General features: G+C 56.5%; 2 protein-coding genes across 2 annotated transcripts; one reads left to right on the top strand and one right to left on the bottom strand.

Moving 5' to 3' along the window:
* Positions 1 to 17,401: 17,401 nt before the first annotated feature.
* Positions 17,402 to 53,770, top strand: MUC5B (mucin 5B, oligomeric mucus/gel-forming). Its single transcript, XM_070564656.1, has 52 exons — positions 17,402 to 17,568; positions 20,029 to 20,100; positions 20,860 to 20,910; positions 21,266 to 21,527; positions 21,641 to 21,755; positions 21,901 to 21,991; positions 22,239 to 22,345; positions 23,415 to 23,616; positions 24,130 to 24,255; positions 24,383 to 24,500; positions 24,600 to 24,738; positions 25,138 to 25,251; positions 25,471 to 25,540; positions 26,006 to 26,143; positions 26,556 to 26,720; positions 27,087 to 27,181; positions 27,381 to 27,507; positions 27,773 to 28,028; positions 28,428 to 28,483; positions 28,621 to 28,721; positions 28,877 to 29,028; positions 29,525 to 29,663; positions 29,740 to 29,853; positions 30,857 to 31,036; positions 31,506 to 31,745; positions 32,710 to 32,866; positions 33,185 to 33,313; positions 33,463 to 33,607; positions 33,802 to 33,845; positions 33,929 to 34,126; positions 34,377 to 37,667; positions 39,354 to 39,363; positions 40,167 to 40,275; positions 40,344 to 46,014; positions 46,468 to 46,643; positions 46,941 to 47,112; positions 47,522 to 47,778; positions 48,134 to 48,320; positions 48,505 to 48,721; positions 48,824 to 49,002; positions 49,073 to 49,142; positions 49,393 to 49,493; positions 49,791 to 49,822; positions 50,115 to 50,295; positions 50,696 to 50,800; positions 50,895 to 50,932; positions 51,460 to 51,576; positions 51,973 to 52,059; positions 52,167 to 52,289; positions 52,473 to 52,515; positions 52,632 to 52,740; positions 53,010 to 53,770. Exons 1-52 carry the CDS (start codon positions 17,484 to 17,486, stop codon positions 53,212 to 53,214), a joined length of 15,468 nt encoding a protein of 5,155 aa, XP_070420757.1. The 5' UTR covers positions 17,402 to 17,483; the 3' UTR covers positions 53,215 to 53,770.
* A 12,063-nt stretch (positions 53,771 to 65,833) lies between these two features.
* TOLLIP (toll interacting protein) lies at positions 65,834 to 98,769 on the bottom strand. Its single transcript, XM_070565920.1, has 6 exons — positions 97,861 to 98,769; positions 84,521 to 84,670; positions 78,864 to 79,046; positions 77,602 to 77,754; positions 76,556 to 76,646; positions 65,834 to 68,519 (listed from the first exon to the last, which is right to left on the bottom strand). Exons 1-6 carry the CDS (start codon positions 97,891 to 97,893, stop codon positions 68,305 to 68,307), a joined length of 825 nt encoding a protein of 274 aa, XP_070422021.1. The 5' UTR covers positions 97,894 to 98,769; the 3' UTR covers positions 65,834 to 68,304.
* Between the last annotated feature and the right edge of the window lie 13,183 nt (positions 98,770 to 111,952).

The raw sequence follows: 111,952 nt of genomic DNA on the forward strand, positions 1-111,952 counted from the left end.
GGACATCTGTGGATGGACACTGGGCAGGGGGTGGATGCCCAAGCAGGTGTCCTCTGTGACAGCAAGGTAGGATGGGCTCACTGTCCTCCTGCCTGTACCACAAAGGGAAATGAGGCCCGGGGCGGGTGGCGTGCTGGAGATCAGTGGCAAGGACACAGGAAGCTGGCCTCATGTCCCCAACTCTGAGTGGGCAATCTGCTCTGCCCCAGCTCCTGGAATTAGATGCCCCCCTGCTTCCACCTCAAGCTGTCTCAGTCACAATAACCATGTCTGGGCTGGGGTGGGGCCGGCGGCAGCAACCTTCCAGCTCCGGGATGTGGCCGCCACAAGGTGGCAGCATACAGGCACCTGCGCCACCGGCTCAGGCCCGGGTTCTGGGTCCCGGATCTGGGCTTACGTACTCAGTGGCTGGGCCATCCCTCGAGGCCAGCCCTGCCCCTTGGCACAGTGGGGCTGAGGCCCAGGAAGGGGAAGGGGCTGCCTGGGGTCTCAGGACCCCGAGGCCCCTGGGCGAGGGTGAGGACAGCCCTTTACAGTATACATGGCACACCCACCTGGACGGTGTTGCCCCCTCCACCCTGTCCACCCCATCCTGCCATCCAGGCCTGAGCACAGAGTGCCCGGGTGCCCTGGTCCAGTCGCCCACCCGCCGCCTGACCTGGCCATTTGCTCTGGCCGTGTGGGCAGTGGAGCCGACCCTCCCTGTGAGCGACCAGGGACAGGCTGAAGGGCTCTTGCAGCCCTGAGCCTCTGACCCCTCAGGGCCAGGCCAGCCCCTTGGGCCCAGGAGACGGTCCGAGAGTGAGGTGGACAAACGTAGCTACAGGTCACTTGCCAGTGCCCCCACAGGACGCCCTCCACGGAAGCAGGAAGTTCTGGGTCCTCGAGCTCCAGGAGCCGCTGCTCCAGTGACCGGCTGACCCCACAGCCGTGGGCCGCACCCTAATTAATGCCACTACCCCCCTGAGCGGATTGGATGTCTGGCCAGCCGCCTCTTCCTCTCTGGGTGGGATGGACCTGCGGTGACTAATCCCTCACCCCCCGGGGAGCACCCAGCCAGGACCGAAGCTGGGCAGCAGGAAGTAACTGGAGAGTTACTCCCACCCCCTCCCCCGCCACCGCAGCCCCTGGCCCAGTTACGCAAGCTATTGTGTCCAGAAAGAGCTACAGAGCTGGGCACGTCTCACTAAGGCCACCATGGGGCTCTGCCCAAGGGTGCGGCTCTTCCCAGCTTCGGCCTTGGCATGCTACCCCTCTCGGACACTGGGAGGAGGTGGGGGACATCTTGTCGCTGCCAGGGTGGGGACATTTGGCTGGAAGAGGCCCCAGAGGGCCAAGGCTGGACTGGACAGCTCGCAACCCCACCTCCCGCTGCCCCCTTGGGAGGGCATCCCTTCGGGGGGCGGATGAGATGCTCATGGTTCTGAGTCCCCCAGTCTGAGGGGCAAGGGTGCCCCACCCTCTGGCTTTGGGGACCCAGGTTGGAGGCCAGCTTCTGCCCAGATAAAGGGATGCTGGGCGCTCCCAGAGATGAGGACGCAGTGGACAGGGGCACAGGATGTTGGGAAGCCTGTGACCGTGGCAGGCAGGTTAGGCAGCAGCCACCTCCTGACCTCTGCCCCCAGCATGCCCACCTCACACCAGGGTCCCAGCAGCCAGCCCAGTCCTGGCACACCTAGGGCACAGCTCTGACCTCTTCAGCTGTGGACCTGGGCCCTGGGCAGCGGGCTGACTCTCAGAGAGACCAGGGGTCTCAGGCACCTGCCTGGCCCCGGGGCAGAGCAATGGGCACAGTGGTGTCAGGGGCAGCCAGCTAAATCCTGGGAGCAGAGACCCGAGGAGGATGATTTGGGGACGAGGTGAGGACTTCTTGGCTTGGGGCATGGGTAGGAGGGCAGGTGGGAGGTGCTGGCCACTCACCCTGCATGCAGCTGGACACCTGACACATAGCACCTGCCCTTGGGGTACACCCGGTGGCCAGGTTGCCCTTCCAGATGGGCAAGACAGTGAGGGACACTGTGCTGGCAGCAAGCCAGTCCCTGTGTGAGACTGGGCACATCTCAGCCCAATGACACACCTTGTGTGCAAGAAACTGCAGAAGAAGCCACTGCCCGAGAAGCCACCGGAACCAGCGACAGTTCAGCCTGGTGGCCAGACCCTAGGGCCGCCTAGAAGTCAGTGCCGTTTCTCCACAGCCTCTGATGCTGCAGAAATGTAATTGAACCGCCTGAGCTCTCCAGCGGTGTCAGAGTTCCCCAGACAGGATGCGAACACAGCAGGGCAGGCGCCCCACACAGCCGGGTCCCCAAGAGTCACCAGTAACTCAATGCGCTCCCGGACGGCACGGTGGTGCAGCACGGGCATGATCTTCAGAGGAAGCTGGCAAACTCATTGTAGATTCTGCACGGATGTCAAAGATCCTCAAATATCCGGGTTAACTGTGACAGAGAAGAGCAAAGAGGGTGCTGCCCGCTAGCCAGGGCTTCCCGACAACCGAGGACGGAGCCGGGGGCCCTGGAGTTGTGTAGCATGCCAGCTCCGGGGACCAAAGGAGCCACTGCTCCGAGGGAGAGCCCTGCTCACTGGGCAGCCTCTGGCTCCCGCACCCCAGCTCGCAGTCCCTGGGGTGCAGGGTGCTGGGGTCACAGCGAGAGCCAGGCAAGGGCGAGCAGGGGTGGACAGATCACGCAGTAGACCACATGCTAGCACCACGGGAGTAAAGCAGAAAAGGAGAACCGGAGAAGCTGGGGTAGAAGTCTGGATTCCACGGACGGAGCCCGCGCACACCTGGGGTGGGAGGTCAGGGTCAACGAGGACGCAGCCTTAGCTCTGAGGGGGGCCTGGGGTCAAGACAGATGTGGTTGAGCTCTACTTTGTCCTTAAGATGCCACCTCCACTGCTGGGTGAGGACAAAGGAGCAGCAGACTGGCTAGGGGCTGGGCTGAGGGGTGAGAGTGAGGAGGGGTCAGAGGTAGAGGTGACAGGGTGTGGGGTGCAGGCAGAATGGACAGGCAGCTCCCAGGGCTTTGACCCCATGTAGGGGAGGAAGGGGCTGCCTTCCCTGAGATGGGGTGGCTGGGGGAGGGACTCAGAGGAAGGTGGGAGCTCCACGGGTTACACTGCGTTTGACCTCTGGACGCCCCAGTGGAAGTGTCTGGTGGGCGGCTGGACGTGTGGGTCAGACACCAGGGCAGGAAGCAGGCCTTGCTGGGCTGTAAAGATGGAGGATGTTGGAGACACAGGGAGTTTACAGCTCTTCAACCGGGGGCTCATCAGGGGAATGAGCGCAGGTGGAAAAGAGAGGGTGGGGAGATGGCAGGAGAGAAGACAGGAGAGGGGAGGAGAGTCCAGTGGTCAGCGTAGGAGCTGCAGTCTGGAGGCAGAGCCGGCAGGAGAGGAGGGTGGTGGGTGCAGTAGCCAGAGGGCAGGTGGGCCTCCTCCTGCTCTGGACTCCAGATGACTCAGGACCTGGGAGGTGAGGACACGAAGCCACGGGGAAGACCGGGGAGGCCGTTTCTGCGACCTGGAAGTGGGGAGCGATCCCTTCAATGAGATTTAAAATACGTGCTGTGCGCAACAACCGCGGGCTTCAGCGACACAGACTACGGATTTGTGGTCACGGTCCCCGTGCACAGGGTGACCCAGAGAGGAGAGGCCAGGAGAAGGCGTCTCTGGGGACGCTCTCTGCAATGGTGGCTTTCTCAAGGCTCAAAAGGTCAGCCTGGAGACTCACAGCCAGGTTTCCACTTCTCTACAGACAGAATAAGAATAAAACATCAGTGTCTGCATTGTAAAGCCTGTGCGTCCTGGGTCCCGGGAAAAACGTATTTATGACTGAAGTTCCACAGAGTATGGACAGCATGACCTGGAAGACACACAGAGCTGCAAACCAAAACTGACCCAAGACACAGACAGGGGTGCCATGAGGCACATTTCTGATGCAGGAGCCCAGGGAGGGGGACTCACCAGACTGTGAGAAACTCTGTGTGGCTGGGGACCAGCCCCTGGGGCTCAGGACACCAGCCTTGCCCAACACCCACCCCTGGGGGCCTCAGGGCCAGCAGGGGACTGCCTGGGTGGGGCTGGCAGGAAGGGTTCAGGGAGGGTCCCTGGAACAGGTCAGAGCTGACACAGCCAGACGCCAACCTCCCCCACCTCCAAGGCAAACAGCCCCAGCGGCCCCCAAGGGGCTCAAGGAGCTCGGCATCTCAGGCAGAGAGCCAGTGGCCAAGCCCACTCCCCAGTCAACAGGCCCTGAGGGGACCACCTGCGACCATACCAAGCTCTAGGACCCCCATCCTTCCGTGAACAGTACAGTCCCCCACTCCCATGCAATGAAGGAGCAGGTGGGGCAGGTCCTCAGGGCCCCCAGCCTGTCACCGAGTCCAGCCCACCTTCAGGGATCCCGTCTGAACAGGGGACCCAGCCCATTTGCAGGCCATGACGGGTCAGAAATCCCCAGGGCACAGGCAGCCCCTCATCCCTCCCCACCCCCTCCTGCCCTCTGCAGCCCTGGTTGTACCGCAGCTGAGCACGGTGCCACCAGGCGAGAGCCTTGCATCCACTAGACTCAGTCCCTCAGGCCCCAAGTTGAGCCCACGGGAGGAGGGACTTCCTGCCCTGTCTCCAGACCCGGCCCCTTCCTGCACCCCCAGCCCTTGGCCCCCAGCCCCAGGAGGGCAGCGCCTGGTCTCAGCAGGAAGCCAAGGCCGGGGTCTCCATCTCTGGGATGGGGTTTGTATTTCCCGCTGGCCCCACCTTGGACAAATTTCCTCATCTTGCTGTCCTCAGCTGTCCTCTGCTGTCCTCAGCTTCCTGTCCTCAGCTGGTGGTTCCGAGCTCCCACAGGTCCACTAAAGGACGGTTCAGTGTTTTGTGGAAACCAAAAATCCACGTCCAGCCGAGAGCAGATCTGGCAGTGCCCCCTGCGGGCGGTCGGGGAAGAAGACCCAGCGCAGTGAGGTGGGACCACCAGCCCCTGAGCGCACAGGTGGCAGGACGTGCCCTGGACCCAGAGATGAGCCACTCTCCTGGCACCTGGACCCCCACAGCGGGCCGTGAGGCCACCTGCAGCTCCCAGGGGGGCCAAACAGTGGTCCCTGGTGGTCCTTGCCTGTGACTCTGGGCGTTGGGGAAACCGAGTCTCTCCAGCGATGGCTGGGCCACGTTTGCAAACTATTCCTGGAAAGACAAGGGCAGTGGCTCACTTGTTTGCACCTAGTGTGCACATCACTTACCCCGGTCCCAGGCCTGATGTGCAGACGTGGACCTGGGGGTGGGGATCTCAGAGCCCTGGGAATGAGTCAGGGGCTGCTCAACGCAACAGAAGCCCCTCCCTCCTCCAGAGACTCGGCCAACCTCCCCTGGGCAGAGGGCCTGGCTCTGATCCCCACCACCACCACTGACACACACACACGCACATCTGGCTCTCTGCACAGGCCCCTCAGAGCCTTTCCCCACCACCCAGACCCTGCCGTGTGCCGCCCCCTCCTGCGAGCCAGGTTATAGTTCAGAGTTCAAGTTCACCAACTGTTGACCTCGGGCCACTGTAACCCCGGGCTACGGTTTCATGGCCCAGGTAGTGGAGTGTAAGCTTGTGTCCCCACCGGTTCGTTCACCACACACCCACTTACTGAGCATCAGCCACACCCGAGACGTGGGGGTGCAGCAGGGCCCGACAGAACACAAACAAGAAGGCAACCAGATGTGAGGGAACCCCAAAAACACAACAGAGTAAGGTCAGGGGCTGCCAGAGGTCACGCCTGGGCCCAGGTCCCCCATGGGGGATAGCCTGTGGTGGGGTGGCAGTACCCTTCCGCTCAGCCTCCCCCCACCCCGGGGCCTGAACCAGGACAAGGGTGGCATGGCCCAGGACGGTGGTGTGTCCCCTGGCCTCCCTCTCCCGGTCACTGGTCACCACTGGTCCCTGGGCCCCAAGGCTGGTGGGGTGGGCTGGAGGCGGAGGGTGCAGTACTGGACACTTCTCTCCTCACTGGCCCCTCTGCCAACCCTGTGGGTGCTGAGTCAACACCGGGGTTCCTGGAGGGAAGGGAGGGCCTGTTTGCCCGCTGACAGTTAGTAATCTCTGCCGGTGACCAGGACATCACTACCCCCCTCTGTTTGTTCTCCCTCATGCCGTCTTAATCCTGAGCAAACGTGGGCCTGGGGCCTGCCTCTGACTTTTTCCTCTGTCCACACCTGCCCTGCTCACACTGGGGCCACGCTAGGCCATGCCTGACCCTGCCGCCCATGGGGGGACCCCCTGGGAACCCCAAACCTTGGCCCTGTATGGGGGTGCTGCTTCTGCAGGAGACTCACCAGAGTTGGGAGGGAGGAGGAGGAGGATGGAGAGGGGAGGGGCCCCGCTTGCACCTGCCTTAGGACCTGCCATGTCATGGAGCCCCTGGGTCTCTCGCACATCTGCTACCACTCAGGCTGGCCCTGCCCAGAGGACAGAGCCGCTGTCCCTCCCCCATTCCCCCTACCCTCTCTCTTTCCCCTCTGTCCTCCCTCACTACTCACTGCCGTGTCCACATCCACGTCCAGCTGGGGCTCCTGCAGCAGGCCCTCACTGGCCTCCCTCTGGTCCATTCTCCAATCACAGGCAGCATGGAGCTTTCAGAGGACTTTTAATCTTGATGCGAGTTCAAGTTCATGGATAAGTTAGAAATAGTGAAAGAGCCCATCTGCCTGTCACGCGGACTCGGGAGCATCTGCATTTTGCTCCATTTGCTTTGCTCTTTGCTCTCACACGTGTGTGTACATCGCCCCTGCCTTCTCTCTTAGCTACGCAATTTTTCTGAATGACTTGGGTTTAAGAAGCACGACTCTTCACCCCTAAATAGTGGGCGTGTGTCTCCTAGAAACAGGGCAGGGTTCACACTCAGCTGAGTTAAGAGTGATGCAACATCACCCTCTAAACCACAGCCCTCAGCCATCCAAACCCCTCGGCTGTTCTGATCGTGTCCATCACAGCTGCTCATTTTCCCGGCCCAGGCCTTGATCCAGGACCACATGTCACAGGAGCGCTGTCTCTTTAGTTTCTTTTAATCTGGAATCTGTCTTCAGCCTTTCTCTGCATTTCTTGACTGTGACCTTTATGAGGGGTGCAGCCTAGTTATGGTGCACAGCACCTCCAAGCCTGGGTCCATCTGCAGTTCCTCATGCTCAGGTCGGAGTATGCACTTTAGGATGAACAACACAGAGTGAAGCTGTGTCCTTCTCGGTGCATCATATCTGGAGGCACATGATGTGAATCGGACCCATCACTGGGATGGCCACCTCTATCACTTGGCTCAGGTGTGTCTGCCAGGTTTCTCCACTGGAAAGTAACCATTTCCCCCTTGGAAGTAATAAGGGTCTTGTGGGAGGTGTTTGGGGACTGTGTGAGTGTCTCACTCTTCCTCAGCCTGTCACCAGCAGTGTCAGCATCTGGCAACACTTTTCTAATCATTTCCACTCTTCTTAGTTGGCATTCTGCTGTAAGAAGAGCTTCCTCTTCTCTTTCATTTATTTATTTTTTACTTATTCATTTACATCAGTATAGTCTATGAACTTTTGTTTTCAGAATGAATCTTTTAAAAAATAAAATCAACCAGGAAAATGGTGGACTGGGAAGCTCTGAGTTCTCATTCCCCACAGAAACATTGAGAAAACAAGAGAAACAGAACCAACATGGTCAGAGCTCTAGAAGACAGCCAAAGGTTTACAGCAACCAAGCTAACGTCCCATCAAGAAAAAGTCATCTTCAAAATGGTGGGAAAGTTTTGCAGTAATTTTATCACCGTTGCACCACCCCCAGTGCGGTGGCAGTTGGGTCTTGAATTGTCAGCCCAGTTCCTATCCCCTGCTCAAAAAAAAAACAAAAAAAAAAAACGACCACCTCAGAAGGAGCAGAGAATATTGTATTTTTCAAATTGTTGTGTGCATCTGTTCTAACCTGTCTTGGGAATATCTGAAGCACTGATGCAAGGTACTCATCTCTGTTTTGCTTAACTTGGAGCTCAGGTGGTGAAAGCAGCAGGCATTCCTCATAAATGCTGCTAGGTGACTACAGACCCACAGACTCCTGGGGCAAGAGACTACAGGTGGAGACACACCACAGTCTGTCTAAGGCCTGGAGAAGTTGAAGTAGGACTCTGGGAAATTAGGACTTTCAAAAGCAGCCATGTATATGCGGAATTTAGAAAGCTACACTCATGCCCAGGCAAAATTTCAGCCTGGGCTGATCCCAAGGCTCAAAGAAAGTCTACCTAAGTGTTAAAGAACAGCCTCAGCACAGAGCCAGGATGTAAAGACTGGGAAAGCTCCTGATATTCAGGGAAACTCTGCCCAAACATTAGCTGAACGCAAGCCAAAGGAACAGAGAATTCAGTGATCACAGAAGACAGGGAATAATCTGTAAAAATTGTTTGGCAAAGTCTCAGAATGAAAGAACCACTACAGCCTTCAACAACAGAAAGAAATAAAGAGATAAAGAGAGAAAGAAAGAAAGAAAGAAAGAAAGAAAGAAGGAAGCAAGGAAGGAAGGAAAGAAGAAAGGAAGGAAGGAAGGAAGAAAAGAAGGAAGGAAGGAAGAAAGGAAGGAAGAAAGAAAGACAGAAAGCAAGAAAGCAAGGAAGGAGGAAGGAACAAAGGAAGGAACAAAGGAAGGAAGGAAGGAAGAAAGGAAGGAAGGAAGAAAGAAAGGAAGGAAGGAAGGAAGGAAGGAAGGAAGAAAAAGAAAGACAGACAGCAAGCAAGCAAGCAAACAAGGAAGGAAGGAAGAAAGGCAGGCAGGAAGGAAGGAAGGAAGAAAGAAAGAAAGGAAGGAAGGAAGGAGGAAGGAAGAAAGGCAGGCAGGCAGGAAGGAAGGAAGGAAGGAAGAAAGGAAGAAAGGAAGGAAGGAAAGAAGGAAGAAAAAGGAAGGAAGGAAGGAAGGAAGGAAGGAAGGAAGAAAGAAAGAAACAAACAAACAAACAAACAAACAAACAAACAAAGAAAAAGAAAGAAAGGAAGGAAGGAAGGAAGGTAGGAAGGAAGGAAGGAAAAGAACCTCAAACACTGGAGAAGAGGAGAATCTGATTTCCAGGGCTACCACATTACAATAGTAAAATCCCCAATTTCCAGCAAAAAATTACAAGACTTACAAGAAAACACGGCCCATTGAAAAGAACAACATAAATTGACAGAAATCATACCTGAGGAGGTCCAGATATCAAGCTAACTAAACAAAGACCTTAAAACAACTGTCTTAAGTATGCTCAAAGAGCTAAAGCAAAAACATGGACAAAGAACCAAAGGAAATCAGGAAAGTGATGCATGCACAAAATGAGGATTTTAATAAAGAGATGGAAATTATTTTTAAAAAACAGAAATTCTGGAGCAGAAAAGTATAATAATTGAAATGAAAAATTCACCAGAGGGGTTCAACAGCATATTTGACCAAGCAGAAGAAAGATCCAGTGAACTTGAAGACAGGACCATTGAAATGATCAAGTTTTAGGAGCACTAAAAAAAAATAATGAAGAAAAGTGAATAGAGCCTAAGGGACTTGTGGGACACCATCAACCAGGCAAACATATGCATGATGAGAGTCCCAGGAGAGAAGAGAAAGGGGCAGAAATGTTATTTGAAGAAATAGTGGTTGAAAATTTCCAAGAAGCTCAACAAATTCCAAGTAGGATAAACTCAAAGATATTGACTCTGATATACATTGTAATCACACTGTTGAAAGACAAAGACAAAGAATCTTGAAAGCACCAAGAGAGAATCGACTCATCACATGCAAGCCATCGTTAACAAGATCATAGCTGATTTATCATCAGAGATCTTGGAAGACAGAAAGCCAGTGGGTGATATATTTGAAGTGCTGAAAGAAAAAAAAGTCAACCAAGAATTCTATATCTGTCAAAACTGTCCCTCAAAAATGGAGAAATTAAGACATTTCCAGATAAACAAAAGCTGAGGGAGTTTGTTACCACTAGACCTGCTCTACAACAAATGCTAAAAGAAGTCCTTCAGGCAGAAATGAAAGAACACAAGACAGTAAATCAAAGCTGTATGAAGAAATAAAGATCTCCTGTAAACCTAATACATGGGCAAATATAAAAGCCAGTATTATTGTAATTTTTGGTTGTAACTCCACTTTTTATTTTCTACAGGATTTAAAAGAAAAATGCATAAAATAACCACATTCTATGTTACTGGGCACAAAAGGTATAAAGATCTAATATTTATATATGTTATAAATATATAAATACAGAGTAGACTATTTGCTTGCAACTGAAGTTAAGTTGGTATCAATTTAATTAGACTGTTATAACATTAGGGTATTATATGCTATCCCATGGTAAGCACAAAGAAAGTATCTATAGAATATACACAAAAGGAAATGAGAAGGGAATCAAAATTTGTCACTACAAGCAATCGACTAAACACAAAAGAAGGCAGTAATGGGAGAAATGAGGAGCAAAAAATCTAGAAGACACACAGAAAGCAAATAGCAAAATGGCAGAGGTAAGTCCATCCCTGTCAGTAATTACTTTAAATGTAAATGGATTTAAACTCTTCATTCAAAAGACAGAGATGGGCAGAATGGATAAAAAAATCCAACTATATGCTGTCTACAAGAGACTCACTTTAGAACTAAAGACATATATGGGTTGAAAGTGAAAGGCTGGAAAAAGATAGTCCAAGCAAATAGCAACCAAAAGAGAACTAAAGTGGCTACACTAATACCAGACAAAATGGATTTTAGAAGATAGGATATTATTTATTGATTATTAAAGAAGGATATTATTTATTGATAAAAGAGTCAATTCAACAAGAAAATATAGCAATTGTAAACATATATGCACCAAACAACATAGCCCAAAATATGTAAAGCAAACGTTGACAGAATTGAAGAGTGAGAGAGTTCTCCAATAATAGTTGGAGACTTCGATGCCCCACTTTCAATAATGGATAGACCAACCAGTCAGAAGATCAATAAGGAAATCAAAGACTTGAGCAACACTATAAACCAACTAGACCTAACACACAGAGACAGAACCCTCCACATAACAACAGCAGAATGTACATTTTTCTCAAGGGCAGATGGAATAGTCTCCAGGCTATTCTATGCTCCCAAACAAGTTTCATAAATTTTAAAAGGTTAAATTCATACGAAGTGTCTTTTTCAACTGCAAAGGAATGAAGCTTCAAATCAATAATAGAAGGAAAACAATAAAATTCACAAATATGTGGAAATTAAATAACATGCTTTTAAACAACCAATAGGTCAAAGAAAAAATTAAGAAATACTTAGAGATAAATGAAAACACAAACACAAAGTACCAACATTTATGAGATTCAGCAAAGGGAGTGCTAAGAGGAAAATTTATAACTGTAAATACCTACTTTTAAAAAGAAGAAAGATGTCAAGTCACTAACCTAACTATACACTTTAAGGAACTAGAAAAAGAAGAGAAAACTAAACCAAAAGCTAGCAAAAGGAAGGAAATAATAAAGTATAGAGCAGAGATAAATAAAATAGAGAATGAAAAACAATAGAGAAAACCAAGCAAACCAAAAGTTGGTTCTTCCATCTGTGCAAAGATCTGTTACCTTTTTAAATACCTTCTGGAATTTCAGATAGTGCATATCTATGATATGATACTTAAACCTTTAAATGGATTAATTTTAAGTATAATTGACATTCTAACTTTGTATGGGAAGTCAAGTTCATAATAAAGCTGTTACTATAAAAATCAACAAAATTGACAAACATTTAGCTAGAAGAACTAAGAAAAAAAGAGAGAAGACTCAAATTACTAAAACCAGAAATGAAAGGAATATTACTATCGATTTTATAGAAATAAATATGATTATAAGAGAGTACTAAGAGCAATTTTATGCCATCAAATTTGATAACCTACAAGAAATGGACAAATTCCTGCAAATACACAATCGAACAAAACTGACTCAGGAAGAAATAGACAAACTGAATAGACTGATAACTAGTAAGGAGATTGAAACAGTAATCAAAACCCTCTCAACAAAGAAAAGCCCAGGACCAGAGGGCATCACTGGTGAGTTCTACCAAACATTTAAAGAAGAAATAATACCAGTATTTCTCAAACTCTTCCAAAAAACTGTAGAGAAGGGAACACTTACTAACTCATTCCATGAGGCCATCATTACCTGACACCAAAGCCAGACAAAGTCTCTACAAGAAGACTACAGACCAGTATCCATTATGAATATTGATGCAAAAGTCCTCAACAAAATACTAACAAACCAATTCAGAAGCATAGTAAAAGGATCATACACCATGACCGAGTGGGATTTATTCCTGGAATGCAAGGATGGCTCAACATAGAAAAATCAACCACTCACCCCAGGAAGGGAGGAATACCTACATGATCATCTCAGTTGATGCAGAAAAAGAACTTGCCAAAATTCGACACCCTTTTGTGATAAAAAAAAAAACACACTCAACAAACTAGGAGTAGAAGGAAACTATCTCAACCTAATAGAGGCCATATTCGACAAGCCCACAGCTAACATCATACTCACCGGTGGGAGATGAAAGCTTTTCCTCTATGATCGGGAACAAGGCAACGATGCCCTCGTTCACCACTTGTCTTCCACACAGTCCTGGAAGTTCTAGCCAGGGCAGTTAGAAAGGAAAAAGATATAAAAAGCATTCAGATTGGAAAAGAAGGAAAACTGTCCCTGGTCACAGATGACGTGATTGTGTATGTAGAAAACTCTAAAAATTCCACCAAAAAACTGTTTAGGCTTGATATGATCTGAATATGTCCCTCCAAATCCATATGTTAAAACCCTAACCCCCACAGGTGACGGTATTAGGAGGTGGGGCCTTTGGGAGGTGCTTATGTGATGAGAGTGGATCCCTCGAGAATGGGATGAGCCCCTTACAGAAAAGGCTCCTGAGAGATCCCGTGCACCGCCAACTTTGCAGGAAGTCGCAGACTGCAACCCAGACGAGGGTCTTCCCCAGAAGCCCACCTTCGTGCACTGTTGGTGGGAAGGTAAAATGCTGCAGTAATTGTGGGAAATGGTTTGGTGGCTCCTCAAAAAGTTGAACATAGAACTACGATATGATCCAGTCATTCGGCTCCTAGGTATACACCCAAAGGAAGTGAAAGCGGGGACTCAAACAGGTATTTGTCCACCCATGTCCACAGCAGAACTATTCACGACAGCCAGGAGATGAAAACAGCCCAAATGTCTGTCAACGGATGACTGGATAAACAAGTTGTGGTTCATCCACACAATGGAGTGTTATTCAGCCTTGAAAAGGAAGGAAATCCTGACACATGCTACCACATGGATTTTCATGAGGACAGTGCTCAGTGAAAAAGCCACACACAGATGGATAAACACATAAGATCCCATTCATATGAGATCCCTAGAATAGTCCAATTCATAGACGGGAGCTGGGGGAGGGGTGTGGGGAGTTAGGGTTTAATGGGGACAGAGTCTCTGAAATGATAAAAAAAGTCACAGAGATGCATGGTGGCGACGGTTGCACAACACCATGAACGTACTTAATGCCACTTGACGTACACTAAAAAATGATTAAAATGGTAAATTTTATGTTATGTACATTTCACTATTAAAAAAAAAAGTCATCCCCTATGGTTTCTCTGCTTTAAATGCTCCAACACCCCCCATGCCCCCAAATTGAGAGTAAACCCAAGCCCCTCCCCTAATCTCACCTTGTCCCCCCAGCCCCTTCTCCCTGTGCCCCAGTCCCAGTCACATCAGGGACCCTCCAACGGGCCATGTCCATCCCTGCCCCAGGGTCTTTGCACGTGCTGTCCCCTCTCTGATGAAGCTGTTCCCCTAGTTTGCAGAAGGCTGTGGCTGACCCTTCCTTCCTCTCAGCTGTCGCCCCCGCCCCACACAGAGCCATCCTCTCTTTGGCTCCTTCACGGCTCTCGATGCTGCCCCAACTGGTCATGTGCATTGTAAGCTCTGGAGGAGGAGGAACTTTGTCCTCCTTGTCCATGGTGACCCCCACTGCCCAGGGAAGTACTACTCAGGGCTCATCAGAATTTGCTAGAAGGAAGAAAGGAAGGAGGGAAGGAGGATGGAGGGAGAGAAGGAGGGAGGGAGAGGAAACAGGGAAGGCAAGGGACCTGTGTGAAGATGAGGAAAAAGTAGGAGACATTGCAGGGGTCCTCACACGGGGCCAGGCATCCTGGGGGAGGGTTTCCACATTTTTGAACCTGGGAGCAGGGTTGGGGGAATGGGCACCGCCCTCCTCACAGTGGACACAGCTCCGGGGACCGGGTGCCCAAGTGGAGCATGGCCTGCCTGTCCCCCCACAGCTTCGCTCCTCCCCAGAGGGGCTGCCACAGCCACCTCTCTGCACCCCACATGTCCAACATGGGGTGGAGAGCTTGGTCATGTTTGTCAGACAAGCTGGGGGACTGGGGGACCATGATGACCCTATGTGTCCTCCACTTGCTTCTTCTGGACCAGGCTGGTCCCCTGCGTCTCACCGGAAAAGCCCTGAGTGTGTGGGGCAGGAATGAGGCCCAGCCATCTCAAAGCCCAGGACAGAGGGCTTGTCACCCACACGTGGGGCCTGAGTGCTTCCCTGCCTGGACAACCATCCCCACCTGGACCACCCAGGCCTGGGCCTGTCCGGCTCACAGCCCACTTGGCACACCACTGGGCCCCTCAGCTCACAGAGAGTCTGAGCCCCTCGGGACACAGACCTGGACTGCCAGGACCCCCATGGTTTCCCACCTGCCAGGGTGACACAGCCCTCTGGGGAGCAGGAGGCAGCAGGGGTAGAAGGTCCCACCATCCGGCCAGCCCAGGGCCATGCCCTGATCCTCCTGGACCCTCCCTGGTGCCCGAGGTGGAGCGGGGCAAACAGCCAGCGCCCAGTAAACGCCTGGGGTTTGATGCATCCCGGGACCCTCGTCCTCAAATCTCCACTGCTGTGGTGGGAGACAAGGGGCGTGAGCTGAGAAGGGCTCCCTGGTCTTGCTGGATGACCCCCGGCACTCTCCAAGCCTGTGAGTGGTGTCCACCAGGATGAGGTGCTGAGCTGGGGCAGTCGGCTTCTGGGCTCCGTGTAGTCAGGGGTCTCTGTCCACAGGTGGGATCACATCCCACTCTGGGCTTTCAGTGGGCCAGTGCTGTCCCTGTCCCGGCTGCCCTCTGGGCTCCATGGGCTGAATGAGGGACAGGGCGTGTCCCTGCGGGGCAGGCTCCTGGCACCATCCTTGGTGGAGCCCTCCCCGAGCCCCAGGAGGCCGCTGGCCCAGCCCTCCTTCCCGGCAGTGCTTCCCTCGGCTCCCTCATCTGTGAAGAGGTAAACGTGCTGAGCAAACAGGCTGGGCCCAGGCCACATCCGGGATGTCCCAATCGCTGGGACCCTGACGGCCCCACTGCCGTCACTGCCCGAGGATGTGCTCAGGGGAAGGACTCGGGCAGCCTCTGAGCCATGGTGCTGTGGGTTCACGCCTCACTCACTCTGCATTGACTGAGTGCCTGCCGCGTGCAGCTGTGCACAGATGGGCAAAGCCCCTGCACGCAGGGAGTCTCCTTCAAGGTGGGGATGGGGGACAGGGGTGGATGACGCCCTGAAGAGATAATGTACATTTGAGCCCTGAGACCTCAGTGCCCAGGGCTGCTCATGTGTGCAAGGGGTGAGGGCTGCCCCGAATGGGGCTGGCAGGGCCCTCTGAGGGCTTCAGGGTGCTGCCCATGTCTGGCCACCCCAGAGGCCTCAGGTGGGGGATCCAAAGATGCCCCCAATTCCTTCCTCCTGGTGGAGGAGCTGCTGGTCCAGGCAGCGTGCACTCCCCACCCACAGGAGGACGAGGTGCCAAGGCATTCTTGAGCTCCAGCTGTCTGCCCAGCCTGTGCCTGGAGCAATGGCAGGAAGACCAAGAAGGGCAGGGGCTGTCGGGCCCAGGCACAGTCACAGCTCAAGAGCACAGGAGGGCCATTCAGGGGCTCCAGCCCACCCTCCAGGCCCATCCTTCGCGGTCCCCCGGCCCAGCCCCCCTTCAGAGGCCCTCCAGCTGCCCCCTTCTGCACTGCGGATGAGGAGGCTGGATATGAAAGAGAACTTTGGGGACCCCGATGACCCAACCTCAGGAACCTTCAACCTTGGAAATTACAGCGAGGACAGGGGGGAGCTGGCAGGTGGCCTGAGCACCCACCCCTGGGGTCCCGGAAGTGCACAGGGAGTGGTTCCGCCGGCTGAGACCTCCATGTCTCCTGCCCCCAGCCCAGGGTCAAGGTTTGCAGGGCCGCAGACGCAGCAGGAATCTCCATGCCGGGGAACATGCACCAGCACCATGCAGGGCCACCCTGCTCCTAAGACACCAGGATCCAAGATAGAAAGCAGGTCCGGGCCCCTGCGGGTCTCTGGACACATGTGGCCTGTGGGGCCACTGGCCACGCTGAGGGGTGACAGTCAGCAAAATGTGCCAAAGCTTTTAAGACGGGTTTTCCTTTTGCCTCAGAAGTTCTGCATCTACAAATTCATCCTCCGAAAGACAGGCAGAAGGAGTCCCAGGGGCTCCCTGCTGTTTATCCCCCCACTGACCCGGAAACCGCCCGTGCCCACGGGGGGCTGGTTACAGCCATGCGACCCCGCACATCCCCCCGGGCGTCCTGCAGGTTGTTCTCAGTCATGCTCCGGTTTTGAGTAAGGACGCCAGCAACCCAGCGAGTGATGGAGGGAAAAGAAGATAGGCTGACGGCAGCCTCAGGGCCTTGGTTTCCCCTTGAACTTGGTGACAGAGAGCAGCCCAGAGACCTGCAGGGGCACTTCTCTGCACAGCTGGGGTCTCCGGGCACGGAACCTCCTCGCCAGACCCTCATAAGCCCTGTAGACCAGCACCCCGCACTACGCACGGCCATACGGGCCCCTGCTTGCCAGGCCCAGCAATGACCTCGCAGCCTCATGGCCCCCTCCCCACTCCTCGGGACGGGTGCTGAGCACCTCTGGCCAGCTCCCCCAGAGCCACGGTCGGCTCCCCCCTTCGATCCCACCTCTCAGCCTCAATCGGGCTCCCAGGAGGAGCTGGACACAGGGGCCAAGAGTGAGGCGGTTTGCTGACCACCCTCCCTCTTCAGCGAGAGGGCTGCAGCGAGGCATGACCCCAGGTGGTCCGAGGCTGCCCTGCTTTGTAGGGGCTTTGCCATCTAGAATGGGCCGCCAGCATCACCCTCCTGGCTCAGGCAGAAGGGCCTGTACCTCCTCCCTTCTGATTCTCAGAAGCTGCTGGGGGGAAGGGGTCCTGCATCTCTGGGGCCCAGAGCCACAAATCCTTCCTCCTCAGGGCTCTTTCCTGCCATGGCCCCTCCCCGAGAGTAAACACACGTGGCTGGCGCCAGGGAGAGGACAGCGCCCTGCATGGCCCAGGAGCCAGGCACAGGGCCAAGGCTTCCTGCTACTTAAGCCCCAGGGCCCCCAGGGGAGCCAGCACCTCGCCCCACTCCCTCCTCACCTCCCACCCACCATGCCAGCCCCCGGGATGGGTGCCCCCAGAGGGTGCCGGGCGCTGGCGTGGGCCCTGGCGGCCCTGCTCTTGGTGCAGAAGGCAGGTAAGGCCGACTCCGGTTCCATCGTCGAGGTGGGGACGGTCTCTGCAGGCCACACGCCTAGGGGTTTCTCCTGTTGAGAATGGACAGTGTGTCCTGATGGGCCCTGCACACCCCGGGACGCCCGGTGCCGGGGCTCTCAGCCTTTGTTGGAGAAGGCGTGACACCCCTGGGGAAACCACCAAGAGGGACTTGGCCTCGGAGATGGGACGGTGTGGGCGCTGGGTGAGGTGGCCATGAGGTCCCCATATCAGAGGCAGGGACAGCCCCCAGCACGGGTCCCTGCCCAGATGGGGGCTGAGCCTTCTCCATCCTGTCCTCCATGGCCGGCCTGGAGTGACAGGAAAGCCCCCTCGGCGGCTCGGAAATACCTCCTGGAAATAGGGCTGCACGGGGCGAACAGGTGTGCACCCTGCCTGGCAGCAGGGAGCCACATCGAGCCCACCAGTGCTCATCATGCCATGCTTGCAGCCCGGCCTTTCTTGGCAGCCTCCACCTGTCCATCTCGTCTGTCGTCCCTCAGGCCCCGAGGCAGTTAGCATCGCAGGGAAGCGCCAGGAGCCCTAATACTTACTGTCAACATGAAAGATGCGGCCCCAGGGGCTGCCTTGGTGGCATTTGGCAGAGCCGGCCAGGGGACCTGGCCACGAGAGCCTGCCCCGCCCTCCCCTGGCCCACGCTCTGCTCCCGCAAGGCGCCCCCACTGGCGCCTCACCGGGGGTTGGGGGTCTGGGTGGGCAGGCGCCCCAGAGGCTCTCTCCATCTGTGAACAGGAGGCAGTGGAGGGGAGAGATTGTCTCCCAGACCCTCCGCCCAGTCCCCTTGCTTGGGGGGCGAGTGGGCTGGAAGGTGAGGGGGGCTTTCCTACAGCACTTCCCGGGGCGGGGGGGGCACATCGTGGGACGCCACCTGGCGCAGTGACCTCCCCACCTGCTGAGCAGTTTGGAATGCTGGTTTGCCGGTTTGCACAGCCGTGTGCCCGCTCATCCGGGCTCCTCTGGGCACTTCTGGGCCGGGCTGTCCTCAGCTCCATGCATTTGAGCGGTGGGTCTGCCTGTGAGCCCACCTCATCCTGCACTCCCTTCCCTCTTGTTGGGGACAAATCCTTCGGTGAAGGTGCATCTTGTCACAACAAGACATGTGTACCATGGCAGGCGGGTGTCCCCAGGCCCGGAGCCCCGCTCAGGGATGGGTGAGAGTGGGCCCCGAGACGAGGGATTTCATTTCAGGGGAGGTTGTGCACCAGACCACAGTGTGATGACATGGTCAGCGCCGGGCATTTCTCTGGGTGACTGATGGAGACCCAGGTTCACTGGGCCGGTCGCCTGGCCCAAGGAGGGCCCTGTATTGAGTCAATTCTCATGGAAACTGGGCCCGGGATGGAGAGGAGTGGGTGCCGTGCGCCCTGCATCCATGTGAAACCCTCTGGTTTCTTGACGGTGGTGTGGGGCCAGCAGCTGGCAGCGGACAGCCCTGGCCAGGCACAGGCGGGAGGGGTTGCGGGTCCAGGGGCAGGAGTGGTCAGATGGAATGGCCGTGCTTCTGGAAAATGCAGTCAACCGGGGCTGGAGAGGAGAGAGAAATGCCAGGCCAGTCCCTGCGGTTTCCAAGTGTTACGGGTCCCAGCTGGGAAAGTCAAACAGGAAGCAGAGCCTGCCTTGGCGGCTGCAGAGCGGGCCCAGCACCCCTCGTCGAGCGCCAGCCCCACCAGGGACATCGGGACATTGGGGGCCCCATATCCCACTCCCCACAAAGTGTAGGCTTGGGTTGAGCATGGAGACGCCTGGCAGATATGAGGAAGGAATTCCAGGGCGACGTAATGGGGGATGCCCCAGCCCGAACTCAGCAGAGAGGGACCTGGGGGCTCAGTCCTGTCCACCGAGGCAGTGAGAGGTCATGGGAGCTTGGCCACTGGAGGGGAGTGCCTGGCTCGGGCCACGGTCAGGCTGGCGGATAAGGCCCTGCCTGGAGGCGGTGGACACACAGGTGATCTGGGTCGGCTGTCCCAGCACCAGGGCCCCAGGCCTCCCACCTGCCATGATTGATGGTTCTAATGCAGAGCTGGCTCTGGTCTTGGTTTTCTGCTAAGTCACGCCCAGAAGCCTCCCCGGGTGCGTTTGTCCCTCTCCCCAACAAAGCGGGTCTTTGTCCTCCGAGGGACGCATGGGGTGGGGCTGAGCCCTCTCCCTGTGGTGGTCAGGGGCCAACACCTTTTCCTCATTCCACTCTCCTGCCCTGAGCCAACTGCACGACTTCCCCGTCACAGTGCAATGAGGCCCCACCCTGAATTCGTGGATGGGGAGGCTGGTGGTCTGCGCATCAGCGCAAGGCTGCTCAACAGCTGCAGCCCTCTGCCAGAACCTTCCATCCCAGTGGGGGCCTTGCTCTCTATCATGCTGGGCGACGGGAGGCCTGAGCCTTCACGTGTCCACTTCTCACGACTCCTGTCCCCTCTTCCCACAGAGACCCAGGGCGGCGAGGAACTGAGCTGGGCAGGTGCAGAGGCTGCCATGGATGGTCAGAGGGAGGCCTTTGGTACGCGGTCCAGGATCTGGGCGGTGGGGCTTCTGGAGCAAGTGGAAGGGGCCCCAGGCGGGATGTGGGGACAGAGTCCTCTCCAGATCAGCCATGTGTCACACAGACCATCCTGATCCCATCTGCCCAAGGGAAGGCACAGCAGAGGTGGCGGGGGTAGGGGGGCAAAAATACTAAGGTGCAGAGCAGTGAGGCTCACCTGCTCACCCACACTCACACGAGTGCACGCATATGTTCACACTCACATGTGTAGGCACATGTTCATGTTCACATGTATGTGCCCACACACCCACAAAGTGCTCACACACATTCACACACTTGTGTGTGCACTCTCATGCTCACACTCATATGCATGTACACATGCTCTCATATCCACAAATGTGTGTACAGTCACACTCACACACATGGGTACACACATTCACACACATGTGCACACACACATAGTGAACACAGTCACATAAATCTCTCACATTTATTCACACATGTGTGCACATACTCACATTTGCATGCATGTGCACACACGAACATACTCACACTCACACACATGCACACACACACCCTCAGGGCACGGAAAAGCCCAGGGTAGGAGCAGGTCTCCGACAGACAGGGAGCGTCCAGCAGGGGAGAGGCTGTGTCAGGCCCTGGGGTGGGGCTCCCTGCTGCCCCAGGGTGGCCAGTGAGGAGGTGAGGGTCCGAGGAAGGGGTGTCCCCGGCTCTCCCTGCCTGGCTGAGTCCCCTGTGACCTGGCTTTCTCTGCAGCCCAGCAGATGATCTTCATCCCACCCGTCACTGTCTTTCCCACCATGAGCCGTAAGTGGACTCCACCCACTGCCGACGGGGGCAGGGGTGTTTCCCGTGGGGTCACACATCTGGATTAAAGCTGGCACAGTGTGGAGCAGCCAGGCAGCTGGACAACCTTGGGCCCGGGCAGGAGCCTTCCCTGTGGACAGTTCTCCTGCTGGCTGACTCTGGGGTGCTGGGCAGGCTGTCAGGGGTCTCAGAGAGAATCAGAGGAGCTGAGGGGGAGCAAGGCAGGTGTGTCCGATAGAGGATGGGTGAGCTCCCCTTTCCCAAATCGGGTGCCTCGTCCCGAGGAAGGTGGCCCATGGGCAGCTGGACATGGGCGGTGGCATCCAGCAGGGACCCCACAATGCACTTCCCACAGCTGTGAACCCAGCGCACAACGGGCGGGTGTGCAGCACCTGGGGCGACTTCCACTACAAGACCTTCGACGGCTATGTCTTCCGCTTCCCCGGCCTCTGCAACTACGTCTTCTCCGCACACTGCGGGGCGGCCTACGAGGACTTCAACATCCAGCTGCGCCGTGGCCTGGCCGGCTCCAAGCCCACCATCACCCATGTTGTCCTCAAGACCCAGGGGCTGGTCCTGGAGATCTCCAACGGCTCCATCCTCATCAATGGGCAACAGTGAGTCGGGGGCTGGCAGGAGCCAGGACACTAGGGTGGGCACCGGGTTCACAGCCAGCCCTGGACCCCACCCCACACCCCTGCTGTGGGAGGACCAGAACTTTCTGTCCCAGGGAGGAGCTGCCCTACAGCCGTGCTGGCCTCCTGGTGGAGCAGAGCAGCGTCTACGTCAAAGTCAACGTCCGGCTGGTGCTGACCTTCATGTGGAATGGGGAGGACAGTGCCCTGGTGAGGATGCCCCCCAAGCCCCTCCCCACCTGTCTGGGGAGCCCCCGCAGGCAGGCAGGGGGAGAGCCTCGCAGCCCCCGGGGTCAGTGGACACGGGGTCCTGCCAGGCTGGCAGAGGCTGGAGCTGCCCCTCCCCTGTCCCCAGCTGGAGCTGGACCCCAAGTATGCCAACCAGACGTGCGGCCTATGTGGGGACTTCAACGGGCTGCCGGCCATCAATGAGTTCTACGCCCACAGTGAGCGCCGCCCGGGGTCAGGGTGTGGCTGAGGGCTGGACAGTCCCTGGGAGGCTGGGAGGGGCAGAATGGGGGGTGGCTTCTTCCGGGCCCTGGGCAGAGAGCAAGTCAGAGTGGACGCAATGCTCAACCCAGCAATGCCCACAGTTTCAGGGGTCCTGGCATGGGCAGGGGTTCCCCTGGCAGCCACGCCCCGCACTGCCCCCAGAGCCCCTCAGCACCCACACAGAGCGCCTCTTCTCCACAGACACCAGGCTGACCCCTCTACAGTTCGGGAACCTGCAGAAGCTGGACGGGCCCACGGAGCAGTGCCAGGACCCCCTGCCCTCCCCAGCCGACAACTGCACAGACGAGGTGAGCGCCTCTCAGGGATCGAGCTCCCCCTCAGCCCCTCTCCCCCAGGTGTGGGGACAGCAGGGGGGGGACTCACCCTGCTGGGGGCGTGACCTCGGTTGTCCAGGTGAGAGAGGGCCTCCTAGTCCCAGGCGGCAGAGGATCCGGCCTCCACTCTCCAGGCGCTCCCTGTGCCCACCAACCTCCACGTGTGTGCCACTGCCACATGTTCTCAGCATGTGGGCGATGCACTTGTAAGAGCGTGTGTGCCTTGTGCTGCATGTGTGCCCATATGCATGTGCAAATCCATGCCCACACACACAGTCTCGCCAAGAGTGGGCACTCAGGGGGCCCAGGGCAGGAAAGCCCTTCCAATGAGCTGAGAGGACCCCACCTTTGGAAGTGGCCTGGAGGCTCCAGGATCCCCCAAAACCGGCAGAATCCTTGAGCCTGAAATCAGGAGGTGGAGCTGTGGCCCACCCACAGCTGGCCAGGGGGTTGGGAGGGAGGACGTTCACCAACAGCCGGCACTGACCCTGCTGGGGCTGCCTGAGAGTGGACCAGTGCCTCCGCCTCCCCCTGCTCTGAGCTGCCTCCAGGGGCGGAGTCTGTACCTTTCCTGGGTGTTGACACCGTGGGCAGGAGTGTCCTGGAACCCTGGGGTGGGGGGGCACTCCAGGGTCATAGGTCACTGCCCAGAGCCAAGCAGAGTTCTGCACCCAGCATGGCAAGTCCATAGTGGTTGACTGGATGGATGGATGGATGGATGGATGGAGGAGGGAGGGATGGACAGATGGATGGAGGGCTGGCTGGCTGGCTGGCTGGACAGATGGATGGAGGGATAGATGGATGGATGGGTAGATGAACAGATGGAGGAATGGATGGATGGATGGAGGCAGGGAGGGATGAATGGAGAGATGGAGGGATGGACAGATGGATGGGTGAATGGGTAGATGATGGACGGATGGGTGAATGGAAGGAACCTCAAGAGGAAGAAGAGGCTCCTTGGCCGGGGTGAGGGCTGCAGGGCCAGGGTACCTGCAGGATCTCACATGGAGGGCAGAGGGTACTCAGCTTCTGTGCTCCCCAGGAGGGCATCTGCCGCCGCACCCTGCTGGGCCTGGCCTTTGCCCAGTGCCATGGGCTGGTGGACGCCGACGTGTATGTGGCTGCGTGCACCCAGGACCTGTGCCGCTGCCCTACCTGCCCATGTGCCACCTTCGCTGAGTACTCCCGCCAGTGTACCCATGCAGGGGGCCAGCCACAGAACTGGAGGGGCCCTGACCTCTGCCGTGAGTGCCCCCCACCAGGGCGTGGGCCAGGAGCCATACTGGGGGCGAGCCCTGTGCCCCGCACCCATGCTGGGTCCCTGGGGAGGGGGTGAGGGAGGTGACCCTTGGGTCTGGCTGAGGACACAGGGCAGGCAGAGCTACTCAGGGGGCCCCATAGCAAGAGGATGGGCTGGAGAGAAGAGGGCGATATGCAAGGCCTGGGGGTGTCTGGGGGCCCAGAGGGAGGACCCGGCCTGGGCACAGTGAGCTGAGATCACCCCAGACCCCGGGTGGGCATGAGAGGGCCGTCCCAGGAGATACAGGACCGTGTGCTCCCCTCGCCTCCTGCCTCGCCAAGACGGCTGGAGGCCAGGACAAGCAGGGCCCTGGCTCCCAAAACAAGGGGCTCCCTGGGCCCGGCTGTGGAGTTGGGGACCCTTGGTGGCAAACGGGAGATGGAAGCAGAGGTGGTCTGCCCGCCTGCCGGGTGTCTAGGTGGCCTCCTGAGGGCCAAGCTCTGCCTATTCCCTGCAGCCCGGACGTGCCCTCTCAACCTGCAGCACCAGGAGTGCGGCTCACCCTGCACGGACACCTGCTCCAACCCTGACCACTCCCAGCTCTGTGAGGACCACTGCGTCGACGGCTGCTTCTGCCCCCCAGGCAGGTCCTCCGGGCCCATGGGGACTGTCTCCACCCGGGGCCTTTGCCCCTACCCCCATGGCTGCCTCTGGTCACTGTGTTCCCAACACCCGCCCCAGCCTCAGCTGACCAGCTCACACTCCCCCAGGCACGGTGCTGGACGACGTCAGCCACGCGGGCTGCCTGCCCCTGGAGCAGTGCTCCTGCACCCACAGTGGCCGCACCTACGCCCCGGGGGCCTCCTTCACCACAAGCTGCAGCTCCTGGTAGGCCCCTGGCCGGCCCTGCATGGGGTGGGGGTGCGGGGGGTGGGGTCCGCCTCCCCCTCACGGTGCCCCTTCTGCTCATGGTGTTCCCCCCACCAGCACCTGCTCCAGTGGGATGTGGCAGTGCCAGGACCTCCCGTGCCCAGGCACCTGCTCCGTCCAGGGCGGCTCTCACATTTCCACCTACGATGAGAAACTCTACAACGTGCACGGAGACTGCAGCTACATCCTGTCCAAGGTGGGCCCCGCTGGCAGTGGACGGCAGGCCCCGGGAGAGGGCCCTATGATGGCCGCCAGAATGGGTGAAGCCCCTGTGGCCCCCTCCCTTCCTGAGAGGGAACCCCGGGCTCACATTCACGGGGGCTTAGGGGCCCCAGGCCCTAAGGAAGCTGCCTGGAGTTCACCGCAGGTGCCAGAGGCCACCACGAGCCACCGTCTACCTCTACCACACACACACACACACACACACACACACACACACATGCACACACACACACACACATGCACACACACACACACACATGCACACATGCACACACACACACACACACACACACACACCGCACACATGCAGACCCTCTCTGCCGTGTTGGGGGCCAGTTGTCGCCCAACACACTGGTGGGCTTTGCCTCATCAGACATGTGCAGACAGCGGCTTCACCGTGCTGGCCGAGCTGCGGCAATGCGGCCTGACAGACAACGAGAACTGCCTCAAGACGGTGACGCTCAAGATGACCAGTGGTGGGGACACGGTGAGAGGCAGGGATGTGGTGATGGGTGGGGACGACGGGACAGAGATGGGGAGGGTGGGCTCCAGCTCCCTCCATAAACCCCATGGGCCCAGGGACCACCCCCCTCCCAGCCACGCGGAGGCTCAAGGTTCTAGATGGGGTGGCTGCGGTCAGCATTCCCTAGTCCGTGAGCCGGCCACCTCCCCACACACTGACTGTGGCCCCGCCTCCCCTCTCCAGGTCATCCAGATCCAGGCCAATGGCGGGGTGTTCATGAACTCCATCTACACCCAGCTGCCCGTGTCAGCAGGTACACGGCCCCTGGGACACCTGGGCCTGCGCAGCCAGGCGAGTGCCTGCAGAGTGACAGTCCCCTCCCAGAGCCTTCACAGAGCCAGGCTGGGCCCTTGATAGCTCTTTGCGGCCTTGGGCAGTTCCGGAACACCCATGGTTGGTTTCTCATCTGCAAAGTGGGGATGTCAGTGGTCCTACCGAGGCTGCTTCAGGGACCCCATGCTGAACACATGTGGTGGCCAGCCTCCTGGAGACTGTCAGCAGTCACTCAGGACCCACACACACGCGCAAGTTCTTGCCCGGCTCCAGGTCCCCAGGGGGTGACCGAGGTCCACTAGTCACCTATCTCGTCCCAGTCCATCCTGTATGGGCCTATCCCTGCCTGCCGGGCCGTCCTGGGCGCACAGGGGCTCAGACGTCGGTGGTCAGTCTGGCCAGGCCTGGCCTCCATGCAGCCTCTGACCACCCCTCTGCCCTGCAGCCAACATCACCATCTTCAGGCCCTCATCCTTCTTCATCCTGGTGCAGACGGGCCTCGGGCTGCAGCTGCAGGTGCAGCTGGTGCCCCTCATGCAGGTGTACCTCAGGCTGGACCCCTCCTACCGAGGCCAGATGTGCGGTGAGTCTCAGCCGGCGGGGCTTACAGGGCCGGGGGCAGTAGGGTGGAGCCAGATTCCACTCCAGGCTGCGAGCAGGGGGATGGGCACAGTCTGGCAGGAGATGGGGATGGGGGAAGCAGCTGCTCCCAGACACCCCTGCACCAGCCCAGGGCACCCGATATCTGGCCCGTGGCCGGAGGGAGGTGGCCCAGGAGGACACAGAGGGAGCCACGCAGCCCTCACTCAGGTGGGTGTGCCCAGGGGCTGATGCCCACCAGGGCTTATCTGCAGATGGTTCTGGAACCAAAACTCCAGGCTGGGGCTCCTGTCAGTCAGACTTGTAGTGGTGCCTGGGGGAACTGCAGGGTAGAGAGGAGCACGGCCGAGCTGGACAGCCAGCTCACACTCCCAACCTGGGGCCCCGGCCCCCAGGCCTGTGTGGGAACTTCAACCAGAACCAGGCCGACGATTTCCGGATCCTTGGAGGCGTGGTGGAGGGCACGGCCGCCGCCTTCGCCAACACCTGGAAGACCCAGGCCGCCTGCCCCAACGTCAAGAACAGCTTCGAGGACCCCTGCTCCCTCAGCGTGGAGAATGGTACCCCCACCCCTGGGTGCCCTCGGGTTACCCCGGGTCTGAGTCTGGGGGCTCCCAGTCTGAGCAGGGCTCCGAGATGGGTGGGTCTGGGGGGACCCCCATATCCAAGCGTGTATGCAGTGAGGAGGGCCGTGGGTGAGGCCCATCTCCCAGAAGAGCGCCCTCCTGCCCCGTAAGCAGCGCCCACGCAGCACAGTGGGTGAACCTCAAATTCCAATTCAGTTTCCCGGGGCCAAGGGGCCCCCACAGGCCTATGTGTACGGAGCAGAGGCTGTTGAGGGTGGGCAGGTGCAGGGGGAGCGAGGTGTGCCAGCAGCTGCTGAGCTGTGCCAGTGATGGTCAGCCCGCCTGCCTCCCCTCTCCCAGAGAACTTTGCCCAGCACTGGTGCTCGCTGCTGACTGACCCTACTGGTGCCTTCTCGCCTTGCCACTCCATCGTCAACCCTGCTCCCTTCCACTCAGTGAGAGTCGGGTGGGCCGGGTGCTGGAGCCGGGGGGGCTGCCCCTCCAGGGGGACCCACCACCGTCCATCTGTGCTGCGGGCTTTCCTCGGGGGTGGTGCTCTCAGCCCAGGTGGGGGTCCTGGGAAGGATGGATGGGGAGAGACGGGACCCTGGTGGGCTGGGGTCCCTGATGGCCCCCTCATGTCCCCGTCCCCAGAACTGCCTGTTCGACACGTGCAACTGTGAGAAGAGCGAGGCCTGCATGTGTGCAGCTCTGTCCTCCTATGTGTGGGCCTGTGCCGCCAAGGGCGTGCTGCTCCACGGCTGGAGGGACGGCGTCTGCAGTGAGTGCCCCCATGCCGTCCCGGCTCCACCAGGCAGGGGCGAGGGATGCTGGCAACCCCAGTGGGGCAGCAACCCTGACACATTCTCAGGGAGAGCTTGGTGCTTCCTCTTCCGGTCCAGCCAAGAACCTTGTGCTCTTACAATCCCCGGGGTCCAGAGGGGGAAACTGAGCCTTGGGCCGCTTCAAACCCAGCTGGGATGTGGTAAAGCGAGGCCAGACAGGGCCACTCAGCCACTGACCCCAGTGTCGCCCCCTCCTTGCAGCCAAGTATATGAGCAGCTGCCCAAAGTCCCAGAACTACACCTATGTGGTAGACAGCTGCCAGCCCACCTGCCGCAGCCTGAGCCAGGCTGACGTCACTTGCGGCATCGCTTTCGTGCCCGTGGATGGCTGCACCTGCCCCTCAGGCACCTTCCTGGATGACACCAGCACCTGTGTGCCCGCTGAGGCCTGTCCCTGCTACTTCCGTGGCTCCGTGGTGGCTCCAGGAGAGGTCGTGCATGACGACGGTGTGGTGTGGTAAGGGGAGGTGGGGCCAGCCCTTTGCCCTTCTGTAAAGAGGGACTCCATCCCCTGGCCTGGGAGGGTGTCCTGAGGTCCCGGGGCCCACGGAAGGCACAGCGTGTGCATGGCAGGTGGCTTGCACTCTGGGGCCAGCCTGGGGTGCCCCCCGCCGCCTCCCTGGTGGCTCCTTCACCAGCCGAGGCTGCATCCTCGTCCTCGTGTCCAAGCTGCCCTGCCATGCTGGCGTGCTGTACATTTACTCGAGCGCCTCCATGGGATTGGTGGCCTCACCGCAGCAGGCGCCGTCCTCTCCTCAGACGAGTCCTGGGGGCCCAAGCGGGCCGAGAGCTGGGTGGGGTCCGTGGGAAGTGGGCAGTGGGCAGTGACCCAGGCCGGGTCGTCCGTCTCTCGTAGCTCGTGTGTGAGTGGGAAGCTGAGCTGCCTGGGAGCAGAGGAGCAGAGGAGCACAGGTACCGCCCCTCCCACAGAGCTCTGCCTGGGACCCCGGGGCCCCACTCGTGGTGGCGGGGGAAGGGCTTCTGCTGGCCTCAGGGTGGGGGTCCCGGCTGTACCCCCAGGGCCCCTCCCAGGTGCTGTCCCTCTGCAGGGTGCGTGGCCCCCATGCTGTACCTGGACTGCACAAATGCCTCGGCGGGCACGCCGGGGGCCGAGTGCCTCAGGAGCTGCCATGTGCTCGACGTGGACTGCGTGAGTCAGCCGGGGAGGGCACAGCCATGGCGCTGCCCTGAGGGCATACCCTCCCCTAAGCCTGGGCACCCCCAAGTTGGGCAGTGCCCCCTCCCCTCAGTGTCCCTGGGCCCCAGCAGGGGACGAGCTGCTGACCGGTGCCCACCTGCCCACAGTTCAGCACCCACTGCGTGTCCGGCTGCGTCTGCCCCCCGGGACTGGTGTCGGACGGGAGCGGGGGATGCGTGGCCGAGGAGGACTGCCCCTGTCTGCACAACGAGGCCACCTACAAGCCCGGGGAGACCATCAGGGTGGACTGTAACACCTGGTGGGTCGAGGGGCTGCAGAGGGGAGGGCGTGGGCAGAGACCACAGGGACAGCAGGCCTGAGCTGGCCTTGGCCAGGGGGTCCTCTGCAGGGGGCAGGAGAGGAGCAGAGGCCTGGCGCTGCCTCTACCCCTTGGAAAGCCCCAGGTGCTCCCATTTCTCCTCTGGGAGGTACTCCAGGGGCCTGGCCTCCTCTGCCCAGTGGGTGGCGGCGGCCAGTCAAAGCTGCCACCAGGACCACGAGCCCTCCATCCCAGGCACCAAGGGCTGGGGAAGCCTCAAGACAGAAGCATCACGGGCGGGTGGTGGCCCCATGAGCCCATGCTCACTGCTTCACTTGACCCCTCATGAGTGTGGGAGGGGTACTCCCGTATCCCCCTATTATGAGGAGGGGCTGAGTCCCCGTCCATGTCACAGCTGGGACCGGCTTGGCCTCAGGGACCCGGAGTGGGGTGGGCTCCTGCACCATAAGCATCGTGTCCTCCCCTCACCTCGCAGCACATGCCGGAACCGCAGGTGGGAGTGCAGCCACCAGCCCTGCCTGGGCACCTGCGTGGCCTATGGGGACGGCCACTTCATCACCTTCGACGGCGAGCGCTACAGCTTTGAAGGGAGCTGCGAGTACACCCTGGTCCAGGTAGGCGGCCCTCTCTCCCCTCCTGAGGGCCAGGTTTGGCCGGCTGTGACCCACATCTCAACTCTCCCTGTCTCAGGACCACTGTGGGGGCAATGGCACAGCCAACGGGACTTTCCGCATCGTCACCGAGAACGTCCCCTGTGGGACCACAGGCGTCACCTGCTCCAAGACCATCAAGCTCTTCCTGGAGGTGAGGGGCGCCATGGGGAAACTTCTCCCTCTGCAGCCGACCCCATCCCAGGCCGGCCCTCCAGCTGAGTTATATCCTGGGGCCGCCTAACAGCTGGCCACAGCCCAGGGACTTAAAATCAGAGAAATTGATTCTCTCACGGTTCCAAGGCCAGGACTCTGACATCCAGGTGTCTCAGGGCTGCGCTCCCTCACAGGCTCCCGGGGAGGGTCCTTCTGCCTCTCGCAGCTTCTGGGGCTGCAGATGTTCATTCCTGGGCCTGGGGCCACATCCCCCCAATCTTTGCCTCCGTCTTCACACGGGCTTCTCTCCATGTGTCCTTTCTCCTCTTCCATTATGGGGACACCTGTCATTGGATTTAGGCCCACCCTAAATCCAGGATGACCTCATCTTGAGATCCTTCACTTAATTACATCTGTGAAGACCCTTTTTCCAAATAAGGGCACAGGGCCCAGGGGTTAGGAGGTGGACACATCTTTTGAGGGGCCTCTATTCAGCCCACCACACCCGGAGATGCCCACTTCTGGCAGAGGCAGATCAGCGTTCCCAGGGCAGAGAGCAGAGTGGCTGGGTGGGGGGCATTTCCCCTGAAGGGTGGGGAGGAGCAGGAGGAAGGCAGCAGCACTCGGGCAACAGTGGAGGCGAGAATGAGGGGTGGCCTGAGTGGGGGGCGGCACGGGGTGAAGTGCTGGGCAGAGGAGCAGGGCCTTGGTTGGAGCGAGCCCGAGGTGGCTGTATGGGCTCCCATAGCCTCGTCTGTGCCCTCTGCTTCCCTCTGCTCGCCTGTGGCCCCCAAATTTCCATGCAGGCTCCCAACTCCCAGCATATCCTGCCCAGCCTCTCACCTTGCATTCGGGGACTGTGTTAGGAGCCCTGCTCAGCCTTAACACCAGGCCCGTGACTGGGGCCCCTGAGCACTAAGGAGCCCCTACCCCGGGCAACGGGGTGGGCTCTGGCCCCAAAGCTGGCCCCTACCACAGCCACCTCCCCTGTGTCCATGCAGAACTATGAGCTGATCCTCCACGAGGGCACCTACAAGGTGGTGCAAAGGGGGCCAGGCAGAGACCTGCCCTACAGGATCCGGTACATGGGCATCTACCTAACCATCGAGACCCGCAGTGGCATGGTCGTGTCCTGGGACAGGAAGACCAGCGTGTTCATCCGGCTGCGCCAGGATTACAAGGTAAGGGTGGGTGGGCTGTGGGACCCTCTCGGGCCTGGACAGAGCCCCCACTCCTAGACCTGGCCCCACAGGGACTGTCTGGCAGCTGACGGTCTGCTAAGGCTGGGGTGAGGATACACACAATGTCGGGTTCTGCAAAGGGGCATATTGGGTCCCAATCAACCAACAGTTCATCAGAGTCCTGGCTGGAAAGCCCTCTTTGCTCTGTTCTCCCCACTCGGCATACCACACCTGCTGGGCTGAGGTTCTCCCGGGGAGCAGGTGCTCACCCACCTGCTCGCCTGCCCACCTGCCCACTGCAGGACCCTCTGTGTGCCCCATCCTCCTGCAAGTTCACGGGCGCTGCCGGGGGGAACCGGGTGCCCTACAGCTACCCGTCCTGGGCCAGGTTCTGTGCTGCCCCCTCGGGCTGCCCCCTGCAGCTGCAGCCCCCCCATGCCCCGTGCCCCATCTGTCTCTGCATCTGCAGGGGAGGGTCTGTGGGCTGTGTGGGAACTTCGACGACAACGCCATCAATGACTTCACCACGCGGAGCCAGTCCGTGGTGGGCAACGCGCTGGAGTTCGGCAATAGCTGGAAGTTCTCCCCGTCCTGCCCGGATGCCCCAGCCCCCAAGGACCCCTGCACCGCCAACCCGTACCGAAAGTCCTGGGCCCAGAAGCAGTGCAGCATCATCAACAGCGCCACCTTCGCCACCTGCCGTTCTCAGGTGGGCCGAGGGGCGGGGCTCTGAGCTTGGTGGGCAGGGCCTGGGCTGCCTCCTTCCCTCCTGGTGTGAGCTGGGTCTGGCCTGGGCTGGGCCTCTGAGGACAGTGGGTAGTGACCCTGACCATCATCCAAGGCACACCATCTGAACCTCTCACCAGGCAGAAGCCCAGGTCCCTAGTCCGGGCACAGAGCGTCCCCACTGCTTTCCTTGACCGCACTCAGCCTCATCCCCCAGAAACGGGGCTGCGAGCCCCACAGGCCATCAGAGTCACCTCCCCGATCCACTGCCCGCCTCTGACCTGCTGGCCCCCGGCACAGACGGGAACCTTAGCGGGGCCTCCAGCCCAGCCTCACATGCACAGAGGATCCGTGATCAGGCTCAGACACTCTTCCCAAAAGTCCTTCTTGTTATTTTAACAAGGGCTCCAAGGCCCACTCACAAACACGGTCTTGCGATCCAGGACCTGCAGCTAATGCAGGTGCACCTGTGCCAGGCCCCGACCCCCCTCACCCGCAGCCCCTCTGGGTGCCCTGCACAAGGCTCGGAAAGTCCTATGTGGGCCTGACGTGCCATCCCTGCTCAGATGGTGCCGTCCGTGGTGGCAAGTGCGAGGCTTGGGTCGACTCTGGGCTCTGCTGCCCTGGAGGGAGGAGTGTGGTTGGGGGACTGCCCCCCTCCCCAAAGAGATGGGCAGCTCCCATTTGTCAGTACAGGGTCACCACGCAGTCACGGGGGGACTGGTCCACAGTTAAGTGAGATACCCACCAGAGGCAGGGGGAGACGGGCAGGGGTGAGGTCAGAGGACACCAGGGGCAGGAGTGAAGTGTCCAGGTGGGCGGCGGACTCCGGCAGCAGTCACTCATCTCAGATCGCAGGTGTGGGGTTTAAGGCGCAGACGGCTGTCCAGGGGCCCAGGGGCCTGCTGGCCCTCCTGGCTGAACGGCCCCTCGCCCCCTGACCTCAGGTCGACTCCACCAAGTACTACGAGGCCTGCGTGAGCGACGCGTGCGCCTGCAACTCGGGGGGCGACTGCGAGTGCTTCTGCACGGCCGTGGCCGCCTACGCCCAGGCCTGTCGCGACGTGGGCGTGTGCGTGTCCTGGCGGTCCCCGGACGTCTGCCGTGAGTCGGGCTCTGTCCGTGGTGCTGAACGGGGGGGCGCGGGCGGCCGGGAGGCGGAGCCGCACGGGCCCTGGGGCCAGACCGCCCACGTGTGCACGCGCGCGCACTACAGCTGCGCGCGCACGTCCGTGTGCGTAAACGCCAGGCGGACAGGTCGCCCCAAATGGGATGGCTCAGCGAGGGACAGGAGTTCTGAGCGCAGGGCTGAGAAATGAAACCGCACGCGAGGGCCGGCCCCAAACCCCAGGCCCCGCCACGCTGCCCATGCCCGGGGGACGAGGCCCGCAGGCGCCCTTAGCCCCTCTTCTCCGCGCCCAGCCCTCTTCTGCGACTACTACAACCCACACGGGGAGTGCGAGTGGCACTACGAGCCATGCGGGGCGCCCTGCCTGAGGACCTGCAGGAACCCCAGCGGGCACTGCCTGGTGGACCTGCCCGGCCTGGAAGGTGAGGCCAAGCCGTCCCGGGGGAGCCACCCTGTCATCCCAGGACGGTGCTCGGGCGGCGGGGGCGGCGGACGGGGGGGCAGAGACGGGGCGGCCACGCGGGCAGCACGACCGAGAGGGTGAGTCGGCTCCGGCCCGCGCCCGCCCCAGGCTGCTACCCGCGGTGCCCGCCCGGCAGACCCTTCTTCAGTGAGGACGAAATGGAGTGCGTGGCCCAGTGCGGCTGCTATGACGAGGACGGCAACTACCACGAGGTCGGCGCCAGGGTCCCCGCGGCTGAGAACTGCCAGAGCTGGTGAGTTCAGCCGGCTGGGGTAGGGGGCATGGGGGCGGACCCGGGGGATGGGGCAGGGGTAGAGGGTGGGGGGCAGGTCCCGAGGAGAGGGGCGGGCGGGGGCAGAGAGTGGAGGGTGGGTCTGCGGGATCGGGGCTGGGTGGGGACCCTGGCCTGGGCCCTGCTGACCCTCAGCTTGTCTCTCCTCCTCCCAGTGAATGCACCCCTAATGGCATCCAGTGCATACATAGCCTCGAGGGTAAGGAGAGGCTAGGTTGGGCTGGGGGTTGAGGGCTGGGGGCTGGGGGCTCCAAGTGAGCCCTGTCCCTGCCCCTCTCCAAGCCTGCAGGTGCATCTATGAGGGCAAGACCTATGGCTATGAGGAGGTCATCTACAACACGACCGATGGGCTGGGTGCCTGCCTGCTCGCCATCTGTGGAAACAATGGAACCATCATCCGGAGCGTCGTGGAATGTCCCGGAACTCTGTCCACGACACCCTTCACCTTCACCACCACCGCGGCCCCTCCCTCCACGACAGGTGAGCCTGGCGGATGCACCGCTGGTCCTGCCTCACTCTCCCCAGCCCCTGGCCCTGGGTGACGGTCAGGTTGACAAGAGAAGACCCTGCAGATGCTCAGTGCAAGCATCCTGGGCACAAGGGATGCCCAGGGTCCCCCAGAGGCCGAGGGGCCAGCCCTGGGGGAGGCAACATGTCACACTTCCTCCTGGGCATGGCTGGCAAGGGTGCAGAGGAAGCTGATGGGGTCCCCTGTACTGTCCCCCCACAGGCTCAGCCCCCACTCTCTCCACTGTGTGTGTGCAAAAGCAGTGCCGCTGGTCCGACTGGTATGACAGCGGCCGTCCAGAGCCGGACATGGGAGGGGGAGACTTCGAGACGTTTGCAAACCTGAAGCAGAGGGGCCACCAGGTCTGCCCGGCCCCCGTGGAGATTGAGTGCCGGGCGCAGCGGCTCCCCAACACGCCCCCGCAGGAGCTGGGCCAGAAGGTGGAGTGTGACCTGGCTCAGGGGCTCACGTGCCTCAACAGCGAGCAGAGTCCCCCGCTCTGCCACAACTACGAGTTGCGGGTCCTCTGCTGTGACTATGTGCCTTGTGGTACCTCCCCGGCCCCGGGCACCAGCTCTGGGCCCTCCCCCAGCGTCACTGCCCAGGTGTCAACCCTCAAGTCCCTGCCCACCTCCACCTGGACCACGCCAACGAGAGAAACCCCCCTCCAGTCGACAGTGGCCTCCACCTCGCAGACCCGCCCTACCGTGCCTGCCACCACTGCCCAGACAGGCAGCAGCTCCTCGACCCTGGCTGCCACCACCTGTCAGCCCAAATGTCAGTGGACAGAGTGGTTCGATGAGGATTACCCCACATCTGAGAAGGCTGGGGGGGACATCGAGTCGTACGACAAGATCAGGAGTGCGGGAGGGGCCGTGTGTGAGCAGCCGCAGGACATAAAGTGTGAGGCCGAGAACTTCCCCACAGTGAGACCAGAGGAGCTGGGCCAGCGAGTGCACTGCCACCCCAGCTTCGGCCTGGTCTGCAGGAACCAAGAGCAGCCGGGCCTGTTCAAGATGTGCTACAACTACAGGATCCGAGTGCTGTGCTGCAGCAACAGCCACTGCAGGGGACCTGCCTCTGCCACCACCACCGCCACCACTGCCGCCACTGCCACCACCACCACTGCCACCATTGCCACCAGCACCACCACTGCCACCAACACCAGCACCAAGGCCACTGTTCCCACCACCACTGCCACTGCCACCTCCACCACCACTGCTGCCACCTCTGCCATCTCCACTGCCACCACCGCCGCTACCGCCACCACCACTGCCACCATTGCCACCACCACTGCCACTGCCACCAACACCAGCACCACGGCCACTGTTCCCACCACCCCTGCCACTGCCACCTCCACCACCACCACTGCCACCACTGTCATCTCCACTGCCACTGCCAATATCGCCACCACTGCCACCACTGCCATCACCACCACGGCCACGGCCACCACTGCCACTGCCACCTCCATTGCCACCAGTGCCACTGCCTCCACCACCAGGATTGCCACCACCGCCTCTACTACCACCATCACTCCTGCCAGCACAAGCACCACTGCCATGGCCTCCACTGGCACTGCCACCACTGTGCCACCAGCCACAGAGCCAGGGACATGGCTAGGGAGTAGCCCAGAGGTGACTACAGCAGTGCCTTTCCTCTCGACAGGATCAACATCCCGAGCAACATCCTCCAACCCCAGCCACACAGACACACTCTTGACGTCTGCCACCAGCAGCCCCAGGTCTCCTCCAGGCTCCACAAAGCCCACCACCCCAGGGGGAGCCACGTCAGTCCTTCCAACTCGCACAACCCTGCAGGGGACCACAGAGGGCACCTCACAGGGATCTACCTCCAGGCCTCGCCTGCCTACAGAAGCACCAACCAGCACAACCCGCACCGTTTCAACCAGCCCGCCATCCACCTCACACACCAGGACAAGCACATTGAGAACAGAGACGCCGAAAGTAACCCTGGTGCCAACAGCCGTGACTGAGACCACCACCAGCCAGGGCACAACCAGCTGTCAGCCCAAGTGCGAGTGGACAGAGTGGTTTGACGTGGACTTCCCCACCTCGGGGGTCACGGGCGGAGACATGGAGACCTATGAAAACATCAGGGCTGCAGGGGGTAGGATGTGTGCGGAGCCGCAGAAGATAGAGTGCCGGGCCGAGAACTACCCCGAGGTGAGCCTGGACCAGATCGGGCAGGTGCTCAGCTGCAGCCTGGAGGCCGGGCTGGTGTGCAGGAACGAGGACCAGCAGGGACGCTTCAACATGTGCTTCAACTACAACATCCGCGTGCTCTGCTGTGACGACCGCAGCCACTGCCCCAGCACCGCCGCCCCCAGCCCCAGCAGCACCGCTACGGGGTTCCCGACATCTGAGGGGCCAGGACGCTCAACGTCGGCCACCACCCAGACGCGACTGCCCTCTCCAACGACCCAGCGCACAACCGCCAGGCAGGCTTCCTCCACAGCCCACCTGCAGACCTCCCACATAGGGACCACCACCGGGTCCCCTCCCATCAGGCCCACTTCTGCGACCACGCTCCTCTCCAGCCCCTCACAGCCCGGCTCCGTGACGTCCACCCCGACTGTGTCCTCCACCGAGGCCTGCAAGTGCGCATGGACACGCTGGTTTGACAAGGACTACCCCACACCCGGCCATGCAGGGGGGGACTTTGAGACCTACGCCAACATCCGGGCGGCCGGCGAGGACATCTGCGAGCAGCCCTTGCACCTGGAGTGTCGGGCTGAGATGTGGCCTGACGTCCCCGTGCAGGAGCTGGGCCAGGTGGTCCAGTGCGACGTGAGCGTCGGGCTGGTGTGCCGCAACCGTGACCAGAGCGGCCCCATCAAGCTGTGCCTCAACTACCACATCCGCGTGTTCTGCTGCGACTACAGCCACTGCCCTGGCACCCCGGCCACCACCACAGCGACTCCTCCAGCGACCAGTCCGGGACTGACCTCACTAACGGCCACCGGCACCACGGCCCGACCCCCGACCACCCCCAGCCCCACGAGCCCCAACACACACCCCACCACAGCGACCTCTGGGTGCCAGCCTGCCTGCCACTGGACTGAATGGCTGGACAGTGACTGGCCCAAGCCTGGCCCCTATGGGGGTGACAGTGAGACCTACCACCACATCTTGCGCGCCGGAGGCCAGCTCTGCTCTGAGCCGGTGGCCATCGAGTGCCAGGCCGTCCTCTTTCCAGAAGTGCCCTTCAGGCAGCTGGGCCAGGTGGTGAAGTGTGACGTGGATTACGGGCTCATCTGCAGAAATAAGTGGCAGAGTGGGGGCAAGACTTGCCTCAACTACCACATCCGCGTGCGCTGCTGTGACGACTACAGCCACTGCGCCAGCTCGGCCGTCCCTGCAGACCACCACACTGTCCCCCAGACGCTCCACGACCAGCGCCAGCACGGGCAGGCAGTCATCTGGAGTGTCAAGAGTCTGGAGCACAGCCACGACCCAGGTGTACCTCTCCTCTCCAGGGACCACCGAGATAACTGTCCCCATCACTGAGACAGGTCCCTCCTCTCCCATGACAACTCATAGTGTCCCCACCACTCAGACACCTTTCGCCTCCCTCAGCACCACTGAGAAGGTCACTGTCCCCACCACCGAGACAGGTCCCTCCTCTCCCAGGAGAACTCCTAGTGTCTCCACCACTCAGACAACTTTCACCTCCCTCAGGACCACCGAGGTAACTGTCCCCACCAGTGAGACAGGTCCCTCCTCCCGCACGACAACTCATAGTGTCCCCACGACTCAGACACCTTTCACCTCCCTCAGGACCACCGAGGTAACTGTCACCACCAGTGAGACAGGTCCCTCCTCCCGCACGACAACTCATAGTGTCCCCACGACTCAGACACCTTTCACCTCCCTCAGGACCACCGAGGTAACTGTCCCCACCAGTGAGACAGGTCCCTCCTCCCGCACGACAAGTCATAGGGTCCCCATGACTCAGACACCATTCACCTCCCTCAGCACCACTAAGCACGTCACTGTCCCCACCACCAAGACCGGTCTCTCCTCCTCAAGGCCCACTGAGCTGACCATCTCCACCACCGAGACAGGTCCCTCCTCCTCTGGGCCTACTCCTAGTGTCCTCACCACTCAGACATCTCTCACTTCCTTCGGGAGCACTGAGAGGGTCACCTTCCCCACCAGCCAGTCAAGTTCCTTCTCCCCCAGCACCACTGAGTTAACTGTCACCAGCACTGAGACTGGTCCCTCCTCTCGCACGACAATTCACAGTGTCCCCACCACTCAGACACCTTTCACCTCCCTCAGCACCACTGAGAAGGTCACTGTCCCCACCACCGAGACAGGTCCCTCCTCTCCCAGGAGAACTCCTAGTGTCTCCACCACTCAGACACCTTTCATCTCCCTCAGGACCACCGAGGTAACTGTCCCCACCAGTGAGACAGGTCCCTCCTCCCGCACGACAACTCATAGTGTCCCCACGACTCAGACACCTTTCACCTCCCTCAGGACCACCGAGGTAACTGTCCCCACCAGTGAGACAGGTCCCTCCTCCCGCACGACAACTCATAGTGTCCCCACCACTAAGACACCTTTCACCTCCCTCAGGACCACCGAGGTAACTGTCCCCACCAGTGAGACAGGTCCCTCCTCCCGCACGACAACTCATACTGTCCCCACCACTAAGACACCTTTCACCTCCCTCAGGACCACCGAGGTAACTGTCCCCACCAGTGAGACAGGTCGCTCCTCCCACACGACAACTCATAGTGTCCCCACGACTCAGACACCTTTCACCTCCCTCAGGACCACCGAGGTAACTGTCCCCACCAGTGAGACAGGTCCCTCCTCCCGCACGACAACTCATAGTGTCCCCACCACTCAGACACCTTTCACCTCCCTCAGCACCACTGAGAAGGTCACTGTCCCCACCACCGAGACAGGTCCTTCCTCTCCCACGACAACTCATAGTGTCCCCACCACTCAGACACCTTTCACCTCCCTCAGCAGCACCGAAGGTCACTGTCCCCACCAGTGAGACAGGTCCCTCCTCCTCCGGGCTACTCCTAGTGTCCCCACCACTCAGACACATCTCACCTCCCTCAGGACCTCTGAGGAACACTGTCCCCACCACCGAGACAGGTCCCTCCTCCCGCAGGACAACTCATAGTGTCCCCACCGCTCAGACATCTTTCACCTCCCTCAGCACCACTGAGGTAACTGTCCCCAGCAGTGAGACTGGTCCCTCCTCCCGCACGACAATTCATAGTGTCCCCACGACTCAGACACCTTTCACCTCCCTCAGCACCACCGAGAGGTCACTGTCCCCCCAGCGAGACAGGTCCCTCCTCCTCTGCGCGACTACTCCTAGTGTCCCCACCGCTCAGACATCTTTCACCTCCCTCAGGACCTCTGAGAAGGTCACTGTCCCCACCACCGAGACAGGTCCTTCCTCTCCCAGGAGAACTCCTAGTGTCTCCACCACTCAGACAACTTTCACCTCCCTCAGCAGCACCAAGAAGGTCACTGTCCCCACCACTGAGAGAGGTCTCTCCTCCTCCGGGGCTACTCCTATTGTCCCCACCACTCAGACACATCTCACCTCCCTCAGGACCTCTGAGAAACTCACTGTCCCCACCACCGAGACAGGTCCCTCCTCTCCCAGGCCCACTGAGCTGACCATCACCACCACCGAGACAGGTCCCTCCTCCCCTGGGCCTACTCCTAGTGTCCTCACCGCTCAGACATCTCTCACTTCCTTCGGGAGCACTGAGAGGGTCACTTTCCCCACCAGCCAGTCAAGTTCCTTCTCCCCCAGCACCACTGAGTTAACTGTCACCAGCACTGAGACTGGTCCCTCCTCTCGCACGACAATTCATAGTGTCCCCACCACTCAGACACCTTTGACCTCCCTCAGCACCACTGAGAAGGTCACTGTCCCCACCACCGAGACAGGTCCCTCCTCTCCCAGGAGAACTCCTAGTGTCTCCACCACTCAGACACCTTTCACCTCCCTCAGGACCACCGAGGTAACTGTCCCCACCAGTGAGACAGGTCCCTCCTCCCACATGACAACTCATAGTGTCCCCACGACTCAGACACCTTTCACCTCCCTCAGGACCACCGAGGTAACTGTCCCCACCAGTGAGACAGGTCCCTCCTCCCGCACGACAACTCATAGTGTCCCCACCACTAGACACCTTTCACCTCCCTCAGGACCACCGAGGTAACTGTCCCCACCAGTGAGACAGGTCCCTCCTCCCGCACGACAACTCATAGTGTCCCCACCACTCAGACACCTTTCACCTCCCTCAGCACCACTGAGAAGGTCACTGTCCCCACCACCGAGACAGGTCCTTCCTCTCCCAGGAGAACTCCTAGTGTCTCCACCACTCAGACAACTTTCACCTCCCTCAGCAGCACCAAGAAGGTCACTGTCCCCACCACTGAGAGAGGTCTCTCCTCCTCCAGGGCTACTCCTATTGTCCCCACCACTCAGACACATCTCACCTCCCTCAGGACCTCTGAGAAACTCACTGTCCCCACCACCGAGACAGGTCCCTCCTCTCCCAGGCCCACTGAGCTGACCATCTCCACCACCGAGACAGGTCCCTCCTCCTCTGGGCCTACTCCTAGTGTCCTCACCGCTCAGACATCTCTCACTTCCTTCGGGAGCACTGAGAGGGTCACCTTCCCTACCAGCCAGTCAAGTTCCTTCTCCCCCAGCACCACTGAGTTAACTGTCATCAGCACTGAGACTGGTCCCTCCTCTCGCACGACAATTCATAGTGTCCCCACCACTCAGACACCTTTCACCTCCCTCAGCACCACTGAGAAGGTCACTGTCCCACCCACCGAGACAGGTCCCTCCTCCTCTGGGCCTACTCCTAGTGTCCTCACCGCTCAGACATCTCTCACCTCCCTCAGGACCTCTGAGAAGGTCACTGTCCCCACCACCGAGACAGGTCCTTCCTCTCCCAGGAGAACTCCTAGTGTCTCCACCACTCAGACAACTTTCACCTCCCTCAGCAGCACCAAGAAGGTCACTGTCCCCACCACTGAGAGAGGTCTCTCCTCCTCCGGGGCTACTCCTATTGTCCCCACCACTCAGACACATCTCACCTCCCTCAGGACCTCTGAGAAACTCACTGTCCCCACCACCGAGACAGGTCCCTCCTCTCCCAGGCCCACTGAGCTGACCATCTCCACCACCGAGACAGGTCCCTCCTCCTCTGGGCCTACTCCTAGTGTCCTCACCGCTCAGACATCTCTCACTTCCTTCGGGAGCACTGAGAGGGTCACCTTCCCTACCAGCCAGTCAAGTTCCTTCTCCCCCAGCACCACTGAGTTAACTGTCACCAGCACTGAGACTGGTCCCTCCTCTCGCACGACAATTCATAGTGTCCCCACCACTCAGACACCTTTCACCTCCCTCAGCACCACTGAGAAGGTCACTGTCCCACCCACCGAGACAGGTCCCTCCTCCTCTGGGCCTACTCCTAGTGTCCTCACCGCTCAGACATCTCTCACCTCCCTCAGGACCTCTGAGAAGGTCACTGTCCCCACCACCGAGACAGGTCCTTCCTCTCCCAGGAGAACTCCTAGTGTCTCCACCACTCAGACAACTTTCACCTCCCTCAGCAGCACCAAGAAGGTCACTGTCCCCACCACTGAGAGAGGTCTCTCCTCCTCCGGGGCTACTCCTATTGTCCCCACCACTCAGACACATCTCACCTCCCTCAGGACCTCTGAGAAACTCACTGTCCCCACCACCGAGACAGGTCCCTCCTCTCCCAGGCCCACTGAGCTGACCATCACCACCACCGAGACAGGTCCCTCCTCCCCTGGGCCTACTCCTAGTGTCCTCACCGCTCAGACATCTCTCACTTCCTTCGGGAGCACTGAGAGGGTCACTTTCCCCACCAGCCAGTCAAGTTCCTTCTCCCCCAGCACCACTGAGTTAACTGTCACCAGCACTGAGACTGGTCCCTCCTCTCGCACGACAATTCATAGTGTCCCCACCACTCAGACACCTTTGACCTCCCTCAGCACCACTGAGAAGGTCACTGTCCCCACCACCGAGACAGGTCCCTCCTCTCCCAGGAGAACTCCTAGTGTCTCCACCACTCAGACACCTTTCACCTCCCTCAGGACCACCGAGGTAACTGTCCCCACCAGTGAGACAGGTCCCTCCTCCCGCATGACAACTCATAGTGTCCCCACGACTCAGACACCTTTCACCTCCCTCAGGACCACCGAGGTAACTGTCCCCACCAGTGAGACAGGTCCCTCCTCCCGCACGACAACTCATAGTGTCCCCACCACTAAGACACCTTTCACCTCCCTCAGGACCACCGAGGTAACTGTCCCCACCAGTGAGACAGGTCCCTCCTCCCGCACGACAACTCATAGTGTCCCCACCACTCAGACACCTTTCACCTCCCTCAGCACCACTGAGAAGGTCACTGTCCCCACCCCCGAGACAGGTCCCTCCTCTCCCAGGAGAACTCCTAGTGTCTCCACCACTCAGACAACTTTCACCTCCCTCAGCAGCACCAAGAAGGTCACTGTCCCCACCACTGAGAGAGGTCTCTCCTCCTCCAGGGCTACTCCTATTGTCCCCACCACTCAGACACATCTCACCTCCCTCAGGACCTCTGAGAAACTCACTGTCCCCACCACCAAGACCGGTCTCTCCTCCTCAAGGCCCACTGAGGTGACCATCTCCACCACCGAGACAGGTCCCTCCTCCCCTGGGCCTACTCCTAGTGTCCTCACCACTCAGACATCTCTCCCTTCCTTCGGGAGCACTGAGAGGGTCACTTTCCCCACCAGCCAGTCAAGTCCCTTCTCTCCCAGCACCACTGAGTTAACTGTCACCAGCACTGAGACTGCTCCCTCCTCCCGCACGACAATTCATAGTGTTCCCACCACTCAGACACCTTTCACCTCCCTCAGGACCACCGAGGTAACTGTCCCCACCAGTGAGACAGGTCGCTCCTCCCACACGACAACTCATAGTGTCCCCACGACTCAGACACCTTTCACCTCCCTCAGGACCACCGAGGTAACTGTCCCCACCAGTGAGACAGGTCCCTCCTCCCGCACGACAACTCATAGTGTCCCCACCACTCAGACACCTTTCACCTCCCTCAGCACCACTGAGAAGGTCACTGTCCCCACCACCGAGACAGGTCCCTCCTCTCCCAGGAGAACTCCTAGTGTCTCCACCACTCAGACAACTTTCACCTCCCTCAGCAGCACCAAGAAGGTCACTGTCCCCACCACTGAGAGAGGTCTCTCCTCCTCCGGGGCTACTCCTATTGTCCCCACCACTCAGACACATCTCACCTCCCTCAGGACCTCTGAGAAACTCACTGTCCCCACCACCGAGACAGGTCCCTCCTCTCCCAGGCCCACTGAGCTGACCATCTCCACCACCGAGACAGGTCCCTCCTCCTCTGGGCCTACTCCTAGTGTCCTCACCGCTCAGACATCTCTCACTTCCTTCGGGAGCACTGAGAGGGTCACCTTCCCTACCAGCCAGTCAAGTTCCTTCTCCCCCAGCACCACTGAGTTAACTGTCACCAGCACTGAGACTGCTCCCTCCTCTCGCACGACAATTCATAGTGTCCCCACCACTCAGACACCTTTCACCTCCCTCAGCACCACTGAGAAGGTCACTGTCCCCACCACCGAGACAGGTCCCTCCTCTCCCAGGAGAACTCCTAGTGTCTCCACCACTCAGACACCTTTCATCTCCCTCAGGACCACCGAGGCAACTGTCCCTACCAGTGAGACAGGTCCCTCCTCCCGCACGACAACTCATAGTGTCCCCACGACTCAGACACCTTTCACCTCCCTCAGGACCACCGAGGTAACTGTCCCCACCAGTGAGACAGGTCCCTCCTCCCGCACGACAACTCATAGTGTCCCCACGACTCAGACACCTTTCACCTCCCTCAGGACCACCGAGGTAACTGTCCCCACCAGTGAGACAGGTCCCTCCTCCCGCACGACAACTCATAGTGTCCCCACCACTCAGGCACCTTTCACCTCCCTCAGGACCACTAAGCAGGTCACTGTCCCCACCACCAAGACCGGTCTCTCCTCCTCAACGCCCACTGAGGTGACCATCTCCACCACCGAGACAGGTCCCTCCTCCCCTGGGCCTACTCCTAGTGTCCTCACCACTCAGACACCTTTCACCTCCCTCTGGACCACTGAGAAGGTCACTGTCCCCACCAGCCCGACAAGTCTCATGTCTCCCGTGACCACTGAGATCACTGTGCCCCCCACTGAGACACATCCCTCCTCTCCTGCGACCATGCAGAGGCTCTCTATCCCCACCACTGAGATAGTACCCTCCTCCCCAAGGACCACCCAGAGTGTGTCTATCTCTAGTCCCTCTGCCTCCCCTGGGACCCTGCCTACCACCACACGGCCAGCCCCACCCAGCGCCCCCCCAACCGCCCGCATAATAACCACCCCCTGGTCCCCTCCCAGTGGACCCACTTCTGCGACCACGCTGCTCTCCAGCCCCTCACAGCCCAGCTCCATGACGCACACCCCGACCGCATCCTCCACTGAGGTCTGCAAGCCACAGTGCGCATGGACACGCTGGTTTGACGAGGACTACCCCACACCCGGCCATGCAGGGGGGGACTTTGAGACCTACGCCAACATCCGGGCGGCCGGCGAGGACATCTGCGAGCAGCCCTTGCACCTGGAGTGTCGGGCTGAGATGTGGCCTGACGTCCCCGTGCAGGAGCTGGGCCAGGTGGTCCAGTGCGACGTGAGCGTCGGGCTGGTGTGCCGCAACCGTGACCAGAGCGGCCCCATCAAGCTGTGCCTCAACTACCACATCCGCGTGTTCTGCTGCGACTACAGCCACTGCCCTGGCACCCCGGCCACCACCACAGTGACTCCTCCAGCGACCAGTCCGGGACTGACCTCACTAACGGCCACCGGCACCACAGCCCGACCCCCGACCACCCCCAGCCCCACGAGCCCCAACAAACACCCCACCACAGCGACCTCTGGGTGCCAGCCTGCCTGCCACTGGACTGAATGGCTGGACAGTGACCGGCCCAAGCCTGGCCCCTATGGGGGTGACACTGAGACCTACTACCACATCTTGCGCACTGGAGGCCAGCTCTGCTCTGAGCCGGTGGCCATCGAGTGCCAGGCCGTCCTCTTTCCAGAAGTGCCCTTCAGGCAGCTGGGCCAGGTGGTGAAGTGTGACGTGGATTACGGGCTCATCTGCAGAAATAAGTGGCAGAGTGGGGGCGAGACTTGCCTCAACTACCACATCCGCGTGCGCTGCTGTGACGACTACAGCCACTGCACCAGCTCGGCCGTCCCTGAGACCACCACACTGTCCCCCAGACCCTCCACGACCAGCGCCAGCACGGGCAGGCAGTCATCTGGAGTGTCAAGAGTCTGGAGCACAGCCACGACCCAGGTGTACCTCTCCTCTCCAGGGACCAGCGAGAGGGTCTCCATCACCCCCACTGAAACTGGTCCCCCCTCTCCCAGGACCAGCGAGAGGCTCTCCATCCACACCAGCCAGACAGGTCCTTCCTCCCCTTGGACTACTGGGAGAGTCTCCATCTCCAGTTCCTCTGCCTCCTCCAGGACCCAGACCACAACTGCCACGCCAGGCTTGCCCAGCGCCCCTCCCTCTTCCCCCTTGGTGACCTCCCACATGTGGACCACCGCGGCAATCTCCAGCAGCCTGCCACACTTCAGCGTGTCCACCGCATCCCCCTCCATCCTCACTACCCCTGGGCCCACCGCCTTTCCCAGCCCGCTCATCTCCACCACAGCCTGCCTCTGCCGGGCGTTTGGACAGCTCTTCTCACCTGGTGAGTAGAGACCCTGTGCCCTCCCTGTGGCCCATCCACTCAGGACACTCCGTTCTGTGTGTCACTGAGCCCCCACTCTGGGCCCCGCCCTGTATCCCTATTATCCCCATGCACCCACCCTGTCCCCTGCACCCTCTGCCCCTGCCTGTGCCCCCTGCCATATGCCCCCTGCGTGTGCCCCCGCCGTGTGTCCCCTGGCCCTGTGTTCCTGCCTGTGTTCCCTGCCCTGTACCCCCTCCCTCTACCTCATGCCCTGTGCCCCCCACTCTGTACCCTCTCCCTGTGCCCCTTCCCTGTGCTCCTTGCCATGTACCCCTTCCCTGTGCCCCCCGCCCAGTACCCCCTCCCTCTGCCCCCCACCCTGTGTCCCCCCCGTGTCCCCGCCCTGTGGCCCTTGCCCTGTGACAGCGCTCCCTCCTGACCTCTCTGTCTTGGTGATTTGCCCCTCCACAGGAGATGTGATCTACAATAAGACAGACAGTGCCGGGTGCCAGTTCTACGCCATCTGCAACCAGCGCTGTGACATTGACCGCTTCCAGGGCAGCTGCCCCACCTCCTCACCCCCAGAGACCTCAGTGACCCTGACCTCCCAGGTTCCCGGCTGCGATCTCATCGACCCTCCCCGACAGGTGTGCTCCCCCCACCACCCTCCTCTCCCTGTTGTGTGCCCTTTGGGAGTACAGCCCTGCCCTGGGCTGCTGACAGCTCCAGTGGGCCACGGCCCCTGGCCCCTGGGTGACCCCTCCATGGGTCGCTCTGACTGGAGGGAGGTGAATAGGGTCTGGGGCCAGGGCAGCACCAGGGGCCCACCAGAAGGCGGTGGCAGCCCTGCCCCAGGCCAGGCGCTCCAGACTTGAGGCCATGGGGGACCCGAGGCTGTAGCGGGGTGGGGGCTCGTTGTGAGCATGGTACCCGCTCTCTGCCAGGTGAACGAGTCCTGGACCCTGGCGAACTGCACGGTGGCCAGGTGTGAGGGCGAGAACCACATTGTCCTGCTGGAGCCGAAGCCTGTGGCCAACATCACCTGTGTGAATGGGCACCTGCCCGTCAAAGTGTGGAGCAAAAACGAGCGCTGCACCTACCACCTGGAGTGCGAGTGTGAGCAGCGGGGCATGTGGATGGGCCCGGAGGTGCACGCTCCTGGCGGCACACAGAGCCAGCAGGAAACGCTGCCGGGCCACCCATGGAGGGGGACCAGCCGGGTCTGCTGTCACCTCTGCCTCTCTCATCACACGACTCTCTCTCCCTGTCTCTTCTCCTTTATGAGGACACGTCATTAGATTTAGGCCCACCCAGTAATCCAGTGACCTCCTCTCGAGACCCTTAACTTAATTCCAGCTCTGAGGACCCCCTTCCCAAGTGAGGTCCCACTTGCAGGCGGGTGGACCACTATCCAACCCACTACACCCCTTTTGCAAAGGAGGGGACTGAGGGTGCGAAGGTTGAGCAACCCTGGGGTGGCGGTTTTGGGGTGGCACCGGGTGAGGGGACTGTCCCTGTCCCGCAGGCTCCTGCAGCGGCTGGGGGCACTCGCACTACAAGACCTTCGACGGCACCTCCTACTCCTTCGGGGACAACTGCACCCACGTGCTCATGAGGGAGATCCGCCCGCTGTATGGGAACCTCAGCATCTACATCAACAACTACTACTGTGGGGCCACTGCGGCCACCACCCACTGCCCCCGCGCCCTTATCATCCACTACAAGTCCATGGAGATCATCCTCACCACCACCACAGGCACTGACGGGCAGGAGCAGAGCCTGGTGAGGACGGGCAGGTGGCAGAGCACGCGTGGGCCCTGTCCCCACCTCGCCAGGGCAGGCCGGCCTGCAGGCAGAGCCCTGGTGCAGAGCCCGTTTCCCTCTGCCCAGCCAGCGGTCAGCTCCCCCTGGGGCCTTGGAGAGGTCAAAGGGTGTGCCACAGTGCAGGGCACCCCAGCACAGCAACTGCTGGGAGCAGGGAAGGCCTGTGGGGGTGCCTGCCACCAAGAGTGCCCTGAGGGGAGCATCGGTGCTTTGGGGTGGGGGTGCAGAGGACGGCGCCCCAGCGCTTTGGAGACAGAGCCCCAAAGGCAGACCCCACCACCACCAGTGAAGGGTCCCCCGGCTTTGCCCCCAGATCCTGTTTGACCAAAGGCGGGTGAGTGAGGTCTTCAGCAAGAATGGTGTGAACGTGTCGGTGACAGGGACCACCATGATGCACATCGACATTTCTGCCATCCTCGTGAGAATCTCCTTTGACGGGCACATCTTCCAGGCCCGGCTCTCCTACAGCCACTTCAGCCACAACACCGAGGGCCTGTGTGGTGAGCGGGATGTGGCGGGACCCCTACCTGCTCCCCCTGCCACCTGCCCCACGCCAGAGCTGCCTCAGTAAATGGCGTTTCCTAACCAAGTGACCTCAGGGAGGTGGGGAGAGAGAGAGTCTTGAGAATCAGTCAGCCGCTGGCCTAGCCCCGTGGTGACCTGCCCTGCCCTCACACTCCCCAGGCACCTGCACCAACAGCCAAACTGATGACTGCCGCCGGCCAGATGGCACCATGGCCCCCACCTGCAAGGACATGGCCAGCTCCTGGCTGGTCCCCGACAGCAGCAAGGAGGGCTGCCAGGCACCACCTCCAACCACCAGCCCCCTGCCTCACACCCCCACCACGCCTACCTCCCCTCCTTGCGCCCCAGCACCCTTCTGCAAGCTGCTGCTGAGCCAGTGAGTCCTTCCTCATGGGTTTGAGGGTCCTGGAGCAACACACCCCTGCCCCGGCCCAGGACCTGGCTCTCTGCTCCGGCCTCTGACCACGCCTGCCCACAGGGTCTTCGCCGAGTGCCACAGTCTCATCCCGCCCGGCCCGTTCTTCAGCACCTGTGTCAGCGACGGCTGCCAGACCAGCCACCCCAACGTGTCCTGCCAGAGCCTGGAGGCCTACGCGGCGCTCTGCCACGCTCGGGGCGTGTGCAGCAACTGGCGCAATGCCACTGCCGGGCTGTGCGGTGAGTTGGGGGCAGCTGCCGGGGGCTCTGGCCTCCCTGGCCCTCTTGACACCTGTCTCTGTGCCCCCAGAGCTCACCTGCCCACCCACCAAGGTGTACAAGTCATGTGGCCCCGTGCAGCCCGAGGCCTGCAACTCCAGGTGAGTGCAAGCTGGACGTCAGGGACGCTGGGCCCCTTGGGCCTCCAGGCTTGTCCGGAGGGTCTGGGGGAGCCAGGAGGGGAGCCACAAAGGGTCCGGGACTCCTAGCCTGAGATCTCCGACCCTTGACCCCGGGGGCGGCCCTGCGCAGCCGGCCAACCCCAGCACTCCACCATGCCTACTGCTCTCCTCCCTCCAACTGCCCACTCACAAGGATCGGGGGTCCCAGGCTGCCCTCCTCATCTTACAGGAGCCAGAGCCCAGTGCGCAAGGGGCTGGCAGAGGGCTGCTTCTGTCCTGATGGCCACATCCTCTTCAACTCCTACACGGACATCTGTGTGCCCCAGTGCCGTAAGCCCAGAGGGAGGGGGAGGGCCATGGGCCGGAAGACCACTTGCCCTCCTGCCACCCAAGCTTGCTCTCCGGCCAGCTCCCGCCCCGTTCTGCCAGCAGTGCAGTGTGGCCTGGAGCCCTGCCAAGCCCCCTCCTCTGTGACATTCCTCCAGTTCTCTGGGAGCTTCTGTCCCCAGCAGGAAGACAAGGCCTCAGCTGGGGGGGTGGGGGGTGGGAGCCAGGCCTGCGAAGACCCGTGGCCCCACCAGGCTGCAAACTCCAGCCCCCAGTAACCTCTTTTTCCTTCCCTTCCAGCCTGCGTGGGACCAGATGGGTTTCCCAAATTTGTGAGTGTTCCAGCTCCCTGCTCTTCCCCACTAGAGCAGAAGGAGGGAGGGACGGCCCCATCTCGGGAGGCCAGCTCTGCCCGGGCAGCCTCTGTGGGGGGCTGGTGTGGGGTGCCCCAGTGTGAGATTGTGTCCCTGTTACCCGGGCTGCTCCAGAGGTGGTGGCTTGTCGGGGAGACCAAGGGCTGACCTGGCCACGCTGAGGGCTGGGTCTGACTGGTTGCTGGACGCAGCTGGAGAGGGCGGGGCACGATCTGGGAGCCCTTGGGGACCATGACCTGGTCTGTTTCAGCCCGGAGAGCGGTGGGTCAGCAACTGCCAGGCCTGCGTGTGCGACGAGGACTCTGTGTCGGTGCAGTGTGTCCCTGTGCAGTGCAAGGCCCAGGACCAGCCCCTGGAGTGCGGCCGGGCTGGCTTCCTGACCATCACCAGGCCCCTGGCGGACAACCCGTGCTGCCAGGAGACGCTGTGCAGTAAGCCCTGTGCCCCAGCGGCCAGGCGGGGCAGGGAGGGAACCGAGGAGGGTGGTGGGCATGGGCTGCCTGGCCGGCAGGGTCTGTAGGGCAGAGGCGGGCCGCAGGGTGCTGGCTGGACCGCAGCTGGACCGCCGAGGTGGGGAGGCTCTTGGTGCTTCATTTTTTCACCTAAACATAAGGCTGGTGACCTCTGGTCTGCCCCAGGCCAGCCCAGGGACTTGGGGAGGACTGGGGAGGTGACAGTGAGGGGACCTGGAGAGGTCAGCCCCCATGGGAAAAATGCATCTTTGGCTCCAACGTGGGGAAACTCTGAGGCCGGGGGAACTGCAGGCCAGAGGAGGGAAGAAGCGACCCGGGAAGGCAGGGCACCGCTGACAGTGCTCCGACTCTCCCGCAGTCTGCAACGTGACCACCTGCCCCCAGAGCCCACTCACGTGTGGGCCAGGATTGGAGCTGACCCTCACACAGAGGGAGGGCGACTGCTGCCCCACCTTCCTTTGCAGTGAGTGGGGCTGGGGGCTGGGCATTCTTGGGGTGGGCTGTCTGAGCACTTCCCCCGCAGCCTAGCAGGCACTCAGCCCTCCCTTTCCTTCCAGAACCTAAGCTGTGCACCTACAACGGCACCTTCTATGGGGTAAGGGCTCAGTAGCCAGGTGGCCGGCCGGGTGGGCAGCGGTGGGTGGGGCCCCAGGCTTGGCACGCTCATCGTGGGACGCCTCGTGTCCCTCTGGACCTCCACTGCTTGTCTTGACGTGTCCAGCCCTGTCTGCACCCTCCTGCCACAAGAGCAGATGAGCTGAGGAGCTCTGGGCCCCTGAAAGTCAGGTGGGGACGTGGGGGTACACAGGGGTGGCACCTTCTGTCGCAAGCCTGGGAGAGCTATGGGCTCTACACCTTCAGGGTCTCCCAGCAGCTGCCTCCCAGCAAAAGCTTTAGGGTAGGACCACGCCCTCCGTGCCCCCTCCTGCCTTTGCCCAGGGTCCTGCCTCTGTCCCATCTGTGCTCAGCTGGGGGGCACATCCATAATTCCATTTGAAGAAGAAAGAAATTTCTTTCTGGGGGCCTCACCTGTTCCCAGTCCACCCAGCCACAGGGAGAGGTCCTGGCCCTGGTGCCCCACCCAGCCCCTCAATGTCACCTCCCCTCACCCATCCACTGCAGGTCGGTGCAACCTTCCCAGGGGTCACGCCCTGCCACAAATGCGCCTGCCTATCCGTGGACACGGGGAACCTGACTGTGCAGTGTGAGGAGAACACCTGCAACACCACCTGCCCCCAGGTGAGCCCACCCTCCTGGGCACACCCAGGCCTCCCAGTGTGCCCACCTGGTGGCAGCCAGGTATCACCAGTACCTGGGCTCCGGGAGGGCTCTCTAGCTCAGCCGTTGCTGGGATCTTGTTTATTCCCAAAGGGAGGGTGTGGAGCAGGATGGGAGAGGAGAAGGTGTAGTGGGGGCCAGGACCTGCAGGGCACTGGGGCCTGGCATTGGGTTCCAGGAAGGCAGGAGTAGACAGAAGGTGCTGGAAGCAGAGGTGAGTCTCAGCCAGCACAATCTGCTGGGGCAGTTTCTGCCCAGGAAGCCCTGGGCAGGGACATGGCCTCACAGAGGGCCAGGGTTACTGAGGCTGGGGAGCTGGGCTAGGGGTGCGGGACGTGACCCCCACTCTGTCCCCAGGGCTTCGAGTACTCAGAGGTGGCCGGGCAGTGCTGTGGGGAGTGCGTGCAGACAGCCTGCCTCACACCCAGCGGTGGGCTGGTCCAGGTAAGGGGCTCAATCTCAGCTGCCCACCTGGGAGACCCTGCCCACCAGCCCTTGTCGGCCCACCAGGTAATCCCCACTCTGTCTCCACTCTCCCCTTTGCATTTCAGCCCAACGAGACCTGGGTCAACAGCCCCGTGGACAACTGCACTGAGTACCACTGCCAGGCTGAGAATGGGCTCCTCGTGCTGACACCTAGGCCCGTGTCCTGCCCCATCGTGTCCAGCTGCAGGGTACGTGTCCCCAGGCTCGGGCCAGCCTGGCTGCCTTCCGCAGGCCCGCCCTCCCCAGGAGCCCCGCCCCTCCCACCCGGAGGCCCCACCCACACCCCTGCCACTCAGAGGCCCCGCCCACACCCGCCCCGCTGCCCCGCCCGTCCCACCTGGAGGCCCGCTCAAGCCCCGCTGTCCCCGCAGGGCGTCCTCCAGAAACGCGGCTGCTGCTACTCCTGCGAGGAGGGTAAGTGGAAGCGCCTTCCCACCCCGCCCTAGAGCCCCCCTGAGCGCGGGCGGGAGGTCGGGAGCGGGGCGCCCGGGAGGGCCCTCAGACCCCTCTCCTGCCTGTCCCCCTTCCAGATTCCTGCCGGGTCCGCGTTCAAAGAAAGGCGCTGCGGCTCGGGGACTGCGTCAGCCCGGCGCTCGTCAACGTCCCCTTCTGCGAGGGTTCCTGCCTGGGCGTGTCCGTGTGAGTGGCCTGCGGGCAGTGTCCGCGTGGACGCAGTCGGCCAGAAAGGTGGAAGATGGGCCGGGCTGGCTCAAGGCCGAGGAAGGGGCGGGGGCCTGCGGGAGTCAGCAAGTTTGGGCTGCTGGATGGAGGAAGAGCGGGGTTCAGAGGGACCCTGAGCGTCGCCGCGGCCCGGAAGGAGAAGCCCCGCGTGCTCAGAGAACCAGCCATCTCCAGAACCCCCATAGTGGGCCAGGTGGGCGCGTCCTGAGGGCACCGTGTGTCCGCAGGTACTCCCTGGAGGCCCAGGCCATGCAGCACGAGTGCACCTGCTGCCAGGAGAAGAGGGCCCACCAGGAGGTGGTGACCCTGCAGTGTCCCGATGGGACAACCATCCAGTACACCTACATCCACGTGGACGCGTGCAGCTGCACCCCGGGCTGCGCCCCCTCACCCGAGGCTCCAGAGGACAGCACCCCCATCCTCCTGCTCTAGGAGGCCACCACTGCCGGTCGTCATTCTGCCCCCGTCCCACACGCCCTCCGCGTCTGGAGGCAGAACATGCCCAGCCCAAGCACGGAAACCTGGGGCGGGCGGGGAGGGTCTGCTTGAGGACGGCACCCGGCGGGGCCCTGCCCCTGGAGCCCCTCTGGCCCGTCTTGGTCACCCGCCCGGCCATCAGGGCCTGCCCCTCAGTGGAAACACAAATACCCATTCCACCCAGACTCACCCCTTCCTGGTGTCAGAGAGCAGCCTGGAGCAAAACCACACATCCACCACTGCGCAGCTCCCCAGTGCGGGCCTGGGTGCCCCCATCTCTCCTCGAAGCCCCGTGGGGCACAGAGTCCCGCAGCAGACTGAGGACTGAGGCCTGTCCAGGCAAGGCTGGCTGCCTCCAAGAGGTGGTGTCACATAGGGTGGCTGCCTGCCCATGACCTGGACCTGAAGCTGTGACAGCTGAGGGGCAGGCGGGGAGGGGTGGGCACCACACAGCACCCCCTCCACCCACCCAGTTTCAATCTTGCAAATAAATGCTGAGCACTGTGCACAATTCCTGGTCCTGGTGTCTCTTCCCACCAACCGTGTCCCCGGGCTCTCCCCTCCGTCTGTAGGCCGGGCTGCCCAGGACCCCTAGGCTGTACGGCACCCCCAGGGCTTATGCTGACTTGCTGAGAGGGACAGGCAGGTGGGGGGCAAGGAGGCCCCTGGGTCAGTCTTGGGCTGTCTCGGGCTGTGGGGTATTGGTAGCAGCCAGGGATCAACCAAGGCCTCAGGAACACCCTTGCCATTATTTCACACACTGAGTTCATAAGGAAACTGGTTCACAGACGTAGAAAGATAGACCGAGACAACAAGGGACATGAAGGCAACCCAGGATGTGTCAGTGCAGGAAGCGGCTGCCCCATAGGCCAGGGGTACACAGGGGGGACAGGGTGCATGATGCTGCTCAGACCCCAAGGGAGCTGCCCACAGCTGCTGTCCCCCCTCCCCGTCCTGTCCACACCTCCTACAATGTTCTCCCTCCAGGGTGCTTGTCCCACTGGTAATTTACATCCACAGAGCTTCTGCACCCCCGTGGGCCAGGGTCCCCAGCTTCTGGGGAAGGTGGGGCCTGGGGGCTCAGCAGGGAGGGCCTGGGCTCTTCAGTGGCTGCTGCCAGCCCTCTGGTCTTTCTTACCCACCTCACTGAGGTCAGAGCAGGCCACCCCGGGACTGAGCTGGAGATGATCTGGGGGGCTGATGAGGTTGCAGGGACGCTGCCAGTGAGCCTGGCCACTTGGTCACAACTGGGGTCAATTTCTGTAAGCTCATCTGTGTCTCAGTCTGATTTTCTGAGGGGCTGTTGCCCAGTTACACCCACATCTGTCTTTGTTAAGCCACACACAAAACAACGGCATTTCCTAAACCTCAGTCATTTTCATGACACAATTGTTTTCTTAAACCCGTGTGTGTACCTCTTACAAAATCTAAACATGCCTCTAAGGTACTGGGAACGCAAATGTCACTTGCACGGACCAGAGCTAACATATATGACATGCTTTCTGAGTGTCAGGGTACCTGCTCATTTAATCCTGACAACCACCCTATGAGTATGAGCCATTACTTCTCCCACTTCACAGATGGGGAAACTGAGGTACAAAGAGATGAAAAGACTTGCTTCAGGAAGGGGTGAGGCTGGGCTCCAGTCCAGGCAGTCTGACTCCAGAGTCCACGCATAAGCCACAGGACTCCATGATTGCCCTGGAGGAAGTAACTGTAAAAATCAACACAATGAATAACACAAAATGATGTTACCTAAACTTCAAATATTTTTAAAAAGGGATTTCTGGTTATGAGATGGAAAAGTGGGCATATCTTCCAATACAGACACAAAAACCATGACAATGATAGAAAGAAATTTTAAAATAGCAGCAATTGAACACAAGGAAGTGAATCACCTGTAAACCTGACAGACTTCCTGGAAAGAAGATTTCTGGAAAGCCCAGTGCTGAGTGGGGCCATGGCCACAGGGCAATATTTGACTACATAATACCAACGGTCCTTCAGACTCGAGACATGAGCTCTCAGACTGAAAATACCCACTGATTGCCAGGAAAGGTAAAGAAGAAACGCATCCATTCCTAGATACCTAGGACTGAGATTTTGGAATATCAAGAGAAAGAGAAAACCTCACAGCTGCCAGGAAGACAAGACAGCTTACCTACGAAGGAAGAAGAATCAGATTGCCACTGGGCTTGTCATCAGCGACCCCGGATGCAAGGAGATTGTGGCACCATATTTTCAAAGTGCCGAGGGAGAATAACTTGAAACACTGAATTCTATACCCAACTCAACTGTCATTTAAGAGTGACAGTGAAAAACAGACATTTTGGACATACTAGGACTCAGAAATTGACCTCACAGAGCTACAGGAATCTGAGCTCCAACAAAAGGAAGCAGTGCTCGGCACTAGTTGACCTTGGTAGGATATGAACAACAGCAGTAGGAAGGAGATCAGAAACACAGACGCCACATCCAAACAAGCAGCACACATCTCAGGAATCAACAGATCAAAGGCAGAAGTGCATAATTTCAATGAACCAAATTTATCAGTGATTTCCCTCATGGTTCTTGGTCTTATTTCACAGAAATTTCCCTGCCTTGGGATCAGAGATATGGTCTTCCAGATTATGTTTTTAAAGCTCTACAGTTTTGCCTTCTGCCTAAAAGTTTTTGTGCATGGTGAAATATACATAACATGAAATTTACCGTCCTAACCATTTTTAAGTGCACAGTTCAGTGGCATTAAGCACATTCACGTGGTTGTGCAACCATCCCCACCATCCATCTCCATAATTCTTTCCATCTCCCCAAACTGAAACTCTGTCCGAATTAAAAACTAACTTCCCCTCTCTCCTCCCCCAGCCCCTGGCAACCTCTACTCTTTCTGTCTCCATGATTCCTTTTTTTTTTTTTTTTTTGAAGATTGGCAACAGATGTTAGCTCAGGACCAATCTTCTTTTTTTCTTCTTCTCCCCAAAGCCCCCCAGTACATAGTTGTATATTCTAGTTGTAGGTCCTTCTGGCTCTGCTCTGTGTGATGCTGCCTCAGCATGGCCTAATGAGCAGTGCCACATCCGTGCCCAAGATCCAAACCAGCGAAATCCAGGGCTGCAGAAGCAGAGTGTGCAAACTTAACCATTTGGCCCTGGGGCTGGCCCCTGTAGTAAGTTTTGAAATCAGGAAGTGTGAGATTTCCAGCTTTGTTCTTCTTTTTCAATATTGTTTTGGCTTTTGGGGGTCCCTTCAGATTCCATACAAATTTTAGGATGGGTTTTTGTATTTCCACAAAAAACATCATTGTGACCTTGATAGCAATAGCATTGAATCTGTAAATTTCTTGGGGTAGTATTAACATTTTAATAATATTAAATCTTCAATCTATGAACATGGGATGTATTTCCATTTAGTTATGTCTTAATTTCTTTCAGCAATGTTTTGTAGTTTGCATCGTACAAGTCTTTCACCTCCTTGGTTAATTCCTTGTATTTTGGTTAATTCCTAAGTAAATATATCACTCTTTTTGATGCTATTGTAAATGCAATTGTTTTTGTGATTTCCTTTTCGGATTGTTCATTGTTCATTTATAGAAGTGCAGCTGATTTTTGTGTTGACCTTGTATCCTGCTACTTTGCTGAATTCATTTATTAGATCTAACAGAGTTTCCTACACGTGATCTATGTCATCTGCCAGCAGAGATAACTTTAGTTCTTCCTTTCCAATTTAAATGCCTTTTATTTCTTTTTCTTGCCTAATTGCTCTGGCTAGAACTTCCAGGACTATGTCGAACAGAAGTGGTGAAAGCAGGCATCCTTGCCTTGTTCCTGATCTTGGAGGAAAAGCTTTCCATCTTTCACCATTGAGTATGATATTTGCTGCAGGATTTTCCTATATGGCCTTTACTATATGAATGTAGTTTCCTTGTATTCCTATTTTGTTGAGGGTTTTTTTTTTAAATCGTGAAACTGTGTTAAATTTTTGTCAAATGCTTGTTCTGCCTCAGTTGAGATGAGTATGTGGTTTTCTCCTTTCATTTTGTTGACATGGCATATTACATTAATTGATTGTCATTTGTTGGGCCATCCTTGCATTCTAGGAATAAATCCCACTTGGTTATGGTGTATTATCTTTTTAATATACTTCTGAATTGGTTTGCTAGTATCTCGTTGAGGATTTTTGCATCAATATTCATAGGGGATACTGGTCTGTGGTTTTCTTTTCTTGTGGTGTTTTTGTCTGGCTTTGGTATCAGGGTAATGCTGGCCTCATAGTTAGGAAGTATTCCCTTCTCTTCAATTTTTTGGAAAAGTTTGAGGATTGGTGTCAGTTCTTTAAATTTTTGGTGTAGTTCACCAGTGAAGTCATCAGGTCCAGGGATTTTCTTTGTTGGGAAATGTTTTATTACTGATTCTCCTTACTAGTTACAGGTTCACTCAGATTTTCTATTTCCTCATGATTCAGTCGTGGTAGGTTTTGTGTGTCTAGGAATCTGTCCATTTCATCTAGGGTATACAATTGGTTGGTGTACAGTCATTCATAGTACTCCCTTATAATCCTTTTTATTTCTGTATAATCAGTAATAATGTCCCTCTCTCACTTATAATTTTAGTAATTTGAGTCTTTCTTTTTTCCTTAGTCCATTCTAGCTAAAAGTTCGTCAATTTTGTCGATCTTTTCAAAGAACCAACTTTCAGTTTCACTGACTTTTTTCTGTTGTTTTCCTATTCTCTATTTTGTTTATCTCGGCTCCAGTCTTTATTATTTCCTTCCTTCTACGAACTTTGAGTTTAGTTTGTTCTTATTTTTCTAGTTCCTTACATTGTAAAGTTAGGTTGCTGATTTGAGATCTTTCTTGTTTTTCATATAAGCATTTATAGCTATAAATTTCCCTCTTAGCACTGATTTCACTGTGTTCCATAAGTTTTGGTATGTTGTGTTTTCATTTTCATTTGTCTCTATTTTCTAACTTCCCTTGTGATCTCATCTTTGATTCACTGGTTATTTAAAAGTGTGTTGCTTAATTTTCACAATTTTGTGAATTTTCAAGTTTTCCTTTTGTTAATGATTTTTAACTTCATCTTGTTATGGTCAGAGAAGATACTTTATATGATATCAATCTTTTAAAATCCATTAAGACTTAATTTGTGGCCCAACATATGGTCTATTCTGGAAAACGTGCCGCATGCACTTGAGAAGAATGTGTGCACTGCTGTTGTTGGGTGGAGTGTTTTGTATGTCTGTTAGATCTAGCTGGTCTATTGTGCTGTTTACATCCTCTATTTCCTTACTTATCTTATGTCTGGTTGTTTCACCCATTATTGTGTGTGGGGTATTGAATTCTCCAACTATTACTGTAGAACTATTTCTCCCTTCAACTCTGTCAGTTTCTGCTCCATATATTCGGATGGTCTGTCCTTAGGTGTGTGAATGTTTTTAAGTGTTATATCTTCTTGCTGTTTTGAACACTAATATATAATGTCCTTCTTTGTCTCTTGTAAACTTTGTAAGTCTAAAGTCTATTTTATCTGATATTAGTGTAGCCACCCTGCTCTCTTTTGGTTACTATTTGCATTGAATAATTTTTTCCATCCTTCCACTCTCAAGCTGATGTTGTCTTTAGATCTTTCGAGTCTCTTGTAGACAGCATGGCTGGATCACGCATTTCTATCCATTCTGCCAATCGGTGTCTTTTGATTGGAGAGTTTAATCTATTTACACTTAAAGTAATTACTGAGGAGAACTTACTTCTGACATGGTGCTGTTTGTCTTCGATATCCCTCGTTGCCTGCACTTCTCTTTTTGTGTCTAGTTGATTCTTTGTAGTGACGTATGTAAATACCTTTCTCACCTCCTTTTGTGCATATTCTATAGCTATTTTCTTTGCAGTGACCACAAGGATGACATTAACATCCAAGCACCCAGACATGCCCTTTGCAGCCTTGCTCTCTGCCTTGTTCCAGAGGGCAAGGGGAAGAATGTCTCGTAACCCCAGTCATTGAGGGAGTGCTGAGAGATGGAGCATCTGCTGCTGGGCCCCTGTGCCCTGGACTCTGCCCACCGAGACCCTGGGATCAAAGGGGCGCCACCTCTCAGCCCCTGGAACACTCTGTGCTCTCATCTTGCTCCAGGCAAGTCCCACTGCTGGTCAGCCCGGTCCAGCCCTGAGTGTGGGGTCCCTACGGGATCCCATTGTGCCTCCCTCCCGGGCCTTGGGAATCTGTGATCCATCAGAGTGGACCCCTGGAGTCCTCGCTATCTGCCTGGCCTTGTGTGCCCGCCTGGATCCTGCGCAGGCTTCCGTAGCCTGGCTGAAGCCAGGATATGACTGTTGGGTGAACCCAGTCCTAGCACCAGGCTCATCAGAGGCAGGGGCCAAGAGCCAGGAGAAACCACGGAGTCTTCCCATGTGATGAAGGGCAGAGGGGCGAGGGCAGGGACAAGCCATAGCCTTTTCTAGAACTCTGCCAGTGTGCTCTGCACTCCGACCACTTGTCCCGAGCCCCATCCTGCAAGGCAGGCTGGAGGATGCCCACTGGAGCCGAGCGACCATCTTGTCGGAGTCTGGGTAACCTGGGGGTGGCAGCCTCATTCTCCCTCCCATCTGCTCCCTCGAGGAACAAAAGCCTCTGGTTCCGCAACTCCCCCAGCCTGTCTGGGGCCTCAGATAGGGAACTGCAGAAGCGGGGGGGCCCAGAGCTTCATGGGGGTCAGCGTCGAGGGTGGAGCTCCCACCCACCAGCCCAGGGGTGCAGACTGGCACCGAATAGTGTGGCAGGGGGCCCCGTGGGTAAGTGGCCCCTCCTCATCCGCAGAGCCCCACCCAGCCCAGGGCCCGGGCCTGCCCTCCTCCACGACACCTGCGGTCAGCACATGACACATGCCACCCACACGGTGTCAACGCAACATGCTGCCCGTTCCACGTCACAGCGCCTCCTCAGCCACCACTAGCACAAGCGTCCTCAGGAGTAATCCAGGTCGGTCACCGTCAAGAAGAGAGACACACATGGCACTTCCATGCCAAGTTAACGACTCTTGCATCATAATTTCTGTAATTTTTCCCTTCTCCATTTTCTCCTAAATGAGGCTTACCGCTTTAAGATGGCAATACCTTACAGCTAATAGGCATTAGAGGTGATTTTCTTAGTGACAACACTACAAATTAGCAAAAAGGGGATGTTTTGTATCCCGTTAGGTTTAACGCTTCCCACAATGCCTGCTGGCCGGGACTGACAAAGACCCTAAGGAGCGGATTGTTTCTCACATTATTAAAGAAAACCTTCAAGCAAAAATCCCTACTCAACGCACCTGTCACCAGTAACACCACACACTTCTCTCCACTCCCCTGGTTTGTTCCCCTGCCGGTGACAACGGGGTGCGTTCTCCACTGATGAATGTGGGGCCAGCGTTTTCTCTAGGGCGCTGAACCATCAGGAAACCCCGGCCTCGCCGGGCGCATCTTTCTGTTTCCACGTTCGAGAACTTCAAACGTCAGATAAAACCTGGCTGCGGTCTTTGCTTCCACAAAGATTGCTTTTCAGAAATCGACAGTTTAAAGGGAAGCTTTGGAAATTGTTTGAAAATAGAAATGCAAGAGATAATGATAAAAATGGCTGTTTTCCTAAGGACCAGGGAAGACGGCTGGAAGGGCGCGGGGTCTGCGCAGCCCCAGACTGCCAGTGGGGGGACAGTGGGGGGGGGGTGCACTCTGGTGTCCCACGCCCGTGTACACCCGGGGGTGATCCCCAGGCAATTCCTCGGTACTGTTGGGGGAGGGACGCGGTGAGGGGACTGGGCCAGGGGCCCGCGCGGACACGGTGGGGCTGAGCTGGGACTCCTTCCTCTGTTTGTTTGCTCCACAAGTGCCCACTGAGCATCTGCTGTGTGGGCGCCGGGGAAACGAGGCACAGAAACATGGACCCCACCCTGGTGGGCTTCCCTGTGAGCTGACGTCTGCATGTGGATGGAGGATAAAGCAAGATAAAGGAGAACATTTGTCAGCCTGGACGTTCAACAGGGACAGGCCAGAGGGTGGGAAGGAGCAGGGAGCTGCCCTGTGAGGGGACTTTGGAGGAAAGGCTTGTGCGGGAGGAGCTGTGCAAAGGCCCTGGGGTGGCACACCGGTGTAGCTGGGGCAGCATAGGGAGCCGGGGGAAGACAGGCTGTCAGGAGGCCCTGGAGGCCCTTTCAGGGGCTCTGGCCTTCACTGCAGTGAGATGGACTACTGGGCCATGCAGCCTGTGGGTGTGGGGGCAGACATGGAATGCAGGGAGAGAGATCAGAGCAGGATTCCTGGAGCCCCTAGCCTCCCGCTAGTGTCTGCATGCAGCTCCCCTGCCCTGCCCCCGACCGCCTGCCTGTAGCCCTCCCCCGCCCCCTCCCCCCTTGTCCTCTGCCTTCCCTCCCCTCTGAGGTCATTTCACCTGTCAGCACAAGCATCCCTCCCTCAGAAACATCCCCTCCTGGCCCTCCCTCCCTCCAGCAGCACTTCCTGGAATGTGTCCCCACCCTCTCCTCTCGTCCCCACGCTCTCCCTTGAACCCTGCTTTGGGCTCTGACTCTTCCCCACTAAGCACGGCTGTCTGTGTGGTGGGGCCTCTGGCCTGTACCTGACACACTGAAACACTTCTGGGTGGGTCGCGATCACACCCTCCTGGCGTCCACCCCCAGCTCACCCCCTGTGGCCATTAGTGCTCCCTAGCCTGCCCTCACCCCCGGAGCTGTGGGCCTAAGTGTCATCATACCACCAGCCCTGCCTCACACATATGCCTCCCCTCCCTCTTGCCTCTCTGCTACGGCCCAGAGCGCACACAGGCTGGCCTGCCAGGGCCTGAGACACACATGGACGCAAGCGAGTCACTCAGTGGTCCCAGCTGAGGCAGGGGGACCTCGCTGGCTGCCCCCTGTCCCAGCTGTCAATGCAGGAGGGCCCATGTTTGTCCTCGGGCCTCTTCTCCTCTCCTGCGATCTCAGCCTGCCGTAGGCTTGAAATGAATTGGCCACTATGTAAACTCATGTGGAGGCACAAGAGTAGCGGGCATCGGGGAGGAACACAGAAAGCCACCTGCTGTGGCCTGATGTGTCCCCCAAGTGTGATGGTGTTGGGAGGGGCCCGGGGAGGTGATCAGGTCCTGAGGGTGGAGCCCCCACAATGGGATTAGTGCCCTTAGAAAAGAGACCACAGAAAGGCCCCTTGCCCCTTCCGCCATGTGGGGACACAGCGGGAAGGCACCGTCTGTGAACCTGGAAGCCCTCACCAGACACTGACTGCCTGAGCCTTGATCCTGGCCTACCAGCCTCCACACTGAGAGAAATGAATGTCTGTGGTTTTAGCTGCCTGTTACGGTAGCCAGATGGACGGAGACACATCTCTATTCTCACACGATGTGATCACGTATATGGAGAACTCAAAAGAACTGACGAAGCCCCTACACACAGAGAATTCAGAAAGGCAGCAGACGGCGGCAGGTTGTGAAACCAGCAGACCTGCGCTGGGAGCCTTCATGCACTGACGATAACCAGAGGATGTGACTGTAACCATCAGAGCGCACGAGAGGGAAACACCCTGGAGAGCGTTTGCCTGGGTGCTGAAGGCCCAGGTGAGGGACTCGTGCCTGTGCCATCTCCCTGGCACTCAGGAGGCATGGAAGGACAATGACAGGAGAGCGGGGATGGGGACGGTGAGATGAGGGACGGAACCACTGCCGTGGGCACCCAGGTGGGCGATTACAGCCTCCAGACTTCTTCTGGGGAGTCAGGGGCCTACCGGGCGGGCTGAGGCCATGGTCCTCCTGCAGCCCAAGCGCAGAGGGTACTGAGGGTGGAACAAGGACCTGAATGTAAGGGTGGCAGCCCCTGGGGAGAAGGGAGCACCTGCCTCCCCGGGAAGGCCCCTGTGCTCATGCCAGGCTGAAAGGGAAGGAGTGGGAGCCTAGAGTCGGTGGGGCCCGCTGCCTCCCAGGGGGTGTCTAGTAACAGATGGGGTCAGCGAGCAGGATGGGGTGGCGCGGACCCTGGGTGGGGTGGGGTGGGGTGGGCTGGGAAGCATCCTGGGGTCTGACGAGTTGTGGAGCAGGGTGGGCAGGGGGCTTGAACACAGGCCAGACAGGGGGTCTGTGGCATGGGAGCAGTTACCCGCAGGCCCCTCTGCCATGCTGCTGGGACTGGGACAGCTCCTGGAAGCTCACAGCCAAGAATGGCCCCCACTGACAGACAGCCCACAACGCCCCTCGCGGACGGCAGAGGAAGGGACCCAAGGGCTCGACCTGGGCTCCTTCCAGGGCCTGGGGGACCCTTTGCTAGGAAGACCACGAGGGTGCACAGGTGAGGGGCACCTGTAAATTAAGAACCCCAGCAGCAGCTGCCCTCTGCAATGGGCTGAGGACAGCAGATGCTGTCACAAAGCCCACTCCCCAGTTAGTAGAGGCAGTGGGGTGGGGTCGAGGGTCCCACAACGAGCCCCGAGATCAGAGGGTAAGCAGAAGCCCCAGACAGCAGCTCTGTGTGGTGACAGGCATTAGACCCAGGGGTCCCAGGGGCAGGCTGGAAGGACGGCTAACGAGGACGCATATTCAGAACAGAACGGCAGAGCAAGCTGTCAGCTCCCCCTGTGCAAAGCCATGACCTCTCCTCCAGCATCCAGACCTGAGGCAGTTCCCAGACCAGAACCAGAACCGTGGACTGGAGGAGAGGCTGGGCTCCCTAAGGACGACCCCACAACACCATGGCAGGGTGTGGGGTGGTGATCCCCAGTCCTTCCCAGAGGGGCCCATGGCCATTTATCCCAATGTGCACTGGAGGACAGAGACGCCCAAGGACACAGATGGGGCCACCACCGACACCAGGGACTCAAAGCACCACCAAGGCCCCATCAAAATTGGGGTTTATAGGGCCACAACACACAACTGGGATGGACAGGCTCAGCCACCAGCACAACCTGCTCAGACACCTTCAGCTGTTTGGGAACAGCTACTGTGGTGGGAACCCTGAGCCCCAAGCCAGACCACCCACCCAAACCATGCCATGCTGGGGCTGGGACGGCAGAGCACGGCCACCCCAAAGACACAGCAGATGAAAGCGCTGCCCCATCACAGCCCCATTTAATCTATCTGTCCAGTGCCTGCAGAAGTCACATGGCACATGGCAGCTGCTTTTCCAGCTCCGTCTGGGCATTTTTAACAGCCTCTTGATCTGTGCGCGCACTTCATATCTGATCTTGTTTTCACATCTGAAGGTGTTCTTGCTGTTCCATGGGAGCCTCTGGCAGCTGGGATCGCGGCACTTCTGAACCTCGCTTTACAGCTGTGTCCTCCCAACTGGACATTTTGCCCAAGTACGCGTGGCTCTTGTGTGTCTGTGCTGGGGTCCTGAGACGCCGAGCACAGTGCCTTCCTCTAGAAAGAGACTTCTCACCGAGGCCTCCTGGGCTGCAGGACAGACCCCCCACAGCGAGGGGAAGGGCCTGCTTCAGGCCGCCTCCCTCTCTTCTCTCCCCACCAGGGGCAAGCCTCCTCCTAACTCCCTCTACCAAGGAGCCAGGTTGGTACCTCAACCTTGAGCTGAGGCCACATCTCCTGCTGTTAAAATGTCAGATGCCAGCGAACGCCCCAACACCTAGGACCACAGTGCCCGAGGACCACCAAGGTCTGCGGCATGAGCAAACCCCCACCCCCACGCTGACACTCCCTGTCACGCCACTGCCATCCCCACCTGGGGTCCCTCTTCTTTGCGAGCTGGGCTCTGCACTGAGGAGAACCTGTGCCCCCCAGCATCTCTTTCCTCGTCCAGTCTTTCAGAACAAGAAGTGCTCCTTGTTTCTCTGCATCGTGTTGAGCACCAGCACACGCACAACTTTCCTCAGCCGTTTTGGGCAAAAGACATTTATGGTTACAGAGAGTGAATGGCAGAAAGGTCACCTGGAGTAAACACACTTTGCAGAAACACCAGGCTGGGGATAGGGCGGGGGCACACCCGGCCGGCAACTGTGCCCCGGTCCACCTCCCTCGCAGACGGTGGGTTCTCAGCAGGAGCACTTCTGCTCTCTATCCTAAGTTTCTGTTGAAGAAATGCCTGCTGACTCAGGCTCGTCAACATGGCTCGGTGTGCAGGGTGTGGAGGCCCGGGCCTTCCGGTGCTCAGCGTGCACCCTTGCCAGAGCCCACAGCTTCGTCTGGCACCTGACCCTGAGAGCTGGGGTCGTGTGCCCTTAGGATGAGAGACCCTGTGGCCCATGTCCTATTCTTACTCCCAGGGGGAAATGGCCTGGAGAGGAAGTCACAGACGTGATGACAAGAGAAGAGGGTGGACATCTCATGCCCAAGGCCCCACAGCACGCCCCACAGCACCCCCACTAGCACCACAGCCCAGCATCTGGGACTTTCCCTCCAGACCGCGAATCAGAAAACAAAAACTCACGCTTGGTATATGGATTTCAGGCGAGTATTCTTAATCTAGCCACTGGATTTCACTTTATTTATACAATCCTGTAATGAGCTTATTAGTGGGTGAATTTATTCTGATTGCTTCGTCAATCCTGCTTATTAGGAGTAAAGTTAAAAAATACTCAGGAACAAAAATGTAAACTTTCCTTAGAGGACTTTAATTGTCTATTTCATATAGATCATTTATTAAGTTAGAAGGCTGAAAAGTAAAAATATATTTTACAATCAAAGAAAACTCTGGACACTGGACCCCAACAGAATCATCAGAAACAAGGCTCTGAGCATCATTTCCAGCCACAGCCACCGCTCCAATCCCAGAGGACACTGGTAAAGGGCGCAGGGTGGCCCTCAGGAGATGCTGAAGGGCCAGACCCTAACCACACAGAATCCCTTTCTCCTCACTCACACGGGCCTGGGGACTGAGGCCAGAGAGGACATCAGTGCACCAGGCCCTTTGGGCTCCGACCTGGCCCAGGCTGTGCCATCTGGCCCCTGCACACATATGGGAGAAGCATGTGGCTCTGCCAAGGATGTGCGAGGAGGTCTCGGGCCCCGGACACCAGCAGCCATCCAGGTCCGGCTCAAGCCTGTGGTGGCCCCGCTGTGAAGCTGGCTAACACGCCTCCCCCAGGGCCTGCGCGGTGCTTCAGAGAACACAACTTCCCAGCGGTGAGGAGCAGGCTGCCTCCACAGCGAGTGCTCCAGCACGAACACAGCATGAAATGAAGACAAGGAAAGTCTAATTTAACAAATAAAGGCCTTATAAAATGTGATCTCCCTTTATCTATTAAAAAAATACAGAGTTCATGAAAAAGGAAACTAAGAGATGTGGCAAGTTTAGAGTCGTCTTAAAACCATGACTCTCCCTCAAGCTAGGGCCCACCAATGAGCGAGCGTGTGTGTCCCACATCCCTGCGCGTCCCAGCGAGAGGTGCTCCTGGAGGCCCATGCACGCGCAGCCTCCCGGCACCCCAGCAAAGGCAAGGCAGAAAACACTGGGCCACCGGGGACATGGGGGCCGGCACTGTCTGTCCCATGCCAAGTTTGTCAAGGTCCCACCAGACAATCCAGAGAGCAGCAGGACTGCCCAACACTTCCTCTGTCTGAGGAGAAACCCACTGCTGAAATGTGAGTTTTGATTTATGAGAAAGCAGGGCTCGCCGAGTTCAAGCAAGCAGCCTGAACCACTTCCCCAACAGCACAGCACCGCCGCTCCAGAAGCCCTTACCTGGTCCAGCACCACCCGCCACCAACCGCCTCTTCAGCCTACAAAACCACTCCGACAAAGCACACCCGAGCAAAACACACCCGTGGGGGCAGAAGGCGGTCTCTTCCAGCCGACAGTAAACTTAACCTGTGTGCGCAGAGGGAAAAGGCCAACACTGAAGCTCTAACTTCCTTGTGCTAAATCGTCCACAGAGGTCCACGCTGCCGGGATCCACACGGGGGAGATTGTGTGTCCAGAGGCTGAGGCGACGACTCAGAAGGAGGAACAGTGACCGTGACTTATTGAACGTTGTGACCCCAGACATGCACCTGCGCACGTGAGCCGTTCAATGCACGCGCATTATTTAAAGTGCATTACTTCTGAGAAACTTCTCAAATTTGATTTCACTAGCCAACCTGTCCCCAGTGTGTGCCCATGGCCAGGGCCAGTGTGTGGTCCAGACGTAGCACGCACACCTCCAGCCTCTTGGCAAGACTTTCAAATGCTGACGTTCACGAGACTGCTATTTCTGTCACCAACTGAATTCACATGACTGGGGCACAACGTCTGTTTAGATCAACATCAGCAGTAAGCCAAGAGCTCCTAAATACCCTTTAGTAAACAAATACAAAGCACTGTGTCTATTACTTTTTACCCCCAATTTCAGGTTCTGTTGCAAGAGAGAGAAGCAGCCCCTCGGAATGACACTCTGGGAAGTTGGCATGAACACAGCAGGGCAGGGGAAGGGGCGCTCCAGGAGCTCAGGACGCCTGCTCAGGCTTCGTCCGCCCTGGACACCAGCTCCTTCTGCACTACTGAGGCCCGACCAGGACATGGCGAGCAGCCCACATCCACAAAGAGCATCCAGGGAAGGACACGAGTTTCAGTTTGAAAGTTGTAAAAATAACCCCAAATCAGCTGTTACTGGGCTCTCTGTACCTTAAATTAACAGGTCTATCTCAATTAAGCCAATAACTGCATGCCATTAATCACCCCAGGAGGAGGCTCCATACTTCCTAAGGCCCTGGCAGAGGCAGGCAGCTCCCACAAGGCATCCGGGAACAGGTGAGAGGAAGCGCACGGCACTTGAGGACGTGCATCCTCAAGAGGCGGGAAGGTGCATGTGTGTACACAGGACACGCCGTGTCTGCCCCTCTCCCAGCACAGCTAGGAGGAAAGCCACCCACACCCACACCCCCAACCAATGGTTGAGAGTAGCCGCCAGGGACCGAAAACCCACATGCATCCCACCCAAGGGTGTGGGCCAGGGAAACAGATGTCCGAGGGAAGGGGCTACACAGGGGTCTTTCACGGGAATCTCATCGGGACAGTGCTCCCTGGGGAACCCTGGGGTTGGCAAGTCCAAAGGGCTGGGAGCAACGTGGCAGTAAGGGGCGCGGTCTAGGACTCTTCGCCCATCTGGAGCAGGGAGTTGATGGCTGCATCCTTGTTCCCTCTCTGGGCTTCCAGCACAGAGCGGATCACCTCCCGGTCCATGTTGGGGAACATGTCCTGGATGGCTTTCAGGTCCTCCTCATTACAGCGGGGCTGGGCGCTCACGGCTGCCGGGGGCAGGGCCACGGGCAGCATGCCGGGGCTGCAGACAGCAGGCACTCCTGCAAGCAGAAGACGGAGTTCAGGAAAAACAGAACGTCATCAATGCGTGAGGCTGGTACTGGCTCAAGGAAGAGCGTGATGTGTTTTACTGGCCTCCCTGAGGGATGGGGTCCCCTCAGGTCTCACGACCACCAAGCCACAAGGACATCCAGGAAACATGACCTCAAAAACCAACCCAACAAGAGAAAAAAGATGCTGTAACTTCGTGTGGTGACAGGTGGTAAATAGACTCATCGTGGTGATCATCTCGTGGTGTATACAAACTGGGTGCTGTACACTTGAAACTGACGTAACATTATGTCAATTATACCTCAATAAAAAAACCAAAAACCCCACCCAGACACCCATGGGAGAGACGAGGGTGAGCAGCCCCTCTGTGCGACTCCAACTTCATTCATTCACTCTCCTCCCACAACAAAATGCAAGGTTCATCTTCCAAATCCCACACAAGCCTGCTTCACAGCTTGGGGGGGGCAGTGAAAACAAGGGGCTCAAACACTTTGATCCCTTAGGAACTTGTAGATTCACTCCATCGGGGTCAATTTTCACTGACCAAAGGCCACAAACTAATTCTCTCCTTCTGAGAACAAAACAGCAGACAAATCTTTACCCAAACATCTGAGGTTAAGTCTTTTCCTTTATCACACACTCTAGAAAATAATTCCCCAGCGTGCCACGTATGTCCTAACCGTATACTGACAAAGAAATAAAACCACGGCAGGCACTAAATGCCCAGTGCGGCTGCGCGCTCACATGCAGAATGCACATGACACACGTGGTAACAACGCACAAGCCAAGAAAACGCTCACTAGGACCTGAAGCGTCTGCGCAGCGCGGTCTCTTCTGTGGGGTCTCCTGGATGTTCAGCCCCGTCAATTCCATGTGGGGCCCTGATGTCACCTCCTCACACCACATGAGTCCCCTTCACTCCCTCTCTGTTAGATGTGGGATGACAAACTCAGAGATGTGAGGACTCAGAGCCCACTCAGGAAGGCCTGTGGCCTCTGACCTGCTGGGAACTCACAGTCCCTAAGTGCCGGTGCAGCCCGACCCCCAGTCAAGGCTCTGACGCGTCTCAACACTCTTCCCTGAGAGACACAGACGGATCTGAGAATGGAAAGTGCTAACGAGACTGAACAGCTAACACACTGAGGAATTCCTATTAAATACCCCCTGAAAAAGTACAAAGGGATTTAAAATCACTACTACTTTAACTTCAAAAGCACAAACAATCCTGCCAACCAGGCCCATGGGAGCGTTAGGCTGAGAAACAATTTTAGCATACGATTTCTACTCCCTTTCTAAACTCAAAAGCTCCCACAGGCAACCAAACACCATCTTTAACACCAAGCCAAATGACAAGTGGCAGGGAGGACCTCTGACTGCTGAAACGAGGCGCACAACTGAGGCCGCATTTGCCACACACAGGCCTCTTCCTGGACGGAGGGGACGAAACCCACTTCTGAGGTGCCAGCACTCACCGCTCACGTCTGCTCAGAGAGGGCCCACTCACCACCTCCCGAATCCCTCCAGGCCAGACCTTGCCAAGGTGGCTCCACTCCTGACCCGCCGGCCTTCAGTCCTGGCCATCCTAAGAGGCCAACCTTCACCTTAGTCACAAGTGAAGGACGGGTCGTCACCTCAGGTCATAGGTCAAAGGCAGGTCATCACCACCCCTCACAGTCAAGGGCAGGTCGTCACCTCCCCACCTCACAGGTGAGGCAATTGAGGCTGGTGAGATCAGGTCACCCAGATCGCAGCGTGAGCAGGAGGAAGGGGATTGGAGCCCAGTCCCGGCCCAAGGCAGTGCATCCCCACCCCCTGAGTACAAGGAGAAGAGAAAGTGCATCACAACCCTGCCATCTTCAAGGCCCCGAAGGTGCACAATGATCCTCCTTCCTTCTCAGATGGAGGACTAAGAGCTGCGTGACTGCCTGGCCCATCTGAGGCAAGTGCCCCGCCTGGAGTGACCCCTCACGGCCTCATGGTAGATGGACAGCCATGCCCTGCAGTCCAGAGGGCCACTGCCATGCACCAGACAGGCACCGGTGCAGTAGAGGTCACAGAGCAGACATGGAGCGGGGGGACACAGAGTGGACAGGGAGCACAGGGACATAGAGCGGACACGGAGCACAGTGACACAGAACAGACAGGAGCACAGGGACACAGAGCACAGGGATACAGAGCAGACAGGGAGCACGGGGACATGGAGCACAGGGACACAGAGTGGACAGGAGCACAGGGACACGGAGTGGACAGGAGCACAGCGACATGGAGTGGACAGGAGCACGGGAACACAGAGTGGACAGGAGCACAGCGACATGGAGTGGACAGGAGCACGGGAACACAGAGTGGACAGGAGCACAGCGACATGGAGTGGACAGGAGCATGGGATGTCGCATCCGCACCACTACACCTCGTGCACTCACGCTGCTCCCTCTCACAGCCTTCCCAACAGGGAAAGTGCACTTGCTGTTTGCATCCCCACCACTGACATCTACGCAAGCAGACCCGCTCCTTCCAGAGTCCACAGGCCTGAGGGGGACAGGGAAGAGAAGTGGTGGGTACCTCAACAATCTACGGTGAGGAACGCAACGTGATGGCACGCCAGGATTTAAGAACCCAGCCTGCTGTCAACCAAGAGAAAAAAACCCCTGCCTGTTCCCAAGAGCGAGCTCAGGTCAAAAGGGACACTCAGAGGACCATCACGGCCCTGCAAAGCCCGGCCACCGCGTCTCAGGGACACCTCCCAAGAGAAGGCAGCTGCCCTGCTCCAGACAACTCCAAGTCTGCGTGCCCGAGCGTCCTCCAGGACGAAACTGCCGTTTTGACCACCCACAGAACTGAGGGTAGACAATGTCCATCAAACCCTCCTGTGAAACAGGAACGGGCAGAGACTCTATAGGGAAGGGATGGACCAAGAGCTCTGCGCATCGGCAGAACCCAAGAAGAGGGCCCTGGGGCTCAGTAGGCGAAGAGGTGGAGCGAGCCCTGTGGACAGTGCAGCAGCCACCTGGCGAGGACAGGGCCCCGCTCAGCGCCCTGCCTCAGCTCCCGGAGCGCAAGCACTGACACCAAGGAGACGCGCAACACACGGAGCAGGAGCAGTGTTGCCCATGCGGTGGGACGCTGCTCGGCCACGCGCACACAGCGTCTCTGCGGCCCAACATCTGAGTGAAATCAAGTTCCCAACTCACAATCAAATGACGTCACAGAAAATGGAAACATGACTTGTTGTTTCAGAGGAGCCGATTCTCCAACCCGACCGCACAAAGACCACGCAGGCACAAGTAAAAGCACAGCAGTCCACGTAACATGACACATGGAAGAAAGACGTCACTTTATGGCCTGAGAAGGCTATTCGGGCACCCAGATGCAGCAACGGCCAAGGTGCACATGACACAGGAGTCACGGCCTTGGAGATGCTCTTGCTGCGAAGACAGCGAGCAGACCGGAGCCTGAAGGACGGTGTGGGCGGTCATGAGGCTCAGAGGCGGCTGGAGGCTTGTTCAAGTCTCGCGACGGTGCACATCAAAAAGACCTACGTGACTACGTAACTGTGGTGCCACCTTTCAAAACTATCAGGTCTGATTAACAACCACATTCCAGCCAGGAGGGAGGGAATTCTAAGTGACAGTTTGAGAAATTAATAAAAACCCAATTCTCACTTTAAGTGAGATACCGTATGGCACTTAGCTTTGAATTTTGTGTTTGTTGTGAAATCCACTTATGGGGAGAACGTGGCTGGGCCAGCAGTCGGCTGCACTTCACCCCAAATCCAGGCGCAGCTTTAATGTGGTGGTTCATGTCATGGGCGCCACCAGACTGCCTCTCTCTGGACTCTCAGAGAAGCGCCCAGGGCTGCTGCCAGGCCAAACACCCCTGCAGGACAGAGGGGCGGGTACACACGGGTCGGCTTTGCTTTTGCGCTGTCGAAAAGCATCAGCATCTCCACCTCTGGTCAGCTCCACAGAAACCACTGGACCCTGCACTAGAGACCTGCCCCTCGGTGGGGGATGGGGGGCAGTTTGAGCTTAAAGAGAAAGAGGAACAGGAGAGAGTGGCAAAGCAACCAAGTGCCAGAAACAGACCGTCTTCCCAGCAGGGATGGATTTCCAGACACAGCCAGCAAACGCATACTGCCCACCGCTGTCTGCACAGAGCACACCTCTTGGGCCCGGCTCAAGGCCGGCCTGGCCCCATCAGTGGCCCCAGCCCCAGGGCCCCTCCCTGGCCCCCTCGGGGAATGGCATCCAGCAGTCACATCTGTGCAGGTAGACAGAACTACAGATGGCGAAGACGTGGGTGGGGACAGCAGTTCCATCAACAGCCTGCAGAGACGTGGAGGTGGGAGGGAACAGGTGAGAGTCACGTTAACTCAAGGCCACGGCGGAGGCTGCACACCAGGCCAGGTCCTCTGAGTCAGTGAGCACGTGAACCTGAGAGCCGGGTGTGCACCGGGAGCGCTCCTGTCACAGGCCAGGCTGCAACGGCCAAAACCAGACCTTCTATCAACAATCCACGTGCACAAAAACAAGGAGAACAGCAGTGCAAAGGATTCCAGCAAGGACACAGGGCACGTGTCCCCGGGCAGCATGTGCTGGCCCTCCATCTCACCTGCCACTCCACTGGCAACCGCTTTCCTCTACAAACTGGCTCTGCAACCGCCAGGCTCCTGGGCATTGCTCCAGCTCAGAAAACCCCGAAGCACAGCAGGGAGAACTTGTGACAGGCTCTCCCCGTAACCCACTGCCGACTCTCCACATTGGACCCGTGCAGCTGGGTGTCCACGGGACCCCGCCTGCGATGTATGGGCTCCACTACCTGCCCCTGCACCGCCAGGCCACCTGTGGGGGACGGGGAGGATGGCTGGGAGGAGGCAACACCTGCAATGACCACAACCCAGGGTCCAGCGGCCCTCCAGGAGCAGGGGCCGCAGACAAGCTGGTCCTCGCACACAGAGTGCGCTCCGGCAGTTTGGGAGCAGGCCAATCTTCACCTGACTGGTTTTCTCTCTTTCTGTTCTGCAATTTCCATTAAAGAGAAACGGCTTTATAAAGTTACACGTTTCTTCCAGGTGCTTCATGTTTAGACATTTCTTCTAAAATTAAGATTAGAAAACCCACAAGAAAGTCTCCTTGGAGACATGGCTAACTCCAGGCCGAGGCAAGGAATGCCCACGATGAGCCTGGAATGTCCTGTAGCACCAGAAAGGAAGGCCCAAAGGACAACAAGGACACACGCAAAGGACAAATAACCCAACTCCCTCTGTCCATGTCTCGGGTAATTGAGTGACAAAACAAATACCGTTAGTAACAAATTATAACCACAGGATAAAACAGGAAACCACAAGTAACGCTGCTCTAGGGAAATGGTGAATCAACTCAAGATCTGACAAGAAACAGGACACTGACGTGGTCTTACGTGCCTCCTGTACAAAACACCTCTTAGTTAATAGTTACAAAGAAAGCAGGGCAGCTGCCCAGTGAGCAGGTGGGCAGACCCTACCATGGTGCAGTGAACAGTGGCACCACCAGTACCGGGGCGAAGGGACCACAGGCCATGCCGGGGCCTGAGAAGACCTGGCCTGCCCCGGCCACCTCCTGTCAAGGACGCACACCCAGGTTCAGTGAGGAAACATCAGAACAACCCTGCAAGATCACCAGCCTGTGCTCTTCAAACACACAGAGGCGACCAAAGTCAGAGCTCCAGGCTGAGGGAGGCACTGCCGCTCCAAGGGATGAGGGACAGCCAAAGGCCCCAGACGCACCAGAGCTCGGCACCCATTCCTGACTGTGGTGGCTGCAATGAGCAGCGGGGGTATGTTCTCGTTTGTAGGAAATGCAACTACAGTGGGGGTGGCACAGTGATGGGCATTGGGTGGTGACTCAGTCTCAGAAGTTCAGGCAAAAATTCTTTTATCTCCTTTCTAACTTTTCTGTAAGTATGTGATTGTTTCAAAACTTACAAATGTACAACAAAAGTTCAAAGTCTCCATTTAGAAAGAAATCTAACCTTCCCTAAAATAAACATTTTAGGGCAAACTTTAAAGGCATTTACAAGGAGAACCAGGGATAGGAACCAGAAAAAGACAAGCAATAAATTGTATGTCTTTCTTTGGAAGTTGACTTTCCACAACAAATACGTTCCGGTGCTGGTGACTGCGTGGGTTGAATTATGGCCCCCACAAAGGTGTGCCAAGTCCTGGCAGGCATTTGGGTCTCTGCAGATGATCACGTGAAGATGAGATCATCCTGCAGCAGAGTGGGCTCCCATCCAAGGATGTGTGTCCTTCTGAGAGGAAACTGGGACGCCAACACAGACACGCATGGAGAAGCCACATGACGACAGAGATGGAGCCAAGATGACTGGACCCCCAGGAGCTGGAAGAGGCAAGAAGGACCCTCCCCCAGAGCCTCCAGAGGGAGTGTGGCCCCGCCACACCCTGACTGTGGACTGGGGCCTCCAGAACTGAGACCATAAAATCTTTTGTTTTAAGCCACCTGGTCTGTGGGACTTCGTTGCCGCCACCCCAAGACAGTACTACCTTCAGTGGCCCCTATAAGCTACCTGTTCCTCCTCAGACCTCCAACTCAAGATAATCAAATGGCAAGTCTCACAGAGACCCTGGAATGAGGTCCCAGGACGGTGGTTCTGAGGCCGACCTAGCCACCAACCAGAACCCCTTGGAGGCACCCAGGTGCCCCTCGTGGCCGCAGCTCTGGCAGGCCTGTCTAGTGGGGCGACGGCTCCAGCAGGCTCAGGGTCACGACTCCCACCCAATTCTTCTCAGACTCCCCCTTCTCTGCTGAGACTCCCTTTCTTCTCACTTTGTCAGACCTTCTTCTTTAACTCTCTGAACCTGTTACAACTGCTTTATGGTGTCCAGGTCAACTGGGTCATTGTCTATCCATCGGCCTTGCCCTGACCGCAGTCACACTTCCATTTCTTTGCTGGACGGCGCCCTGCACAAGCTGGACTCTGTCATCTTCCTCGGAGAATGCTGTTCCTTGTTCCAGGGCAGTCTGATCAAGGGCAGAACACCCTGAACTCGCGCTGAACCCTCTAACTCGGGGCGCAGCCTCCAAGCTCTGAAGCCTGCCTCTCCCCTGGCAGGAACTGGGTTGAGGCTGGCTTAGGGTTAGGGTGTGTCCAGAGCAGGCCTGCTCTAGGGCAGGTCCTGCGGCTGCGCCAGGTGTGACTGGGGTGCTGGCCTGGGCTCTCTGCTCTGGTGGGGCAGAAACCCCACAGCAGCCCTGCTGCCCCAACCCCAAAGCAGCACCCTGAGCATGAGCAGCTGGGGCCCCCACCCGCACATCTCCTCCTCTCCAAGGCCCTGCTCCACAGATTCTGGCCACTTCTGCCACCGAGACTCTGGCCTTGGCCTCCTCAGCACCCTGCTTGGACCCAAGCTCCCTGCACATAGCAAAGATACTGTCTTGGGCAGAGATGGGGTGACCGTGGGGCTTGCCCCATTTCCCTTCTCCCGGGAGCCAGTCTTGTACCACACGCGGCCAATGCCTGACAATAGCTGCTGCCTTGTTTCTTTTGCCCAGTTTGATGGCTGTTTATGGCGGGAGGTTAGCTGAGTCCAGTTGCTGTTGTAGCCAGAGTGGAAGTTAACCAACAGACTAACATTAAGATTTGAAAATTCAAAGGCATAAAAGCTACAATCCACCTTGATTTTGCTGTGCTGTCATCAATTGCTAATTTATAAAGGTAAATAAACATGACAGGAACAATAACATTAGAGCACATGGATCATTTCACCCAAAAGAATGTGATCTTTTGTTACAATAACTCATATGCTAAAGCGTTTAGAAATTACGTTTCTACAGCTCCATGAATTTCAACTCACCTTATTTGTGTCAACAGGGAAAACACATTCCACTTCCTATGTACGCATAAAAAATTCAAATATAACACCAGACCTTTGTTTGTTTTTGGAAGGATCTCCATGCATCCCCATGCTCCTCCCTCCCTGCTCTAAGGCCCTCCCAGCAGAACGACATCGGAAAGGCTGGGGGTCACATACCTGTGAGGGGTACGTAGCCAACGCCCTGCTGGTACACAGTGGGCATCAGGACCACGGGCTGAGGCGGCATCATCATGGCAGCAGGCAGCGACTAAAACACACCAAAGTCAATCCCGGGGTCACAGAAGAACGCATCACACATCAAAACCCCACCGCTTCCCATCCTGCCAAAGCAGTCCTGAGAGGGACAGCACGCTGCCTGGAGCCCAGTCACACAACCTGGGACAGAGGCACGGCTGGCTGGCCAGCCACGGAGCCCAATCAACCTCTTCAGATGCTCCCACTGACACCGCTCCACCCCCACAACTCTGCTGGGAGATCAGGGGGTGACCGACTGGCACTAGAAGATGCTGTAAGACCCACAGACCCACAGCTAACTGAGACGCAATCAAAGAACACAGTTCAAGAAAGTCAATTTAAGGATAAAATTTAGAATCAACACCCATAACATTTCACAAGAGTCTCTCTAAGGTTTTGCTATTTAGTTAAGTGTAATAACAGCTTTGCATATAGGTAAAAACGTCTGTTAACGACAGGTAACAAAGCATTTATGAGTAAAATCATGTTGCTGTGGGGACCTGCTCTACAACAGCCCAGAATTAAGAGGGAGAGGGGATGAAACAAGTCAGCACAAACAGGGTGAGTGTGGAGCTGGCTGATCAGCCCACACAGAGTCTGCCAGACTCCTCTCTCTACTTCCACACACGTCGGGAATTTTCTATAGTAAAAGTTAAACAGCCACTACGATCATAAGACCACCCGGGTGACACACAGGGGGCAGCAGGAACCCAGGACCCTGGCTCCCTATCCCTGCACCACCAACTGCCCCCCATCACCCCCAGGGGCCCTGAGAACGTGGGGCACCAGGATGGTGTGGGCAAGAGTTCAGGGGACTTGAAGCGCTAGCCACGGCCTGGCTCTGTCTCTGTGCTGAGCTCCTCAGGGGTAAGCAGTTCCAGAACCAGGAGCTGAAATGGCCACTGGCCACTGGGGGCTGGCAAAGAGCTCACCATGTCTTCCCGCCCTGCCGTCCCCAGGCCCCTCACCGTGTACGACAGGACCAGGTTGATCATGCCCTCCTTGTCATCGCCCTGCCGCCCACTCAGGCTGTACCACTCGTCCAGCACCTTGCCCTGCTTCAGGGACTCAGGAATCGTGACGTGCGTCCAGGCGATGCGGTCATCCATGGAGAAGGCTCGCTGAGGGGGACAGCAGGGGAAGACCACGCTGCATGACCCCACCCCAGCCTCCTTCAGAGCCCCTCCCCTGGGATCAGGCCCTTGGCTCCTCCTTCGACCTTCCGGGCAGAGGGTAAACCTCTGGGGCTGCCCCCTCTCTCCATGACTGGAAGGGAGGATCCCATGGGGCCACAGCCCTCGTCCCCATCTCTCTGGCCAGCAAGGGCCGCAGTCAGGCGCCTGGAGTTGCATGGCCCTTCCTCCCCACCCTCTCAGTTCCCCCTCGGGTTCCCTCGCAAGCCCTACCGTCCAGTGACAGGGAGGGAGCAAAGGCAGCACTCTCTCTCTAACCTCGCCCCCCCACCCATCCCTTACTGGCCTGGGGCCGCAGAGGCACTGGGCGGAAGGTAAAGACTCAAGGGAGGGCAGAGGGCGCAGGCACCACAGGGCCACATCCTGCTTGCTACCCACCTGACCCCCGAGCTCTCACCCTGCTGACCAGGCCTCCTGCGGCCCTGGCCCGGCCTCAGGAGGGGTGGGGCACTCCCAGACAGGAGCCCAGAGGACCAGGCTGGGGAGAACCCCATGGCATCTATCGCACCCTCCTCAGGAACACCAGGATGGGCTCACTGTGACTCGCACCGCCAAGAACCCTACTTCCCCCAGCCCCGGGTCTGACCCCTTTACATCCAACCTAGTCACGAACAGCCGGCTGCCTCAATATGCCTTGCCTGGGGGTGACATGTCAACACCCCATCCGCAGAGTGCTCAGTGTCTGTGTCATTGGGGATGGGGTACATGCGCCTGGTTTGGGGGTGATGTGTCAAATGCCCCATCCGCAGAGTGCTCAGTGTCTGTGTCATTGGTGATGGGGTACATGCGCCTGGTTTGGGGGTGATGTGTCAAATGCCCCATCTGCAGAGTGCTCAGTCTGTGTCACTGGTGATGAGGTTTCTGAACCCAAGCTGTGAAAGACCCTACAGAGGGCACAGCTTTTCACTATGGCTGGGGACACCAGGACACCTGTCACAAAGCATAAAATGCCCGTGTCCAGCACACCTAGGGTTCCCAGAGCAGGCTGAGTCGCCAGAACGACACAGTGCCTCAGCGACAGGAGGGCGGTCCCTCACCTCGTCAAAGATCTCCAGGTAGAAGGAGTCCACACCCGGGGGCACCGTGCACTGGATGACTTTATTCCAGCGAGGGTTCTTGGCGCCGTTGTGCGCCGTGGGCGTCTCATACACCGCGTAGCCCAAGCGCAGCCGGCAGTATGGGTCCATACGGGTCATGCCGTAATTCTTTGCCAACTTGGCCTGAAACAAAGCCAACGTCAGAAAACAAGGCAGTCACCATCAGACTGAAGGCTCAGGGCTCACCTAGGTGGTCTGATCCTTCAATTCATCACTTCTGGGCTTTTCCGGGTATGAATCCAGCCACTCAAATCAGCCGGTACACGGTCATAACTGTGCTCCTGGGCACCAGGAGTAAGACAGTGGTCACAGCTCGCGTTGTGCATCTCTGCGGGAAAACATGGAGTGCCGGGCCTGACAGGCATCAGGTCACTTGCAGACACTTGGAGCGGGGGTCTGGAAGGAGGACTTCAGGGCGCCTGGTCCTGCAAGTGCGCTAGCTCCCTCTCCCCTCACGACTGTTTCACAGTGCTCAGCCCTGTCTGCTGCCGCACGTTGGGCAGGGTCACAGGCCAGTCGCCCTCAGTGTCACAGGTCTCCAAATCCCGAGAAGCCCAGCCACACCTCACGTAGGTCGTGAGCCCAGCCCCAGTGACATGGGCAGCCTGGGGCGGAGGAGTACGGTGAACACGGTGAGGGAGAGGGAGGCTTCGCTGGACCGGATTACCACTCAGCTGGTATTTACTCAAAGTGGGAACAGGCTTCAACATAAAAGCCAGAGCCATGAAACTCCTATGAGAAGAAAACAGAAAAGCATCACTGTGATCTTGGACAAGATCTCTTAGATACAACAGCAAACATACAAGCCAAGAAAGAAATCTCGATACACAGGACTCCGTCAACATCGGATACCTGCTCTCTGAGGAACTCTGTCAGGAAGATGGAAAGACCAGCCGGATCGGGAGAAAATATCTGCAAATACCACGTCTGATAAAGAACCTGAGTCCAGAATATACAAAGAACTCTCCAATCTCAGTAACTAAACACAACCCAACCAAAAATGGGCACAAGGTCTGAAGAGGAGGGTCCAGCCCATGGCCAAGAAGTTAAGTTTGTGCCCTCTGCTTTGGTGGCCCAGAGTTTTGCTGGTTTGGATCCTGGGCACGGACCTAGCACCACTCATCAGGCCATGCTGAGGCGGCGTCCCACACAGCACAGCCAGAAGGACCTACAACTAGAGTATACAGCCATGTGCTGGGGGGGCTTTGGAGAGAAGAAGAAGAAAAGAAGATTGGCAACAGATGTTAGCTCAGGGTCAATCTTTTAAAAAAAAAATCTGAGTAACAAATCCTGACGGCAAATGAGCAAATGAAACACTGCTCAACGCCACTTAGTCCTCAACGAAATACAAATGAAAACTCCAGTGAGAACACCAGGAAACTCCTGGAACAGCTCAAATCCAACCCAACCCAGTGCAGGTCAACCCCCGGAGCACCGGGGCCTGCACGTGGCTAGCGGAAGCACAGTGCACCCACCAAAGGACTAGGAGTCCATCCCAGGTACTGAGCCAATCAAAGGGCAACTTACGTTCACACAGAACCCTGGATGTCACAACTGCCAGAAGCTGGAACAACCCTGTGTTGTCCAATGGGGCAACGGATGAGACTGGCCCAGCCACACCACTAGTGATGAAGAGGAATGAACAGCCGGTGGATACATGCAAGAACAAAGCCGAATCTCAAATGCATTATGCCAGCAAAAGGAGCCAGACACACGTGTCCACGCAAACTCCAGAAAAGACGGCTCTGAGGGCGCCACTGGAGCCGGGCGGGCTTGCCGGCAGGGCGGGGGCCGACTGAGAGGCAAGGACGGCGTGTTGAACAAGTTCTCTATCGTGACTGCAGGGGTGGATAAACTTGTCAAACCTCATGGAAATGTACACTAACTCAAATGAGTGCATTTTAATGCATGTAAATTATAATCAGTAAGGTTTTTTTTAAAACACAAAAACCCTTGCTGCCTGCTACCCTCTCCAGCCCCCGCCCTTTCTCCCTTCTGACTGAGATTCCAACAGAAGCCTCTCTTCTGTCCGCAGACTCTCCTTGCCCCCACATCTTTCCACTCTTGTGCCAACTTCCCCAGAGCTCTGGCCAAGGGTGCCGGCCACGCCCCATCCCAGAGCCTGCCACCCGCCTCAGCGCAGAACTAGCCTGTCCCTTCTGGGGACAGGCCCAGCAGGGAGTGCCCTACATCCTGCAGCCTCACGTCCACACTGTGGGCCTCTCCCTGCAGTGCACGACCTCCCGTCTCGGCCAGTGGTCTTGAAAGCGCCCTTGACTTACTGGGTCTGGCACCGAACCATTTCCAATTCCCTCCCACCTGCTCCCACTGTTATTCCCCCATTTTGGTCAATGTCCTCTCCATCTTCCAGCTGCTGGCAACACAGGCCTTCGGGGTCACGCCGACCCTCCTTCCTTCACACTCGGATGCAATCTACAAGTCCACTGGTGCTCCCTGAGGTGCTTCCTGAGGTGCTCCGAGTGCAGGCACTTCTACCCTTTCGCCACGACCTTTCCAACAGCAGCCAGAGGGAGCCTTGGGAACTCAGCTCAGGACAGGGCGTTTCCCTTCCACTCAGTCTGATTCCCAGTCCTGCAGGTTGGTCCACAAGGTCCAGCCCCACCTCCACAGCCAATTTGGCCCCTCGTCCTCTGGCCCCTACAGGGCTCAGCTAAGATCCACCTCCCTGGCCACCCTCCACCCAGCTGTCCTGACCCAGAGGGCGTGCCACCTGCTAAGAGGCTGCTTTACTTCTGCACCATCCACTGTCTGTCCCTCGACCCCAGCTGGTTGGCTCCCAGGGGCAGGCTTCGGGTCTGTCTATTCACTGCCATGTCCCCACGCCTGGAGCAGCTCCTGGCACAAGCGGGGGACTCATACTTGAGTTCTACTTTCCACAAATAAGAAATAACCTGGCCCAGTCAGTGCCCATTCCTGGATCTCACTCTGGATAATGCACTTGTCCTTCCCTTCTGTCAGGGCTTCGCACACCCCACGCTCACCGTCTTCTGCTTCTGCCCTCCTGCGCCCAAGGGCCAGTCATCAGGAGAGGACCTCCAGACACACCTTGCCCTCTGCCTCCACTCTCCCCTCTTCTACTCCAGCCTCTCTGTGTGTCTGTGTGCTTTCTACCTCTGTCTGGATGGAACTACAGCTGTTCACACTGAACCAGTCGTGAGGGATCCTTTTACACCAAAACTTCTCCATTCTTGGGCTTCATTTCCACCTTCTTCTCAGGCGGCTGGAGGAGACCCTGGAACAGCACAGAAGCTCCCAGCTGAGCAGCATTATTAGCCTTCAAGAGCTTCAACACCCTTCTATTGTCTTCACCATAAATTTGCTGGACCAATTCTTAAGAATATACACCTTCTCCTCAAAACAGCTTAGAAATTGCCGTTGTTTTCTGGAAAATACGTAGCAGAAAGGTCTGAAACCAGCGTGATTTTCCATAGCTTCTGAGTAACTTTTTATTTTGTTCCTGCCTGGCTGCTAAGATGGTTTTCTCTCGCTGATTTAAAGCAGTCACCACAGCCCATCAATCGCATTTGCTCAGAGCGCGGCCGACTCCCGGAACCAGCACCTCGAGGCTCCTCTTCACCTGGCATCGCCCTGTCCCGAACCCCAGCTGTGCTCACACGGGTTCCTTTCACTCCTCGAGGCCCGACCCCCGGCTTCACTGCCTCCCTCCTCCACAGCCGCACCTGCACCTCGCCCCCCCACACCGCGGATGGAATGCTCAGGCTGTCCCTTACACTTCTAAGGGCTTTTCTGTGACTACGCTGCAGGCACGTAGAACATGTTTAAGGAACGTGGCTCATTCCCATACTTACTGGGCACAACTACACACGAGGCGCTATTCTAGTGTCTGCCAGGGACAGACAAGACAGACACACCACTCTGCCTCCCACAGCCATGTGCGGCAGACACACGTCACACACAGCATGGCAGATGGCACTGCCGACTATAGAGAATAACCAGGTGAGGGGAACAGAGCATCCTCGAGCACAGGGTGCCCTGGGGGGAGGTGAGGGAGCGAGTGGGACACTTGGGAAAGTTCCGTGGAAGGAGGCAGATGAAGGAGGCGGAGAGGGGTTGCAGGGAGGGCGAGGCAGGGAGAAGGCATGCGGGACCGAGCAGGGAGAGCCACCTGCAGGGCTCTGGCCGTCCAAGGGGCTGGCAAGCAGGGTGGGTAGAGTGCTTCAGCCCAGATCCCTGGGGCGAGCCATGAGCCTGCCATGGGGGCTGCACAGAATGAGACAGAGCCAACAGAGAGAGTGGCCCAAGGCTGCAGGTCTGAGCTTCTAGAAAGATGGCACTGCTGCCTACGGAGACTGGGGAGGAGCAGGTGTGGGGGACTGGAGGCAAGAGCTCCACTTTGGGCACTCTGGGCAGGACACATCTGAAACGCCTACTGGACATCTGGGGGAGGCCCCGAGGGCTGTGTGCACACACGAGTCTGCAACTGAGTCAAGGGGTGGGTGTGGGCAAGGAGCAGCTCCCCCTGGGGCATGTGGGCAGGGAGGGGAGAGGGTGGCTGGGGACCAGACCCCACAGCTCTCCACCGGGCCCAGGAGAGGACCAGGGAGAGCAGACTGAGAACAAAGGCGTGGCCTCTGTAAGCCAAGGGAGAAGGGTTATTGCAAAGCAAGTGGAAAACCACGGTGATGCTCTCAGAAGTCAAGGAGGTGAACCAGGAGTGCTCCTGACACCGCGCCGGCACCACAGAGGTCCTGGCGGAGCTCATGGAGGGTGCAGACAGGCTGCAAACGAGTGTTCATGAGACGACAGGAAGGGCCAGAGTGCCTTGCAGCCACGTGCCCACAGGAGGGGGTGGCACTCTGCTACAGCAGGCCCTGAATTTACCGTGACAGGAGGTCACTGAGCAGAGGAAGCAGCGTGTTATTTTAGAAACGTGCACGAGTGAGTCTTTGAGGTGTGCTATGACGAAAACGGGGCTTGACTGTGAACCCCATCAGCACCGAAGAGTATTGCTGAGTGCTGGGGATGCTGCGAAGTACGCACCTCAAAACTCCAACTCATTCATGAGGTCCAACAGATTCTTCTGTCTGTGCATTTCTACAAAACTGTGACTTGCAATGATCTTCTTTCCTCATGGTTTTACAGAAAGTTTTGGTGACAAAACCATTTCACCTCCGACAGTGTATCTGGTTTTCATCCAGCAACCGTGGGCATGTCCAGGCCATCAGCACCAGGCTGCATGACAACTAGAAAGGCTCCTGGCTGGATGGGAGAGCCGCCGCCACTGGCCCTCTCTGTCCAACCCCTTGTCTGGACAATGGCAGCACCTCCACCTCCCCCAGCTGCCGTCATGGTCAGGAGAGACCGTTTGCACAAAGGAACAGTGCCCAGCATGGAGCAGACACCAATAAATGTTCATTACTAATTACTTTATTTTTGGCAGAACCCTGGGTAATCACCAATATTTTTCACACATATGTTTCAGGAAAAAGTGGAGTCAGAAAAAGTTCCACCTGTCCACGCAAAAAACGTGGCATAAAAGCTGAAACCCACAATCCCACCTGTTCCCACCCCTTCTCTCCCCACCATGTGGCCATGGCCCCAGCCCCAACACCCACCTGCACCACGGTGATGCTGAGGCGGCCCACCGTGCCCACTGCCCCTCCAAACTGCAGCTGCTGGGCTGCCTGAGCGTCCAGCTGGATCTGCTGCTGCTGCTGCGTGGGCAGGATGCGGAGGAAGTCCTGCGGGAGCTCGCCAATGTACACCTAGGGCCAGGAAGAGACGACACCATGGCATCAGTAAGGCCAGGGACAGAGTGAGACAGGGCCAAACCCTGGGCATTTCCAGGACCCAGAGGCCTGGGCTATGCTGTACCTCAGTTTCTTCACCTGTGAGACGAGGGGCCCACAGGGTCAGAGTGTCCAGTCTGAGGGCCTGGAACGACCACTCCGGCCCTCAGCAGCGGCTCTGCACCCCCTGGCACGGGAGCCCTTCTCACTCAGCAGACATACACTCAAACCAGGCTCTGTGCGGGCTCACTACATGTTGCTGCCATTGAAATCAGGTTCTCATGCTCAAAATGGGCTTGTTGGATGGTTTCTCAGGTCATATTCACACGCACTCTGTTCACATGTCCAGAACCTGTTTTCCCTGGTGCCACTACAGCTGTTGGCCGGGCACCTGTTCAAACAACGAACGAGAAGAAATCTGAACTGCGGATCTAAAGCTCTCTGGAAAACCCTCTCTACGACATACTTCAAATACTCCCATCTGAAACAGGGCAAACTCAACAGCGCCCTGAAGAAGTGAACAGACTGACACCAAGAAGCCCCAAGACCTCACCCTTCCACTTCTCAGGAAGCCTCTGTCCACTAGGCTGCTGGCCTTGGACAGAAGGAAGGACCCTGAAGAGGCCCAGCCCCAGGGGCTGGAGGGGACATGATCCTGAGGGACACGCCAGGAGTGTGAGTTAGGGGAAGAGCTTGAAGGGCAGTGGGAGAACAAAGTCTTCCAGGGAAAACTGGAGGAGATTAAAGCAAGAGTCAGTTGAGACTCACTGAAGTGGCTCCAGAAAAGGCTGACACAGCAGAGACACGCAGAGGAGGAATGGCTGCATCCCCATGCCAGGGCGCCAGGTGGCTCTGCAGCAAGGCAGAGCCAGCCTGGGGCCCGACTCGCCCGACCCAATGACCCAGCCCAGCTCAATGAGCAGGACAGTCGCCACTCTGCTCCTTCCAGGGCAGGGTGGGTACAGGGTCTGGAGGGGTCACAGGCTAAGAAATGCCCAGATCAACAAATGGCTGAAGAAGCCCACTGGGCTAACAAATCCCCTCAGAAGAGGAGGCCTGGCTGCTGGTGGAGAAACTGGAGCCACAGGGGCACAGGCGCTGCCAGCAGTGGACCCGGGTCCTCGTTAGCCACTCCAAGTGGACATCACAAAGGGACTCCCAGCCAAGGGCTTGAAGGGCTGCTTGTTTTCAGGAAATGCTGAATAGTAAACCCCATTGTGTCACAGGATGAGTTCTGGCAAATGGCATTCACTGATGGCAGCCACCAGGGACCACCTCGGATGTCCAGGATTCTCCTTATACCCTAAGGCCTCTGCTGTGCAGACCAGACGCCTGCTGGGGTTTTGGACTTCCCAATGACGAGGCATTCGGCGAAGGTCCAGGAGGTTCTGCACCCGCTGACCTCACAAGCACACTGGGAAAGCATTTCTCCCCAGGTGCTCTCGTCACTTTCCATTTTCATTTCAAATGTCGCTGGAAAGGTCTAGGTTCCTCCCTCGGCCTCCCTTGTTCCTCCCTTTGGCCTGGAGACCTCACAAACCAGGCAGGGCTCTGTAACCAATGGAGTTGAGCACAAGGGGAACACACAGGCTCAGTGCCGGCTGAGTGCTGAGAACTCAGGACCCCAGTCTGGGGGCTCTCCCCCGCCTCCCCTGCACCCCATCACCTTGGTGCTCCAACTGCTTTTCTCTAAAGAACAAGAGTGCACTTATCTTGGCCATTCGCCTCACTTGACCCAACAGACTGGGACGTCTCAGAGTGATCTTTGTGTCATCAGAGAAGATGTTCCTGGCAAAGACAATATCTGACAGCTTCTCTGCACCTGGGGTGCTGGGCCCAGAGCCTGGGCCTGAGCATGCACTGCAGACTGACTAGACGGCAGCAGGTGCCAGGAGAAGAGCACAGCACCTTCCCAAGGGGCATTGTAGGCCGCATGTCCCCAGGTATGTTGTATAGGTTACCAGCAGGTCCCAGGACTGGCCCTGAAGAGAAGTCCCCATGGTGACACCCTGCAGGCTGCACACACTCTGGAGGGCTGAAGCCCAGGCGTCACTGCTCTGAGACAGACGCCAGTCGCCAGTTCCTGTCGGTTCCTTCACCCACCTCCCAAACGCACGCACACCCAGAACCCCTCCCAGCCAACACAGGACGTGGATGCTTCCTTGCCAACTGCCCACAGCCTTGCACCGCAGTCTCCATCACTAGCTTTGTACACTCACCATGAAGACATTATCTTGCAGAAACAGACTCATTTTTAACCAAGTTCAAAGGATTAGTGCACAGACCAAATTCTCATTTATTCTGAGAAATAACTGCCCAGCATAGGCCACAGCCTCAGTTCAGAGGAGCCAGCAGGGAACAGGCTATGCCCTTGAGTGGGTACACTGGAGACAGCCAGACACGTGCCAGTGACAGTGGTGAGTCAGGAGAGGCCTCCCTCTCTCCTTCATTGTTTCTATCTCCTGTCTGCCCCTATCGTGAGACCAGGACTTACAGGTGTCATGTTTCTTTTTACTGTACTCTTCCAGGCTTTCATCGAAGAGAATGCGACTGCTTCTTCCCTTTTTTTGAGGAAGATTAGCCCTGAGCTAACATCTGCTGCCAGTCCTCCTCTTTTTGCTGAGGAAGACTGGCCCTGAGCTAACATCCATGCCCATCTTCCTCTACTTTATATGTGAGACGCCTGCCACAGCATGCCTTGCCAAGTGGTGCCATGTCCACACCTGGGATCCGAACCAGTGAACCCCATGCCGCCAAAGTGGAACGTGCGAACTTAACCGCTGTGCCACCAGGCTGGCCCTGCGATTGCTTCTTAATGGGGGAAGATAAAATTATATCAAAAGGCCAAATGACTTAGTTTAAGTATAGTTAGTTAAACAACTACTGACTAGTTAAACAAAAGTTTAACTGTAAATAAGAAATAAGGATTTACTAAATTAACAGTGCAAACAGAATATGTGAAGGGGAAAAAAGTGGAGACACCTGGCCAACACGACCTCAGCCAGGTGGTCCAGGTCAACACCTGCAGCGACAGGTCAGGGAGACGGCAGGTTCCCGAGATGATGTGATGAGAAGGGCCCTCACCCGTATGGTCTTCTTCCAACTGAGGGACAGTCTACAAAATCGGTCACCAGCAGTCCTCATGCTGTCAAGGTCCCCCAAAATAAGGACTCTCTCTGAGAGACGGTCCCAGCATGCAGGCAACTAAGGAAACGCAACAGCTGACTGCCACGTGGGCCTAGGTGGGACCCTGGGACATTAACAGGAAACTGGGACATTCGAATAAAATCTCGAGTTCCCAGTCGGCTACCAAAGTCAGCTTCCCAGTGTAACAAATGTGCCACGTGATGCATGACAGTCCCACGAAGACAGAAGGTGTCCAAACAAGGAGCTCCCCCACCTTGAAGAGCCACTCCTGTTAATAAAGGCAGTTCACGTGTCACACGTTACAGATGAGCCAGGTGCCAGCGGGAACCCCATCGCTTCAGTGACCTGACTAGAAAACACCATCAGTAAATACGTATTCTCTATGGAAGTTAAAAATTCAGTGGTCACCCTAAAATTTATTTTTGCCACATTATGATGGAGGAAATGTTTGAATGGTCACATCAAAACACATGCTTGATCCTGGCTCAAAGACTTGGGATCAAAGAGAACAATCTTGACAGTAGATAAATAATGGATCCAATTTTTAAATATAATTTGGCTTACATTCACAAGATGAGTATATTGAGTCCAATACTAACAAGTAACTTTAAATCCCTGTGTTAAGACCCATGAGTCCACTCCTAGGAATAACCCTGTAAAGGTGCTCACAAGGATGCTTGCTGCCTCACTGCTGGCAGAGCCAGGGCATGAGGAGAAGGAGCACTCACCACGAGGCCCAGGGACGGCCACAACGGAGACCCACGCAGCCCTGAAGAGGGAGCTGCCCCTGTGCCTGCTCACACGAGCCCTCGTGGGCACCTGGAGGAGGGGCACAGAACGACCACTGTGCAAAAATCACAAAGGAGGTTTTATGTCTAAAAATAAAGCCTAAGAAATTAATACTCAGGAGTGGAACTCGGCAGGGAGAGAGAAGGGGAGGAGACGGGGGATACAGTTTAACTTATTTATATTTTCATATCCTCCTAGAAATGTTCAAAAGCAATTTTTTAAATTGTGTACATGAATTACTTTTATAATAAAAGTAGAACTTTCATTCCATGAACTCTCTGGGTTTTGACTTCTCTTAAAACTAAAAGCAACTTTCATAAATATTAGTCTCTTTTAAATGTATTTTCAAAAACATAATTTCGTACTTCTTAAAATCAGTGCTTATTCTAGCCTGTGAACACTCAGAGAGCATCACAAGAAGGCGATTACTGACACCTCCTCCCTCCCAGGGCTCTAGTCCACTGCAGCGCACTTGTGCAAGAAACAAAAGATTTGCAAAATCTGGTTCTATTCAGAATAAACACTCTTTCCAAGTCCAAATGTTAATTTTGGCACAGAAACAGAGTTTAACTAGTTTTTTACCACGTAATGTGTGCGCTCACTATCTAAGCTACAAGCACGCCTGTGAATATCACACAGTGCGAGCCCGACGGGAAGAACTGAGGATGAGGGAGGCAGCACTTCCCACCCACAAGGCCTGCCCACAGGGGCCACTGAGGTGCGGAGGCTGGGCCCAGAGCAGCCTCTCCTGCCTGTAGGGCAACCTCCCGCCACCAAGCCCAAGGTCACAAGCAGCAGCAGCAATGTACCAGCCTGGGGCTGTGGATCTCTCGGCCTGTCTGGCATCACTGTCCCTCCAGGAGCACTTGTAAACTATCTTGCCTCATTGCCGCCAGTGCAAGTGCAGGGCCGCAGATTGGAGTCTACTCGTGCTCTCTGCATAAGGAGGGTGAGCAGGAGGCCTTCTCTTTAGTTACTGCAGGGTGAGGGACAACCAAATAGAACTTTCAAGTTAAAAGTTAGATTAAAAACTAACAAGCTATTAACACTTAACTTTGTAACTGCGTTTTTGAATGACTTTTAATGTAACTTTTCACTTATAAATTATAATGTATCTGATTACACAATTAGCAATCTATAAAATAACAATGCAATCGAAAATTCAAAAACTCATTCAACCGTCACTTTCCCAACAAAAGCAAAACATCTGAAAAAATTAATTTCTTAAAAAATATTTTTGGTAAACAACTTTTAACTCTGCTTGATATGAGAAAAAACTTTAACTGCTAGATGTTCTTTTCAGCACTTTGACATAGTTAGTGATGGGCTGAGTAACTTTTGTGGAAATAAAAAACAAAATGCAAATGGTTGTCTTCCGAACCTCCAAGCACGAGGTGCACACACAAGAGCCGAGGATCAAACACACGGACGTGGAGCGAGGCGGTCAGGGGCCCCAGCGCTGGCCCACCGGCACGGGGAGGAAGCCCCACTGCAGGCATCTCTCAACCACACATCTGCACCCCATTTTTTGTGTCTGTATCTTCCCTGAACTCAATGGAACAGGCTGCCGAAGAAACCCCGCGGGAGCAAGGGAGCTCCGAGGAACGAGAGTGCCAGTGGAGCCGAGCTTTGGAGGGACACAGGCCACTGTGAAACCATTTATTGTGGCTCTTCCGAGAACCAACTTTCGCCCTCTGGGGCCAGAACCACCCCGTGAGGAGTGTGCGTGCTACGGGCTCTGGAGCCCCCACAACGAAGTCCAAGGAGGCCGCCTGTGCCCTCACACCCTGGATCCAGAGCTAACCTGGGGGCTTCAATTCCACAGGACGCTCACAGCTGCACCCACAGCAGTGAGAGCTGGGACAGAAGGGACAGAGGAGGCAAAAAAACAAAAACAAAAACTCCCACGCGGTCAAACACTTGTGGAGAGAGGTGCAGCCTGCAGGTGTGCGGTGCAGTCAAGATCCCCGGGGGAAGCGCCACAACACTGGGGATGGCCTCTGCTGGGCCTGGACAGGGCTGAGCCCCAGAGGCCTCCCCATGAGTCTGGACCTGCCCTGCTCGTAGGCCCTGCAGGGGACACTGGCCACAAGATTCACCCAGGGCCAAGGCTCAGTGTGCCCCACAGTCTGGCCCAGGAGAACTGGTCTGTCCACGAAATGACCACACAAGGGTGGGAATGGACATGCAGGCTGGGACCGAAGATGGTGGGCAGTGGGCAGATCACATGAGACTCGGTGACACCAAGGTGGCTCTGACGGCTGGCCTGGCTGTCTGGCTGAATTCTCACTGCACAGCGGCCCACGGCCCCCAGCACACTGTGAAGAAGGGAAGGCACAGGATCCAAGAGACTGAGTGCTGACCTGCACTCAGCGCGACCTGTCAGCCGCAGCCCACACTCAACATGTGGGGCAGGTGAGGATTGTGGGGCAGGTGAGGAGCCTGGGGCAGGTGAGGTGCTGGGGGCAGGTGAAGAGCTAGGGGTAAGTAAGGAACCTGGGCCAGGTGAGGAGCCCGTGGCAGATGAGGAGCCCAGGGCAGGAGAGGAACTTGGGGCAGGTGAGGACATGGGGCAGGTGAGGAGCCCAGGGCAGGTGAGGAACTTAGGGCAGGTGAGGAGCCTGGGGCAGGCGAGGAACCTGGGCCAGGTGAGGAGCCTGTGGCAGATGAGGAGCCCAAGGCAGGAGAGGAACTTGGGGCAGGTGAGGACATGGGGCAGGTGAGGAGCCCAGGGCAGGTGAGGAACTTGGGGCAGGTGAGGAGCTCGGGGCAGGTGAGGACCTGGCACAGGTGAGGAGCCTGGGGCAGGAGAGGAGCCCAGGGCAGGTGAGGACCTGGGGCATGAGAGGAGCCAGGGCAGGTGGGGAGCCGGCACGTGCTACGCCTCACGTCTGACTCTGCCTGCAGGGGGTAACAGCAGGTGGACAGTGGAGTGAGCGTAACAGTATGTGGGCGGTGCAGAGGCTGAGAAAGAATCAGATTCTGGTCTGCTTTGAAGGCAGAGCCACAGGACTTCCTGAGGGATCGAGGAGACTTGGTCATCTGAGGGTTTTGGTCTGAGCAATTCGAAGGATGAAGTTGCCACCAAATGGATGGGAAAAGGCAGTGGAGGGGTCTGAGAGAAGGAAGGGGCTTTCTGTCTGTGATGTCTGGAATGTTCTAGGAAGACAGCAACGAGCAGCAGGCCAACGGATCCAGAGTTCAGGAAGGAGGCCTGGGAAGAGTCTGGGAGTCACTGTCATGTCATGTCAGAGGCCTGAAGCCTGGATACCAGCTGACACCCCAGCTGAGATCCCCAAGAGCTCAAGGACAGACAGAAAAGAGAAGCAGCAGGAGGAAGGAAACCAAGTGAAGGCAGTGACCTCAGAGCAGGGAGGGGCTGCTGTCACCTGTGACCTGGGCACAGTCCTAGAGGGTCCTAGAGCTCCCCTGAGGGACTTCTCGAATACCTAAGACAAGCTGCAGCCATGGCCCCTGCCTGGAGCACCCTCCCGCCACCTGCAGTCACCTCCCGTGGTCCCTCAAAGTGCAGGTAGCCTCCTGTCCTCAGCCAATGCAGCTGCCCCTCCTGGGCCCACAGCCCCGCACAACCAGCTCCCCCAATCGTCCAGCTGGTGTTGAAGCAAAAGGAAATGGTAGGAGGCATGAGATAGTAAATGGTACATACAGAACTCCAAGCAGGGACAACCAGGAGGAAGAGCCAAGGTTTTTGAGAAACAAAAAATAACTCCTGGGGACCTAGAAGCTCCCACATTCAGGGACACCCGAAAGACCAGGCCTGGGGAAAATGCTTCACACACATGGACTGTCCATCCTCACTGGAACCGCATGAGAAAGGTTTATATGGGAGAACACTGAGGCACAGAGATGCTAACAACAGGCCCAAAGTGAGAGAGCTGTCACTCAAATAATTCAGACAGACTGCCCCAGATTTCCCAGCCGCCGACAGAGGAACCTGAAGGGGCCAGAAGGGGGCTGAATGCATGTAGGGACACGGACAGGGGAGGGGAAGGACGTCAACCAGCAACTCCTCAAGACAGCAGGATAAGACCTTCACAGACTGAGAAGACAACTGTCGCCCAACTGTCGCCTGGAACTCCAAACAGAGCAAAACATCATTCACGAATTAGAGAAAAGGCACTCATAAACAAAAGCTGAGAGTTTGTCACCAAAGGAAGTTCTAAAGGATGAACTGGAAGCAAAAGCAAAGTGATCCCAAATGGAAGGTTGGAGATGCAAGGCGGCAAGGGAAAAGGAAGGAGCCACTGCACATGACAACAGCACAGGGCTGGGAGGAGGTCACGTGGGGTGGCGTGCTGCTGGGGAGGATGGCAAACACAAGGACTGACCTTAGATCCTGAGAAGCCTGTGTTCACACTTCTAGGATAACCACCACGAGAACAGAAATGCAATATGCATTTTCCAAACCAGTAGAGAACAAAAAATTTAATTAAAAGACCTATATTTAGTCAATCCAAAAGAAGGCAAGGAGAGAAAAAGAAAAACAGGACAAATAAAAGCACAAGAGAAAACGTTAAAAAAAAAAAAAGTGCGACTATATATAGAACTATTTAATATGTTGCAGTTAAAAGACAAAGACTCCTCAGATGTGACATTTTAAACATCCAGTCCTATTCTGCTGACAACAGACCACTCTTAAACATAAGTGTTCAGAAAAATGTAGTCAAAGAATGAAAAAAATCTGCAACAGGCTAACACTCCCTAAAAGAAAGCAGGCGTAGCCACCCCAGCATCAGCCAGATAAGAAAGGTTCTGGGCGAGGCGGCGAGGTCTAAAGGGGCCGACCATCAGGGAGAGGCAGCAATTCTAAACTTGGACACACTGACAACTCAGCTTCAGAGAATCCAGGGCAAACGTTCACAGGAGCCAGAGAAACAGGACTACCCCCAGCTGGCGGGATGTGCTCACGGCTCACTCAGGACCAGAGCCAGCGGGAAGGGGCTTGCAGGGCAACCCGTCCATTTGAGCAAGAAGAGAGTAAGTTCCAGGGACGCTGACAGCAAACGTATGAAACCCAAGGGCTCTCGACAGTTTCAGAAAACAGAACGCCAAACACAGGCCTAAAAAAAAAACCAACTCCTTCCTCTGAATATCAGAAATTAAAAAGAACTAAGAGTTCATCTTGCCTTTCCTGTACAAACTGTATTTCAGGACAGTCGATAGCTCTGGTTGTGGAGAAAGCTCATCTTTTTTTTTTTTTTTTTGAGGAAGATTAGCTCTAAGCTAACATCTGCTGCCAATCCTCCTCTCTGTGCTGAGGAAGACTGGCCCTGAGCTAACATCCATGCTCATCTTCCTCCACTTTATATGGGGACACCCACGACAGCACGGCTTTCCAAGCGGTGCCATGTCCACACCCGGGATCTGAACTGGCAAACCCCGGGCTGCTGAAGCGGAACGTGAGAACTTAACCGCTGCGCCACCGGGCTGGCCCCGAGAAAGCTCATCTTTACGAATAGTCTGAGTTAATAAATGGAGAACAAGTGATAACATATAAACATCACCCTTTGCCAACCCTAATGAAGTCGCTGGTCCAGTAACAATTACCAACAAGTGCAAGGTTGAAGAGGATCTGGACAGTCACGGGCCACCAGGCACCACCCACAAATCGCCCACAGGTCTCAAGAGGGAAAACGCAGCATAAAAAGGCAGGGCCATGCTGACTGCATCCAAACTCACAGATCAACCAGCATCTTCAAAAGCAGGACAAGCGGTCATTACCAGCCCAGGCCCACATCAGCCTGGACCCCACATCAGCCTGGACGCCCCCATTAGCCTGGAACCCCCCATCAGCCTGGGGGCCCCATCAGCCGAGGCCCCTAACAGTCTGGGCCCCCATCAGCCTGGTCTCAGCAGAACATCTGTGAAACAAGTTTGCCAAAAAAGTTGAAGCTGCCCTTCACGAAGACTTGACTGCTGTCCCCTCAAGCTGCCAGGCGCCACTGTGGTTTAAAGCAGCGCGCCCTGCAAACCTCCCCAAGCTCCAACGCGAGGGAGGAGGCCCCACACAGTTACTCCTCACAGGTGCCCACTGGGGGCCTTTAGTACTTTGTGGACTGAACAGAAACACTGGATAGAAAAGTGCCATCATTACAAAAACACTAGCGTTGTTAAAAGTGGAGCAAATACACCATAGGGTTGGGGCATCCCTCAGTGGCCATGCAGGAAAAAACCATCCTGCAGGAGTAAAGACTAGTCTCCTGAAATTTAAGCAAAGAAGCGTATTTACTCTGCAGAAAGGAAAGAGCAAATGGAGGGAATGGAGTCAAAGTACTAGTTTTGCACTTTTCCTCATCACACCCACCTCGCCGAACCCCTCAGACTCCCTACTCAAGGACAAAGGAACCTCCCCAGCCCCGTCAGATTGCCCTTCCTCCTCCACATTCCCAAGAGCTCTGCCTGCCACTGATTTATTACCAGCGGGGGACAATGGTCAGACTTCAGTGTCACCCGAGCAAGCATGAGTCCAGACGCCCCAGCTGAACCCCAACCTGTGCGGACAGAGATGGGCCCAACGGACGGCAGGGGGCTGACACAGGAGTCTGCTCGCCAGGACCTAGCACAGTGAGCACTTGCCAAATGCCACCTTCACCAGCACTAGCTGGAATCGCAGCTTCTTCCTGTTTACCAGCCTAGCGCCCTGTTTATCCCTGTACCTCCCTGCACCAAGCACACAAAGGGAAGTGGGGCTCAATCAAGAGCAAGCCAAAGCACCCCTGGCTAAAGGAAGAACTCCTCCACTGGACCCCAACGACTGCTAAAGGACAGAGCTCCTCCATCAGACCCCAACAACTGCTAAAGGAAGAGCTCTTCCAGACGCTAATGCCTGGCACAAAGGCCCTTACAAGCACTCGTTAACCAGAGGGGAGCAAGCCAGGTGGGAGGGGTGGGAACCAAAGAATGTGTGCCAGGCAAAAACGTTTAAAACACAATTTACATTGTGAGCAGATAAAACTCCAGGGCTACCCATCTGGAACAGCACCCTGGCACGCTGGCTGCTCCCTCCCACCCTGGCACAGGCACTGCCACTCAGCACCCTTTCCAGTCTTTCAGAGCCCGCCACACCCCAGATCATCAGCAGGCCTCCTCCTCTCCACCTCCCAGACCAGCCGGTTCTGCTTTCAGTGCTCCCCTCTCCCGCCTACCCCACAACTCCTGCTCCTCCCTCCAAGAACCTTACTCACCCCAACCCCAGCCTAGGGGAGGCCACCGTTACACCCAACTCTTGAGTTAAGACCCACAGATCTGGGTGTGGCCATCACCACATGGCTCATCTGTCTGGTTGGGTGCTCTTTCCTGTACCACCTGTAAAAGGCCAACAGCAGGCTCTAAACCTGGTTGTTCTCAGTACCGCGGCTGTCCCAGTATCGCCACCAGTCACAATGGATGAATGAGAAAATCACACAACCTCCAGGGACACTCAAGACCCCGGCCACTGAGGACACCTTCCTGGAGCCCCCAGCAGCTCTGGCCCAGACCCAACGTTACTGCACATGCACAGATCATGGAGGTGCCCCTGGAACCCCTGGTGGCCCACATGTGCTGCACGTCAACACACAGACATGGGCCACATGGGCACTACAACAGAACCCGCCGGAAGCCCTGGACCCATGCCCGGTCAGATACGCCGTCAGCACCCTGACAGCACAGGGCCCCGTGCGACTCTCTCTGACATTCCACTCCATCCCCATCACCACGAGCACACGCGGCCCTAGCTTTCTGCCGTCACGGAGGCCAAGGTCTCCCTGAGGATGGGACGCGCTGACCTGGACTGAGCGTGCCGGTCCTGCAGACACCAAGTCCCGCCTCAAGTGTTTACTGAGCCACCAGGAGGAGTCCCATGCCACCAGGGAGGTCCCAGACCTGGGCACCGGGTTCCCGGGAGGCTGAGGACACATGACAGGCCCGCCCGGGCTGGGCTGCCTGACTGCTAGGCCCCTGCTCCCCGGGAGACAGAGGAGGGAGCCGTGCACTCGGCCCCCTAGTTTCCCCGACCGGCCTGCCGTGCAGGACAAGACGCTGCTGGCAGTCCCTGCTGTCATCCCCGTGGCCGAGCGGGGACAGAGAGACGGGGACTCTCTCCAGGACTCTGAACGCTTCCACACCCAGCCTGACAAGAAGCAGGGATCGGGTCCAAGTCAGAGCCCTCAGGAAGAGTGTCTGGCCCGAGGGCCTCTCACCAACCTGGGACTTCCCTTCACACCCCGAGAAAGGACAAACGTTCTGGGCCAGGATTCTCCCCTGAGCCGGAGGGACACGGGATGGTCAACACCCGGTCTGGAGGCAGAGGAGCGCTGGTAACCGGGCCTCCTGAGCGAGGACAGAGGCGCCCCCTCAGAGGGACCTCTGTCCCTACCCAAAAAGACCCGAGGTTCCTCTGCTGCACGTTTAGAGCCTCTGCCGATAGAGACCTCACCGCTTGTGACAAGCCTCCCAACCCCGGTCCGCACCAGCCGCTGCGGGCCGCTCCCGGGAGCCTGCGCAGCCGTCCACACCCACCCTCCCGCCAGGCACCGTCAGCACGGAGCCGTGGGGGCCCGGATCAGAGAACTGGGGGTCGGAGGGCTCTCCCAAGGGCTCGGCTCCCACCCTCTCATGTGCAGATGAGAACGCTGATGGTTTGAGCAGCGGCCGCTGACCGGGGACACAGCTGGGCCTGCGGGCCTCACTCTGCCCGGGGAAGGAGGCCGACTGGCCCTCGTCTATCCAGGGGACCGTCGGGGTTCAGGGTCCTCCTCTGCAGGGGAACAGGCTGGGCGCAGGGGGCCTCCGCCATGAGGGGACCGGGGACCTCCTCTAACGGGAACCCACCGTGGGGGGGGGTCTCGTCCATGCGGGGACCTCCTCTAACTGGGACCCACCCTGCGGGGGGCTCCTCCATCCGGGGACCTCCTCTAACGGGGACCCACCCTACGGGGGGGGGCTCCTCCATCCGGGACCTCCTCTAACGGGGACCCACCCGGGGGGAGGCTCCTCCATCTGGGAACCGTCCGGGAAGCGAGGACCTCCTCTAACGGGGCCCCACCCTGCAGGGGGCTCCTCCATCCGGTGACCGACCCCCGCCCGGCCGCCTGCCCTCGCTCGCCCCCCGCCCGCCGTCGGCCTCCCGGTGCGCCCCGGAGGCCGCGAGCCCGGCCGCCGCCCGCCGCCCGCCGCCCTGAGGAAGGGGCCCGGCCACCCCCGCAGGTCGCCGCCCACCCGGAGCTCACCGGGCCGCGCTGCGTGCTGACGGTGGTCGCCATGGCGCTGCGCCGGCCCCGTCGAGAGCTGCCGCACCCGCGACCCTCCGCGCCGAGCCCGCGACGCTGACGGTTGTCCCCGCGAGGCCGCCGCCGCCACAGTCAGCTGACGCCGGCCCCGCCCCCGCACCGCCCACTGCGCAGGCGCCACCCGCTCGCCCCTTCCGGCGCCGCACGAACGCACGCGCGCTCCCGGCGGGCGCCTGCGCAGTCGCTAGCCCCGAGCCGCGGCCCCGCGAAATGGCTCCCGAGCTGGCCGTCTGCGCATGCCTGCTGCCGGCCCGCGCCCGGGGCTGGGGCGTGGGTTGGAGTGCGTCACCGGCCGGCGGCGCGGTCCGCAGACACAGGGCGGCGACGCCCGGCTCCTGAACGCAGGAGCCTCGGCCGCCGAGGGCACAGGGCGGAGTGGCGCACGTGTCGGCAGGAGGTGCCCCTGCCGGAGTCCCGAGCGGGCGGGGACGGCGGCGCCACGAGGGTGGATGTGGCTCCTTCCCGGGCCACATGGCACCCCAGCCCTGGGTTGCCCCAGACCCTCTCGCGGGAGCCGCGTTTATATTTAAGTTCCAGAAACTAGGCGTCAGGGCGCGTGGTGCTGCAGTTTTCGGGGAGACGCAGCCCCAGCGAGCTCCGGGGAGACCGGGCGCCCTCCGCCGCCGCGTCTCCACGGGCGCATCAGCTCGCGGGGTTCGCGCCCGGGCGGAACGGGAGCGTGATCCAGCGACCGTGCTTCTGAGGGGAGTTGCTGGCAGGAGCAGAAGTAGGGCTGCTGCTTCTCCGTGTGTGCGTCTGGGATGAGGCCTAAACTGATAATCCTGGCTTCCTTCCTCCAGCATCATTTCACTTCCCCTTCTCTGCTGAGCGCCCCAGCCGGATCTGCCCTCCAGCTGCGGGAGATGAGGATTTCCTTTAAAGTCTCCGCAGAGGCTTCCTTGTTTTCTATCAGAGAGGGAGGTGGGAAAGGCCTCCTTTCGCTGGGCCTGGTGTTCTGTTGAGCATCATCAGTTCCACAAGATCAGACAAGTGGCCGTTAGTACAAAACCACAACGACGCTGTAATCATGTGTGAACACGGACAAAGCACGGACACCATCCAAGCCCGAAGACGAGCACCTCCCTATCCTGGCTGATCCGCTTACTTCTGCCCTAGTCTTCTCTCCTTCTAGATAAGAATTAAGAAGCCTAATCATAGAATTAGCCCCACTTCTTGACAGCATCCAGTCCGGAGCAGAACCCTGCTTCCTTAAACCTTCCCCATAATCACGTATAAAAACCCAAATCCTATGAGTCCTTTCTAATACCTTCTAAGTCACTCTTTGCATCCCCATGGTGTGTTCTCTTTTGCTGCAATGAGTAATAATTCCAACTTGTTTAGTTATAGGTGTGTTCCAGGTGGTCTGCCCGGAGGGCACTGACACACCCAAGACTTGAATTGTCCTCTTGTTTTTGTACACTTTCCAGAGCCATCGGACGTAGCCAGCCCACTGCATAATCTTTGTAATCACCATATCTGCCATAGCAGCTGGGCCTCAGCCACTTCACCACCACTATTTGTCCTCCACTTGCACTCATCCTACGCCGCCATTGATCTGAGGAATTGGGGTGCCACTGCATGACACAGGTTCCCAGTGCTCCACTTTCCCCTGGCAAGGATTTTATCTACATGCTCATCAAATATATGAGCAACCCAATCCTAGAATCCCATTTTGAGAGTCTGTTTTTGGTGGCCACTTCTGGTGGCAATTACTGTATCAGTCAGGGTCCCAGCAAGAAACAGATGGTATGCTCAGGAAGATAATTGGAAGGATTTTAATAAATGGACTGTTTACAAAGGAAGGGCAGAGTTAAGAGAAGGAGCAAGGCATGGTGAAGCACCAAGGGGTTTTTAGCTCCAGGAAGCTGCTGGCCTTGAAAGGACAAAGGGAGGCAGCAGTAGCCAGGGAAAGAGGCGTGGCTGGCATATGGGAAGGAATGAAGCCACTTCCCGCTGGAGGCCTGGGGGAGGGGTCTGGGGAAATAACTACTCTGTCCTCCTGCCCCCAACCCCCCGCAGGTGTCCCTCCTTGACCCAACCAGGTGATGCAGTCTGTAGAGGTCCACTTCCTGGGGCACAAAGAGAGGCAGAGAAAGGTGGAGAGGATCTAGGAGGGCAAATGAGACTATAGGACACGGGCACCTAAATGGCCACAATAACTAGAGATGCGGTTTTGTAAAATACCATTGGAAAGAGCAACAAAAGAACAGAAGGGGCAAAGAAATCAAGCTTCTTAAACGTGAGCAAAAGTGTGAAGGAAACAACATAAACTTCATTGGAAGGCACTAAAGAAAACAGATAAATTGAGAACCATATACCATATTCAGGGATTGGAAGGCTCGGCATCAGAATTATGTCTATTCTCCCCCAAATTGCCCTACAAAAGAAATTCTCATTAAAATCCCAAAAGGGTTTTTTAAAGAAATTTAACAAGCTGATTCTAAAATGTATATGGAAGAACAAAGGCTGAATAATTGCCAAAACATTCTAGAAAAAGGACAAGGAGAAGGAGACAGAAGGGAACAGTCCTGGAAGATATCAAAATGTGTCATCAAACTATAGAAATGGAGACTGTAATATTGATATGGGGATAGACAAATTCACCAATAGAGCAAAATGTGCCACTTTGATCTATGGGAGCACTGACACTGCTGAGCAGTTGAAAGGAAATATTTTTCAATAAATGTGCTAAAACAATTGGCTTATGTACTTACGAAAAAACTTAAATCGAACCCCTACTTTGTGCCAAAGAAAAAGCAATTCCTGATGGAATTGCTCCAATAAACATTTGATGAATGCAATACCTATGTCGTGTTTAGAAAGGATAGAATCAGGAAAAGCTGTCACTTCTGCTCTGGTCCAGCTGGGAAGATCTGATCAGGAGTTGAGGTGTTGGGAGAGAACATGTGTGATGACAGGAGCTAAACATGAAAGAGAGTGCTCAGCAGACCAAGACAAACTGACAGTTGGGCACTGACTGGAGATCCCTGAGAAAGGCAGAGGGAGCCGATGGGTAGGAAAAATGAGAGTCAGTGGGCTAAAAAAGGGGGTTTCAAACCTAGAGTGGGGTGTTAGGAACCATCAGAGGTGTAACAGTGTGCCGTCTTCACGGAGCTTTAAGGAGTATATCAGTGTGGCCGTGGAGGTGGACAGAGAAGACATCTTTGGCAGGAGAATTATAGAAGGGATGATGCAGGAGGCTATGGGTCCAGTCAAATGTATTTCTGTCTTAAATGCAGACTGTAAAGGGAGTTCTAGCTTAAACATTGGTTGCTACAACTAATTGCTTACATCTCTCGGAGGTCTGATGACAACTTCCAGGGCCCCGAACCTGGCTGTCACCTGAGTGTGTCATGTACTTGTGGGATCATCATTGCTTCCAGTCCATTTCCACATTGTCATGGGGGTCCACTCTCTTTGGGCTTTCTATGTCCAGCTTCCAACTTGTAATGGCTCATGTGGGTCTCGGCATTCGTGGAACATCCTAATGTACCAAAAGTCCCAGATGGGTTTTCTGCACATCTTTAGGTGGGATTCTTGAGCAATGAAAATAATAAAATAACATTTCTGAGTGCTTAATTTGTGCCAGGTATTATTCTAAGTGCTTTATATGTATTATCTCATTTAATTTACTCAACAATCCTATGGAGTCCATGCCTTTGTTGTCTGCATTGTAGATAAGGATAACAGACAGATGAACACCAACAAGCAATTAATATCTTCAGTATGTAAATACCTCCCGTAAGTCACAAGGGAAAAGGAGACCAGAGAAATGAACAGATGTTAAAAATTGGCACTTCAAAGAAGGGAAGCCCAGACACTTGACAAGTATATGAAGGGGCACTGGAACTCACTAAGAATAAGAAATAAAACAGGAGTGAGGTACCACTTTACATCCATCGGAACAGTAAAAACCAGGAAGGGACGGATACCAGGTCTCGGTGAGAACCGAGGCAACAGGAAGCGCTCGTGTCACTGGCAGGGATGCAGGCTGGTGCAGGCTTTCCGAGAGCTGATGCAGCCGTGCTCACAAACTACGTGTGCTCCGTGAGTCTCTCCCGAGAGATGCGCTGGAAACATCCTCACACCGATCCACAAGGGAATGCCTTCAAGGCCGTTTCTTGCACAGTTGTTTGTGTAGGAGAAGTTGGTAGTCTAATTATTCATATTTAGAGGAATGAATAAATAAAATGTGATGGATATACACTGTGGAATACTACGCAACAGAGAGAAACAATAAGGTAGACATTCGTAGAACAGCTTGTACACGTTTTTTGAATCCACACAAAATATATTAAGCAGCAGTTTTCAAGACACTGGACATCCGGGAAGGAAGGTCAGCGGTCCCTGTGAGACAGGAAACGAATGACGTGAGCCTAGGACTCCCTCTGCTTACTGCCTGGAGAGACTGTCCAGGCTGCTGAGCAGGGGGAGGGGACCAAGGCGAAGACCAGTGGTCTCCCTGAGCTGAGACTTTGCTGCGAGGTCAAGGAGGCCGGGAGGGCAGGGTTGGCAGGGCGGAGTACCAGAGAGGAGAGAGCTGCCCAGAGAAAGAGCACCTGTGTCTGCAGGGGCTCCCGCTGGGGTCTGCAGCTGAGCACAGATCAGTAAACACCACAAAGTGATAACACTGCCCCAGGCTGGGGAAAGAACCCCTGAAAGAATTACGGAAATAATACCACTAGCCCACACGGGGCCAGGAATAGTTCCTATTCCCACCAGTCAGAGTAAAAAGATACATGGCCCACAGGACGCTGAGTGGAATAATCAGAAGGTTTGCCCTAACGTCGCCAGGATGAAGAGGTCACTTTACAATGACACAGGGATAAACGTATCAAGAGCACAGAAAGACCCTGAAAGTTTATACATCTATTTTAGAGCTTCAGTTTTAAAGCAAAACTGACAGAGCTGTGAGGAGAAACAGACAAGTACACAACTGTAGCTGGAGATTTCAACACCCTTCTCTCAGCAGTCGATAGAACATCTAGAGACTTAGAAGGGTATAAAAGACTGAAGAGCTATAAACCACTTGACCTGATAGGCATTTATGGAAAACTCCATCCCCTACAACAGCAGAACACACATTTTTAAGTGTCGACTGAACGTTTACCAAGACAGACCATATTCTGGGCCAGAAAACAGTCTAAAATGATTCAAATCATACAAAGTATGTTCTCTGACCAAATGGAATTAAATTAGAAATCGGTAAATAAAGACCAACAAATCAATAATAAAGGTATCTGGAAAAATCCCCAAAATATTTGGAAACTAAATAACACACAACTAAATAACCCATGGGTCAAAGAAACCAAAAGGACAATTAGGCTGCATTCTGAACTGAAGATAAAAACACGACACATCGTGTTTTGTGGGGTGCAGCAAAGCAGCAGGTAGGGCCCTGTGCCTACATGAGAACAGAGGGAAGGCCTCGAGTCACTGACATCTGCCGTCATCTTTAGACTAGAAAAGGAAGAGCAAATTAAATTCCAAGGAAGGAGAAAACACGGGTCATTGAAGAAATCGGTGAAATAGAAAACAGGAAAACAGAGAAAATTGTTGAAAACAAAAGCTCATTCTTTTACAAGATCAGTACAATTGATAAAGCTCTGGGCAGCCTGATCAGGAAAAAAAAAGGGAGAAAACACAAATCACCAACAGGAGGAGTGAGAAAGTAGGCATCGCTACAGAATCTACAGATACTAAAAGGGAATGTTATGAACAACTTCAGCTAGATAAAAAATAGTCCTTTATCTACTAAAGAAGCTAAAAACCTTTCCACAAAGAAAACTCCAGACTTAAAGGGCTTCACTGGTAATTTCTACAAATATTTGAGAAAGAAATAACATCAATTAAAACCTTTCCACAAAGAAAACTCCAGACTTAAAGGGCTTCACTGGTAATTTCTACAAATATTTGAGAAAGAAATAACATCAATTCTACACCACCTCTTCCAGAAAATAGAAGAAGAGGAAATATTTTCAGAGTCATTCTATGCAGCCAGCGTTATGCTTAACACCAAAACCAGACAAAGACTTTACAGACCAGCATTCCTCAAGAACCTCAGTACAAAATTCTTAACAAAAGTTTTAGCAAATTGAATTTGTCAGTATATCGAAAAGGTAATACATCATGACAACACAGCATTTATCTCAGGAAAGCAAGGGTGGTTTAACATTTGAAAATCACCATCCAATGTAATTTATATGTTAATAGACTAAAAAAGGAAAACCAGATGACCGTCTGAAGAGAGGCAGAAAAAGCATTAGACAAAATCCAAAATCTATTCTAGGTGTTAACTTTCTGCAAGTTGGGAAGAGAAGGGAACTCCCTCAATTTGATAAACTGTATCAACAGAAAACACGCGGCTAACGTCATACTTGATGGTGAAGGACTGAGTATTTCCTCTAAGATTAGGAACAAGGCAAGGATGGTCTTGCTCACGACTTGTATTCAACACTGGAAGGGAGACTGTAGCCAGGCAATCAGGCACGAAAAAGGAACAGAGCCATTCCGGTTAAAAATAACAAGTTAGGCCATCTTTAGTCACAGACAAAATGTGGAAAATCCTACAAAATCTACAAAGTGGCTACTACAATTCGTTAGTGAGTTTGGCAAGTTTGCAGAATTTAAGGGAAGTAAACAAAAATCTATTGTATTTCCACATACTAGCAATGAACAATCAGAAATTGAAATTTAAAACAATAACATTTACAGTAGCATCAAAAAAATCAAATAGTTACCTGTAAATCCCCTCGATTGATGGTGGTCTTGAGTCCAGCTGAGTCCTTAATGGTTTTCTGCCTGCTGGACCCGCCTGTTTCTCAGAGTGGAATGCTGAAGTCTCCATCTGTAATTGCAGATTCATCTGTTTCTCTCACAGTTCTATTAGTTTTTGCCTCACGTGCTTTTTTAAGGTATTTTTTTATTTATTTATTTATTTATTTATTTATTTTGGTGAGGAAGATTCGCCCTGAGCTGACATCCATGCCAGTCTTCCTCTACTTTGTATGTGGGACGCCTCCACAGCATGGGTGATGAGTGGACCAGGTCCACGCCCGGAATCCAAACCTGTGAACCCTGGGCCAACGAAGTGGAGCGGGCAGCCGCGGGGCTGGCCCCTGCCTCACGTCTTCTGACGTTCTGCTGTGAGGTGCACACGTGTTCAGGATCATCTGTCTTCTTGGAGAAGTGATCCCTTTACCATTATACAGTGTGCGTCTTTTTCCCTCGTAACCTTCCTTGCTCTGAAGTCCACTCTGTCCGAAACTAATAGAGCTACTCCTGCTTTCTTTTGATTAATATTAACATGAGACATAGTTCTCCATCTGTTTAAAAATGGATGCTTTTCCCTCCTTCTGCCGGAAGCACCGGGGACTTTTCTCCAATATTTACTGTGAGAACCTGGTGGAGCTCCCGGAGGTACAGCTCACAAGGCTGTGGGGTCCCTATGCCTGGGTCCCCCTGGAGTTTTTGTCTCTCGGGCTTGTCCACACACAGCCTCCAGCCGTTCGGCAATGACAGTTCAGGTTTCCCACCAGCACTGGTTCGAACGGAGGTATCTGCTCCAGGAAGCCCCGACCCCCTATGCTCACCTGTCTCTCTCTCCAATTTGGGGAGCAGGTTGCCCTGTGACCTCACTTCTTTTACAGATCAAAGAAGAGGTGTTGATTTTTGTTTTGTTCTGTTTTTCACTTGTTTGGATGGAGTGGTGACTTTCAAGCTTCTTACATGCCGGACTGGAAATTGAAAATTGGTTAATTAATTTTTGACAGAACTGCCAATGGAATTGATTGGAGAAAGGATAGTCTTTTCACAAAAGTGCTGGATATCCATATACAATTGGGTTTCCATATGCAAAAAAGTTAACCTTGATCCATATCTCACATCATATAGAAAGATTAGCTAAGAATGAATCATAGATCTGTGCGTAAAATGTAAAAATATAAATCTTCCTCCAGAAAACAGGAGAAAATCTATGTAATCTTGACTCAGATAAAGATTTCTTAGATACAACAGCAAAAGCCCAATCCATAAGAGAAAAAAACGATGATTTGTACCTCAATAAATTCAATAACTTTTGCTCTTCAAAAGACACTGTTAAGGAAATAAAAAGACAAGCCGCAGACCAAGAGAAAATAACTGCAAATCATATAACTGATAAAGGATTTGTATGTAGACTATGTCAAGAACTCTTTAAACTCAGTAACAAGAAAACAAACAACCCAATTACAAATGGGCAAAGGATTTGAACAGATGCCTCCCCAAAGAAGATACATGGATGGCAAATAAGCATGTTGAAAGACGTTCAACGTATTAGGCATTAGGGAAAAGCAAATTAAAATGAAAATGAGATGTCACTACACACAATTAGAATGGCTGAAATGAAAAACATGGACCTCACCAAGTACCGGTGAGGATGTGGCTCTCGTGCACTGCTAGTGAGGAAGCAAAGTGATGCGGCTTTTCTGGAAGACAGATTAGCCCACTTCTCAAGAGGTTTTGATTCCTCGTATTGAGTTCCTCAAAAGGTTAAACGTACATCTGCTGTAAGATTCTGCTCCTAGGTCTTTCCCTAAGACGTTGAAAGCTCATGTCTATTCAGGGAATGCTCGAGGCAGCTTCAGTTGTAATGGTCTGACATTGGAGACGAGCCAAATGTCCGTCAAGCTGTGAACAGATAGACTGGGGTATATACACCCAACAGGATGCTACCTAGTGACCGAAGGAGCGGGTTCTTGCCACAGACGACCACACGGATCAATCTCAAAATAATTTTGCTGAGTGCAAGAAGCCAGACATCAAAGAGTGAGTGCTGTATGGTTCCATGTGTTTAAAATTCTGGAAAATGCAAGCTCATCTGTGATGACACAAAGGGACCATCGGGGAGGGGTGGGCAGTGAGAGGGTGGAGAGAGATGGGAGGGGCGGCTGACAAAGGGGCACAGGAAGCTTTTGGGGGTGAACGTTCGTTATCTTGATTGTGGCAATGCTTCTGGGTCATTTGCAAAAGTCAAAACTTATCACTTGAAATGTGTGCAGCCCCTTGTATGTGAGTTATGCCTCCATAAAGCAGTTTAAAGAAACAAAAAACACTACATCTTGCGCAAAGACGCACATATAGCAGAGGGAGAGTTCCCTGTGCCCCAAACAAGTTTAGTAGGTGCAGGGGGGTTTCGGGGAGTCCACAAGGGATGAGAGAAGGAAGTACAGACTGATGACGGCCACTCGCTGCTGACGGGGAAGGTGAGAAGGACGATTAACCCTGCTCTGCCCCTGGGACCCCAGAATGTTACGGCACAAGACACCACGAACCCACCCATGGGGACGAGGAAACGAAAAACCAGGGAGAGGAGAAAGGAGCTTGGTTTTGGGAAGGCTGTCCCAAATCTGAAAGGTTTAATCTCTTCTAAAGAAACAGAATCTACGGCAGAAGTGGAGGACGCGGCAGCTGCCAGCTCCGGACACCGGGAGCTCCTCGTGCCGTCTCTGTGTTTCCTGCTGTTTCACTGAAAAAGGAGAGACAAACGGTGCTGACCTGGGCTCTGCGTCACTCGCTGTCGCTGGCTGCACGACCCGGCACCGGTCAGGGAGACCACTTTAGACCTTGATTTAGACCCGTGAAGATGAGAGACGATCTACCCCACGGGACCCGTAAAGGTCACACACCAAAGGTCACTTTGGTCAAGCGTCGTATGTGACCCTGGCATGTGATCAGGAGATGTGAGCACTGGGATTGTCGTGAAACTGGTGGGGAGGACCAGGACCCCACTACATGACAGAGGGCAGCCGACTACCCGGGATTCAGGACGGATTCACGCTTGCTCTGTGGGCGGAACCACGCGTGGACAATCCCACGTCCATCAGATTGTCATCATTATGGCCAGTTGGTGCCTTTGGGGACACATTGGGATCTTCTGACTTGGAATACAGCCACAGGGCAAACACCAGAGCCACTTCAGGGCCTTGGGGGCGTTTCGATGAGATGGGCCATGACCCCTACCCCAGCGTCCCTGAAACCTGGTAGGAGGGCATGCCATGGCACCTGCGGGCACTGAGATGTCTCAGGAAAAGGAACCCATCTCCATTCCCAAGGTGAGCCCCAAATACGCCCACAAAACCCGGGCTGAGCCTTTTGAGGCTGGGTTGCCGAGATGGCTTTCTCCAGGGGGAGGAGCACAGGACTGTCCTCGTGTAACAGCAGTCAGTGGTCCGCCAGAGCCGCAGGGAGGCCAGCAGGTGGACAACGAGCAGTAACTGTCCCCAGACAGGAATGCACTAGGCTAGGCTTTGGGACCAGCTCTTCCTCTCCTAAGGGCAGACTCAGGGGAAGCTCCGGGGCATTCAAGGCACTTAGTGAACACACAACCAGAAGGGGTGAGGGGGCAGCATCATGCAGCAAGACCTGGTCCTGCCAGTGGAGCCAAGGAACCAACGCCTACAGACGTCTACGGGAGGCCCTACCCTTCGCCTCCTCTCTGAGGCTCCCAGGCGGCCGGAACAAACCACTGCAGACAGGGGCTAACGTCACACTTACCTGCTCACAGTCCTGGAGGCCAGAGTCTGACATCAAGGTGCCACATTCCTCCCTCGTCTTCACGTGGCCTCCTCCTCCCTCTGTCTCTTCTGTCTCTTATCTGGACTCTTGTCATTGGATTTAGGGCCCACCCAGTTCCTCCAGGACTGCCTCCTCCTGACATCCTTAACTACAGCTGCAAAGACCCCTTTCCCAAATAAGGTCACCCACAGGCTCTGGGGGTTAGGACGTAGACATATATTTTGGGGCCACCAACAATCCGATACACCTCCCAGAGGTGGGACACCCTGACACTGAGCATCCTGAGTCCTCCGGTCAGGGTTTCGGATGCCCTAGCCAGCACATTTGCACACACACATGCACACGTGGTTTCCTCTGGAAATGACACATGTCCAGTGCACTCCTGCTCGGTCCTGCTGTGCAGGGTGCCCCTCAGCCCCTTGGCTCATCTGAGCTCTGACAGCTGTCATCCTGCCCTTGCTGACCTTGAGGTGGAACTCCTTCGTCTCCCTCATGTCACACACGCCCCAATTCTGGGCTCCCGAGTCCTGTAGCCTTGGCTGGGACATGGTGTGGTGTGGTTTGGGGGTGGGCACGAGATCCTGAGTTGGGTTGGACACAGTGGGTTCATGTGCGGGAGGTGCCCAGAGGTCTGGAGTAACAGAAGACCAGCCTGCAGACAGACTGGTCAGACCCCAAGGGTGGGGATGGTGACTGAGGACACCGAGAAACTGACAATGAGAGCACCCTTCCACGGGATTTAAGAGGCCAGGCTCCCGGGAAGCATGGGGCAGGAGGCCTCTCTGCTTTCTGCATGATGGAGGAGAGGGCATCTTGGCGTCACTGCCACCCTGGGAGAGCCTGGGCCCCGGAGAGGACAGCCCAGGAGCAGCCCCTGCACACCAGCCAACACTGCGGGCTGAGCCCCCTGCAGAGCGGGAGCCATGGTGCTGCACCAAGGGGGACAGACCCCCAGGTCAGCATTTGGTCCTTCTGGAAGCAGAATGCCTTCACCCCATCCCGACATCCCTGAGGTCTCGACCGTTCCAGCATCGGTTCCAAGTCCAAAAGCTCATCCAAGTGGATGAGACTCTGGGTTCTCTGAGTGAGACGATCATCCTGGGGCAAAATTCCCTCCAGCTGTGAACCTGTGAGTCCAGACACCACGTCATGTGCTCCCAAGACGTGGTGGTGGGACCGGCATAGGACAGGCCCTCCATTCCACGAGGGAGCAAACGGAAAGAAGAGAAGGGCCACAGGCCCCTGCAAGTCCAAAACCTTGCGGGGCAAACGCCATCAGAAGTTAAGGTTCGAGAAGAATCCTCTATGCCTCAATGCTCTGTCCTCGGGCACGCTGGGGTGGCACACCCACTGAAACTGGGGAGGTGCATCCACTGCTGGGGGAGCGTGTGGCCAGCTCCCACTGGGGCCAGTGCTTCCCCGGGCTGTGGGTCGGCCGCCTCCCTGGCTCATGGGAGAGTCGGGCTCAGCGGGGAAAACTGCAGATGAAGCCCTTTAGGGAGGATACTGAGCATGGGAGAAACCGCCCTCTGTGGAGTGTACACGTCACACCCCCAGTCACATCTGCGGTTGATAAGCAGCTTCTTCAGAGCAAAACACGGATAAACGAAATGTGGTGCAGCTATAAAGGGGACATTACCCACCTTAAAAAGGAGGGAAGTCCTGACCTGCACCACAACATGGATAAACCTTGAGGACATCATGCTGAGTGAAATAAGCCAGACACCAAAGGACAAATCCTGTGTGATTCCACCTACGTGAGGTCCCCAGAGTCATCAAATTCACAGAGACAGAAGTACGATGGTGGGCGCCAGGGGCTGGGGCTGGGGGATGGGGAGTCAGTGTTTCTTGGGGACAGAGTTTCAGTTGGGAAGATGGAAAGTTCTGGAGATGGATGGTGGTGATGTTTGCACAACAATGTGAATGTACTTAATGCCACAGAGCTGTGCACTTAGAAGTGTTAAATTTTATGTCATGGGTATTTTACCACAATGAAAAAAAATAGAGAAAACAAGAAATAACACACCACCCGAGACCTCTTGGACATGCCGTCCTGCACCTCACTGTTGTGGGTTGGTTTCCTGTGGAGGAAATCCGTGACACCCAAGCCTTAGAACCACCCGAGAGGGCAGGGGTCTCACTGATAACACAGGGGGAGCTCCGGTTTGGCGCCATTGAAGACCCACGATTTCATCTCATTCAACCATCTGCTTCTCTCTGGCTCCACAAAAGGAACAAAGACACTTAAAATGCATCAGGCGCTGTTCTGGGGGCCAACTGGGACCCTTTCAATGCCCGTTTAGGTAACACGATGTCTCTTGCCATTGGGTCTGCGGCAAGAACGCAGCCGTTCAACCTGGGGCGGATTGCAGCAGCTGGAAGCAGGACAGCCCCACGAGAGGCTTTCTAAATCGAAAACAAAGGTTCTCATGGGTTCCTTCTCACAGGATGGTGACGCATCCAGACAAGAATGCGTCTTGTCTCACTTCCTTCCTCAGCACCTGCTCGTCAGGGATCCAGCCATTGGCCACAGCCACCGTGAGAGCCAGACCAGAGGCAGTGACCATCGGAAGCTGGGGAGGCTCACCCCCCGGCATGGGACTGGCCCTGGACAGCTCGTCTGGAAGCAATGGCGGGGGAAACACTGGTGGCCCACAGAGGCAGGTGTGGAGCAGCGGTGGTGCCACCCGCACACGGGCAGCCGGCTACACTGGAGGGCGGCCCTCTCTGGGCAGGCACTGCAGGGTGGACTGAGTCCACGGACTTGGTTCAAGGATTTTCAGAAGACGGCTCTCTGCTCCCCTTTACGAGCGTCAGGCAAAGGCAGGTGCTCTTTCCAGGCGCCAGTCGGCTCAGCCTCTCCACACTCTCAGCCAAGACAGTGCAGTACCTGCTTCTCCTCCGCATTTCAGCGAGTGGCCCCCACTCAGGGGATGTCCGTGAAGTGTTCCTGCCCATCTGGGGCTTTGGTAAAGCCGTCCCTGCCAGAGCCAGCAGAGGGCCCATCCACCCCTTGGCCAACTTGATCTCCCTTGTGTTAGCATGAAGGGTTCCATGGGCTCACTGTGTCTGTGCCAAATGTCTCATGTTATGGCCTCAGTTGTGTCCCCACAAAGTCATACATTGGGGTCCCTAACCCCAGGAATTCAGAATGTGACCTTATTTGGAGCTAGGGCCTTTAGAGAGGTGATTAAGGTAAAATGGAGTTCTTAGGGAGCCCTAATGCAACACGACCAGTGTCCTTATAAGAGGAGATGAGGACACAGACATACACAGAGGGGTGACCACGTGAGGACACAGGGAGGAGACGGCGTCTACATGCCAGGGAGAGAGGCCTCAGGAGGAACCAGCCCTGCAACACCTGGATCCCGGACGTCCAGCCTCCAGGACTGGGAAACAGTAAATCCCGTGATTTAAGCCGCCTGGTCTGTGGGACGTTGCGACACAGCCCAGGACACTCACACACCTAATCTTACTC

The sequence above is a fragment of the Equus przewalskii genome, chromosome 11 (assembly GCF_037783145.1).
Source record: "Equus przewalskii isolate Varuska chromosome 11, EquPr2, whole genome shotgun sequence".
In the NCBI taxonomy this organism is placed as follows: Eukaryota; Metazoa; Chordata; class Mammalia; order Perissodactyla; family Equidae; genus Equus; species Equus przewalskii.

Bases quoted from the DNA above. Each gene is read 5' to 3' on its own strand.
- MUC5B (XM_070564656.1), top strand. From the start codon at position 17,484: ATGCCAGCCCCCGGGATGGGTGCCCCCAGAGGGTGCCGGGCGCTGGCG. The intron at 28,029-28,427 runs GTAAGGGGAGGT...CGTCTCTCGTAG, and splicing joins CATGACGACGGTGTGGTGTG to CTCGTGTGTGAGTGGGAAGC. The intron at 51,577-51,972 runs GTGAGCCCACCC...CTCTGTCCCCAG, and splicing joins GCAACACCACCTGCCCCCAG to GGCTTCGAGTACTCAGAGGT.
- TOLLIP (XM_070565920.1), bottom strand. From the start codon at position 97,893: ATGGCGACCACCGTCAGCACGCAGCGCGGCCCG. The intron at 84,671-97,860 runs GTGAGCTCCGGG...TCCTGGCCCTAG, and splicing joins TCAGCACGCAGCGCGGCCCG to GTGTACATTGGCGAGCTCCC. The intron at 68,520-76,555 runs GTATGTGACCCC...TTCTGCTTGCAG, and splicing joins TGGCTACGTACCCCTCACAG to GAGTGCCTGCTGTCTGCAGC.